Below are 127,168 nucleotides of genomic sequence, written 5' to 3' on the forward strand. Positions count from 1 at the left end.
AACGGTTTGGGTCTGTGGTCACCTATGCAAATTGGTGAGGCTTTTTATCCAACATTTCCCAGGAAAGGGGGGTGCAAGTGTTGGGAGGATTGTTCATTGTTCTTAGGATCCAAGGGTCTGGGTCTGTAGTCACCTAGGCAAATTGGTGAGGCTTTTTACCAAACCTTGTCCAGAAAGTGGGGTGCAAGGTTTTGGGAAGTATTTTGGGGGGAAAGACGTGTCCAAACAGCTCTTCCCCAGTAACCAGTATTTGGTGGTGGTAGCGGCCAATCCAAGGACAAAGGGTGGAATATTTTGTACCTTGGGGAAGTTTTGACCTAAGCTGGTAAAGATAAGCTTAGGAGGGTTTTCATGCAGGTCCCCACATCTGTACCCTAGAGTTCAGAGTGGGGGAGGAACCTTGACATAGATTCAAACATAAAATATTCTTGCCGAAAGGTTGCAACAGAACACTACTTTATTTCTTAGAATTCAGAATTGTAACACAGAAGACCCCAGAGCAGATAAAGATACAGAGGCACAACTCACCCCACCATACTGGCTTTCTGCAAATTGACTGACTGCACTGTGCACACTTCCCAGCAGAGCCCCCTAATCTGCAGGACCATGAAACCTTTTAGGATTTAAACTGACAGCTTGTAATTTTTACACAGTTTTCAATACACCACAGGGGTCAGTGGCATAAATGCCCTGATCTAGCCCAAAGTGTGCCACTAAGTACTTTAGAGGAAAAAGGAAACCAGGTCTGAGCCACAAGGAAGCAACAGTCTGAATAGAACTATCTTAGCCCATCCAGTTTCTTTTCTCAGTGATCTTTCTACACATCAGTCCCTCTATATTGTTGCTGAGGAAGTTAGAGCTGCAAAAGTGGGACTATTTACCTTGAAGAGCAACTTTGGAGAGACATGCAGTTTAAGACCAGAGGGACCACCAGATTATTTAGTCTGACCTCCTGCATATCACAGGCCACTACACATCACCCAACCACTCCCTTCCCAAGCATAACCACCAGAATGAGACCCACAAAACAAAACAATTATGGTGCACATTATAACATATGATACTTGCTTCATGATGTAGTGTGGATACACTATGACACTGCTGCAGTTGGACACAGTGCCATCTCCTATTGATAAATCATCATAAGGTGAACACAAAGCACTGTCAGGATGATGTATCCTCATTATTTGGTGGCCTATGATGGGCTGTCACAGACTCCATTCGTTATACAGTGTTCTCTTCTTTCTCTCCCCATTGGCTCCTAGAAGAACAGGAATTTCCTCCCCCTTCCCCCCCCAACTTTTCTTCTCCCCCCTCTCCTGGCTGTTTATAGAAGTGTGAATCTCTGTTCCTAAAGCTTCTGTTCCTGGTTGCTTGAGGGATGGATGGGCTATTCTGGCAGAGGGGATGAATGCACATAGATCAAGAAGGCAAGACTGGGTGGAAGCAACTATTATTTTAACTTGGTTAAAAATTAGGGGTGAAATCCTGGCCCCATTAAAGTCAGGAGCACTGACTTAAGGAACGATTTTTTAATAACCTATGGGTTATTAAAATATAAGGCCTTTTCCTATGCATGGAGGAACTGGAATGTCTACTGCCTTCTCTGTAGACTGGGACTTAGCTCACTATGCAATCTTTGAATCACACATCTAGTTATGATGATGTTTTTAGTGCCTTGACCAGTGATGTTTTACTACTGCCTACAGTCCTTTTAAAAAGTTTGTTACCGTGAACTAACTGTGCCACCTTGTGGTAGCCTGGAAAAAATACAGGAATGTGTTTGCATGCTACAGCATTGTCTATCACAACATCCTTTTTCACTTTGAAAGAGATGGGCTCTTGTTCAAACACTTGGAGAGTCTGGCTACGTGCCAGGATAATTACAACACAAGCACACACACACTAATTAGAGAGGTAGTTTGCTCTCATCTTACTCTCCAGATCTATTGGAAATATTCTTCGATCCACCCATTGTACAAATTTTATTTACACAGATCTCCTCAACTGTTAGAGCTGGGGAGAGAGGGGGAATTCCCAGTTTCACAAGTGTGGTGAAAAAGACTCCAAAACATCTTGCAACTTTGTCTGCCTTCCCCTTTATGCTTGTTAATTTTTTCAGGGGGGAGGGGAAAATCTGTTTTTGTAGAAGATTTTTCCCATAGAAATGGCAATGTTTTTGTTTCGGGCTGATTTGGAAAAGGTCCTGATAGATTCCAGGGTGACCAAAGTTAGAAATTTGTGAACTTACAACAATCACAGTTTTCACAAGCTGTGGAGGTTGCTAGATTTTATTTTATTTTATTTTTAAATGGAGAATAATGTTATGATCATTGATTTCATTGCAGCAGTTGCAAAGGAGAAAGGGAAGAGACCAAAGGGGAAATACTGGCCCCTTTAAAGTCAGGGCAATATTCCCATTGACTTCAAAGGTGCCAGGATTTCATATATAAGCACTTACTATCTCCCCTACTACCCATTTCCCCCTGCCCGCCCACCCCCCTCCCCACACACTTGATCAGCCAGAGTGGGTGCTCAGACATTTCAGTGAAGTGGTCCTATATGATTAGATAGATTTAATAGGTAGAGTTGGCTGGAACCAGTTGAGGGCAAGTGACTCTTCCCACATACGATTACCCCACTGTCCACACACCCTTTGAAACTGCACATTTTTAGAGATGGGGCCAAACTGAAACCATGGCTGTTCACACCTCCAACTTCAAAACGATTAGAAATCCAAACCCTGAGCTGATTTTGCAATGGACCAAAACAAATCCCGAATCTGAGTACCCTAGACTCTGCGATGTTTGTCATCTGGATCCAGATCCGCATTTTACAACCGTGTCGCATCCATTCAAATCTTGAGCATCACCACTGAATCCATTTTGTGTAAATTACAAACAAATGGCACAAAGAGCCTGATCCTTCTCTTTTTGGAGTAGTTGGGAGGATTCAGTGCTCAAATGCATTAATAAGAGGCAATTTTGCTGCTAGAAAACATTCTCTACCCAGGTACAGACAGGTACTGACCATCTCCAGGCTGGAACTTACCTGTAGCTTTACATTTTGAAACTAGTTCAATAACAGGTTCAGTCAGAGGTACAGCAGAGGCAGAAATAGTTCAGATGGTGATAGGGCTTATAACCCCCATGCTAAAGGAACGGACCCACCCTCCCCTATACAAACTACAACCATGGTATGCTCAGGTTTCCTGTCAGGATTTCAGCCCATTTCTAATGCTAATTATTGGGGACAGCTGACTACCATAACACATTTGCTGAATACAGTTCTGGCCCTAGAGTTGCCTGTGGACTATTGTTGACTGCCACTCTGAAAATGTTAGGCTGCTGGATAGTTTTTTAATCCAGCTGTAAGTCTGCTACTAGCAGCTGTGGAGTGCTGCTATATGCACCAGAGTAAAGCTAGCAGTTCTAATGAAAAGAGTTGGATGATAAAAAGGTGGACATTTATGATAAAAAGAAGTCTGTGTGGTTCCCCACCCATCCCCCAATTTAAAGTTTTCAAAACATCCACCAGGTCCATATTTTAACCAAAACAGGAGGGAAAAAATCATCAAAACTAGAGCTGGCCAGAGGATGACAATTACTTTTCACAACAATTTGTGAGGTGTCAAAATGGCCATTTTCAGACTGAAAAGGACAGGTTTTCAATTCAGCTGTCTCTGGTCAGAAACGACCAGAAAGGTCACCCCAGAAATCTTCCTGTTGAAAACTCTGTTGAAACCAAAATGTCTTCACAAAACATTCTGGTTTCAAGGAAATAGCATATTTGCAGGGGGTGGGGGGGGAGAGAGTTAAAAATGCTCCCGCCAGCTCTAATAAAAAAAATACTAAATTGTGTAAATGTCAAATGTCATAATTAAAAAATGTGAACAATTTTGATCAGCTAGACTAATTAGGGCTTCTGGCTCTGCCTGGCTGGCCAACAGGCCACGTAATGAGGGAGCCAGGTAAAATAAAAAAAGCACCCTGGTGCTCGACTTCTTGTAGGCCCTTGTAAGCATGGCAGCAAAAGCCACCTTTGTGGCCTTGTCTTCCTTCTTGTCTGCTCCTTGCCACCCTGAGAAGGGGCAAATACTCCCCTCTTGGCACGTCTCACAAGGGTGAGTGGGGGAGAACAAAAGCCTGTGGTTATCATGGTAATTATTTTTTGTCTCCACCCTGCTGATGGGGCTGGTTTCTAGAGAGATTGAGAATTGAAGAGTCTTGCCTGTGGTGCCTGACCCTGGCTAGCTCCCAAGGGAGCTGTAAATGCAGGCCCGGGGAGGTGAAAGAAAAGTGAAATGAAGGGTGATAGCGCTTCTTGAGAGAACTCAGTGTCCCCAGCTCTCACAACAGCAACAGCTTAGGGGACTCCGCCTCAACCAGGCAACAATCAGAGCCTGGCAGTATGATTAGTATGATTATTACTGAAATAATGGGCTCTTTCCCACTTGAATTATATGTATTTTCCAAAAGCTGAGAGATGCATGAATACCAATACATTTGAGCCATAATTATGTCTTAGTTAACCTAGATGACATTTAAATAATATTGTTAACCTTCCGCTAAAGCTGACTCTTTATGTGGTAGCTTATCTTTATCTGACTGACCTTTATTTCCTAGCTGGGATTTTCTGTTCAGTATACGAGGTGTCTGATCAGCTCCATATATACACAGAGCTTGTAATTAAAATAAGTGCCAGTATTCCAGATTAAAACTTTCCCCTTTTATACAGAGTTTTAAAAAAAATGCAATGGGACTTGCGAGCAGTTGGCAGTGTGCAGTCAGCGCCATACAGGATTGAGACCTCAAAGCACAACATCCACCGTGTGTAGTGATGGCCTGACCCTGCACCTCTGACGTTAATGGGAGTTTTAGCACTGGCTACAATAGGAGCAGAATCAGTCCCTGAGTGAGGTGGGTGTGCAGTGCTGCTTTTTAAATAATTTGTTAGAAGAGACACTTTGGACGGACAGAGCAGTTTAATGGACAGGGCACTGGGCTAGGAGTCAGGAGACCTGGGTTCCACTCCTAGCTCTGGTCTGTGACCCGAAATAAGTCATTCCCTCCTCTCTTTCCTCTCCCTCCCTTTGTCCTGGCTATTTAGATTGCAAGCTCCTTCAGGCAGGGCCTGTCTCTGCTATGTGTTTGTATAACGCTTAGCACAAATGGCTGATGCTATAATAAGTGAAAACCGGTTACACACAAAACAATTGCTCTCTGTCTCCCTTTTTTATCCTCACTGCTTAATAAGTGCACCCTGCCTCATTCACTGCCCACCGTTCAAGCTGCTCACAAAGAGACATTTTTTTCTCCATGATAGCAGTGTACATTCAGAATGATGGGTAAAGCTGCATTTCCGCTGTTAAAAGTGGAAAGAGAATTTGGCCCAGAGAGAGAGAAAGAGCCCTGCCTTTTTCGTTGTTCAGTGATCAATCTGTATGCTCATTGTGACTGGCCTCTGCCTGTGTGCAGTGGAGCCTGCGTGTGTGAAGAGCCTCCCCTTATGCATATTGCAAATGGGCTAATCAAGCACAGTCCCTTTGTTCTGAGAACTGGGGCTGCTATCTCTGTGTGCCCTGGAGGGTGCACTTCACTCCACAGGAGGTGGGAAGGTACAGTTGGGATGTAGTCCTGCTTCCCTTCTGCCCTAGCCTGTAAAGTACACTGAAATCCACCCCCAAACTAGGGATTTCAGGGAGAGACAACGCCTCCTTTGGGGTGAGCAACACCTTAAAGGCTCAATGTAACCGACAGTGTGGTTAGGGTCCTGCAGCAATAGTAGCCTCTGATGAAAGTCAGGAACGCAATGCCTATGAACAAATGGGTACATGGCTTTGGAATGCTTTACTTTGCAACCTTAAGTTTCTGTTGGTGCTGGGTCTTTTAATTCTGTTTCCTTGTGGGTTTTTTTTCAATTGTGATTCTGAAAAGAGGAAACTAAATCCAAAAATTACAAGTATCTCCAATATTTGCCTACACCACATCAGAACTGCAAAAGCAAAACCGGGTTTGCAGGAGATCATGTTGTACGTGTCCTATACAGAGAGGGTAAAATCCTTGCCCCATGGAAGTCAATGGAAGTTTTACTGTAGACCACAGTGGGGCCAGGATTTCACCCAGACTGGTCAGTCACAAAGGCTCCCAAATTTGCACATGGAAAAAAGGTTGTTTTTACTTCTCAACAGTCCTCCTAACTGTATGCTCTTACTAATATACTTTGGATAGTTACACTGGGCAGAACTCGTAAACAGCCTTGTCTCATTTGCTGCATAGCTACTCGGTGGTGCAGCATCCGGTAAAGAGTATGCTTACTGTTTCCGTGTCTCTGCTTCTTTTAGAAAGCATTATCCTTATAGCTCCGTAAGTACCTTCCAACTGAAGGTACGCAGGTTACATAAACCCCCTTGCTCCTGTAGTTGTTTTCTTGTATAGTTCCAAGCTTTGCAGGAGAGGGAATGCTTTGTATCTGTATGTTTCTTTCCTGTATATGTAATCCTTCTACCAGGTGGCGTAAGCAGCAACAAGGGCCAGGTTCAATATCTAGGATTCCTCTTAACAATACAAAACAGAACCGCCTCAAACCCCCACCCAGTAATCTGGGAAAACTAAACAGCAGCCTTGGGCTCCTCTAAGGGACAATACTTCCCCACTCACAAGCACCGAGTCTGTGTATAACAAAGAAAACCGTTATTAAAAGAAGTAATCACAGCATTAATTTGAAGAAACATTGCAGCAATGACTTGAAAGTATGCAATCAATCAGTAAAGCGTCTGTCCCACAGTATATTGGGCAAGGTCCTTTTTCTCAGTTTACCACCTTCCCACTCTTTCTCTCCACTGCATCCCGCTCACAGTTTGTTGTAAGCAACGTCCCGGGAGTTCAGGGATAGATTTGGGTGGGTTTGCCTCACACCCCTGAGAGGAGAGAATAGTTCAGTGATGCCTCTGCTCATCAATGTTGCTGCAGTCTCTGCCATTGCTTGTTGCTGACTGCCTCTGGCTGCAACACTGTGTTCTGAGGTTCTACCACTTAGCCCAGGTCTCAGTGCTGTCAGCTATCTAGTGATTTCACTCCATAGTGGGGAACCTCTACTGGTGCCTCTTCTGCGTTGTCTTTTCATTGCAACACTGTTTCCATACTGTGTTCAGCCTCCTCAGAGCAGCTTCTCAGCCAGTTCAACTCTACGCTGACGAAACCTAGGACTCTCAAATGAGTCTAGCCATCTCAGTCTTTAAACACTAGAGGAAAGCATCAAATAGCATCTAGGACCCTTTAAACAGGTGACCACCACCAGGTAGGACACCTACCCGCACTGCCTCTGATTTTAAGTTGCATTTGGTATCACTATGTCAGAAGTAAAGCTCCTGGCACCCTAATGAGCCAGCTAGGCTGCCTGACAGACCACCATGCCTGATTCCTGAAGAAGCTAGCCGGCCAGTTCTTAAGCTCAGCAGTAGCTGTAGCTCACTGGCTGCTCAATGCATGTGCTCATGGAGTCTGTCATATCTCTTGACAAACACTGCTCCTGCTCTATTCCTCACAGCTCCAGCCTAGATCCTGCCCTGCACCCAGCCTTGCTCCCATCTTGTCTCAGCCTTGCTCCTGCCTCAGAACCAGCCCTGCTCCTAAAATTCCCTGACTCCTGGTAATGTGGTTCTGATTCCTGACTCTGACTTTGTCTCTGTCTCAATCCTTGGCTCTGGCATTTAGACTCTGACTCCACATCTGACCTTTGGTTCTGTTTTCTGGTTCTAGCTGTCTTGACCTCTGGCTCTAGCATTTGAACTCCAACCACAAGGCCTGACCCCTGACAACCTAGTCTCCTAACACCTTACCCCCTGCTTAGCAAGTGAGGTTCCAGTTGTGACCCCCTCAATCAAGGCAAGCTAAGTACAGTTCTGCTGCCCTTTACTCATACAATAAGAAAAACAATATTTAATTACCCCAGCATTCAACACTGAAAGTCAAATTTGATTACTATGGCATGCAGCTTTGTCTGCTGAACACCTGGGCAGAATAGGTGTGTCTCTGCAAATAGGCACACTGCTCCTGAAGACTTTTCCCCAATTAATCACTAGATGGCAGGGGACAGTTCATTGTTTATTATGTGTATACACACACACACACACACACACACACCCTGTTTATTTGATCTAATTGGGACCAGGGCCAGATCCAGTAGTTAAAAATTTAGATAAGTTGGAGAATGGGAAAGTGCAAGGTTGCATCGCCATCTAGTGGTCACATGAGAATATCACCTGCTTCTGGACCTGTGTGCACTGGTTGTTCGGTTAATATGGAGAGCCGGATAATGGAGGGTCAGACAAATGGGGTTCTACTGTGTATATATGTATAGACATACACATACACAGAGAGAAAGAGAGGTTGAAAAAATTATGTCAAATAAAGTTACTTTATTGTATAATAGTGGAAAGGTGGCTAAGGAGACTGATAATGGAATGAAGCACATGCACAGAGTATTTTACAGTAAGAATTGTATTATCTCATTGTTTCTTTGTACTCCGTGTCTGGTCTGTCTGGATCCACTTTGTGTCTCTTCCACTTAGATTATAAACTCTTGAGGACAGTGACCTGGCTTTTTTCCCTGTTTTTACAGCATCTAGCACAATGGGGTCATGCTCTATGGCTCCTAGACTCTATGGTAATATAACTAATAAATAATAATTGTACTAAAGATAAAATTCAGTAAATAGTGTTTTGCAAATAGTACAAAATATATGGAGATTTTTTAAATCATCACAATTGAGAAAACAGGCTCCACGGAAATAAAAAAATCTTACTAAATAACTCCACTTTTAGGTCCCCTTCCCAGCTGGTAGGATGCATATACAAAACTAGTGACTTGAACAAGAGGAGCTTTCTGTCTCCATTAATGTTTCAATAATATTTACTGCTTTACAGTTACGTTATTTAAGCTTGAGTGCCATACCGTGGCACTATACAGGCTATGCTTTCTAAAGTATTTTAATAATTGTCAAATGTTTACATCACAATACACCAGAACAGCATGACTGAATCAGACTTTATTGCTCATGAACAAGCTGCAGCTAACTACAGAAATTAAATATAGTTCTCTAGAAATCACTCTTGAAAACCTATGGAAATTAACTGAGCATTATAGCCTTAGCATTCTAAATGCTGATTTAAAAAAATTAGGGAAAGTTTATTATGCTCTATTAAATTTTATTACTTTTTCATCAGGGATGGGTAAAATTTCCGTACACCTAGGTGACTTAGGAGCTTAAGTCCCCATGCATTTCAGTGGGATTTAGGCTTCTAAGTAACGTAGGCCATTTTGAAAATTTTATCTAAAAACATTTGGGCCTAATCTTCCACATGCGGCCACTGATTTTGAGTGCCAAACTTGAGCCACCCAGGGCTTGATTTCCAGAAGTGCTGAACACTTGCAACTTCTTCTTGCAAAGTCAGTGGGAGCTACAGGAACTGATTATTTCTAAAAGATTAAAGGTCGGGCCCCATGCATCTCAAGTTGGGCTTTGGTGCTCATGAAAGGTGCTAACGCACAGTTCTAGAAACTAAAGTCTTCTATTCATCTGGAGGATGTAATGTCAGTTCAAACTTCTCCACAGTTCTGTGCCTCAGCTCTGATCGTGAACCATGAAAGAGACCATCTTTAGGTGAGAAAAGACCTGCTACAATATCCCTAACTATTTCAGCACAGGTGAAGGGAAAGAACTGCAAACAAGTTTTCCAACAGTTGCAACTTTTCACAAAGAAAAAGACCAAGACCAGCAGATCCTTTCACATAGACCATGGGCTGTTGTTATTGTTCTAGGCCAGCATGGAACCAATGACATAGAAGGGAAGAGACTGATTCCCTTATTGATTTCCTTGGCCATCTTTCCATCACTGTTATACTCCAACGTAATTTTATTTGATATAATTTTTCACCAATGGCCTGATTTTTATAAGTACCCAGCCATTCCTACTGAAGTCAATGGGACCTACAGAAATATAAACTTCACTTGGTTAAAGTCAATCAGTTATCAGCACAAGCAAAAATATCCATGTTTAGCTTTTCTTCATGTTTCCTCCCACATATTCAACAATTGCATGGAGCCAGTACCTCTAAACAGATACAAAACACAAAGTTCACACAATTTCTGACTTCTTCCCTTATGCCCAGCAGAAGCTTCTTTAGATGAGGAATGTGAGCAAGGTGACTCAGCTCCCTGTGGATGTTATGGAAGGCTGCAGGGTAAATCAGGTATTCTATCTGCTACCCAAGATCCATAAACCTGGAAATACTGGATGCCCCATCATTTCAGGCCCTACGCTCCCAGCGCTCCCAGCTATCTTCGAGACACCACTGACTTCCTGAGGAAACTACAATCCATCGGTGATCTTCCTGAAAACACCATCCTGGCCACTATGGATGTAGAAGCCCTCTACACCAACATTCCACACAAAGATGGACTACAAGCCGTCAGGAACAGTATCCCCGATAATGTCACGGCAAACCTGGTGGCTGAACTTTGTGACTTTGTCCTCACCCATAACTATTTCACAGTTGGGGACAATGTATATCTTCAAATCAGCGGCACTGCTATGGGTACCCGCATGGCCCCACAGTATGCCAACATTTTTATGGCTGACTTAGAAGAATGCTTCCTCACCTCTCATCCCCTAATGCCCCTACTCTACTTGTGCTACATTGATGACATCTTCATCATCATGGAAAAGAAGGCCTTGAGGAATTCCACCATGATTTCAACAATTTCCATCCCACCATCAACCTCAGCCTGGACAGTCCACACAAGAGATCCACTTCCTGGACACTATGGTGCTAATAAGCGATGGTCACATAAACACCACCCTATACCGGAAACCTACTGACTGCTATTCCTACCTACATGCCTCCAGCTTTCATCCAGACCACACCACACGATCCATTGTCTACAGCCAAGCTCTACGATACAATCGCATTTGCTCCAACCCCTCAGACAGAGACAAACACCTACAAGATCTCTATCAAGCATTCTTACAACTACAATACCCACCTGCTGAAGTGAAGAAACAGATTGACAGAGCCAGAAGAGTACCCAGAAGTCACCTACTACAGGACAGGCCCAACAAAGAAAATAACAGAACGCCACTAGCCATCACCTTCAGCCCCAACTAAAACCTCTGCAACTCATCATCAAGGATCTACAACCTATCCTGAAGGACGACCCATCACTCTCACAGATCTTGGGGGACAGGCCAGTCCTTGCTTACAGACAGCCCCCCAACTTGAAGCAAATACTCACCAGCAACCACACACCACACAACAGAACCACTAACCCAGGAACCTATCCTTGCAACAAAGCCCGTTGCCAACTGTGTCCACATATCTATTCAGGGGACACCATCATAGGACCTAATCACATCAGCCACACTATCAGAGGCTTGTTCACCTGCACATCTACCAATGTGATATATGCCATCATGTGCCAGCAATGCCCCTCTGCCATGTACCTTGGTCAAACTGGACAGTCTCTACGTAAAAGAATAAATGGACACAAATCAGACGTCAAGAATTATAACATTCAAAAACCAGTTGGAGAACACTTCAATCTCTCTGGTCACTCGATTACAGACCTAAAAGTTGCAATTCTCCAACAAAAAAGACTTCAAAAACAAACTCCAATGAGAGACTGCTGAATTGGAATTAATTTGCAAACTGGATACAATTAACTTAGACTTGAATAGAGACTGGGAGTGGACGGGTCATTACACAAAGTAAAACTATTTCCCCATGTTTATTCCCCCCCCTCCACTGTTCCTCAGACGTTCTTGTCAACTACCGGAAATGGCCCACCTTGATTATCACTACAAAAGGGTTTTTCTCCCCCCACTCTCCTGCTGGTCATAGCTCACCTTAAGTGATCACTCTTGTTACAGTGTGTATGGTAATACCCATTGTTTCATGTTCTCTGTGTATATAAATCTCCTCACTGTATTTTCCACTGAATGCATCCGATGAAGTGAGCTGTAGCTCACGAAAGCTTATGCTCAAATAAATTTGTTAGTCTCTAAGGTGCCACAAGTACTCCTTTTCTTTTTGTTCCACTATAGACACCACAGATGTCCCACTGGATATCTGAACAAGAATTAATGCTGACCCAAGCAGCAATAGTGTCCAGTAGGTATGCCATCAGGGATGGATGCAATGCCTGTTGAAGTCAGTGGAGAGACTGGAATGGGATCAAGCACTTTGGCCCAGATACTGAAAGGTATTTAGGCATCTAACGCCTCAGGTTTTCCACTTGAAGTCAATAGGATTTAGGGGCCCCCAGATACACAAACATACTTAGATCCTTACTTCCCTAGTACGCAATCAATGGAACTTAGGAGCCTAAATACCATTATGGATCTGGGCCTAGGTGCCAAAATATCTTTAAGGATCTGGGTCCTCCTGTCCATGTAAGTAGCAACATGGCTCATGAGAGTGATGTTTGGGCATGGGGAAAAGGGGCCTGGGGAGCTTTGAGGATGCACTGGGTCTCCATGGATATCCTGAGGTTTGTGTGGATCTGCTGGTTTAGGGGGCGTATTCCTGTCTTGTCATTGGGCTGCAAACACCCATCTCCTCCCTTCCAATAGAATGAATGGGAGGAAATTCCATGAGCCGACACTGAGAGTTTCACGCTCCCTGCACTTAGTAGTATAATCATAAATTTTCAAAAGACTAGTGATTCCAGGTGCCTAAACTGAGACACCTGAGAGGAGCCTTATTTTCAGAAAGGGCTGAGTACTCACCCTCTCATAGTCAGGCCATCTTAGGGTTTCTCAAGTTCCGCTTGGGGCACCCAAAAATCACAAGTTACTTTTAAAAATGTTGACCATAACGTAAGTACAATGATCACCACTGCTATCATTAAATGCAACAAAGCCCGTTGCCAACTGTGCCCACATATCTATTCAGGGAACACCATCACAGGGCCTAACAACATCAGCCACACTATCAGAGGCTCGTTCACCTGCACATCCACCAATGTGATATATGCCATCATGTGCCAGCAATGCCCCTCTGCCATGTACATTGGTCAAACTGGACAGTCTCTACGTAAAAGAATAAATGGACACAAATCAGATGTTAAGAATTATAACATTCATAAACCAGTCAGAGAACACTTCAATCTCTCTGGTCACGCAATCACAGACATGAGGGTCGCTATCTTAAAGCAAAAAAACTTCAAATCCAGACTCCAGCGAGAAACTGCTGAATTGGAATTCATTTGCAAATTGGATACTATTAATTTGGGCTTGAATAGAGACTGGGAGTGGCTAAGTCATTATGCAAGGTAGCCTATCTCCCCTTGTTTTTTTCCTACAACCCCCCCCCCCCCCCCAAGACGTTCTGGTTAAACTTGGATTATTGCTGTGCACATTGTAAGATGAGCTATTGCCAGCAGGAGAGTGAGTTTGTGTGTGTGGTTTTTGGAGGGGGTGTGTGTGGGGGGGGGTGAGAAAACCTGGATTAGTGCTGGAAATGACCCACCTTGATTATCATGCGCATTATAAAGAGAGGTTTCAAAGAGGGATGGGCTATTACCAGCAGGAGAGTGAGTTTGTAGGTGTGTCTGTGTGTGTGGAGGGGGGGGGGAAGAGTGAGAAAACCTTGATTTGTGCTGGAAATGGCCTTCCTTGATGATCACTTGATGATCACTTTAGATAAGCTGTTAGCAGCAGGACAGTGGGGTGGGAGGAAGTTTTGTTTCATGGTCTCTGTGTGTATATAATGTCTTCTGCGGTTTCCACGATATGCTATGCATCCGATGAAGTGAGCTGTAGCTCACGAAAGCTCATGCTCAAATAAACTGGTTAGTCTCTAAGGTGCCACAAGTACTCCTTTTCTTTTTTCTTTTTACGAATACAGACTAACACGGCTGTTACTCTGAAACCTGTCATTAAATGAGACAGTGGCTCTATTTCCATGACTCTGAATATGGAAAGTGCCAATAGCTCAATGTCACATTTTTGTTTCCATAGAATTTTCATTGTAAATCAGCTGGGAGATTTTTCCTTCTGGTACAGATCAGATGAGCAGAGAAGCCTCATGTGAAATCAAGCTACCACTAAAAGTGTAGCAGTCCAAATTTTTTCTCCCCTCAGTTTGAGACATTAACTATCAGAGGAACAGAATTAATTTGCCCAAAGGTCACATTGTAACCTCTAATGTAAATGACAAAAAAAGAAGAATTATGTTGAAACTCCTGACTGGTAGACAAAGCCTTTCAGACAATTTCAACAGCATGTAGCTCGCCCCAGATCAGGCCCTTTTTTTGGTACTACACTACTGAAATTAATGAGTCTAGCCATAGGTTAGATAAGAGAGAAGCCACTTGCTGCCTTCAAATTGCTGTTCAAGCAGAAAAAAATCTCCTCTGATGCTACTTCAAGAAATAAAATAATGGCCTGCCGGCCTTTCTCCAGGATTTAAGGATATGTGGTAACACAGTGCACCATGGAAATGATGAGTGCATTAGGTGAGTTTATTTTTTAAACAGGGAGTTCTGTTTAGAGCCTCTCAGGTCCTCAAGAAGCAGTGAATAAAGTTGCCGAAAGATGATGTCCAGATCAAAAGGAAATTGCAGATGAAGACTAAGAGCTTGTCTACACTGCACTTTCCTCGGTAAAACTTTGGTCATTCAGGGGTGTGAAAAAACCACCTCACGGAACGACAAAAGTTTTTTATGGAAGAAAAGTGCCCATGTGGACAACGTTGTGTCAGCAGAAGAGCTCTCCTGCTGACAAAGCTACCGCCTCTCGTTGGGGGTGGCTTTATTTTGTCAGCGGGAGAGCTCTCTCCCGCCGACAAAAAACAGCTACACTGCGCACTTTTTAGCGGCACAGTTGTGTCGCTAAAAGGCGCATAGTGTAGACATAGCCTAAGGCCTGGTCTACACTAGAAAATTGGGTTGGTTTAACTGCCTCCATCAGGTGTGTGAAAAATCCACACCGCTGAGCAGTGCAGTTAAGCTGACCTAAGTCTCCATGGAGACAACACTAGCTACCGCCACTCAGGGAGGTCGATTACCTACACCAATGGGAGACCCTTCCCCTCAGTGTAGGTAGTGTCTATGCTGAAGCCTTACAGCAGCACAGCTGCAGTGGTGCATCTGTGTGCTGCTGTAGCATTTTAAGTGTAGACAAGCCCTAAGAGGAGGAGAGAAGGCAAGTAGAAAAAGAAGACAGAAACAGCTGAGCCTATCTTTAAAAACCAGAAAAAACTAGAATTTAGAAGTCAATCTGATCTGCTGTGAGTAGTCGGGGGAAGAAAAACATTCACTTAAAAAATAGAGATTACAATGTTGCTGACAGAAGAGATCATATTTCTGGAGGAATTTATGGGATTTAAAGACATGTTTAGTACATTCTTAATGAGGCAATCGATACATATTTCATACTTGCCAACATGCCAAATATTTCCTGGGGAATAACCTGTTTTGTTTTTTTCAGATTCCCTTTCATTTGCCAAGACCCAAGACCTTTACATCTTGCCTTGAACTGAATGATGGAAAAACTTCAAAGGCTCCTGCCCCACCTTTTTAATAGTATTTCAAGGATCTGTGGGTGAGTAAAGGTGATGTTGTGATTATAATAAAGTTTTTTTCATTCTTTATAGTTCAGCAGTCAGCACTCAACACGTTACATCAAGCTACAATGCCACATTCTGCTGACTGACATAGTTAGACTCAGAATTAGGGTGGCTAGCAAGTTGGATTATTAAAGAACCAGACTAATAGAATCACAATGCTGGGATTCTAGACAAATAATTTGCTATTCTATCCCGAGTGTGGCTGTCCAGTTAGTTGGAATTAGGGTGTTTTCCTGGCTTGGCTTCTGACCTTAAATCAGTCGCTTCCCCTCTCAGTGCCTCCGTTTTCTCTCCCACCATTTGTCTGTCTTGTCTAAGTCACTTTGCCCTTTTGTGCCTCTGTTTCTGCTCTTGTCCTTTGACTGTTTTGCTTATATAGACCGTAAAGTCATTGGGCCAGTGACAGTCATTCATCGTGTGTTTGCACAGAGCAATGGAGCTCCAATCTTTGTTGGATCCTCTGAGTGTTACTGTAATACAAATAATAATAAATAACTACAAACAACTCATCCTGAGCAAACTCTGAATTTGAGTAGCTAACCACCCCTTACCTCCCTGGCATGGGGTACTGGAAGACCTGTGCACCCTCTAACTAATGCACATTGAAGATGGTGCGGGAAGAGCTGTGCAGGGGACCAGGGTTGGACACAGAGGGTGGAATAGCAAGGACGAAGAGACATGGGTGGAAGATGGAAGAAATCAGTGGAAGCATGTGGGTGTGTGTATGGAGGGGAAGGTTCTAGGTATCCAAAAGATAAGGACGTAGAGTATGGGGTACTGACAGAGATCAGGCTGGAATAAAAAAAGTGGGAAAACTTGAACATATTTACAATTTTATCAATATTAAATTGTAAGCACTTAAAGTTTGCCATGTGGATGAAAGTCTCCCCTGCTTTCCTTCTCAATATTCACCAAGCCACATATCTAACACCCGCTATGAACTTACTAAAAGCTTCAGGATGGGAGTTCTATGTTGGTGGGCCTCATAAAATTAGTCGGGGCAGGGCCACCCTACTGTTGACCGTATACACCACCTTGATTTAAAATGTTGGTGCTCATTCAAAAGACAGGGAAGTTCTTTAAATAACAACTTTTTTAACAAAGAGGGAAGGCTGAAAGTATGCTGTAAAGAAATGCATCTAATATCCCTCCTTCCCACAACATATTACATTTCTTTACAAAATATCTACATTTTCAAAAAAAAACCCCAAACCAAAAAAACCCAAAAACCTCCCAAAACAAAAACAAAATTTGGAAATTTGGAAATTAGCAGCTAAAGAATTCAGCAGCCTCTTCTCTGTTGTCTTGTAATTCTATATCACTCTTCCTCGCCCCCCTCTAACTCAGGTTACAACACAATATTTTCATTTTCTTTTCTATATTCAGTCACCCATATTCACTAGGTAGTGCTTTTTCTGGGGACAAAGAAAACTTGTAAAGTTCCTGCCCACCTTTGTAAGGTAATAGGATTTTGATGGGAGTTTTGTCTGAGTAAGGAATTCAGGATAGGGCCCAGGGCCAGTATAGTGCAGAAAAACCCTCCAACCACTCCTGGGAAACTAGTTTAGGGAACGTGTGCTGTTTGTAAGTTTCAACATTTTAAAGATTTGATCAGTTTTCTCCAGGCTGTGGGTGATCTGTTCCCTTTATCCAGCTGGCATTTTCTATTGGGAAACTAAATGTAATTAACCTTAAAACACAACTTCATTGTTCTGGCTAATTTCAGTAAATTTAATTTGTTCTCTTGTTGTTCAAACACAAATAACTACGTTAGTAAAAAAAAAAAAAAAGTGCCTGGCAGTTTTAAGGATATTGAGTTTACAGTAACCTTGGTGCCATAGCAATCGCACAACAAGATCAGGAGAAATATCCTATAAATGAGACCTATTAGATGCTAGCAGAGTGCCCCAGGGGAAGGAATATAAATGCATCAATTTGCTAAATGCATCAATTCGCTAAATTCAAAACAGACTGGCAAGTATGCCTGTAGGACACAATGCTATACAACCCCTGGGGACACGAGTAGATAATTCCAGGTCAAATGTCTATTATTCATTATCAGCGTTCAAAAGATTTAACAAACACATTTACTACACGTATACACACCTAGTTTAGGTTATAAAATATACTTCTTCTAAAAGGACGGTCTAGTCATCTCTGAAACACCTTTCCAAGGGAAATAGTGGAAGCTCTATCCCTTCTGATATTTAAAACACAATGAGGCATAGCACTAAAAAACCTCATCCTTTATTTCTACATATTTTTTTAAAAAGATGACCATAGATTTCTCTCTGACACCTCATATAACCATGTCCATCTACCTGTGTGTCATGGGAACTGGCAGCTGCGGCCCCCCCTTGTTGGTGTCAGTATTGCTGGGGGATACCCAACTTCATCCAGCAGTGCTGCCACAGCATTTCCTGAGGTGAGACTGCAGCAGTGAGGCAGTGGGGGCTTTACAGAGGGTTTTAAGAAGTGACAACAGCTGTCACTGGTGCACAGGACTCAACCTGCCTTTCACACACATCTTTGCTACAGTGTCCCCAGTCTGAATAAGACCAGATTTTACTATCTTTGCCTGTGCCTGTTAGTGCCCTACTCAACACAATGATCTCTCCCAAATTCCCCTCAACCAAGCACTAATGACTCCTCCCAATTAACCCCCCGAAATAAGCCAATCAAATCCCCATAATGAATTAAACACTGATCCCCCCCAACAAAAATCAAATCAACATCCCTCCCCAATGCGAAATATATCCTCCTGCCATTCTCCTTTACACGTCCTTCTTAACAGAGAGCCTGCTGCTCAGCTTCCTGAACTCAGTGCCAACTGCAGAGACAGACTCCTTTTCACCCTCACCAGCGATCTGTCTATCTACCAGACACGTGTCTTCCCAGCAAAGGCAGAAGGGGCTGTTATTGCCCCTGCTCACCTCCTCGGTCCTTCACTAATGCCTATATGCCTCAGCATTGCTGGCACCAGCAGAGGGAGTCAAGTAGCTGCCAGTTCCTGTGCCACACAGGTAGATGTGGGATGTACTTGCCATGTGACAGGATATGAGCATTTTTTAGTTAAGCCCTGAGGAGCTTATTAAGGGGGCATATAAACACAGGGGGCCTGACTTATTTCAGTAGGGTTACACCAGCATGAAATCAGAAATCTTCTTTGTTTTGGGAGGAAGTCTATATTTTTAATGGCACAGGTCAGCAATTGTAGGCTTTGCAGATATCCTGAGTTCCGAGACAGAGTTGGAAGTAAGGAAGGCAGGTGTCTGGTACACTGCAGGAAGGAGGGGTTCCCAAGAGTACTGAAGAAGTAAGTAGCAAACTGTGATTCTAGTAACTGAAAAAGCAAAAGAAAGAGACTTATATCATGATTAAAAGTACGGAAGCACTGTGTATGGTTCCTATTGTGGACTCTACTGAAATGAAGGACACTTTCACACAGTAGGCTGAACGTAAGTGCAGTGAATTAGAGCTTTATTCAACATTAGTCTAGACGGTTGCAGTTTTGCTGTAGCTTTGTTACAATGTAGCATAGATCTCCCGTTCTCGCACACATGCACAGGCCAGTGTTTTAACCCACCTTTTTTTCTACTTACCAAAGGGAGCAATTCTCAAAATTATATACACATTTCAGCTACAAATCTAATCTCCTATCATGTTTCATGGTTTAGTGGATTCCCTGTTCATGTGCATACTTGAAATGCCTAATACCATAGGGCTAAACAAACAAAACAATACAGCACAAAGGTAAATAAATATAAAACAAATGCCACAGACCTTAAAATAGAAAATTTTAAAACTATATCCTTCATAACAAAACCTTTAGAAAAGTTGTCTAAATAACTGAACTTATTACCAATACAACGTACACTGTGTTAACTTTAGTGTTATCTGTAATGTAAAATGAGAATAAAAATGAGATAGAAATAAAAAAAAACCTGTTAGGTCATTTATTCTACACAGTGCAGGATAGTTCTCTACAGTATATTCTCCAGAGAGCCTTGTTCAGTTATTACTAAGTAATCCACTTGTTGATCCATGCACCCAAAGGTTCTCAGGAATACATACAGTGGAGGAATTAAATAAATCTATAGCATTCCTTTATATTCACTTGTGACAGAGCCAGAGTCAAAGTCTATGGCTGAATAGATCATAATCACTAAGGGCTACACTGTGACTTTGCCACAAGCCCTGAGTCATTAGCAGTGTGTAGTTATCTGGTCCCTAGTTGCCCCTTGTTCTAAACCAGAGGTGGGCAAACTGCAGCCTGCGGGCCACATCCGGCCCGCGGGACCATTCTGCCCACCCCCTGAGCTCCTGGCCTGGGAGGCTAGCCCCCGGCCCCTCCCCTGCAGCCTCAGCTCACTGTGCCACCAGTGCAATGCTCTGGGCGGTGGGGCTGTGAGCTCCTGGGGCAGTGCACGCAGGCTGTGAGCTCCACGCAGCACAGAGCACCAGGTCAGGCCAGACTCTGCAGAGTCCGGCCTGACCTGGTGCTCTGTGCTGCGTGGTGTGTGGCTGCCTGTCCTGGTGCAGCTGCGCCGCCAGCCACCAGTGCTCCAGGCAGTGTGGTAAAGGGACAGGGAGTGTGTGTGTGTGTGGGGGGGGGGTTGGATAGAGGGCAGGGGAGTTTGGGGCGTAGTCAGGGGCCGGGGCTGTGGATAGGGGGTGGGGCGGTCAGAGGACGGGGAACAGGGGGGTTGAATGGGGGAAGAGGTCCCAGAGGGGGGCAGTGAGGAAGGAGAGGAGGGGTTGGATGGGGAGGCGGGGGGCAGTCAGGGGCGGAGGTTCCGGGGGTGGTCAGGGAGCATGGGGGGTGGATGGAGCAGGGGTCCTGCGGAGGCAGTCAGGGGTCGAGAAGGGGTGGGGGGTCGGATAGGGGGCAGGGCCACGGCTGGCTGTTTGGGGAGGCACAGCCTCCCCTAACCGGCCCTCCATACAATTTCTGAAACCCGATGCGGCCCTCAGGCCAAAAAGTTTGCTCGCCCCTGTTCTAGACAGTGAGCAGGGAGTAATCTGTGCCAGTCCTATACACTGTGCAGAATACTTCCCTCTTTGCACCAGCTCAGCTGTGCTGGCTGGCACAGTGGGGAGCAAGAGGGTGGAAGGGGGAGTCCAGGCCAAGGCTCTACCCATTTGCACCAGAGGGAGAGTAAGGGCTCCACAGAACAGTCTACACTATAACAGTAACCAGTACCAGAGAGTAATGCCCTTCATGTTCTTTTACTCCACTGCATGGACACATAGGATGAATTACACTATTACTCTAAACTCGAGATGTCAAATGCAATGTAAAAAGGGGAGAGTGAAGGGAAGCTGCACAGACGTGTTTACTAAACCAAAGCGAAGCGAGTGATAGAAACCAATAAAAGGTGCAAGCATCCAAACAACACTTCCTACTAAGTACTAATGTGGCTTGACAGAAAACAAAAAAAAGCTGTATTTTTGACTGCCACGAGTAGCTACGAAGTTTCACACACACTGTGATGAAGAAAGCTTTGAGCCAAAGGCTCTTCTGGAGCTCCTGCCTCTGTATTCTGCTCTCTTTAACTAATGACAAAAGAGTGTTATATTTATAGGGCTTAAGACCCATCAAAGGAGCCTATGAAAGCAAAGGTAAACCTTAATCTTAGTCCACTCTGCTGCAGCCCAGAAGGCATATGAAGCCCCAATACCGCTCTGCTAGAAAACAAACCGGGGGGGGGGGAGGAGGAGGAGGAAAAAGATACAGTTAAGAAGGTGACTCTCAAGCCCTGTGAAACGATGAGATCTCTTGTCTAAAGGGAGTTCCATTAAAAAAAAGGTTGAGCTTTCATTACTCTAGGTACCTCCAGTAACTGCAGTATCTTCCTATCCTTAGGACAGGAGGTGCCATAATACATTAAACTAACATGGAGTAGCAAATGTAACATTTTTTAATGGTGCCCACTATGGCAGCACAAAATTGATCCCATTTCAAAGTGCAGCATCAGTTATCACAAGTCCTTGCCAAGCCTTTCAATTTCTTCAAGGAGGAAGTCAACGTCTGATTTCCTAGTAGCTGGGTTAGAAAAGACCATTCTGAAAAAATTCACTTTGTCCCCATGCGGCTGGTAGCTAACCATTGTCATTCCTTCTTCTATCATCCGTGCTTTTATTTTTGGAGCAACCTGTATACAAAAAGTCAGCCATCACAATTATTTTCCTTTTACATTTGGAAACTTTACACCCCTCTCATTACAGCCAGTCTTTGCAAGTCACAGAATAACAAAAAAGCTAGCATGATTAAAACTTCATAAGACTGTTGTCATTGACATCAGTGAGAGTTCTGCTTGAATAAGACAGAATTTCAGGATTTGTCCTTTTGTTTTTAATTTTAACATAAGATACAATGTTAACATTACATACAGTAGGACAAATCCTGAAGTCCTTACTCAGCTTTTACTCACTCCCTACACAGGAAAAACTCTCATTGATTTCAGTGACAACATCCTTATAAAATTGCAATCCTGCTCGTTCATTTGTTATCCCTAATTTTGTGCACTTAAAATTTTAGGTGCTTCTATTCTGGGGCTTGTAGATTTTGGTTGGTAATATGTCCGAGATAATGGCTGAACAAACATTTTGATTTGCACGCAAACATGTAGCACACTGTTGACTTGTTACTTGCTTGATTTGTGGATGTTATCAGAGATTCTCAGCACCCAAATGGTGGGAACCCAAAATCAGAGGTTAGATTACTTTGAAAATCAGGCCCATTCAGCAAAGTTTCAATTTGCAATAAATAGTGAGTTTTGCACGTGAGCTCTTCTACATCACTTTTTATACCTTAAGTGGAGTTTACTAAAGTTGCCTCCTACTCCTTTTTTCCTTATCAACTTTCATCACTTTTTAAATATGTTGCGATGAGAAAATCAAGGTGGGTTTTTTTTCTGCATCTTCATTATAGTTGGCTGTCTGATTTATGAGTTCCAACTTTCTTCTATTTGCCATCATTGCAGGACTCCTACCATAATACTGGGAAGGCAAAACAACTTTTCAAGGCCACTATCAGTGGCACTTCCTGGAAATCCTGATCATCTAGGAAAGATGAGCCCTGCACACTAACTCTGGATGCTAACATGCCCCCTCCTTATTATAATACATGTGATCTCTGGAGTGGGAATTCTGACTCCAAATCACGTTTTGCATGGCACCCTGCTGCTGCCACAGGGCCAGGCGTTATTTTAGCTGTGTGTAATATACATGTATATGCTACATTGTGCATTTTTATTAAGAGGTTTTCTGTTGGTAGATTGTACATTTACAGAATTGAAAGCAAACATACAGAATCCTCCCATTGGGATTAAAAATGCTTGTTACCTGGACAACATTTCTGAACAGCCCTGCAGCCCAGATGAATGAGATTTGAAAACTGGAATTTGGTAGGAAAATAATCCTTACTGAGGAAGAGTGCAGAACCTTGTTTTGGATGACTGTTTGTTTGATTTGACCAAGATATGAGCATTTTAAAAGCACGTAATGATTGTGCACAGTAGATATTTTTCCCTGTTAAATGTTCACCTAGGGCAAGTTGTCCTGTGTATCTAGGTGCAATAAAGTTAGCTTTGCTGTCATTAAACACCATAAAATAGGTCAATCGCTCCCTATACTAGTGCCTCAGCTCCCAGGAATTCTGTAAGCTAAGAAAAGTCAGAGGAGGGCTGACTGACTAGACCTAGGTAAACTATATAAAGTGAACACTTCTTCATGCATCTGAAGAAGTGGTTTTTTACCCTCGAAAGCTTATGCCCAGATAAATCTGTTAGTCTTTAAGGGGCCACCGGACTCCTCGTTGTTTTTGTGGATACAGACTAACACGGCTACCCCTCTGATAAAGTGAACAAGTTATTCAATTAATGTAGCCCTTTTCTCTGCTTACACAGGGACTTGAGCCAAGATTCTGAAGAGTGATAAGTCACTTCGGTGCTTTAGAACCCACCCTCTGAAAAGTTAGGCCCTTTACATTGTCTCAAGTTGGGCACCAAAATATTTAGGTCCACTAGATTATTAGTCATTTTAAAAAAATCTCAGCCTTCTATTTTTGCATATTTGAAATGATCTGATGAATGGTTTATGCAGACATGTCTCGGACTGGGGATTCTTTGAAAACTATTCACTACGACTATTGATTTAGGTTCCATAATTTAATATTAGTGCTCTATGACTGGTCACTTAAGTCTCATGTCATTGTTTCTGTTTCCTGATTGCGTGATTTCCAAGCCCAAAGAGAACATTTAAGGGGGCTGCAGATACACTTGGAATAATGGTCTGTAGTCATTCTTGTGAGTGGTGAGTCACTCCTACAAATGGTCAGAGAAAACTTTTCTCAAACACATTCAAAGGACTCTTTTTATTTGAATGAATGTTCATAATTTTTAAGAGCTTGCTGTACTCTAATTCTGACACTAAGGAGATGTCCATGACATTAAGTTTTTTCTTGTTTGGATGGAACACAAACTGTAGTATTTGAGTCCTGATTAAACAACAAGGTTGTATGAAAATATGGAATACATGAAGGCTGAGAACTATCAGAGACCTTATTAGTCACAACACCCTCTGAATGTCAATACTAGAAATCTTACCTGATGAAGTAATTTCTCTCGTTCTGGCCCATTTGGTATTCTTCTAAGATTTGGTGGAATGTACCAGAAACACACATTGGTGAGTTCAGGCTTTAAAACAAAGATATTTATTTCTCAGTAAACGATAATCATGATTCTGCTATTGGGTCTGAGGTCAACGAGTTTAATACCAATAGTATCTAAATGACCTAGGCATAAGCCCATTGAACATCAGTCCAATGCTTCTAAGTCACTTTTGAAAATCCTACCTTTTACTTTTAGGTCACTTATTCAAAACTGGCCCAGGTTGATAATTATCACAAAAGGTGTTACTCTGTGATGATTGTCCAGCAGTCAATGCAATATAATTTAGGGCTCACTCCTGCAAGGTGCTGAGCACCCTGGCCTTGATCTAGCAGAGCACTTATTCATGCGCTTAACAGTAAGTACATGAATAGTTCCATGATTAAGTGTAGTATTGCCACTCCCACAATTTTTGGTGAGTGCCAGGATTTCAGGGGGCCTGGAGCTCATATCGCGATGACATGAGAAGTCCAGATCCCTCATGAAATTAAGCCAGCAGAGTTTCCCCCTCTGATCGCTTTTCCTCACAGGACGGGAGAGGACAGAGCAAAAAGCTCAGCAGATCACTGTAGCTCCACTTCTTCCTCTCCACTTTCCTCCTGTGCACAACAGAGCAGGATGGGACTTCTGCTCCTTCCCCTTTCCCCTGCATTAGATGGCCTGGGAAAGGAGGGTGAGGGGTGAAGAGCTCCTGGAACTGCATCTCCCACCCCAATCCTGGAAAGGGGGAGAGCCCTGCTGCAGCCCTCTGAGGCTTGGGAGAGAGGGACAGATGTGAGGCTGGGGGGAGGGGAGTGGAACTGATGGGACCTATCGGGGACAAGATCAATTGCTGGGCAGGCAATAGGCAGATGTAGGGGTGAGAACTCTTGGAGCCAATACATTTTGGAAAGTAGGCAACACTAATTGGTCACAGACACTGTGGGTGGGCAGAGGGAGGGCAACACTCAAGAGAGAGACCAAAAAAAACCTCCAGTAGAAAAAAAATGTTTAGTCAATTGAGTCACAAATTTTACACCCAGCTCTACTCTGCATCTTGCAGAATCAAGTCCCTAATTGCCCAGTTCATTGCTTACAACCATCCATGCTGTCGCAAAACAAAACCATCACCTAAATTTGGTTTGCCACCTTTGTCTGTTATCCCAGAGGCTGGATGAACACCACAGAGGATTTAAAAATACTCTGTTCATTCAGGAAATGGCTACCATGGCTAGACTCATTTCTACTGTACAATATGAATATACCTGATCTGTGAAGTGCCCATTTCAATTCGACAGGGAAAGTGACAACAGGAAAATATGTTAGCTTTTTATATGGAACATCAAATTAAATATAAAGTAGAAGGGAATACATACTGAGGAAGAGAACAGAGGGATATTTTTATACTTACTTCGGCATCAAATACAAGCTCAAAGTTCTCTCTTGAATTCAGTTCCTTGTAAAGATACTCTGCAAGTTCAAGGAATTTGTTGATAAGAATCTCAAAGCCTCGAGTGCCCTGTGGAATATCAATGCAAAACATACAGAAAGTGAGCTACAAGAGTGCTTGAGCTGCTTTAGAAAAAGCAAACAACAACTTCATTGTACAGGAATGAGCTTGAAGGGGAGAATCTAGGGTACTGTCCTGAGGAACGGTATTTTATTGTTTTGGGGCACAGAACTTATCGATGCTCATTCTATATAACATACAGAACCTCATTCTAAAAAAGGTACGCTTTTAGAAGTATGAGTCTACATAACTATTGAGCTTAAACCAACACCACATCAAATGAAGTCTCATTTGTCTGAGTTGTTGCATGCATGGTAGGGACTGCATTTTGACAGATCTCTAAGACCAGTTTAGTTGATAAATTATGCTCCCCCCGCCCTTTTTCCCCTTTACCTTGCCATTGGTAACGTATTTCCTATTTAGGCAATAATGGGGTTTACTCCAGTAGCTAATATAGCACCGTTTCAAACGTTTCAGAATTTGGCTATATTTCTTGTCCTGATCTTTGTTCCATTATTGTTGCAATTCTAACTTGTTTTTGTAAATTATAAATCATAAAATCAGAATTGTATATCACATCACACTATGGTTTCATGTCTCTTCTACACAAAAAAGACTGAGCATTAGGCACTAATGCTCCTATTTATCATTTAATATTTACTTTGCTTGCAAGAACAGCTATTATTTATGTGCTTTGTTGTTGATGTTGCAAAACATTTTTATTTTTCTGGTTAAAGCTTTATTTCTGTAGACCTTTCCTACCTTAGCTTTCCACATTAGCCAAAGTTTGAAGACATCAACATGCCGGCCACACTGAATGGTCTTGTCTCCTGTGTCATAAGTTGTATCATACTGTTTGTCTGGTTGGAACAGATACCCAGCACACATCTGATTACAGGCTTGCAGAAGATCCTAGAGCAGGAATACAACCATCAATATGCATGCTATATTTATGAACAAGATTCATTTTGGAATGTCCACTTCAACTACTGAACTTGGGCTAGAAATGAGCAAATACTAGGATAATTACACTGAAATACAAACACAGTCCCATTGAGAATAATGCTACATTTAGGGCTTGTCTATATGAACAAGCACATAGTGAGCAATCGGGAGTGTAAATCTCTCTCTCTCTAGTCTGCCATGCACTAATCATCCATGTGGATCCTGCTGCTGAGCACTAAAAGTTCATAATCACTTTGATCCACTCTTGTGTCAAAGTGGGGTAGATCAAAGTGCCCCAGGGAACTTTTAGTGTAATGTGGCAAGATCCACACAGACAGCTAGTGTATAGCAGGATAGTGCAAGGTAGATTGACACCCCGGCTTGCCGTGCACTGTGTGTACAGACAAATTCTTAGTCTTGATCTATACAATTTATTAAATAGGTCCTTTATCAGGCATATGATACTGAGCCCCATATCCTGCACATATGCAAAAAAATGCAGAATGAAAAATTGAGTATGTAAAATTTCATCTAATTGCCTCCTTTATTATGCAAGAGTCATAATATTTGTGTGTTTTATGGATACTGTGTGAGCTACCAATGGTTACAACCATTGTTCATAGATTATGGAGTGAGCAAGAATATTGAGAGTACTACGTTCATCTGAAGGGGAGAGGTCGTTTACATCTTGGAAATAGACACCCATATAATAATGATTTCTCCATAAGACATCAAGCCCATTTTCCACCTCTTTTTCTTCAAAAAATGCCTTTTCCATTTTTTTTAAAGCACTTTACAGTTTCTTCAGACTTTGTGGTAAAGATCTCTGCACAAAGCACGGCAGAATTTGATTTGTGTGTGTCTGACGAAGCAATACACTTTTTGTTCTCAACCTGAATTTGCAGGCAGACAACTCATGGTGCTGCTGAAAGCTATTTCTGCTATGAAAAGAGAATCTACTACAGAGTGAGGAGATAAAAGAAACAACATAATGAAGAAAAATAGAATAAGGGCCTTTAGGTCTTAGAATGAAGGTATCCTACCAAATACCAACCAAATAAATGCTTAGAAAACTGTGTGTAAATTATACAGTGGTCTATGTTAAACATTTACTTTTTCAATGTATTTGATTTTACTGATGAAATCGTGGGGTTTCCTAAGTTGCCACAGAATGGGAAATAAGGCAAATGCGAAATTTAACTGCCAGTTGGTAAATGCTGACTTTTTTGTAAAGCTTCCAATGTGTGTCTGTGAATATACATACCACGGAAAAACCTTAACAACACAATGTTAAGATTACAAAAAGGTAAAACTCGAGACCAAGAAAACTCAATGGTTAAGGTTCCCACAATAACATCAACTCAGACACATCACATAGTATTGTATGCTGAATTAGGGTATACATTTAACACAAACGGTAGTTAATATTCTATTTATTTGCAAAAATAAATTCCACTTGTCAGTCATTAGTGTGACAGATAACCTTTGATATCAAAAGATGGGTTGCCTCCAGAGAAGATATTTTTTATGGGAAACAGGAATGAGTGAATTATCTGCTATTCTGATTCAAATATCCGGATAGAGGATGTTCAGAGGAACAGCTCACCAAGGGATGTGATATGATAGGTTCTCCATTGCTTGAAGTCTTTAAATTCAATACTTTTTTTCTAAAAAGCTATGCTCTAGCTCAACAAGAAGTTTGGGGCTTACCAAAGAAACGACTGAGTGAAATGCTATGACCTATGTTATGCAGGAGTACCAATGAGATGGTAAGAATGTCCCCTTCTGCCTCCAAAATCTATGTCAATGTATTTATAAATCCAGATCTGGATATCAGCCAGAGTTACCCCTCCCAAAGGGCTATATACTCTTTTCTGGACCCCAGAAAATCCTTCTCCAAAGCTGGCCCAGACACCTCTCTTACTTGTGAAGGCACCTACATGACTATCAGCCAAATAAATACTTAAGATAATGGGCATCATTAAAAAAAAAAAAGTCCTTGCTATCGCCTGCTGTCTTTGGGCCCGGATGACCATTAGCCATCTCCTGACACCTTTAGGTGTGGTGGCGTGGCCACTTTCTTCCCATATCTTGCCTCTTTAGAGTGTATATGCCTGGAAGTCATATTGCCACATGATCTTGAAGAGGTTTTATGGGAGTCTGTTTCCTTACTAAGCACCAACAGGATAGGAAAGCTCTTCTTCTGGTGGTTCCATGGTTCTGCGGTCTTAGGATGTGACCTAGAACTACCTGACTGGTAGCTGGGAAACACAGACCCTACAATACAGGGCAAGTCAGGATTTTCAGATCATCAGAAAATTCAAAGGTAAGAGGGGTACAGCAACTGTTGAGGATTGCTGTGCTCTGAGGTTTCTGCTCTTTGCCTTTGTCAACTTTTACAATCACATCAGTTGGCCTTCATGCTAGCACTTTAAGTCATTACCTAAAGCCTGTTTTGACATATGAAAGACATCATTTACGGTACCTTTTCACAGACCAGGAAGGCAGAACACTGAAGTGGAACGCCCATCAATTTGTGTGGATTCCAGGTGACAGAATTGGCCCTAGGTGATAAACCAAACTATAAGGTAAGGAACATGGCAGGTGTTAAATGTAATAGGTATAAGTCTCCCCAAAGGCCCCTGCACACCCATACATATCACTTTCCAGACATAATATGTGCGTCTACCTCTGCTGCTCAAAAGAACTTACATTCTTACAGAACAATTGCTTAAGATAATAGTTCAGGGTAGGGAAAGTGAAGGAATTATTAATAAAAAGGAGAGGAGAGCTTTTAAGGAAAGATTTAGAGGAAGAAAGAGAAGGTAGATTGTGGGGGGGAGGAAAGAAAGGCTGTTCCTTGTGAAGGGAGCCATGTGATAAAGGAATGAAGCTCAGAGTGAGAAAAGGAGATTCAGGAAGAGGAAGACAAAAAAGAAATGGGGGAGTATAAAGTAAAGGAGGAGAGGAGATCAGAAATGGAGGTGGTGGGGCAAGATTATTTAGGGATTTGTAGATGGGGCTGTGTGTTGTGTGGTAATGGAGGGATTCAAGGTGTGTAAGGGGTAACATGGCAAGAACAACAGAGAGGGGAGGATGATGACTTACTCTGAATAAAAACACAGAATGCATTATGCTCACCTTTCAATGCCATTAAGTTTAAAGGAATGTTTCCTAGACATCAGCAGCCCACCTCCCCATGCTGCCTGTAAGAAATGAGACAATGACATTATAAAATAAAAACAAGAGAAGAAAAGTTCAATCCTGCATAAGAGAGTTACTAAAATATTTTTCTTCTAAAAGATACAAGCTGTAAAATGAACTCAGGCATTAAATGTTACAAGAAATCTAATCTATAAAGGGAAAAACAGAGCAACACCCAGCCACACCACACAGACAATGGAGGAACAAAGTGCATATATTCAAGAAGGTTTTCTGCTCATTGGTTGGCGTATAATAGAGTATTGTAAAGTGCTGTGCCGCAGCTGTAGTTTTCTATAGCATTCTGCAAATAAGAAGTATCGATAAAAATAAGCCATATTCACTGTGCCTTATTAAACAAATAGTCCGTTGGCTTTAATGTGATTTCATGCATGAATAAGAGAATAATCACAGCATTTAATAAGGGCAAAGGGTAAATTTCTGTCATGCTGAAGTCCATTCGAACTGCTGTGTGGCAGTCAGGACCTGAGCACTACCTGTGGGCTCAGGTTCAAGGTCTGTGATCCATCACATTTAATTCATTGCATGCTCTTTTAAATGCCTGGACCATCTTCTTTCTTTAGAGTAGCAAACTGAAGCCAGCAACTAGCTTGATCCACAGTGCATACTAACTGCAGGAAGAATTTCTATGAAAATCCTCTTTATGTTCACTAGAGATTAGACTGCATGGGTAAGGTTCAATATACTGAAACAAGTGCATTTATATTTAACCTGGTTATAGTGGCACAGCATTGTACCTACTGAAAAAGCAAACACTTCAAAATTCAACTTATGTTTAACCAAAAATTTCCAACAAAGGTTGCCTAAAGTCAGGCCTAAATTAATATTTAGGCATCTAGGTAGAACTGGTTTGATTTTAGGAAGTGCTAAGAAATCACAGCTCTGATCAATTTAAAAATCAGAAAATCAGGCCACCAATTTAGGGATCTAAAGTTAGGCAACCGCTACTGAGAATTTGGGCTAAAATTCACACATTTTACTTCAGAGTAAAAAAAATAATATGACAAGCTACTTATTCATTCAACTATATCAGAGAGAAGAATTTGGCCTAGTGATTTACATTCGGCTTATCTTGCCAGGAGCTGTACTTACCCAGTGACTCTGTACTACTAAGGTGGTATTATATGCAAAAGAAATGATTAGTCATAAAAAGAAAAATATTCTTCAAAACAATCATTCATTGAATGCCAGAGAGGTGTATTATGGTATTTTGAGTTGCTCTGGTCTGACATAAAGCGAATGAATTTTGAAGCAGTATTTGTTGTATTATTCCAAGACTTGAATGAACACTAACAAATGCCATTTACTTAGTTTCCTTTCTAAACAGGCACACCCTTCACTGCAAGATTGTATCTTGTTCGAGTATGTCTATTCATCACAATCCATTCATACACATTAGTTGTACTGGAACCCTTCAAAACAGGTGCTCTTTTCTGTGGTAAAGAAACACGTTCCAGACTTTAATCCCATAAAAAAATAATTGTGAGCAATATTTCTGAAAAGCATTACATCCACATGCATCCAGAGTCCATACTTCTCGCAGATGTCAGCAATGTTGTCAAGAGGATCAAAGGCTCCATACACTGTTGTACCAGCTGTGGCACTGACATAGAGTGGGATATGATCCTGAAAATAATACAAGATAATTCAGGCCATATGAGCTGAAGGGATAACTCAGAGAACGTGTTCTTCTTTCATCTCATATCAGTCACCATTTCTACAATTAATGTTGCAATACATTTCCATCATCACCCCTTTTCTTCCCATTAACAACTTTCCCCAAATCCCTATTTGAGACTGAAATTTTTCATGTTTAGTTTTTGCCTGAAGGTGGTGAATGTTATGGAAAGTTTGGTCAGTATCATCATATGAACCCGGAAAAGATGTACCTTTAGGAAGAGATGTTTGTTCACTGACTCATCAAATTAGTGAAAAGTGATTTGAACGAGGTTCAAAAGGAGCAGATGACATAAGTCCACAGGTAAGTATCAAAAAAGTGATCTTAACAGAAGGCTGAATGTTGGAGGGGGGAGGAGCACAGCATGGAAAATTATAATAGATTCATAGGAACAATAAGAGGAAAATCAGTGGGGGAATTCCTCAACATGTCTATACTCAGATGCAAGGAGTATGGGGAATAAACAGGAAGAACTGAAAGTATTAGTACATAAGATAAATTATGACTTAATTGGCGTCACAGAGGCTTGATGGAATAAATCTTATCACTGGAATATTGATATAGAGAGGTACAGCTTGTTCGGGAAGAACAGGCAGGGCAGAAAGAGAGGAGGTGTTGCATTCTACATCAATATTATATATACTTGTTTTGAGGTCCCGAAGGAGGTGAAAAGCAGACCAGTTGAAAGCCTCCGGATAAAATAGAAGGGGTAATGTCAATGTAAGGATCTAGTATAGGCCACCAAATCAGTAAGAGGAGGTGGAGGATGCATTTCTAGAACATATAAGAGAAATATCCAAAACACAAGAGCTGATAGTAATGGGGGACTTTAGCTACACAGACATCTGTTGGAAAAGTAATGCAGCAAAACACAAAATTTCCAATAAGCTCTTGGAATGTAATGGGAACAACTTCTTGTTTCAGAAAGTAGAGGACATAGCCAGGGGGACATCCATTTTAAACCTGATTCTGACTAATAGGGAGGAATTGATAGCAAATCTGAAAGTGGAAGGCAATTTGAGTGAAAGTGACCAAGAAATGATAGATTTCATGAGTCTAAGAAAAGGAAAGAGTGGGAATAGAAGAATAAGGACAATGGACTTCAAGAAATGCAGACTTCAACAGTCTCAGAGAACTGATAGATAAGGTCCATGGGAAGAAAATCAAAGGGAAAAAGGAGTTCAGAGGAGCTTGAAGTTTCTCAAGGAGGCAATATCAAAGGCACAACTGCAAGCTATCCTGATGCAAAGGAAAGATAGGAAAAATAGGAAGAGGTCAATACGGCTCCGTCAAGAGTTCTATGATGACCTGAGAGTCAAAAAGGAATCCTACAAAAAGTGGAAACAAGTTGCTAAGGACAAGTGTAACACCAACAGACCCCGGTCATCAGTGGGTGGGATTGAATCTGAGACCTCTGGAGCTTAGTGCATGAGCCTCTACCGCATTAGCTAAAAGCTAACTGGCTGTTAGCTAAGGCTATAGAGCAGACTCATTTTATCTCTCTCTCTCAGTGGTCTCAGTGCCACTAGATGAGACACAACACCACACCCCAAAGGTGTGTGGGTTACACAAGCACAAAGGACTAGCCTAAGCATGTAGGGACAAAATCAGAAAGGCTAAGACACAAAATCAGTTACACTTCACAAGGGACATAAAAGGTAATAAGATGAGGTTCTCTAAATATATTAGGAGCAAGAGAAACACAAAGGAAAGTATAGGTCCTCTACATAGAAGGGAAGGAGAGCTAATAACTGATGACATCTAGAAGGCTGAAGTGTTTAATGCCTATTTTGCTTCAGTTAATAGTGACCAGATATTCAATACAATTAATATTAACAATAAGGGGGAAGGAAGCCAAGCCAAAACAGGGAAAGAACAGGTTCAAGAGTATTTAAATAACTTAGATGTATTCAAGTTGGCAGGGCATGATGCAATTCATCCTACGGTACTCAGAAAACTAGCTGGATCTCGGAGAACTCATGGAGGACAGGTGAGGTCCCAGAGGACTGGAAAAGGGCAAACACAGTACCTATTTTTAACCAGGGGAACAAAGATGTCACAGGGAATTATAAACCAGTCAGCCTAACTTTGATATCTGGAAAGATACTGGAACAAATTATTAAACAATCAGTTTGTAAGCACCTAGAGGATACTAGGGTTGTAAGGAATAGCCAGCGTGTATTTGTCAAAAAAAAAAGAAAATCGACATGTGAAACCAACCTAATTTCTTTCTTTGACAGGATTACTGGCCTAATGGATGGTGGGGAAGCAGTAGATGTGCTATGTCATGATTTTAGTAAGTCTTTTGATACATTCTCACATGACAGTCTCATAAACAAACTAGGAAAACATGGTCTAGAGGAAATTGCTCTAATGCAGGTGCACAACTGATTGAAAGACCACACTCAAAGTAATTATCAATGATTCACTGTCAAACTGGGAGAGTGTATTTGTGGGGTCCCACAGAGGCTAGTCCTGGGTCAGATACTATTCAATATTTTCATTAATGGCTTGGATAATGGAGTGGAGAGCATCCTTATAAAATTTGTAGATGACACCAAGTTGGGAAGGGTTGCAATCATTTTGGAGGGCAGGATTAGAATTCATAACAATCTCGACAAATCAGAGAATTGGTCTGAAATCAACAAAATGAAATTCAATAAAGACAAGTGCAAAATACTACACTTGGGGAAAAAATCAAATGCACAACTACAAAAGGGGTAATAATTGGCTCGGTGGAAGTACTGTTGGAAAGGATCTGTGGGTTATAGTGGATCACAAATTGCTTATGAATGAATGTGATGCAGTCATTCTGGGGTTTCTTAATGGGAATGTTGTATGTAAGACATGGGAAGTAATTGTCCAGTTCTATTTGGTACTGATGAGGCCTCAGCTGGAGTATCATGTCCAACTGTGAGCACTGTACTTTAGGAAAGAGGTGGATAAATTAGAGAGAGTCCAGAGGAGAGTAACAAAACCTGACCTGTGAGCAAAGGTTAAAAGAACTGGGCACGTTCAGGCTTAAGAAAAGAAGACCGATAGCCATCTTCAGACACGTGAAAGGCTGTTATAAAGAAGACAGGGATCCATTGTTCTCCGTGTCCACAGAAGGTAGGACAAGAAGTAATGGGCTTAATCTGAAGCAAGGAAGATTTAGCTTAGATAGTAGGAAATGCTTTCTAACTCTAAGGTTGGTTAAACTCTGGAATAGGCTTCCAAGGGAGGTTGAGGCATTTCCATCACTGGAGGTCTCTAAGAACAGGTTGGACAAACACCTGTCAGGGATAGTTTAGGTTTACTTGGTTCCACCTCAGTGCAGGGGGCTGGATTTAATGACCATTCAAGGTTCCTTCCAGCCCTACATGTCCATGATACTATGACTCTCTACTTTTAATTGTAAGACAATTTTGTAATTTAAAAGATGTCTTCTCTATAATCCAGGCAAATACTGCAGTCCTCACTCTGCCAAAACTCCCATTAATTTAAATGAGATTGCATTTGGAGCTCTGGGTGCTAAATACTTTTGAAAACGTGGTTCCTACTATTAACTTCCTTGGGAATTTCCCATGAGTGAGGACTGCCAGACTTAGCTCAATATTAATATCACAAGGCTAACAAACAAACAAACAAACAAACCAACCAACCTGTCTCTTGACTTTGAGTATTTTTGCCTCCAAATCTGATGGAATCATCTTCCCCCTAGATGATTGTAGAATGTTGGGAGGGAAAAAAAAGGGGAAAATTTAAGATATTTGTCCTGCTACTCTTGAGAATATGCAGTAGATCAAAGCCCAGTTGGGGGGAGGGATCTTTCCTTGACATTTACCATACTGTTCAGTTGACTCTCTCCAGTGAGGTTTACTTATATTTTGCTGCAAAATATTTTCAGCCTATATAAAACAGTGGCCAAAAGACAAGGAGCCTTATTTCCCACTACCCTGAATCTTTGCAAGGTCTGTGTAAAGTGGTGTAAAGCCTTGGCAAATGAGAATGGTAGCATTTTAGACCTACTTTGCACAAAGTAAATGGCAGCATGAGGTGCAGGGCAGTTGTGGATCACTCCCAATGCTCTAACTGATGCATTTGTGGCCCTTATAACATCCAAATAAAGCTATAATTAATGTAAACAAACTCATTGAAGATTAATGTTATGTTATGATATGGGGCCATGAGTAAGAAAACTGACAATAGCAGTTTCTACCCACTTCTCACCATGTGTATGATGGCAGGATTTGGCCCATTACATTTTGAAAAATTTGGTAATACACATATTGTATGTGAGCATAATACATGCCAATTTTAATCTGTTAATAGTTTTCCCCCCTCACATACTCGCCATATTTCTATTGTGCTGCTAATGTGTTATCCTCTTTTGTATCCATCTTATTGCACTGCATACTAATATACTGAAATGCTGGCTTTTTCTACCTGAATTGTTGCAATCTTTTCTCTTCCTGTACTGCAAAGTATTTCCTTTTACTCTTGCAGATTTTGCATTTCAAGTCTACAGAAATGAAGGAAGTCTTTGTAACACTGTACTCCATGAAAGAATTAGGACCAATTTTCAAACTTGGGTGCCCACTGTTAGGCTCTTAAATGCATACTTATGTTCCTAAAGAAAAGTGGCCTAATATGCAGAGGTATTGAGTAGATCAGGTCACGAAATGGGGATTTTTCCCTTACAAAATTGTGACCCAACTGGCAAGGGAGTTACAAGAATAATCTTACCCTGGTATGTACATTCTGGTCCACCAAAGACTGTCACGTGAGGTTTTACGTAAGAGCTAGGGTCACAACATTAATACTATTGATTGCGTAAAGAGCTATCTGAAGTCTGTATCAAGGCAGACTTGGCAAACAGGTTTTTTGTCAGACGAATGATGTTTATTCACCTGTATCTCTGCCAGCATATAATTAAACATTGTAAGCCAACACAATGGAAGCCTCATTTTCATACATAGTTAACAGGGTGGGAAATGTGAAGTCATCAAACCACAAGAGAACGAACTATAGGGGCAGGGAGTGTTATCCTGACTCTGCGTACAAACAAAGTACTTGGGGATATTAAGGAGAAGGCAAGGAAGACACTCCTTTATCCTGCACCTAGGAATTGATTGGTCAGTGTGATTACATTCATGACAATGGATCACAACCTGCCCTGGTTGAAATGCTGCAAAGGACATTTGGGGTGAAATGATCCTCTTTAGACAGAAGGCTAGCCAGTTAAGTTATGTTTAATCTCTAGAAATCATGTTATGCTTTTATGTGTAATACTGTTGTTTCCATTATCCTCTCTCTTGAGGATATCCTAACCTCTTGAATCTTTGATAATAAAAAGGTTGTTTTCACTACAAATCTATCTAAGTGCCATGGTACTATACAAGGAGCTGACCCAGAGTTGAATCATTCAAGCAGAAGTAAAAGCGACAAAGAGTCCTGTGGCACCTTATAGACTAACAGATGTATTGGAGCACAAGCTTTTGTGGGTGAAAGCTTTCGTGGGTATAAGCATAAGCTTCCGTGGGTATTCGAGGGTGAATACCCACGTCTTCTGATGCATGACGACATGGTGCCACAGGACTCTTTGCCGCTTTTACAGATCCAGACTAACACGGCTACTCCTGATACTCAAGCAGAAGTGTACACTGTTCCCTGGAGAACAGAAGACCTGGTATTCCTGTGAGCGTTCAATGAAAAACTATAAAGGGGGATGCTTCAAAGTGGCTTTGAGCCTGGGGCTCACCTATTGTTAACCTGCAAGGCACAGTAAGGGCTGACATAGTGCAAAGAAGACCGTTTGGGTGGCTAACAGACTGGTGGTGTCAGGAAGCTGACAGGGAAAACAGGCAAGTCTCCCTCTCACTGGAGGGGTGTGGGAGTAGGGCTGGGGGAGGGGGGTTAACAAGGTGACTCACAGTCCTTGATACCCCGAGAAGCATACCAAAAAAATATTTAAAACAAAAAAAAAATCATTTTTGTCAAAAAATTTTCTTGTTTTTGCCAAAAATGAAAGGGAAAAAATGTTCTTGAAAAAGGACAGATCCCATGAAAATATCTTCAAAATGTTTATAAAAAAATGTCATTTGGTTCTAGTAGTGAGGACCTGTAGCTCCCAGTGATTTTAGCTGGAGTAGTTACAAACACTCAGTATCTCTGGAAATCAGCCCACTTTTACTTAGGCTTTTACATTTCTGTGTATACTCCTAACTTTAGGCAACCCGATTTGAGAATCTTGGCCTTTACATACTTTTTGTTCAGGGAAATAAAAACACTTTTCTGTTTTTTGAATCTGCCACAGTTGCTGAATTATGACTACATCTGTATTCAGATATACGTGTGCAAATCACACTGAACTCAGTGAGCTGTAGCTCACGAAAGCTTATGCTCAAATAAATTTGTTAGTCTCTAAGGTGCCACAAGTCCTCCTTTTCTTTTTTTAGTAGGAACTGTGGTTTTAGCTAAGGATCCATCTGGATTTATAGCATCATAGAAAGGAAGCTACAGAGATCTAAATGGGTCTTCTACAGATTTTCTGAACAGACAAACAATTTTCAGAGAAAGGCATCAAACCAATTTAGACAGTGATGTAATTTTTGTGGAGTTGTCATGGGTTACCTATTGCCTGTAACAACAACAACAAAAACAGGTGTGTTTTAAAGACTCATACGAACAACATATAGATTTCTGAAAATCAGGTACTTTCAGGGATATGCTATTATATAATCATGCACTTTTATGTGCCTTGACACATTTCCATTGAACTCACTTAACATCTCATTATCACATGTATATTGTTTACTGTTTGAAATTTCTCAATGTTTAAACTATGTAGAATAATCTTCAGCTGTTTAAAAAGAAAGATTACAGCTTGGGTGCCTGTAGCTTTTAGGAGACACTGCAATAACCAGTAAAAGAAACATGAAAACAACAACAACTCCCCCCCCCCCCCACAACATTGAAGCTTAAACTTAACTCTCCCTTTGCATCCATTATGTAACAGGTATCTTTTAAAAACTCCATTACCAATCTGATACTATAGTACATCAATTATTACACAGCATTATTACAGTAAAGATAATGGGTTTTCTCTTCCACATCACCATACTACAATGTTACAGTACTCCTAAGTAATAAAGAAATCAATTTCTCAACACCAATACCTGAGGCCCAGAGGCCTCTTAACAAGAATGTATCAGACACAGAATTACAGAAATGCCCTCATACATGCCTTCATTTAGTCCCAGAGCAAAATATGGAAAAGAAACATAATTACAAACTCCTACATAGTCCTCTTCCCAAACACTAGCAAAAAAAAAAAAAAAATTCAACAGCCTTGCTCCCCAAGTAAACAAATAAAATGAAAGCTATTCAGGTGAAGAGACGATGGCATTAGAAAGAATAAGTTTAAAGGTGGACCAAGTTGTGGTCTAGGCCAGGGCTTCTCAACCTTTTTCTCTCTGAGGCCCCCTCGACATACTATAAAAGCTCCAGAGCCCAGTGTGGGAAGAGGGGCCTTGGGGCAGGGGCCTTTGGCATAGGTGAAGTTTGACTTCTATTGCCCCCGGGGGGGGGAATAGGGGCCAGCGGGTCTTGAGCCACGTCCACATGGTGGGGTCCAGGGAGGGAGTGCCACCTCCATCCCAACTCACCTCAACAGGCCACCCAGACTGTCTGGGTTGGGGCGGGGGGGGAGGTTCAACCAAAAATAGTAACTCAAAGGTGAGGGGCTTAGCTCAGAAAGTTAAAAAACATGTCAGTGTGCAGGGAGGGGGATAGCTAGGGGCTGTGTTCAGACAGGAGGTAGCCCAATGTGCAGGGAGGGGGTAGCTGGGTGCAGGCAGTGTGGTAGCTCAGGGTGTAGGGAGCGAGGTGGCTAGGGGCTGTCTTCGGGCAGGGGGTAGCTCAGGGTGCATGGAGGGGGGTGGCTAGTGGCTGTGTGCAGGCAGGGGGCAGCTCAGGGTGCAGGGAGGGGGTATTGGGGCTGTGCGTAGGGAGGGAGGTAGTTCAGGGTGCAGGGAGAGGGCTACTATGAGCTGTGTGCAGGCAGGGGATAGCTAGGGGCTGTGTGCAGGCCGGGGGGTAGCTCAGGGTGCAAGGAGAGGGGGGTTCTTACCGGCTGCCTCTGCGGGAACAAATGGGGCTGGGAGCTGAGCAGCAGCTTCAATCTAGGGCACCAGCAGGAGAGGAGGGAACGCTGCTGCTGCTAACTGCTCCATGGCACCAGCCAGAGCAGCAGCTACCCCGCACTGCCCGGCTCCGGCTCCCGCCTCTGACCTGGCCAGGAGCTGGGGAGGGGAGATGGGGGCGGGGGGGGCTGCCATGATCTTGCGCTGCAATTTGGCCGGCGGGAGGGTGGGAGGCAATGCCCTCCATATCCCCAACTCTGCCCATGGGCTCAGGGCTTCTGCCCCACAGGGAGCATCAGGGCTCAGGGCTCCAGGATTCAGCGCTGTGGGGGGATGCCAGGTTTGGGGCTTCAGCCCCAGTGCGGGCCCCACGGCCACCTTGAAAGGGATCATGGACCCCTAGGGGGCAGGGAACCCCCAGTTGAGAACTGCTGGTCGCGGCAACACAGGTATGAAAGGGAGTCGGATCTATCTGCCACTATGTACAAGCCCTTGCACTTGGTACTAAGCATGCGGGGAAAGCCTGTTACCCCACTTCCCCCAAGCAGATAGGTGGGAAATGGGCAGAGAAGGCAGGAATGTGTGGACACTTGGCTCCACCCCACAGTACATTGGCCAGCATAGCTCAGCTGGCATTAATTTGTTACTGGCATGGGCCAGTAGCAAATTACTATACTTTTATGAAGTTAGGTACAATAAGGGAAGGAATTATGCCTCTCTGAGGTCCAATTTCCTTCCCTGCAAGGTGGTGGCTCAGCATGTCTTGCTCCTTAAACAGGGTTAGTAGTAAAACCTCAGTCTAACCTTACATCTGGGCCCCATCTTGAAATTTTTACTTAGAGACAGGTTCAGCCACCTTTACCCGTGTTAAATAGTATGTTACTTGGCAACTAGTCAAGTAGTATTACTATTGGAATGAAGTTTGTAGAACTGGCCCTTTAGTTTTACTCCATGGGTTACTCAGGCACAACTCCCACTGACATCAGTGAGAGTTTTGTCTAAATAGAGACCGAGTAAATACTGAATAAGGACCTACAAATTTGGCTCTGTATTCGTAAGTGACCCATAATTTTGCATCTAATCAATTCTACTTTAGCTGTAGATCAAGATCATTTTATAAAGTACAGTTCGCCTTAAGCAATAGACACAAGAGCAGTTGGCACAAGAGAAGGTTAAATTCAGAAAAAAACATTTACTGGAAGACATTAAGGGGCTTACCTTTCATCACACTTTACTGCAATTACATTATCTGTCCCAATTCCAAGGACTGCTGCAGCTTTCTTAACTGAATAATGGCTCTTAAAAAATAAAAAAGAAAAAGTTTATAAGGGAGTTTTGTTGGATACTGTGTACACAAAAAGAAAAGGAGGACTTGTGGCACCTTAGAGACTAACAAATATATTTGAGCATAAGCTTTTGTAAGCTACAGCTCACTTCATCGGATGCATTCAGTGGAAGATACAGTGGGGAGATTTATATACATAGAGAACATGAAACAATGGGTGTTACCATATACACTGTAACAAGAGTGATCACTTAAGGTGAGCTATTACCAGCAGGAGAGCGGGGAGGAAAAAAACCTTTTGGAGTGATAATCAAGGTGGGCCATTTCCAGCAGTTGACAAGAACGTCTGAGGTGAGCTATTACCAGCAGACCGTTATTCCTACCTACATGCCTCCAGCTTTCATCCAGACCACACCACACGATCCATTGTCTACAGCCAAGCTCTACGATACAACCGCATTTGCTCCAACCCCTCAGACAGAGACAAACACCTACAAGATCTCTATCAAGCATTCTTACAACTACAATACCCACCTGCGGAAGTGAAGAAACAGATTGACAGAGCCAGAAGAGTACCCAGAAGTCACCTACTACAGGACAGGCCCAACAAAGAAAATAACAGAACGCCACTAGCCGTCACCTTCAGCCCCCAACTAAAACCTCTGCAACGCATCATCAAGGATCTACAACCTATCCTGAAGGACGACCCATCACTCTGACAGATCTTGGGAGACAGGCCAGTCCTTGCTTACAGACAGCCCCCCAACCTGAAGCAAATACTCACCAGCAACCACACACCACACAACAGAACCACTAACCCAGGAACCTGTCCTTGCAACAAAGCCCGTTGCCAACTGTGTCCACATATCTATTCAGGGGACACCATCATAGGGCCTAATCACATCAGCCACACTATCAGAGGCTTGTTCACCTGCACATCCACCAATGTGATATATGCCATCATGTGCCAGCAATGCCCCTCTGCCATGTACATTGGTCAAACTGGACAGTCTCTACGTAAAAGAATAAATGGACACAAATCAGACGTCAAGAATTATAACATTCAAAATCCAGTTGGAGAACACTTCAATCTCTTTGGTCACTCGATTACAGACCTAAAAGTTGCAATTCTCCAACAAAAAAACTTCAAAAACAGACTCCAATGAGAGACTGCTGAATTGGAATTAATTTGCAAACTGGATACAATTAACTTAGGCTTGAATAGAGACTGGGAGTGGATGGGTCATTACACAAAGTAAAACTATTTCCCCATGTTTATTCCCCTCCCCCACCCTCCACTGTTCCTCAGACGTTCTTGTCAACTACTGGAAATGGCCCACCTTGATTATCACTACAAAAGGCCACCCCCCCCAGCTCTCCTGCTGGTAATAGCTCACCTTACCTGATCACTCTTGTTACAGTGTGTATGGTAACACCCATTGTTTCATGTTCTCTGTGTATATAAATCTCCCCACTGTATTTTCCACTGAATGCATCCGATGAAGTGAGCGGTAGCTCACGAAAGCTTATGCTCTAATAAATCTGTTAGTCTCTAAGGTGCCACAAGTACTCCTTTTCTTTTTGCGAATACAGACTAACACGGCTGCTACTCTGAAACCTGTGTATACAAAGTACATACAATTTATGGGTGGCACCATTATTTTTTCTGCCCTAGGGAAATATAAAGTATGTTTGGCTCAGGTGTTGTGATGACACTTAAGAGCATAAGAATGGGCATGCTGAAATTTACCAAGAGTCCATCAAATCCTGTCTAGTCCTCCCATCATGCTCCTAATTATGCTATGCTGTATAGGGAGTTTACTTCCTGATCCGAGTGGAGATAATTATTTGCCCTGACTGCTGATAGTCTGTACATTTTTTTAAATCCTAGCTAGTGTCGTTAGACATGATATTCAGTAATTTACTAAGCAACTATTCTCTGTTAGACATAAGAATGGCCCTACTAGGTCAGACCAAAGGTCCATCTAGCCCAGTATCCTGTCTTCTGACAGTGGCCAATGCCAGGTGCCCCAGAGGGAATGAACAGAACAGGTAATCATCAAGTGATCCATCCCCTGTTGCTCATTCCCAGCTTCTGGCAAACAAAGCTTTAGGAATGTGTACAATATGCTTGAGATTATTTATTATATTTATGGCAGTTATGTTAATCATTAGGAGAATCATGTGCTTATATGATCATTGATTATTTAAGTTATGGGCTGCATGGTAAATATATTTAATTACAGGGTAAATAGTGGGTTATTTTTGTACTATTTTGCTGCCTGACCTTAAGTTTACTATTAAATAGGAAACACAAATCTGAACCAACATACAGCTACAATGATAAACAGCATTTGGAATTTCACATGTCCCATTTTTTGCATAATATTTCTGCATTGTTAAATAAAGGTTTAAAAATAACCTAGACTGTCCTCTGTTAACATCCATGTAACAGATTATTTTTATGGGAAAAATGAATGAGATTTTAAAAAACACTGAAAGCTCTACTGATTTCACTCTGTACTGCCACAGTAGCAGAGTGAACAACTTTTGCAACTGTGGAACACTCCAAATGAAATAACACAAAGCCACACCAGAGTAACCAACATCAATATTCTGCATTTACATTATGCCTCAGTTCCATAAACAATAGTGTAAATATAAATGTAGCTGAAGTTTCATACTGTGCATGTACAATGACAATATTCAAACTCTTATTTTTAAATTGTATGTATGCACATTTGTCTGCAGACTAATCAGGGAAGAGTAGGCATCCGAGGCCTGATCCAAAGCCCATTGAGGTCCATGGAAACACTTCCATTGATATCAATCATCAGACCCCTAGAAAGTTTCACTTGGAAAAGTGCCACTGTTTTTGAGTTATACACATGGGGAAAAAATTCCAAGGACCAGATTGTAACTTGTACAATGCACCTGCATAAGGGAGTAGGAAGGAGTGAACTTCTTCCAGATACCACCTGGGTGTGAAATCTGAACTTTGTGTATGCACATAGCAGTGAATGGGTGGTGTTTGTCCAGTTACTTGCCCATCCTCACACCAAAAGCAGTGGGTTGGAATAGGTAAGGCCGTGGCTCCATCACCCCAAAGTGCCAGTGCAGGGAGTGTGATAAATTACTGCTGGTGCAGGTCAGCAGGAAATTACTATCCCTTCTTCTAAAGCTGGAGGATAACAGGGGACGAACTGTGACTGAGAGGTACATTTCTGAGTCACAATGTCTATGTCCACACTGCACTTAGACACCCCCAGCTGGCCCATACCAAATGACTAGGGCTTGAAGGGCTGTTTAATTGCAGTGCGCCACAACGCCATCCAGAACTGCCTGGTGAAAGCCATCGAACCACGCCTGGGGGAGGTCGCCATGAACTGCGCCATCCCTGGTACCGACAGCCAGCTGCAATCTGACATCATCGTCACCGACGAGGCCCAGAAAAAGATCATCCTCATCAACGTCACGGTCTCCTTTGAGAACAGGACCCTGGCCTTTTGTGAAGCCCGAGCTCGTAAGTTGGAAAAGTATGCTCCCCTGACTGATACCCTGAGAGCGAAGGGCTATGAGGTGCAGATGGGCGCCCTGATCGTCGGAGCCCTGGGCGCCTGGGACCCCTGCAATGAGCGTGTGCTGCGGACCTGTGGGATCGGTTGACGCTACGCACGGCTCATGCGGCGCCTCATGGTCTCAGACACCATCTGATGGTCCAGGGACATTCACGTCAAACACATCATCGGCCACAAACAGTACCAGGAGGCGTGAGCCAGAGCGACACTGTGCATCGACTACGAGAAAGGGACCGAGAGACTTTTTCGGTTGGACTATATGAACTGGAACCAGAAACTCACTAAACGTTAAATCTCACCAAATGATGGTCAATCCATCCTCATCATCATATCCACTCATTATACTCCACACCTGAACATAGCCATTATATGAACAACATACCCTCATATCTCAATGTCTATTCTTTGACCTGTTAACCTTTTACCCCCAATCTGGGATATTGCAGATCATGTATTCCTTATGCCATCTGATCTTAAACTGAACTTCGCACCTGTCATAAATATAAAGGGAAGGGTAAACACCTTTAAATTCCTCCTGGCCAGAGGAACCTTTTCACCTGTACAGGGTTAAGAAGCTAAGATAACCTCGCTGGCACCTGACCAAAATGACCAATGAGGAGACAAGATACTTTCAAAGCTGCCAGTGGGGGGAACAAAGGGTTCTCTCTGTCTGTGTGTTGCTTTTGCCGGGACCAGAGCAGGAATGCAGGTCAGAACTCCTGTAAAGAGTTAGTAAGCAATCTAGTTAGATATGTGTTAGATTCTGTTTTGTTTAAACGGCTGATAAAATAAGTTGTGCTGAATGGAATGTATATTCCTGTTTTGGTGTCTTTTTGTAACTTAAGGTTTTGCCTAGAGGGATTCTCTATGTTTTGAATCTGATTACCCTGGAAGGTATTTACCATCCTGATTTTACAGAGGTGATTCTTTTACTTTTTCTTTAATTAAAATTCTTCTTTTAAGAACCTGATTGTTTTTATATTGTTCTTAAGATCTAAGGGTTTGGGTCTGTGTTCACCTATGCCAATTGGTGAGGATTTTTATCAAGCCTTCCCCGGGAAAGGGGGTGTAGGGCTTGGGGGGGGGATTTGGGGGGGAAAGATGTTTCCAAGTGGGCTCTTTCCCTGTTATTTTTGTTAGACACTTGGTGGTGGCAGCAATAAGGTCCAGGGACAAAAGGTAAAACAGTTTGTACCTTGCGCAAGTTTTAACCTAAGCTGGCAAAAATAAGCTTAGGGGGTTTTTCATGCAGGTCCCCACATCTGTACCCTACATTTCAGAGTGGGGAAGGAACCTTGACAGTACCCCTTGATAATGTGTATATTATTCCCTGACAACCAGAAACTTCTACGCTTAAACTCTGTACCATTCACTTTTTTTTAAACATCATCTTAATAAAATTTTTAAATTTGGGCTTGAGCTGCAGCTCGAACTCTGGGACCCTTCCACCACACATGAGCCAGCTGGGGGTTTTTAATTGCTGTGTAGACAAACCCAGTGATTTCCAGGGCTAGTCCTGGTGCAGCTTACACCATACCACTTCCTCAGAGCTGTGCCTAAAGTCACAAGAGGGGATTTTCAAAAGAGCCTCTGTGACTTAGAATGTAAAAACAAGCACTAGTGACTTGCAATGGGACAGGTGCTCCTAAATCACCTAGGCACTTTTGAAAATCTCACTCAAACTTCCTCCAGAAGTATTTCATTTCATTTCCAGCTCATTTATTTCAGTAGTCTGAATATTTAAATACTGATTTTCAAGATTCAGTACTGAATCTAGCACAGACAAGCTATTTTACAGACATACTATAATTCTGTACTTACATGTTCAGAAACAAACAGTGCAATGTGTGGAAGTGCTGCCATGCCTTTGGTTTTAATCTCAGGAAACCGCTTATAACGAGCCACAAGAACACTGTAGAGGTTTGATATGGTCCCACCTAACAGCATGAAAAGGAAACAAATATTTCTGCTTTGGATTGAATAGCTTATTCCTCCTGGGAATTTAAATTTTACATCATTGCATCATAGGGCCAGATACGCAACTGGTATGAACTAGCATACCTCCATTGGCTTAATTTTGATTCCTTAATGACCCAGCAATTTGCAATTCACCAGCTGACTGCCCATTTTGACTGCAGGATATGCATATAGAATACCAGTCAAATCTTGGCCATAGAATTTTCTTCCCACCATTTAATTCCTTGTGCACTTCTCCAGGCTTCCACAGATTTGATGAGATTCACCATTAGGCATCCCAGTTTGATGGACCTCTTAAGATTCGTGCTTGTCAGGCAAATTTGATTGCAAGTCTCCTTTTCTTTCCCTCAACCCACCATGCCCTAGTCCCGAACAGAAACAGAGGGAATTAAAAAGAAAAGGAGTACTTGTGGCACCTTAGAGACTAATCAATTTATTTGAGCATAAGCTTTCGTGAGCTACAGCTCAATTCATCGAATTAAGGAGCTTGATTCAGAATTGTCCAAATTCTCATTTCTGAGAGGTTCATTTCTTTCTCTATTCTTATTGTATCACTGTACCAAAGGGTGCTTTCTGAGAATTAGCTTGATGTAAAATTGAATTCGGAGAAGCTTTGTCGATCTTTATTCTGAGAAAGTTTTCACTGTCCTATAACATTGCAGTAACCTTCTTCTTCTTCTTTATCCTGTCATTTTTTATTTACATGATTGCTATTAACGATATTTTGAAATTATAAATAGTGTTTTAAATAATTTAACCATATTATTACAAACTGCAAAAAAGTTCAGTTCAAGTTTGCTTTTAGATTAAAAGGAAGGTTCAAGTTGCTGCCTATTTTATTTAAGCTACTTTGCTCATCCCTAAAACAAGCTTAATGCAGTTTTCATATGGAGCCTGATCCAAAAGTGAGTGAACTTAATGGAAAGACTCTCACTGATTTGCGTAGGCTTCAGATCAGGCCCATGGCAAGGGTATTTTCCTGTCTACTTACCAGGAGAAAATATACCATCTGCTTCCATTTCTCCCCATCCAACCATTTCATGCATTTTCTTGAGAAGCATCTCCTCCATGACAACGAACACTGGAGCTATTTCATATGTAAACCTAAAATATGTTTTAAAAAAATAGCAAGAGGCTGTTTTCAGAAATGTATTTCTATTACACAAAAGAGGCACAAAAGGAAATGAGACAACAACTTGATTTAGGAATGATCTAAGGGGTGAGATTAGACTAGCGGCCTCCTTTCCTTTTTTCTTCCCCATTACCTTCTTCTTTCTCATCCCACATAATACCCATTATCTGACTATACATTTAGGATGTGAAAATGTTCAGAGAGGATATATTTTATCTACCCTGAGATTATATTTAAAAAGTAAATATATGAGACAGTTCTCCTCAAGTCTCTCATAAAGTTATTTGCATGTTACTATGGTGTGAAACTGAAATACCTATCATTTTACACACCCATCTTTTCTACATTTGCCTTAAATCAGTGGGGAATGCCATATTTAAAGTTGTTCCCAAATTCTAGAAAGCAATATGCAGTGGGTGTTACTAAACACTCAGCATGTGCCATTCTGCAGCAATTGTGTTTTCCTGCTAAGCCAAACACAGAAGGATACTGTGATTACTGTAGATACCTGAGGTGGTGAAAGTACAGTCTTTAATTGTGCCCACTGAATCTAGAAACAGTGTTCTAGATTCTGTCTCACTTACATTTCTGTAACTGTTGACTTCACGGGATTTATCTGTTGTTTGCACTGGGATGGCCCAAAAAATCACAGCTCAGCTGATTAAAATATTCCAACATTTCAGGGTCATTCCTCAAGTGAATTTTGCTTGAAACTATAACATGAGACTATGTTACACTGTCTGTTTATTATTACAGCACATCTCAGGGGTACTTTCTAATGTCATGTCCTGAGCACAGAGTGAGACAAAGCATTTAGAAGATTCCCCAGAACCATGTATAGATGTAGAGCCAAATCATGGCCCTGTTAGATACTGGGGAGGTGCTGTGGTGGAGAGCTAAAGGAAAATATTTGTAGATGGAGTCGGAGAAGGCTCTCAAACCAAAGCGACCAGATTGTGTGCAGACAGGAAGCCAGTGCTACAAGAGCAGACAAAGGACTAGAGAGAGACACAAAGGTCGCTTATTACTCACGCACTTTCACCCGAATTCACAATTTATACATGACTCCAAACCAATTTAAAAGAAGTCCACTCCCAAAACTCCCTAGTCACTCATGTGAGCATTTATATGACTCTTAAAAATACAAAGGAAGGGAGGAAGAGCTATAATTGACTTAATTTTGGAGTGGCACAATTTTTATCTGGAAAAACTGAATTACCTAACAAGCTTAAACAAAAAAAAACAAAAAAAAAATCTGGTGGTGTAGCTCCACTATTCACTATAGACCTATTAGACCTCCAGCTAAAACAGAAACAATTTTGACTGAACCAATTTTGACAGCTCTTAAATTTAGTTCAACATGTCCAAGTGAAAGACTATCATCTGCAGTAACCAGCCAGGATAATTTTACCAAACTACTCACAGCTGTCTATGCAGTTTCCACTCAAGCATCTCCATAAACACCCCAGCTTTGTTGTAATAGAAAACAACAGCAGGAATTTACTTTGGGTGAAAGAAAACTGGGCTTACACTTTCCAAAAAAACAAACAAAACTAAAACTGCAGTCAGAGTTCTACATGTCTACTTTTAACATGTGCAATGCTCCATGCACGAACAAGTTTGACTGAAGTACACAAATTTAGGCTAATGAATGTAAACTACATTTGCATACCAGACTATCAAAGTGACAAGCCAGTTAATAATAAATTAGTGCTTGTCTAGACCGTGATCCAGAAAACACGTAAGCACATATTTAACCACATAAGTAGTACCATTCCAGTTGGGCTACTCACATAGGTAACGTTAAGCAAATGTAAGTGTTTTACTGGATTGCATCCATAGTGTTTTTCCTAGGCAGATCTGAAAGTACTTTCCAAAGATGGGTAAGCATTATCATCCCCATTTTTTAGACTATCAGATACATACATTCTACTGTATGTGATTAAATATATTTGTAAGCTGCAAAGGGTTAAGATGTTACTGTACACTGTCATTCTGCACACTGTCTCCAGCTAATCTTTCCTAAGGAGTTATACAATGCATGTTTTTCTGAAATTTCTCCACAGAGATGTGTTCCAATGTTCTTGTGGATAGTAAAAATCTGCTAGGATATTTTATTTGGGAAATAGAGACAGAAATACAGTGTGGCTGAAAGCTGTTTAGGTGCATTGTTCATCTCTGTGGACACTAGTCTCTGTTCCAATGTCTTTAATAATGTTGTCCTTTCAGAAAAGAAAAGTTTGATTATTTTCCCTCATTACATTATGAACTGCACTGAGCTGCATCCCTTAGAATGTATGACAGGAAATTATGAGTGTAGGACACTTGGTTTTAGGCACATGAAAGGTACATTGGCTAACTCTACCACCTCCATTCTTCCTTTCTAACCTCCCTACAGTCAGTCTCCATGAGGTGCTCCCCCTTTGGCTTTGTGATGTCTTTTCAGTAAGTACGTGCACTTTATGGCTTAAACCTAGTGCTTTTCAACCTCTCCTGTCTATCAAGACCACACAATCTACTCCACATATTCTCCACAGATAAAGCATCTTCAATAATCCCCTGAAGGCCTCTGCTTCCACCTCTCATTCTCAAAAACTGTCCCCTAGGTCCCAAAGCTGAACAAAACTTTTTTGTCAAAACTTTTTTTTTTTTTTACACTAAATTGATTTTTCAAACTAAATTAATTTTCATTTTGGTCCAAATTATTGTAAAAAAAAATAGAAACTGATTTTTTTTATATATATGCTGAAAACTGGTGTTGCTTTTTAAAACCAAAACCATTTTTTAACAGATTTTTATTTGGGGGTATTGATTTTTGTTGAAAAAAAACTAAACTTCCCCCCCTTCCTCCACCCACAGAAAATTTGTGATGGTGGGGGTAGGGGGTAGAATTTTTCAAAATTCACTGTGGCAAATAGATATATATTTCAGTCAACTTCACTAGATCCTTTATCTCTTCCAGGAAGTATCCAGTTCTCAAATTCATTTTCTTAGCCAAGTCTCTCTCTCTCTCTACCTTCCTTTATCTCAAACACTCACCCTTAATCATTTACACTCCTTGCAGAGTAATATACAAAATTCTTACTAGGATTATTAAATGATACAACAAAAATAAAACAAATTAGAGTTTTAAAAGTTCACTATAATTGTTACAAAGTCTTATTTTATTGGAAAACGTGGCCAAATGTCCAGGTTGAAAATCTTGGAAGTATATGAATCAAATTTTCCAAAAACCACTTCTTAGTTTGCAGCTGCAACTTGATGCACTAAAAGCTTTGTCCATGCTTTCCACTCCCAACATTTAGCATGCTCAATCCATGTATTTACATTTATAAATCAGGGAGTTGAGCATCTAATTACCCATTATGCCAGTGCCAATTTAAGGTTTTGTGTTCACTAAGATGTCTTGGGTGTGCCAAAAATATTTGAGGGAACAGAATTGTACATGCCAATCCAGAAGTCTGGTTTGTGGTCCCTTTGAAAATATGGCAGCATGTGCCAAAATGAAGGACTGAATGGCCAAAATGAACAAGTTTCACAAAAAAAAGGAAGATTTTGCTGTGTTATGGTTATGCTGAACATTTTGCATATACTTAATTTCATTGTGTTTTATTTCAGAAATTCTTCTAGTGAGAATCTGACAGCTCTGAAATTTTGTTATATTTTGTTTAATTCTAATAGAATCAATCAGCTTTAAGTTGCGGTTGAGATTTCCTGGGAACCCCTCTGGTAGAGGCTGTGGCAGAGAATCAGTTCATCCTTTGGTTGACCTAGCCATGTTCTCTCCTCAACAGTCATTTTGGGGCTGTATTAGTCAGCCATGAGCTCCCTAGTGGAGCAGGGGATGTGTCCAGACCTTGTCCTAAAGTCCTGCTCCGGAAATTTTCCAACACCAGGGGCCTTGCACCGTTGGTCACGTGGCTGTAACCTGGGACTGAATCTAGTTCTGTAACATTAACAGGGATTTAGTGATTTTGAGTTCCCATTGTTCAGTGCTAATGTGTTTTGCAACTGGGGAGTTGCATTTGCAAGTGAACAATATTATTCCCTCTACTCAGTACATCTGTGTATGTTTTATCCCAAAATAAGCCTGGCTAATTATTAGGGGCTCTTAAGTTAAATTAATTGGCCGATAGTTTTAAGACTGGTGTCTGCAGTATGCTCTGCTTGAAAACAACCAGTGAGTTTACATCCAGTGCAGGCATTGTCACTTTGCTGTGCAACATGGTATATCTACCTCAGTTGTCTGTAGTGCACAGATCCCTGATACATAGCCAACACTATTTATTCAGGTGTTCACTCACTTGTTTCAAAAATGGGCAGTTTGTGCTTGTTTGTTTTCAAATAGGTACTTTGCATTCCAGAAAAGTAGTAAAAAGTGGCTGGCTTTTGTTAGTATTTAACTTGTAACCAAAGACTGGGATTTACAGTACATACATGTTTGTATTTGCAGTAGCTGACAGCCATTCACCAGCTAGTCCAACAATGTCAAGGCCACTGGAGAGCTGGTTGAAGTAGCGAGGATGTCCTAAAATGAAATAAAAATAAACCAGAATTTGTGTAAGAGACAGAAATACATTGTTCTTCAGCTCAGTCCCCAGTTAACTTGTGTTGATAAGAACAGTGAAATCAGTATGGAGAATAAGAGTGTCTCTTTATGTTAATGTTGGGGAAAGAAGCCTTCCTTAAAAATGGGTCTGAAGTTAAACCTAGGACATTCAAGTCTTTATTGAGCAAATTAAATAAACTACATTTCCCAGTTAAGTAGCTTACTTTCTACTAACACCAGAATTCAAATAATTCAAGACAACTGGTCCCTTATATTGGAATGTGGGTAACATTTTCAAAAGCATGTAGGTCAATAAGATTTATGTGCTTTAGAGCATTTTTCCATTTGTGATCAAAACCCTTTTACTATTCTGAACCAACTGTCTCTAAATCTGAGGATATTTTTGAACTCAGTATGCTATCCCTTAAACCTCTGTACATGCCAAGTCAATTCACATCTAAAAAGGTGTTAAAAATAAATGTACACGGTTGGAAAAATTGGCTAAATATTTTAGAAACCTCCCTAGTGTCATGCACTGCAAAGGGGAAAGAGAACAGAAAAACAAACAAAAATATTCAGCCCTGTTTAAAATGTTGTCAGTTTCTGTACATAACCCTCTTTAATGAATAATTACTTTAAATTATTTAAATAAAGAATTACACTAGTGAATAATTCATGAAAGTGTTAACTGGTTCTCTTGAGGAAGTGAATTCTCACCCCCTTGTTTCTTACTGTATCAAAACAAGTTGAGAACAGAACGATACACACCCTCCCACCCCCCACTGGAAATGCAGGGTGAGGAAAAAAATATTTAAGGAGTTATACGAATCCGGCAAAACTAAGAGTCCTGGACAAATAGATTCCAGTATGGAAAAATATCAGATCCCTAAACAATGATTTATATGCCTGTGAAGATATGAGACAGATACATTTTTGCTGTGGGGGACACTATGTTACCTGTTTTAACTCCGTATTTTAAGGCATCCCTACAGTCAACAAGTATCTGTTCCAAAGGCTCTGGCTGATCACGCAGCTCCAAGCTGAACCCTTCCAAGCCTTCCAGAAGTTGATGGGGGTGATGAAAGTCCAGAACTTTACTGTTCCCATCATAGGTTTTTTTAATATAATTCAGGAGAATTTCTACCACTTCAAGCAGGAACTGATCTGTCAATTCCTCACCATTCCTAGCAGGCAACAAGTCTAGGAAGAAATCAAGGGAACATCAGTGTAATGTTAACAAGTACTCAGGAGTCAGGTTGGTTGGAGACACTGCTTTTATTGACTTCACAAATGCTCTGTTCAGTCTCACCCTGCACAGGCTTCTGGGAATATCCAGTTCCCACTGAACATGCTCAGATCTAGTTGCTTCCATCGTTGTAATATGTTGTGGTGTTCAGTGAGCATTCAGACCCAGATCCTCCAAGGTATTTAAGAGATTAATTGCCACTGAAATTACAGAAGTCTTAATTGTTTATTTTGAGGAAGTGAATCCTCACCGCACTGGAAAATCAGTAGAAGTTAAGCTCTTAAATACCTTTGAGGATGTGGGCTTAAGTGCATAAGGTGCTTGGGAAAGTTCTGCTTTATTCGGTGACCATTTCCAACTGACTGTGCATAACAACAACAACATGAACTTCTAAGGAGCGTCCACCCAGACTCTTTTTCTAGGAAGCTCAGCCCTTAAAGGCACAGTCCCCATTACCATATTACATATCCCTACTATTATCATATAAGGGCTTAGCACATTAACCCTTTTGTATTCACAGTATGTTGCACTTCTATAGCACCTTTCATGTGTGGAGCTCAGAACATAGATGCAGATAGTGGGAAAACAGACATTTTGCTCAGTGACCCAGCTCTCTAACAAGATGTTGAAGGGCCAATTCGGATTGGAAGAGGCTAGAAGGGCAGGGATGATTTCCGACTGGTACAGAAAGGAGATTTACTATGTTACTGTTTTCAGTTTGATTCTCAGATCCAGAAGACCACAGCTCCCTCACAGTCTACTAGTGACAATGCAACTGATAGGATCAACATTTCCCTCATTCTCTTCCCCCTGGAAAGGAGGGGCAAGATCATAAATCCTTGGGTCTCTGCCTCACCACCATGATGAAAATACCCCTTGAACCCATTCCCTTGTACTCAGTGGCCTGTGAAGTAGGAAGAGAGAAACTCCTAGGTCTTCATGGGAGGGATAGCCCAGTGGTTTGAGCTTTGGCCTGCTAAACCCAGGGTTGTGAGTTCAATCTCTGAGGGGGCCATTTAGGGATATGGGGCAAAAATTGGGGATTGGTCCTGCTTTGAGCAGGGGGTTGAACTAGCTGACCTCCTGAGGTTCCTTCCAACCCTGATATTCTATGATTCATTGAGCATGGGCAAAAATCCTAGTGGCTTAGCTACCCCTCCTTTGATCTATGGGTGGGGGCTACAGGAACATTTGGTTCCTCCTCAGGGTGCATGTGTGTGTGGTAGGGTTGCCAGGCATCTAGTTTTCAACAGAACACCTGGTCAAAAAGGGACTCTGGAGGCTCCGGTCAGCACCACCGATCAGGCTGTTAAAAGTCCAGTTGCTGGTGCTGCAGGTCTAAGGCAGGCTAGTCCCTAAGTGTTCTAGCACCACACGCCGCCCCCGGCCCAAGCACCGGCTGAGGGGGCTGTGCCTGTGGGTGAGAGCAGCGTGCAGAGCATCCTGGCTCCACCGCCTAGAAGCCAGACCTGCTGGCCACTTCCAGGGCCCAGCGTGGAGTCAGGATAGGCAGGGAACCTGCCTTAGCCCTGCTGTGCTGCTGACTGGGAGCTTTCCGAGGTAAACCCGTGCCCTAACCCCGAGTCCCACCCACCCCCCGCCACAGCCCTGAGCACCCCCCAAACTCAAAGCCCCCTCCTGCACCCCCAGCCCGTCATCCCTGGCTCCACCACAGAGCCTGCACCTGCAGCCCAGAGCACATAGCCCCTCCTGCACCCCTGCCACAGCCTGGAGCCCCTCTCGCACCCTGAACCCCTCATTTCTGGCCCCACCCCAGAACCTGCACCCCTAGTTAGAGCCCTCATCCCCTCCCACACTCCAACCTCCTGCCCCAGCACAGTGAAAGTGAGTGAGGGTGGGGGAGAGCAAGCCACCAGGGAGGGGGAGGGAGTAGGGGGCGGGACCTAGGGGAAAGGGTGGGGGGGCCTCAGGGAAGGGGGGGGCTAGGGTGTTCAGTTTTGTGCGATTAGGAAGTTGGCAACCCGTGGGGTGGGGGGGAATTGCTGGTTCTTGGCCTATCAATCTGGTGGAGGGAGGAAAAAAAAGGGGGGGGGGGCGACTTCTACTACCAGTATTGCCTGCTGGCTTTATTTAGGAGATATGTTACCAGATTTATGAAGATTAGAGAGAATGAGGAGTAGAGAGGGAGAGATTGGGAACAGAAAAGAGAGGACACTTCATCTTCATTGTCCTCCACCTTTCCCCACTGGTCATATAAAATGTGGTCATCAAGCTGAACCATGACACATCTCCACAACAGGCTGTTTAGAAACAGGGAATTGCCCGAAGAGAAACATCAGACAGGATTTGTTGCCAACAAAAGGAACAATTATTGAAAGGGTTGGCTGTTCTGTTGTTCTGGTTTTTCATATTATACTTACCTGATGCATAGATATTTGAAAAATTAGCCACAAGTCTCATAGGTTTAGTGTCCTTTTCCTTCTCTTCGCCTTCTTCCTGAAAGCTAGAGATATGTTTCTCTCTCAGCTGAGAAGGTTCAAGATGGACCTGTTCATCTGGGAAAATGACACCAGATTTAAAAAAGAAAATGGCTTTAAAGGATTATTTGCAATATAGGAATTGCCAGACCAGATCAGACCATAGTCCATCCACTAGTCTAATATTCAGTCTGTGACAGTTGCCAGAGTCAGGGTTTCAGGGTAACTGCACCTGTATCCCCACTCCAAGGTCCACTCAAGGAGTGTCCAGTCATCATCAGCCCAGTAGGGGCCCTAGTAGGCCCAAGTCTTCTGCAAAGCGTAGGGCCTCCATTTGACAGAATATCCTGTCTATTTACTGGATCAGAAAGAAGACCCTAAGTAAATTTAAATGCAGCCTTTTTGTATCATAAACCCTTCTCTGTTGATCTCTGGAAAACCCAGTTTGAACAAGTATACACAAGCCTCCCCAGGGGGTGGTACTTTGAAGTATTAGCAAATTGAGTGATTCACCTTAATTCCCTCACGGCCACACACTATTTTTGGTTCCTGCAGGAGTTGTGATAACCCTTCCCCACCCGAGTTACATAAAATGCCTGGCCCACAAAGATACATAAACCATTCATAAACTTGTATTGGTTTGCAGTATCTGGCACAGTCATAAGCAGGTGCATCAGGGGAAAGTACAAGAAGCCCAGAGAGGAAATTTCCTCCTACAATAATCTCCATCAAATAGTGGCTGGATTATTCTCTGAAACATTTATCCATTATATTTTATGCTATCTAATAAAACTGGATTTTCTCATTATCCTTATAAACATCTAATCCTTGTCTGAACCCCACTAAACCCTTGGGTTGGGTTCAATAATATCTGGTGACAAGGAGTTCCATGGATCCCTTTACAAGTCTCTTTAAATCCCTCTTTCTACCTATGTGATTTATCTGTCCCCCTATGAGTATATTGTTCTGCCTATCTACTGTCAAGGATGGCACATTAACATAGAGATTTACTCTTTCTAATACATATAGAATAGAGGTGGACACCCTTCCAAATCATCCTGGCAGCTTATCTTTTGGGGCCGACTTTGATACAAGGGGATGACTTGTGGGATAATGTGCTAATCAACGTGAGAAACGATCAAAATGTGGCCTCTAGCTATTCACCTACTATTTTTTTAAACATTTAACAAAAATTTAACTTCCTTTGACAAATGCTTCATACAGCCCTTCTGGTCACCATAATTTCAAATTCTGACAGATGCTTACCTAGCACATTTCCCCTATTCCTGAGGTTTTCCTAACAGAACTTCTAAAAAGCATTTCCAAAGTATCTAAAACCTTATGCTGCATCCCAAGGGTAAGATTCATGTCAAAAGTTGTGCCAGTGCAAGCCAAACAAAATAGCTGACTTATGAAGGAATTTGCCCCGGGGGAAAAAAAGGAGGGAGGCCCACACGATTTAACCTATCTGACTATAAAGCTAACTTTTCTTTTGACTTCTGTCTGCACACACTCTGGAAAGAATCTGGACTTGGAGATGGATTTTAAAAATCTCTGATTGCCAATGAGGTGTGTCACAGGAGTTAATTTGACATTTAACATCTTACTCAGGTAAACTGCCACCACAGCTTAGCAACTTTGGCTGTAACATAATTAACAATTGTCACTGCGCTAAGGCACTTATTTAATTCTTTTTAAAGTACAAAAGCTAAGTCCTAGACGCTGTTTAATTATCAGACTGAGCTAATGCTTAAAACAGCGATCCAGAGAGGCAATTAAATTAGAACAAACCTTATATTAATCAAATAGCCATCTGTTTAGTTTAATAAAAGGAGGTTGTCAAGGTTCCTTCCCCACTCTGAACTCTAGGGTACAGATGTGGGGACCTGCATGAAAAACCTCCTAAGCTTATTTTTACCAGCTTAGGTTAAAAACTTCCCCAAGGTACAAACTATTTTACCTTTTGTCCCTGGACCTTATTGCTGCCATCACCAAGCACCTAAGAAAAATGACAGGGAAAGAACCCACTTGGAAACATCTTTCCCCCCAAAATCCTCCCAAGCCCTACACCCCCTTTCCTGGGGAAGGCTTGATAAAAATCCTCACCAATTGGCATAGGTGAACACAGACCCAAACCCTTAGATCTTAAGAACAATGAAAAAGCAATTAGGTTCTTAAAAGAAGAATTTTAATTAAAGAAAAAGTAAAAGAATCACCTCTGTAAAATCAGGATGGTAAATACCTTCCAGGGTAATCAGATTCAAAACATAGAGAATCCCTCTAAGCTAAACCTTAAGTTACAAAAAGACACCAAAACAGGAATATACATTCCATTCAGCACAACTTATTTTATCAGCCATTTAAACAAAACAGAATCTAACGCATATCTAACTAGATTGCTTACTAACTCTTTACAGTAGTTCTGACTTGCATTCCTGCTCTGGTCCCGGCAAAAGCATCACACAGACAGAGAGAACCCTTTGTTCCCCCCGCCCCCACTCCAGCTTTGAAAGTACCTTGTCTCCTCATTGGTCATTTTGGTCAGGTACCAGCGAGGTTATCTTTGCTTCTTAACCCTTTACAGGTGAAAGGGTTTTTTCTCTGCCCAGGAAGGATTTAAAGGTGTTTACCCTTCCCTTTATATTTATGACAGAGGTGCTTTCTTATTTTGGTTGTTGGAATGAAACGACTGATTTACCTAGGCTTTTATTAAATTAATTTTCTTTGATGTGATTTGGGGTTAATAATTGAGGGGAGCACAAAATACAGGGATCCATGTTTGTTTGTTTTTTTTAAAGATAGAAATAATTGAAGCAAATACACCACTTTTCTCTCATTGCCCTAGTGCAGTATGGTATAGGCGCAATGGGCACCACAGCTCTTGCTCACACATGTTGGATCGCCTTTGCTCTCAGTGTTCTCTGGTTATGTGTTTCAAATGACAACATTAATAATAATACTCAGACATTTGCTTAACCAGAACAGCAAAACCAATGCAAGAAATACAACTTTGAAATGCTGTTGTTTACATGCAAAAAGAGGTCAACAGGTGAAGTCCTTGGAGACCCATACACACAGTGTCCCTAAAATGGATATGGGAATTTCCTCCACTCACAAAGGCAATACATACTAGTCATTGGGACTACAGGGAACAAATTAATATGAGCTGGACTGCACATAGTCACTGACTGGACAATCATCAGACAGTAATTTACAGTCATGCTGGAGGGAATTTTTAATTCTTGTTTTTCCTTTTCAGTTCAGAAGCAGACTCTCGTTACTATTTTAATTCCATGTTTCGTATTTAAACAAAAAAAGTACTTACATCAAATACAGTTATAAGACTTGATATTTGAACAACAACTTCTAATTTTGCAGTGCTGTTTTGCATGCACAAACAACAGTCACATGTCTAACTGCACTATTGTGCCTAAAATTAGACAGTACCAGGTAAACAGCTAACAATTTAAGTGTTCAAAATGCACCTGCAAAACTGAAGGCTGGGATGAGGACTCTATTAAGGTTGTGCCCAGTACTGTACTCCTTACTCCATTACTACCAATGTCTTATGATGTGAAAGGCTCATAAGGCTCACCTGAGTGAAGACTCATAAAATATAAACCTATCTGTATTTTGTCGAGTATTTTTTCACTTAAACCACAGCCTAAAGACTAAAAGTAGCAGACATAATTTTACTTGTACAATTGACTGCTCAGTAACTATGCAGTGTTCTAGCCATCGTCGATCCCAGGATATTAGAGAGCCAAAGTGGGTGAGGTAATATATTTTATTGGACCAAGTTCTGTTGGTGAGAGAGACAAGCTTTCCAGCTTACACAGAGCTCTTCAGGTCTGGAAAACTTACTCAGAGTGCCACAGCTCAATACAAGCTGGAAAAGATAGTTTAGCGTAAGTAATTAGCACATTTAAAGGTGAAGTTGGCATAACTAACCACCCCCAACAAGCAGCAGTAGCTATATCAGCGAGAGAGCGTCTTCTGCCAACATAGCGCTTTCCACGCCAGCACTTCTGTTGGTGAAGCTTATGTCAGTCAGGGGTGTGGTTTTTCCACACCCCTGACTGATAAATATTTTACCAACAAAAGTGCTAATGTAGGCATAGCCTCAGTTTCCAAGACCTGAAGAAGAGCTCTGTGTAAGCTCTCTCTCTCACCAACAAAATCTGGCCCAATGAAAAATATTACTTCACCCACCTTTTCTTACTAAGTAACTACAAAGATAACATATTTTCCAGTGGGTGTCTAACAACGTGCCAATTTTACTTATGCTGGAAATGCACCAATTGTTCTAGTTAACTAAAATAAGTATTAGCAATTTATATAACTTCAATATCTGTAGTATTCCCTTGATAATTCCTATACATACAGTATTTTAGGTGATACCAGGACTCCAATAATTGCAGAATTTGCAGTGTTTAAAGAGCAAATATTAGACATAATGAGAAAATAGCATGCGTACTTTCAGTCTGAATAACTGTTTCAACACAGGTAAAATCAAATCTTCATTTTAACTTAATTAAATAATAAAACACCCTCTTGTTTTTCTTTATACTAATGTAAAATGATAAAAGATCACTGTGTTCTGCTACTGAATCCTCCACAGAACTTAACTGTTCTCTCTAATGAATAAGAAAATATTAATGGGATTCCATTCGCTTAAACTATGACTGTCCTTTTGATACAAGTCAAAGCAAAGCAGTTCAAAAGTCTGACCCATTTGCTTTTCTGTGTTCTCTCTCCATCGTTTATACCAAGATTGGGGCAGGGACTATCTTTTTGTTTTGGTAATAGAGGATTAAGCTCTATATACTCTATATGTATTTTGAGAAGATAGCTTTCTTCTTATACCCATTTTATACCAGTGCAACTACATTGAGTTCACAGAAGCTACTCCCAATTTGCACTGGTGCAAATGCCACCAGAATCAGTCGCAGCAACTATGCCTCTGAGTTTACAGGATATTTTCTCAGTACATATTTTGAATGTGATCGTTAGTGTGGAATGGGCTGCTGTACGGCATTATCTTCTGAAACACTCCTGATTTTTTCTTTTAAATATGATTAACCACTAGACAACTAAAGAGAATGAATGTCAGGAGAGAAAGCAAAGATACAGAGTATAAGTAGAGACTTAACGCTGATTCGTTCTCTTCTATAAGCAGTAAAGTTTAACATCCTAATGAACTCAACACTACTTTGGGAAAGAGGGGTAGAAATTGTTTGGTTTTGCCTCAACATATCAAGCATGTAATAGCTTTACAAAAAACACCTCTAATTTTTACTATCCTTTCTTCAGACACAAAAACACTGCTAGTTACCAGCTTCCCCCTCCCACCCCCTTTTTGGCATGAACATATAATATATCAAACTCTATCACTGAAATGTAGTCATCCCTCTTCTACATTCTCTTCTTCCTCATCATTTGATTGTATCACATCAGACAGCTATAAATCAGACAATTAAAGGCATGATTCTAAACTCACTGAAGTCAGCTGGAGTCTTTCCATTGACCTCTAAGGGGTATGAAACAGATCCATATTTGTATTCTTTCCCAGAGAAGGCTATGCAGTGATAGTTCCATTTCCCTGTGTATAGCTAAAGTCATATCAAAGACTGCCTCACTTTTTAAATTGGTTACCTAAACAAACTTTATTCTGATTTTTAAAATTTATATGTATATATAATTTCATACTCAGCCGTTCAGTGAAGAGATTATTTAATGTCATCTTTGAACTTACTTGTCTTGTTAGCACCTGTCCTGAAATCCATGTCTATGCTTCTCTGAAGAACAGCACAGCACAAGAAAATACACGGAGCAATAAAAAGTACAATTTCGCAAAAAAAAAAAAAAACAACAAAACAAAAGCAAAATATGTGTGTTCGTCAAACTATGTGCAGCTGAACTGATTTGTCACAGATACAGATTTATCTGGTGTTTATATTCTATGTATTGCTCAGAGTTTCTGGGCGTTCCTACTAGTTAAACTAAATGGGAGGGGCGGTACGATTTTTCTCCCCCCCCCTCTCTTTTTTTAAAGTAGCTAGCACCAGTTTGTTTTTAAAGCAATAACCATCTTTTTCAAGGCTTCCTTGGAAACCTCTAATATAATTAAAGTAGTTTGCATGCCTGCCAAAATTTCCCTTTAATATTTTCAACTACTTTGTGTATCTGTGGCCCAATCTTGAAAGGTGCTAAGTACCCTTAGCTTCCATTGACTTCAATAGGAATCAAGGGTACTCAGGAACTTGCAGGATCAATTCCTTGCTCTGTGGAACTTATGGGACTCTCTCGTTGATTTTGCTGTGTGGGGGGAAGAGAAACTGAAGCAATGTGTGTGCAGTCCAGTATTAGAGCTGCCATTGAAGATGGAACTTGTTTTTTTAATTTTCACCTGAAAATGCTAACCTGTTACTCAGATGTGAACATTCTCACCAGCTGTTTGCACTTCTTCCTTGTGTTTTCCTCTTTCTTCAACTCAAAAGCTTAGAGCATGAGTTTCTCTTTTAAAACGAAGCAGAGAAAGACAGGAGTTACTATTCATCTTATTTGAAAGTGCTCTTGGTGCTTTGAAAAGTCTTTAATCTAACATAATTGAGGGCTGAAATCTTGCATTAATCTAGTCAAGCCCCCCCCATTTTACTTACCTGTAGGCTTATGAAACTGTGGTGGGTGTCTCTCAGTCTTCTCTCTGGCTAGCCGCTTTCTCTTCTTGCCAAGCTAGGACTTCTCTGAGGACAAGCTGTGTGCTTAATTGGGACTGGGGGATGGTTTTCGTAGGGTATAACTCATTTAATGCTGGTGGAGATTTGTACCACAATGAGTCCTGCAGCAGAGGGACTCTATCATCAGGTGATGGAGGTAAGCGGGTCTCCAAGTGTGGAGGCTCCAAAAATGACAACAGATTTGATGCAGAGGGAGAAGAGTTGATGCATGCTCGGGCTGCAGAGCCAAAGTCTCCTCCCCTGACTTTCTGCTTTATTGGAAATTGAGACTCAGCTCCTGGTAGTGGTCTCAACCTAGGCTCCACCTAACTGAAAGCTTGCAGGCAGGCTGTTTAAGTAATAAAAAAAACACTTTTTTAAAAATGAAAAATCCTAGCGTAGTCCATTCCAGAGCAGATCCCATCTACTATCTCTCACGATTCTACATGTGACTCTCTTGTTATTGTCATGGTGGATTGTCCAGGCAATTGTGGATATTAGTAATATACAGAGCCCTACCAAATTCACGGCCATGAAAAATACGTCACGGACAGTGAAATCTGGTCTCCTCCCATGAAATATGGTCTTTTCTGTGCTTTTACCCTATACTATACAGATTCTACAGGGGCAATCAGTGTTTTTCAAATTGGGGGTCCTGACCCAAAAGGGATTTGCAGGGGGGTGGCAAGGTTATTTTTTTGGGGGGGGTCACAGTATTGCCACCCTTACTTCTGTGCTGCCTTCAGTGCTGGGTAGCCAGCCAACAGCCGCCACTCTCTGCCAAGCACCCAGATCTGAAGGCAGCACCCTGCCAGCAGCAGTGCCAAAGTAAGCATGGCAATACCATACCATGCCACCGAGGGTCCAGCTCAGAAGGCAGCAGCACAGAAGTGAAAGTGGCCATACCATGCCATGTCATCCTTACTTCTGCGCTGCTGCTGGTGGCAGCTCTGCCTTCAGAGCTGGGCTCCTGGCCAGCAGCCGCTGCTCTCCAGCTGCCCAGCTCTGAAGGCAGCGCTGTTGCCAGCAACAGGGTAGAAATAAGGGTAGCCGTACCGCAACCCCCCCTACAATAACCTTGCAACCTCCCCCAACTCCTTTTTGGGTCAGGACCCCTACAATTACAACACTGTGAAATTTCAGATTTTAATACCTGAAATCATGAAATTTATGATTTTTAAAATCCTATGATTGTGATATTGACCAAAATATACTATGAATTTGGTAGGGCTCTACTAATGTATGATGATAGACCTCTTCAGTTATTACCTTACGAATGCTTGTTTTGATACTGGTGAGCGAGACTAAAGGGCTGTGCATGAATGACCAGGGCAGTCTCATTACTGGCTTTATTTAACTCCTTTCTGTTGAGCCTGTATACCTGCTATACTTGCTTATATCAGCTATATGTAAGAATATAACAAGTGGGATTAAGGGAGTTTCATATATTCCATTTTCTAAGGTGGCTGGCAGGCAGCAATTTCTATTGCCTCAAATGGACATCCACAAATTCACAGGAAGCTGCTAGACATTCTAGTTCAGTATAATGGTATACCACATTTTTTCATTCCTGCTGAAATATCTTCCACAGACAATATAATGGTCAAAGTTCATATTTATTAGGTTTGATGTCTTTGAGAGGTGCTTTTGTTCTGTCATAGTTTCTGTTTCCTGTATTGGGCAATGTCTTGAACACAGTAGAACCTCAGAGTTACGATTTACGAACCAGATTTAAGAACTGACTGGTCAACCACACACCTTATTTGGAACCGGAAGTATGCAATCAGGCAGCAGTAGAAACAAACAAAAAGGCAAATACAGTACAGTATTGTGTTAAACAAAAACTATTGAAAAAATAAAGGGAAAATTTTTTTTTAAAAAAATTGACAAGGTAAGGAAATTGTTTCTGTGTTTTGTTTAATTAAAATTAAGATGGTTAAAAGCAGCATTTTTCTTCTACATAGTAAAGTTTCAAAGCTGTATTAAGTCAATGTTCAGCTCTAAATTTTAGAAAGAACAACCATAACGTTGTGTTCTGAGTTATCAACATTTCAGAGTTATGAACAACCTCCATTCCCAAGGTGTTCATAGCTCTGAGGTTCTACTGTGTGTAGTCAGTGGTGTACTAATGCCTAGACCAACAAATGTGCAGGGGCAGCAAATTTATAATAGCAGCCAGAGGCTGCTTCCCCTGGTGCAGGTTCGTGCCCTCTGCCCCCAGCCCCGCCCCAACTCCACCCCTTCCCCTCCCCGCCTCCTCCCTGCCCCTATTGGTTCCCCTTCCCCAAATCCCTGCCCTGGCCCCTCCTCCTCTCCTGAGCGCACTGCGTTCCCCCACTTCCCCTCTCCTTCGCGAAGCTGTTTCGTGCACAAACACTGGCAGGGAGCGGGGAGAAGCAGGATCCGGAGGCGCACTCAGGGGAGGAGGCGGAGGCGAAGTGGAGGTGAGCGGGGGCGGGGAGCTGCTGGGGGGGGGGGGAACGGCAATTATTTCAGGGCCTAGGAGCGGCAAAATCATTAATCCGCCACTGTATGCAGTAGTATACAAAAGATACAAGGATAGCATGCCCTTGTGGCAGGGTTCATTTTATTTCATCATTACAGATACGTTTAACTAATCATACTAGCTAATGCTGGCCCAAGGATAGAGTTGGAATCGTGCAGAAAACATTTGCGAGGTTGTGGTTTGGTGACTGCTCAAAGTAGAGTGTGTTCGGGCTTTAGGGTTTTTTGTTTGTTTGTTGCTATGCTGAAGAGATCTTTTTTAGAAGTGATGTGAAAAAGTTCCCTGCAGTTTCCACTTTACAAAATGGTGTTTGAAGAATCATGGTGTCCAGCCACACTTCTCACACTGTTTGAATGAAGAGCACCCACATTTGAGTGGTTTGTATGTGGCACCCTCAATTTTCATGTTCCTTGCACTTGGAAGAAAAAGCTACTCTAACTCCTATGCTGTAGAAGGAGAGGAAGTAAGGTCAAATGTCAAATCAATGTATAGTACCTGGCATAAGCTTTGCTCTTGTTGTCTGTGTTCTGTCCTAGTGCTGGTTTTGTTTCACAACCTGTTCCTGTTACACTTGGGGAAAAAAAAAGTTTCTGGTTGATTTTTTGTTATTGCTCACTTTACCCTAATTTTAATTAGGTAAGATACAGGTTCTATAGTTTTTGTTTCCAATAAAGGGTACAGATTATCGAGAATTTTAGTTGCTGCATTCAGTCATGTCTTCATATTTAAATATCAGCTTCATTGAACATGTCTACACTGCACTGGAATCTATAGTACAAACTAAGTTTACAAGGTCCTGTCTCAACACACAATGTGGCTAGTGTAAATTGTGGATGGATTCTTTGGGAGTGGGCCTCTTGTCAGTTGTTTTCGAGTGAAGTTCAGCAATCTGGAGAGGATCAACATAGAACAGGTAACTTATAAAAAAGTGGCAATCCTTGTCTTACTTCCTGGCCACCTTCCTGTCAACTTCCTTCTGTTACTTCATATAAAACCAAGAGAGGAGCCAGGGAAAGAGGAAGCCTATTTCTTAATTAGCTCAATTGATTGCTGCTGGGCCACACAGTGTGTTCTTTTCCACCTTTTATTGGTCTGGGAAAGGAGAAGACTTGCTAGATTTTCTGCACAACTATATAGACCTGCTGAGTGGGTTACCAGACAGGCTTCTCAAGGTCATTTTGAATGCTTTTGAACTTAATTGAGGCAGGTTGTGCAAGATCCAATGAAAAAAATGTGATAAAGTGTGGCAAAAAAGAGGTAGACAGACCAGTATGGTTTGATCTCACTGGCTTTTAGGAATATGTTTAACGAGGTTGAGGCAGTCTCTGAAGGTAGTGAAAGAGAGCAAGAATGACTGGATGGAAGCTTTGTTTCTGAGATCACATTTGAGACCACCTAAAGAAGCTACGCAAGTATTGTCTTGAAATCTACCATAAGAATGGGGAGGTAGTCAAACAGTCTTTCTGTAACATGAAAATTGGAGTCCAGAATCCAGGACTTTCAGATCTGTAAATGCAAGTGTTTATGATAAAGGGAAGCTGAAAATGACATTCTGCTTTTTAGATATTTCTTCATAGTGAGACAGGTTGATTCTGAACATCTCTGAGTAAGCAGGATATGCAGGTATTGCAGAATAAGTATTAATGACTACCCTGTGTGCTTATGGCTACATGAATAATAAATCTGGTGGGAAACAAAAATACTGAAAATAACTACTTTGCAGTATATGAATATAATTAGTTTTCTGCTTCTGTTTCTGCACCTTTACAAAGTGTCTAAAAGGGTTAACAGGCCAGTGTAGCTTAAATTGTGAATGTGTCAAAATAATCACACTTTCTCAGTAGATTTGAATAAAATGAATGATGATTACTAATTCATATTTTCTGCCCTAATGCATATTCTTGGATTGCAACCTTTAAAAGATATTGCTGAAAGCCCTGTAGCTAGGACATCAACATGGGGGCAGGGCGGATGGGTTAGACTGCATGACAAGAGGGGCAGTTGTGCTTGCCTTCAGAAGTTCATGTAGTTAGTGAAAAACAGTCTCAGCCAGAAGCCTCTTTAAAAACTTTATAGTTGTGAAATCAGGAAAAATAAGTTACACATTTGTGATCATTCAGTATAAACCTACAAAAGCATTCAAAACATTCAAACATTCAGAAATATAAAAGTATAGCTCTTAACATGAAATTGCTGTTATGGAAAGATTGTTCATAGAAACTTGAAGTCTTCTTGGATAACAAGATCTGAATTCTTCTTCAAAGATTTCTAGGTCCAGTTTTGAAGTCACTTTTGTATGACAGGAGAATTAGTTTTCTCTTACTTTCATTGAATTGATTGCTCATGCTCATCCTTTGAGGCAAAATTATTTTCAAACAAGAAAAGGAAATCTCACAAGCTGCAGTTAATGCTCCAAAACAACAAGACTGCAATTGACACTTCAGAAACAAATTGGAAAGACTCTTTTCTTTGGTAGCATCTAGAACAGTGGTGGTCAACCAGCGGCCTGTCAGGGTAATCTGCTGGCAAGCCGCGAGACAGTTTGTTTACATTGACTGTCCGCAGGCACGGCCGCCCGCAGCTCCCAGTGGCCACGATTCGCCATTCCCAGCCAATGGGAGCTGCGGGTGGCCTGCTCCTGGTAAGTGGATCTGATTTTGGGAATTGCTGAAGCAAATTGTTGGGGGCAGGAGGGTTGCAGAAAGCAGGCTTGTCTCCCACCACATGCCTACTCTGAGCGACAGAAGAGGCTGTTGATAGACTCCCTCACTTCACGTGAATCTCCCTCAGATCTCCAGGAAACTCTCGCGGAGATACTGGGCAATCTGCTCCTGCAGGTTCCTCAGCAGAGCTGCTTTATTACTTGTCCCATTAATGGTAACTTTCCCACGCCACTTTGCTATCATGGAGGGGGAGACCATTGCTGCACACAGGCGAGCTGCATAGGGGCTGGGGAGGAGGCCGCTGGCTTGGAGAAGACCCTCCCTTGGATTCCCTGTTCACCCTCTGCAGTGAGATCTTCCATAATGATCACATCCTGTATAAAGTGTGGGCACAGGAATGATTATCAGGCCCCCCCCTATAGTGATGGCTCTCCCCAAGAGCCGTGTGCCCAGTGCACAGCAGGGTCCGGGAAGAGTGATTTACCCTGCCCCTGCAGCTACTCACCATTTTGGGGGTCTTGTGGCTCATGTGTGCTTGCCTGGGGTTAGCCAATTAGTGACAGGTGTGTGAGTACTGGCTGTGTTTTAAAGCACTGAATCAGTGTTGTCTGTGTTGCAAACAATACTGCTCCTATAAAATGTTGCATTTAAACTTCACAGAGATGACCTTGGGAGCCCAGCCTCCTTCTTTGTTAGCGGTGGCGGAATGGCTGCGGAGAATTAGAAAGCGGCCAAGGAGAACTAAGGAGGACTTTCTCTGTGAGGTTATGATGCACTCCACTGCCGAGAAACAGCAATTGAAGGAGTGGTGGGACAGTGAGAAGAGGGACCAAAAGGAGAGTGTGGCACACCAGAAAGAAGTCACAGAGCGGCTCTTAAACATTATGGAGTGCCAAGTGGACACGCTCCAGGAGATACTAGCTCTTCAAACCAAGCAAAAAACTCTTTCCCATGTGCCCCCCCACATACACACACTGCCAACACACTCTTATCAACCTCTTGGCTCCCGTCTCTACCCGCATCATTCCACTCTGCCCCCCGCACAGTCCAGCACTGCAGACTCCCACTACCCGCTGCACTCAAAGACCCATCCCTCTGCAGTTTGACCCTGCTGAAGTACAGCACCTGCTGCACTGTACTCCAAAGGAGAAGGATGGGTATGATCCCTGGACATAAACAAATCTGTAGCTGTCCCTGGACCCCTCCTCCTCCTCTTGAGATCTTCCCTTCCCTCTTCCCCTCCCTGCTGATGAGTTTTTTTATTTGACTCTCTCCTCCAGTTGTTGTCTTTTAATAAAAAATAATTGTGGTGGTTTGAAAGCAATCTTTATTCTATTAAGTGAAAGCAAAAGGAGCACTGCAAAGCAACATACAATTATGTTAAGGCCCCTTCTTGCATCATGTGCACCAATCACCTCCTAGCATTACAAGCACTGCAATCTCAAGCATAGCAACAAATATTAGTCGCTTTCAGCTTCAAATTGCTGCCTCAAGGCATCCCTGATCCTTATGGCCCTGCACTGTGCCCCTCTAATAGCCCTGCTCTCTGGCTGTTCAAACTCAGCCTCCAGGCACTGAGATTCTGCAGTCCAGCCCTGAGTGAAGCTTTCACCCTTCCCATCACAAATATTATGGAGCGTATAGCACGCTGCTATAAGCATAGGAATAGTATCATCGGCAAGGTCCAGCTTCCCATACAAGCATTGCCAGTGGGCTTTTAAGCAGCCATATGCACACTCAGTCATTCTGCACTTGCTCAGCCTGTTGTTGAACCGCTCCTTGCTGCTGTCAAGTTGCCCGGTTAATGGCTTAATGAGCCACGGCATTAAGGGGTAGGTGGGGTCTCCCAGGATCACAATGGGCATTTCGACTTCCCCTGGTGATCTTCTGGTCCAGGAAGAAAGTCCCTGCTTGCAACTTCTTGAACAGGCCAATGTTCCGAAAGATGCGTGCGTCGTGCACCTTTCCAGACCAGCCTGCATTAATATCTGTGAAACACCCATGGTGATCCACAAGCATCTGGAGAACCATTGAGAAATGTAGTTGGTGGCTAGGTAGTCTGGTGCCAGAATTGCAATGTGTGTGCCATCTATCGCCCCTCCGCAGTTAGGGAAGCCCATTTGTGCAAAGCCATCCACAATGTCAAGCACTTTGCCCAGAATCATGGTCTTTTGGAGCAGGATGCGATTAATGGCCCTGCACACTTCCATCAACACGACTCCAACGGTCAGCTTTCCCACTCCAAACTGGTTAGCGACTGATCAGTAGCAGTCTGGAGTAGCCAGCTTCCACAGTGCAATCACCACACACTTCTCCTGCAACAGGGCAGCTCTCATTCTCATGTCCTTGCGCTGCAGGGCTGGGGCTAGCTCATCACACAGTCCCATGAATATGGCTTTCCTCATGCAAAAGTTCTGAAAGCCACTGCTCATCATCCCAGACGTGCACCACGATGTGATCCCACCACTCAGAGCTTGTTTCCCAAGCCCAAAAGCGGCGTTCCACTGTGGTCAGCACCTCCGTGAATGCCACAAGCAATCTTGTGTCATAGCTACTACATGTGGCAAAATCAATGTCGCACTCCTCTTGCCTTTGTAGTTTAAGGAATAACTCCACTGCCACTCATGCATGACGTGTTGGTCAGAGCGAGCAGCATACTGGTCAGCAGTTCGGGATCCATTCCTGCTGCCCGAAAGAGGCAGGGTGTGCAGTAGACAAACCGCTGAAAGATGGTGCCAAATACGGACGGCAACACAGGGATTGCTGGGATGCGAAGCAATGCATCATGGGGCATTGGGACAGGACCCAGGATGCCCTGCGACCCACCCCCCATGCCTTCCCACAAGTCTTAGTGGCAAAAGAGAAAGAGGTGCTCTGTGGGATAGCTGCCCAGAGTGCACCGCTCCAAATACTGTTGCAAGTGCCACAAGTGTGAACACACTATTGCGCAGGCAGCTGTCAGTGTGAACACACAACAGCCATTTCCCTTCTGTGCTCTCTGAGTTGTGCTGTAACTGCCCGGCACTGTAACTTTGCCAGTGTAAACATTCCCTAAGTTTCTCTGTAAAAGGTGGATGATAATAATTCCCTACTTCGTGGGGTATTGTGAGGTTCTTAGGCCCTCAGGTAATCTGAGCTGTATAAGTACCTAAGATAGATATCACCACCAAGCACCATCAAAACTTTTTGGGTGTGTGCCGTGTGGTTTTACTTTCCCATTTTCTAAATAACAACAAATTTCACTTCAAGTTATGATTGAAAACTAAACAGAAAACTGAAAACAAAATCTAGCCAAAACTGGTCCACTTACATGCAAAACTGCAGAGCTTGTTTGGCTTGGGAGTGAAGCTATCAGTTAGTCCAAGTTTGCCAGAAATATTCTTTAACTTTTCAACTAAAGTGACCTGAGTTCCAAATTTGTAATGAAATCTGAAACTGGGGAAATTTTGCAGGCCCTCATCGCCTGGTGAAAACATTTTCCAGAGCTCTAATATCAACCAGCTTAAGAACAGACTTTTTTAAAAAAGGCTTTTTAAACTTTAGATTTGTTACTGACACCTTAAATCTGTTATAACAACATTGCCCCCTTTTGACCCAGAATATTAAAAACACAAAGAACAAAGATCCCTAAGTAATACATTGTTGTAAGAGAAACATATCATTTACTTGTGAAAGGTTCTGGGAGGGATATTTTGGGGTGTGTGCAGGAACTGCAAGTCTCCAATTTAATATTAAGTGTAGGAAATACAAGAATACTTGCCAATAATCCATGAGCTTTTTCACAAGTTGTTTCTGGTTTGCAACAGACAAACAGTACAGTAAACTTCCTAATAATAGTGCACTGTTACTCAAAAGATGAAAGGTAGAGCATACACTTAGCAATTAAAGCTTGTTTGTGAACAGCTCCCATTGATTTCAGTGGGATTTGTGGGTGCTCACCACTTCTGAAGAGTGGGCCACTTTTATTTAGATATCTAAATGTGGCTTTCAGAGCCTAATGTTTAGATACCCAAGTTAATAAATTCTGGCTATTGGGCTTATAGATAGCTTATTTTGGAGATGGAAGATTGTCTTCTATGATGCACTTAATCCATCTGGGGCCCATAGAGGAAAAAGAGGACATGAGGCAATCAAACTACAGCACCCACAAATTTCCATTTTGTTGAAAACCCAATATTGCATGAAAAAAGAGTTTAAAAATTAAAAATATTTGACCAGCCCTACTGAGGATGATATAGATTATGTGACCATGGCATTTGCTGAATACAGCGTTGTTTGTACCCGTAAGGGTCTGCTCACAGAAGTTGGCACTGAACCTATTGGAAAGGTGTTTGTATATGTTTCTTGGGCTAAGATTTGGTGAAATGTATCAACTCCAGTTTGGAAAAAGGTTCCAAACCTGAAATAAGGTTCCCATATAAAGTGAACCCATCTTAATTTTTGGTGAGTTTGGGTTTTGTACGAACCTATTGCACAGCCACGGGTGTATTAGATCTCTCTCTGCTAACTAGATTAATATATTTAGTGGCACATTTGAGTGAGAGGACCACGTACAAAAATGCACATGAATTAAACTTCTACGGTTACATAAATTATTTCATCTTCTAATTATACATTTTCACAGGCATTTCCATCAATTTCACCCTCAAATGAAGGTATGTCAGTGTGTATATTTTTCACCTTTTGTCCATAATTTGACTCAAAGGGCTACGTTTTCATCATGTACAAAACGTGACTGCAATTACAACACACTGCAGTTGCACATAGATATTAGTTTTAAGATGTCCACATACTTGCTTGTGCACGTACTGTGGTAAATGTATGTGCATTTGCAGGAAGTGTGCATGCAATTGCAAGCCTATATATTGTAGACATGCTGATTTTTACAGACTTATTGTTTTTTCAACTTCCATTACCACTCATAGGAGTTATGCTTATTTATCTGAATATGGAATTTTGCCCTTATTGTCTGTATGAAATGCGTAAAACTAAAAACATGAACATTTACTAACTTCTAGAATTAAACCGTTAGTCACTTATTTCACTAATTTGACTCACAGCTACTCCGCCTTCTAATGCTAGCTTTATATTAGGAAAGTACAGGTAGGTCAGTCTGAACCCCACATTTGCATTTGTTGTGTGAAAAGGCAAAGTGAAAAGCCAGCTCTCCTTGAGTAAAAATGAAGCAACTGTGAAGCCAAGAGGTCACATTTTGCCCTCACTTAAACCCATACAACCCCATTGAAGTCAGTGGGGTTGAAGAGGTGAAATGTATCCAAAGTGTTCATTTTTGATGTGATTACAGATCTTTCCTGAAGCACAAACTGACACACTGTTAATGATAGCACTATGATATAGAAAAAGTCAGAAAGGTTCTTAAAGCAGCTGCTTGCATTCTCTCCTTTCATGGAGGGAATTCAAGATGAGGACCATAATAAAGCCTGCCACAACAATTCTGGAAGATGTAAAAGCTTCATTTGCCTTTCAAACAGCTCTTTGAGCATTGTGTGTTCTCCAGATATATAAATTTGAAGACAAAATTAATCTTACACATCTTTTAAATTGGTCACCTGTATTTATAGATTAAGGACAGTGACCTGGTGAATCCAGCCTCTCTTGAACTGCAACCAGTCAGAAGGTAGCAAATTAATAAAAGTGCTCCTCTGTCCTTATTATAGTACCCAATTTCTTAAAGCAGATTTCTCAGAGAGGCTAACTGAGATAAGTATTTATCTACTTTAACAGTCATTGGTAAGTTATTTTATGATGTGTTAACACTCTGTCTCAATTTCTCCACTGTAGTGCAGCAATCTAGTGCTGTACCATAAACTGAATTGATGACATAAAATTAACATCGCTGACGGCAGGAGGGCCTCCCATAGAAAAATCCTCTGGTTGTGTGGCAGCCATTGGAGCACTTATGACAGCCCCTTCCTGGATCTGAAAGTAGGGGTCATGTGGGAGAGTGGGGGAGGAGAAGGGAGGAGAAAGAGAATGGAGCATGGCTGGGACTGTTAAAAAAAGAGTGCCATATAAAAATATATATGTGTGTTCATACATAGATGTGTGCACACACACAGTGCAGATAGTTATGATTTACAGAGCAAAAATAATAGAAGGGAAAAAAATTGGATCTGACATGAGGAAGTCAGAGTAACTGAATTTGGACAATGTGTGCTGTGGCCTATAGACTAGACCTTCTAACTTGGCATTTGAGTTATCACTTTCAGAGTGTGTGTGTGTGAGATTTATGTGACCAGCTCTGCCAGGTGCCTTGATGATTCCCAGATGCTCTATAAAGGCCTAATCCAAAGCCCATTGAAGTCAACAGAAAGACTCCCATTCATTTCGGACTTTGGATCAGAGCCTAACCCTCTTGGGGAAGTTGTACCTTATACTTGTCTGAGGGGACTGGCTTACACACAATTCTCCTAGGATCAGGACAGTACAAAGAACACTTAAAAGTTAAAACCAGACTTTGCAAATCCTTCCATACGCATCCTGATTTGCATGATACACTACTCACCCTTAGCTTATGGATGCATTTCATAACACTGACAGAGTAGTATTTATTCAGTTCAACACCCATAGGAAGTTGTTTTTTCTGCAATGCTTCCATGCTTGTGCAAAAGCAGCTGATTTACTTATTGAGGAGCTTCTATTTGCTGATAACTGTGCACGGTGTTGCTCACTCGACCAATTTATAACTAATCACTTTGCTTGTGCAGTTAACAGCTTTGGTTTCACAATTACCCTAAAGAAAACTGAAAAATTGTACCATCCTCTGCCAGAAGATGCACACGTCCACCTAATTATTAAGATCAACAATGCTCCACTCAAGCCCGTGGAGAAGTTTTGTTATCTAGGGAGCCATGCTCTCACAGAATGCCAAGGCGAGCTCCGCATTTGGCATGTTGTCACACTGCCTCTGGAATGACAGGGGTTTCAAAATAAAACACTCTGCTAAACGTCTATTGGGCAGCTATGGTAACAACACTTCTATATGGTTGTGAGACATGGACAATACATCGCCCCCATATCAGGAAACATCATCAGTTCCATATGTGAGGTTTCCTGGCAGTTTGTACAGTCAAATGGTGGGACAAGATTCCTAATGTCAAAATCCTTACTTGTTGGATGTCTGCACCCAAAGCATGCTCATAAAATTTCAGCTGCATTGGTCTGGTCACCTCATTCATATGCGGACTCGAGACCATCCAGCACCATATTTTACCGTCAGTTAAAGCAAGGCACCGAATCTCATGGTGGTCAGTACGAATTACATAAAGACACAATGAAGTCAAGCTTGAAAGCATTTCAGGTCAATCCAAGTATCTGGGAAGCAACAGCCCACGACAGAGCAAGGTGGCAGCAGATTTGTCCTGTTGCTATTAACAGCTTTGAAGCAAGGCACACATCAAACACCTTATGCAAAAAACATGAACTGCACAAAGCAAAGATACAACAGTCTGCAACGGTCATGGATAGCCTGTCTGTCCCTCAGGCAGCTGTGGTTGTAGTTCTTGCATTGGTCTCTTCTCCCATATACGTGTTCATTAATAGTGTTTTCTGAAGTCTCGTACCTGCACATCATCCTGAGACTCCATCCATCTTCCTTAGCCAAGGATCGGGGCCTTTATTTTTAACTGGGGAATTCTGGCCAACTTTCCAGAAAACTAATGTCTGATCAAAATTCCATTTGGTAAAATATTACCTTTTGAAATTGTGATGACATTGGCAAAGCCAGCATTCCATCCTCATTCAAATGGCTCTGAAAAACTCACATCTACTTCAAGACCCACAAGAAGACAGTTTATAAATAAACACAGAATATATCATGATATTCTTTCCACTGTCTTTTTAGGTTTTTAGCTCCGTGGGGCAGATACCCTTTATGTCTCTTTTTCAAGGCTAGTCTGTCATCACTTAACAACTAATAGATAAGAAATATTCAGGGCCAAATTTTTTTGAAAAAAAAAAAAAAACACCAACAACAAACCCTCTAATTTGTGATATTTGCTCTCCCAACACAGAACAGATGCAATTTTGTGGACACAATAATTTAGGAGTGAAACAAAATTTAGACAACTACCTGAATTGTGGGCACAAACACCATTTGTATCTGCAAATAGGAGACACTTCACTATGGTCTATTTAAGCTTGCATTTACTAGTGCTTAGAAAATTGTACAATTGATGGCCAGTGAAAAAAGTAGATAATAGACGGAGCCCCCTTTAAAAAGTCTGGCCCTCAAGCTTTTGTGAAGTCACCAGAACCTCTCCCTGTGAGTCCGCATGAGTCTAATTTTTAATCAGCATTTTGCGCTGATACTGGATATGCCATTACAACAATCCCAGAAGTGAACGCCTACTTGTTTATTCTGATAACCTATTTTTCAAATAAAAACCAAATGTTCAAAGGTTGAAATGAGGTAATCAAAAGCAAGAAATGAAAGTTCAGGGCCAGCTATAGTTATTCATGCCTTGACAACTCCCTCTTATCATCTGGTAGCCACTCAAACAGAAATAGCTAGTGAACATTTAGCAGTCCCTAATATTTTGCTGCCCTGGGCAACTGCCTGTCTTTTCTACAGGACAGATCAAACCTATAAAAGATAGCCACTTATCTCAGCCCAACATTAAAATGGCTTTTGTTATAATCATTAGATAATGCTTCAGACACAAACACAATTTTTAATGGAAACGTTATACTCAGAAAGAATTTTAGACAAAGCTCCACATCCCAGGAGCAACAGCAACAAATGAGCAACAGCAATCAAAGTGGATAAGAAAGTGAGCGATAAAAAGCCGGACACGATGTAGAGTAATAGGAGATAGAAATGAATAATAAGGGAACAAGAGTACATTAAACAATAAGTAAAAGTATAGTCTTTATAGAAACAGGAGGACTAATATCTGTAAAGGCTCAATAGATGACAAGTATTTCAAAGTACCAGTAGGTAAATAATGGTGAGACTATTATATGAAAAAAAGAATATCCAAGATAAATATTTGTGCATTATAAAGATTTTGCCAAGCCTGAATTTGGTAGCTAACCTTAAGCAGCTCCCACCGAAGCCCACTTACACCACGTCTGAATCTGGCCTGAGAAGTTGATGGCGTGCGGTACACTATGAATCCTCAAGAGAAGTAAAAAACACAAGAGTACTCATTCTCTCTCTGATGCACTGAACTGTCAGAAGGTATACATTTTAAATCACATGAGCCAATCATTTTCATATCATTCAGTTAAGTGTGACAGAAGCAACCCACTTTCAGGAGCCCATCAGGGGGTATTGCAGCCAAATACAGAAAGTCTGAAGTCTGGCAATGTTCAGAAGTGGAAAGTGGACTAGGCCACAGTTTATGATATAATTAAATGCTTCCATCAGCACATACCTACAAGCAGCTAGAGGAAAAAAAAACAAACAAAAAAACTAATTATGCATTTTAAATTAATAAGCTGGCTCATTTTACACCCATTACAAATTAACTATGACCTCAGCCAGCAATAAAAAGCGGAACAATTGAATGCAGCATGTCTTCCGGGGCAACTCTGCACATTTTAGAGTTTGCTTATAGTTATAGTTCTCAGATATTGTAATAAAACCTGACTAGTATTTTTAGAAGGAATAAATTACTTTCTGTCCATGGATGCTTATTTGTTGTAATAATCCATTCTGTTTTGCAATCACTGAAATACAGACACAATACATGTGATAGCAAATCTTCTTTTAAAAGCCCAAAGTAGTGCTGTGGAACATTTTTGAAATTTGTTTTACCATAAAACAATCTGGAAGTTGTTTTTCCATAGAAAGTTCTGTATCAGATGTAGCACAAAGGTTGTTCCTCCCCCGGTCATACAATTTAACACACTATGACTTTGCTAGAACACACTCACAGACTTTACAGTCAGAAGGGATCATCATAATCATCTAGTCTGACCTCCTGCACATTGCAGGCCATGGAACCTCACCCACCCACTTCTGTAATAGACCCATAACCTCTGGCTGAGTTACTGAAGTCCTCAAATCATGGTTTAAAAACTTCAAGTTACAGAGAATTCACCATTTACACTCGTTTAAACCTGCAAGTGACCCATGCTGCAGAGGAAGGTGAACCTCTCCCCCGCCCAAGATCTTTGCCAATCTGACCCAGGAGAAAATTCCCTCCTGACCCCAAATACGGTGATCAGTTAGACTCTGAGCATGTGGGCAAGACCCACCAGGCAGACAGCTGGGAAACAATTGTCTGTAGTAACTCAAGAGCTCTCCCAATCTAGTGTCCCATTACTGGCCATTGGGGATTTTTGCTACTGGCAGTTGTGATGGGCCACATGTTGTTGTAGGCAGTCTCATCATATCATCCCCTCCATAAACTTATCAAGCTCAGCCTTGAAGCCAGTTAGGTTTTTTGCCCTCACTGCTCCTCTTGGAAGGCTGTTCCAGAACTTCGCTCCTCTGAGGGTTAGAAACCTTCATCTAATTTAAAGCCAAAACTTGTTGATGGCCAGTATAGCCTGTTGTTCTTGTGTCCACACTGGCGTTTAAGATAAATAACTCCTCCCTCTCCCTGGTATTTATCCCTCTGATGTATTTATAGAGAGCAGTCGTATCTCCCCTCAGCCTTCTTTTTGGTAAGACTAAACAAGCCAAGCTCTTTGAATCTCCTCTCAGAAGGTAAGTTTTCCATTCCTTGGATCATCCTAGTGGCCCTTCTCTGCACCTGTTCCAGTTTGAATTCATCTTTCTTAAACATGGGAGACCAAAACTGCACACAGTATTGCAGATGACGTCGCATCAGTGCCTTGTATAACAGTATTAACACTTCCTTGTCTCTACTGGAAATATCTCGACCGATGTATCCTAGGACTGCACTAGCCTTCTTCACGGCCACATCACGTTGGCAGCTCATAGTTGTAGTAGAAAGAGCCTGAAGCATGGTCCTGGTGCAAGGCCTGAACCAAAATGAGCAGAAGGTATGCTCCTAGCAACAGTCAGGCCCTGTCAAAAGCAGATGCTTGCCTGCAAACCATGTCCGGTATATGGACTTGGCACCAGTATTGCTAGCATTGCTAAAACACACTGAATATGTAAATACATTCCAGCAGGCGAGCACAAGAACCCCCCAACCTAGCACATGATAAAATGGTTTGACAAAAGTGATGAATAGTGATATTTTGTCTGACACATCAGGAGTAAAAGTGGTGAATAGGAATGTTTTGTCTGAAACATCAGGAGGAAAGTACAAGAGGAAGTAACAAACATGGCATGAAATGCGTAAGATGATAAGTAAGTTGTTTAACCCAGATTGTTTGTCTCAGTCTATAAATGTTGGGATTCCTCTCTTTAACCCTTCATCCAGCCTAGGGGGCAGTGGAAAGTCCCGCCACTGATTGAGCTGCGTCCATTGTCATGGGCGTACATGTCTTAGTGTACCTGCAACCATTGAGCCGGGGCACTAGCGCTGTGCTTTGTCGGCAGTAAATCTGTCTGGATGCCTTCACTACTAAACCAAGTCCAGTGGTCTTATTGGGCAGTTCGATCGGAGCCTGCTGTATGGGCTATCTGGCCAGAGCCAGTGCAGCATGCATAGAGAACACATGCAGGCAGTCATCCTGTGATCAATCAACCAGTAGTCATCCTGTGATCAACCAATACACCCAGGTCTTTCTCCTCCTCTGTCACTTCCCAGTTTATAGCAAAAATCCTTCTTGTTAGTCCCTAAATGCATGACCTTGAACTTTGCACTATTAAATTTCATCCCATTTCTATTACTCCAGTTTACAAAGATATCCAGATCTTTTCATGTGATATTCTGGTCCTCCTCTGTATTGGCAATACCTCCCAGCTTTGTGTCATCCGCAAATTTTAATGAGCGCACATTCCCATTTTTTAACAGAAATGTTAAATAAGATTGGTCCCAATCCCGACCCCTGAGGAATGCTACTAGTAATCAGTATGACCCATGTGTAGTCTCCCCTTTAACCAGTTCTTTATCCACCTTTCAATTCTCATATTAATCCCCATCTTCTCCAATTTAAGTAATAATTTCCCATGTGTAACTGTATTAAATGCCTTATGGAAATCCAGGTAGGTTAGATCTACCTGCATTTCCTTTAGCTGATTTTTTAGACATCTTCTCAAAGATGATCAGGCTGGATGGCACAATCTACATTTTTTAAAACCATGTTGTATTTTATCCCAATTACCGTTACCTCTACGCATGGGCGGCGAGTTCTATGGGCCTGCGGTGCCTGGGCATCAGGAATATTCCTGGCCTAGGGGCCCGGCTCCAGCAAAGTTTCCCACCTGCACACCCTCCGCCCCTCCCCCACGACATGTCCCCTGACCCCGCCTGCCGCCCCCAGGCGATTTAAAACAGCTCAGGGGCTCCTGCTGCCACCCGGCAGTGCAGTGGGGCTGAGCGGCTTCCTGCGCACTCGTTCCATGTGGCTGCCAGCATGTCCTTTCAGCCCATGGGGGAGGGGGAGAGCCTGTGCCACTGCGCGTGGCCCCCACCCTGAATGCCCCTGCAACCAATGGGAAGCTGCGGGGGCGGTACTTGGGAACAGCAGCACACAGAAACCCCCTGGCCTGCCTCGCCTAGGAGCCTCTGCCGGAGGGGGTGCTCCACGTAAGCACTGAACCCCCCATCCACTTCCAGAGCCTGCACCCCCACCCTCTCCCCACACACACCCTCCAGCCCCCAAATTTCCTCCTGCACCCCGTCACCCCAAACTCCCTCCAAGAGCCTGCACCCCTCACCCCACCCCCAGCCCAGAGCCTGCAGCCAGCACACAAACTCCCTCCCAGAGCCTGCACCCCCACCCTCTACCCCATCCCTGAGCCTGCACCCAGCACACAAACTCCCTCCCAGAGCCTACATCCCAGACTACCTCCCCAACCCAAACTCCCTCCCAGAGCCTGCATCCCAATCCCCTGCCCCAGCCCAGAGCCTCTACCCAAACTCCATCCCAGAGCCTGCACCCCAGACCCCCTCCCCCCACCAAACTCCCTCCCAGAGCCTTAGGCAGGTGCGGGAGGGGAACTTGCAGTGGGCGGTGAGGGCAGGTTCTGGGTGTTCTGGGCATCACCAAAATTTCTACAAACCTGCCACCCCTGCCTCTATGTCCTTAATTACTTTCTCCTTCAAAACTGGTTCCAAGACCTTGCATACAACTGAGGTCAAAGTAACAGGCCTGTAGTTTCACGGATCACTTTTTTTCCCCTCTTCCTTAAAAATAGGAACTATATTAGCAATTCCCCTGAGTTTACAGATTCATTAAAAATCCTTGCTATTGGACTAGTAATTTCATGTGCCAGTTCCTTTAATAATCCCTGGATGGAGATTATCCAAGCCCCCCGATTTAGGCACATTAAGCTATTTGAGTTTGACTGCCACCTTGGATGTGGTTATTTCTACCTCCATATCCTCATTCCCATTACCCACCCTGCCATTACCCCTAAGCTCTTCATTAGACAAACACCTGTCAGGGATGGTCTAGATAATACTTAGTCCTGCCATGAGTGCAGGGGACTGGACTAGATGACCTCTTGAGGTCCCTTCCAGTCCTATATTTCTGTGATTCTGTTAGCCCCATTAAAAACTGAGGCAAAGTATTTGTTTAGGCGCTGGGCCATGCTTAGATTATCTTTAATCTCCACCCCATCCTCAGTGTTTAGCATTCCCACTTCATCTTTCCATCTTATTTATATGGCTATAAAACCTTTTACTACTGGTTTTAATTCCCTTTGCAAGGTCCAGTGCTGCTGGGCTTTTGGGCAGTTCTCACTTTATCCCTACACTTTCTGACCTCAAAGAAGTAGTTTTCCTTGCTGATCCCTCCTATCTTCCATTCCTTGTAGGTTGTCTGCTTTCTCTTAATCACCTGTTTGGGATGCTTGTTCATCCAGCTTGGTCTGCAACACTTCCCTACAAATTTTTCCCCCTTGCTTGGGATGTAGGTTTCAGATAGCTTTTGCAACTTTCAAAGTAATCCCAAGCCTCCTCCACATTCAGATCCTTCAGTTCTGTCCATGTCCCTAATTCCCTTAATTTTTTAAAGTTAGTTCTTTTGAAATCAAGGACCTTTGTTGCAGATTTTTTTTTTTTTGGTCCTTCCACTTAGTTTAAACTGAATGAGCTCCTGATCACTCAAACCTCGGTTGTTCCCCTACAACCAGTTCTCTTATGAGGTCCTCACTACTCACCAATACCAAATTGAAAATAGCATCCCCTCTTGTTGGTTTGGTTCAGCAACTGTTTGGTGGAGAAATCTGTCAGCTATCGTACCCAGGAAAATCTGTCAGCTATCGTACCCAGGAAAATCTGGGCCCTCCTATTAGTAGTAGCACTTATCCTCCAATCTATACCTGGGAAGTAAAAGTCTTCCATAATCACATAATTCCCAGTAGTATTTATTTAAAACATTAAAGAGGTCTCTATCCATAGCCAAATTGGATTCTGGGGGGTCTGTAGCACACCCCAAGCACTAGCCCAGGGGAAACTCTATTAGCTTTCTTCCCCAAAGTGATTTTGACCCCAAACAGACTCTGTCTTATCCATTCCATCACACCTAATTTATTTACAGTCCACCTCATCATTAGTATACAATGCTACTCCACCACCCTTGCCTTTACTTCTATCTTTCCTGAAGAGCACATACCCTTGAATACCTGTATTACAGTCATGACTACTATTCCACCATGTTTCTGTTATCCCTATAATATCTAGTTTCACTTCCTGCACCGGTAGTTCTAGTTCCTCCATTTTGTTGCCCAGGCTCCTCACATTCATGTACACACATCTTAATTGCTGCTGCTTGGCTTTTCCCACATTCCTCACCCGATTGGGTACATTTATTCTACTGCCAGTTCCACCTATATGACTATATCTGACCTATATCAGCACTATCCTTCCCCTTAATGTCCGTTCTCCTACCCACTGCTGTTCCTTTCTCCATTGCTGTATCCTTTCTTACTTGATATTCTTCCCTCTGAATGTTAAAATTAGGTGTGGAGATTACATGAGCACCTACCTACTGTCTCCCCCGAGTTCCTAGTTTACTGAATTACTGAGTTCCTGAATGAGTTGTGCCAACCTCCATCCCAGAAGTCTATTTCCCTCCCGACTCAGGAGGAGTCCATCCCATGACAACAGTCCTCTGCCCATGAATGCCTCCCAGTGGTCGAACATCCCAAAGTCCTCCTTATAGCACCACTGCTTGAGCCATCTGTTAATCATCAAAATCTTGTCTTGCCTTCCTTCTCCTCCTCCTCCAGCAGAATCCCACTGGAGACACCTGAGCCTCCATTTCATTTGGCATCTTCCCCAGCCTCACGTAGTCTCCCTTGATATGCTCCAGCGAGAATCTAGCTGTGTCATTTGTTCCCACATAAAGGACAATCAGTGGAGTCTTTTCTGCTCCCATTAGGATCCTCTTCAGCCTTAGGTCCACATCCTGTATCTTAGCTCCCAGCAGACAGCACACTCTTCTGTTCTCCAGATCAGCTCTGGTGACAATCCTGTCTGTTCTTCTTAGTAGGGAGTCCCCAGTCACATAAACCTGCCTTTTCAAGGTGATGGTGTGATTCTCCGGCCTCCTGCCTGTTCTTTCTGGCTGCAAGTCCTCTTGTCTTTTATTCTCTCTTGCAATCATCTGCAAGTCATCCTGTATCCTCCTGGGGTTCTGAATTCTGGGCATCTCCACTGGCTCTTCCCCTCTTCATACAGAACTAGCCGCTCTTCTCTTCCTTGCCCTCCCACCTTCTATTACTGCCTGCTGTGCCCCTTCTTCATTTTCCAACTCAGCAAACCTGTTCCAGAGCTTTGTTTTTCCTTCATTAACCAGTCTTTTCCTTTGCCTGATTCTCCAAGTCACATGCTTCCACTGACCACTTTCGTCACCCAGCAGTCTCCCCTCCAAGTTATTCAGTCCAGCTTGCATCTGCAAGTCCTAACCAAGGGTGCCAGAACCTTTGTAGAAGTGGGCTGGGGTGGGGGGGAGGTGGCAATATGTCTTCAGTGGTGTACAGTTCATAAGAAATAATGAACATTACAAGGCTATTTGTTTAGCTGTCTGAAGAGGTGAATTTCACTAGACATCTCAACTCTAAATGAGATTTTTCTGAAGATAAAGTGTTGTCCTGAATGACAGTTTAAGTCATGGATCCTATGGTTATTCCTTCAAGAAGCATTCACTACTGAAAACTGGGTCCTGAACCTTAAACAGCAACCTTATTTTGGTAAGGCCAGTTTTCTTTGTCTCATTATAAGCAGTTTATCTTCCAGTTCACACAGTGAAAGGTTCCTTTATTTTAATACTTGGATTTGTGTTTGAAAGCATATCTTTATACAGTATACTTTCCATGGCTTTAAAAATCATGTCTCATAGTCCTATCAATTGTTACAAAGACTTCATGTGTTACTCTTATTCAGTATTTTGTGCTGGCACGATATCTTTCTAAGCAGTATCAGATCAAAAAGCATCCATATATTTTATTCTGCAAATCTCCAGTGTTATCAGATATTTGCTTTTCTAAAAGCATAACAACATACCCTTGGTGAGAACAGAATGTTCCTTTAGGACCTTTCATCTTCCTTCAATGACCAAAATTAGATCAAGAGTGAGTTATCATAGCCTAAAGTAAAGATCACTTCTTTCGTTTTCTTAATTACTCCATCTAGTCATTCAAAGCCAAATTGTTGTATTTGGCTACTGGCCCAAGTAAGAGGCAGAGCACAACTGAACTTTACTATGGCCCCATCTCTTCCCTGTTTGTCCCCCTCAGGATAATCCTATGTTCCCAGGAGCAGTTCCCAAGTACAGGCACTGTAGTTGTGACAGGCCCTTGAGTTGTGATAGGCCCTTGAGTGGCCATGCCAGGACACAGGGGGAGGAGAGGGTTAAGTGAGGAACTACATAGACATTGAGGTGGTGCAATGGAGTGGGACTTGGTGGGCAAAACTGTAACTCAAAATCATGATAAGGGGCAGCTTTGCAACAGCTCCATGCCCACATTTTTAGCCCCGAGCTGAAATACCAGCCCTGACCCTTCCATACAAGCTGTGTGGGAGTTTGTGGTTATTTGATGTCCACTGATCTCTCCCTCATTTTCCCATAACATTCCCTTCCACACCAATATTCAGAACCAGCTCATAAATTGTCTCCCCAGTGCACAGATATGTATATGTTCTTCCTATGCAACTAATCTAACTGCCTACTCCCCCATGCCGAGGTACTGTGGGGAATCATTGGTGTAGGGAATCTTTTATGGGCTTTCTGCAATAGAGCCCTGGTTCTGAAAAGCATACCTAATCAGGAGAGCATTTGTGCTTAAGTCCACCAAAGCCAATCGCTCCTGAATAGGAATAAACTTAAGTGCTTTCCTGAATAGCGGCAAAGGTTAAGTTTACTTGACATCACTCTAGGAAAGGATGGATAATTAGCTGCATTTTTTAAAAATTATGAATAAATTAAAATGGAACCCAGTCCTTCTTTTTTTTAGTTTGTGTTCTTAGTGCACAGACATATGGCAGACCGGAAATATTCTGAGAAGAGATTCAATTTAAAACCAGTGATTTACCCTTCATCAATAGAAAAAAAAAAAGAGTCACTGATAATACTTTAATGAAGTACAACCTGGATGTTTCCCCGGGAATGTACAGAAGCTTCTGTCCCAAAAGGTGGTTTGTTCATCATCATTAGTTTCTTCAGTAACTGCAGGGCTCTTTAATACATTACTTCAAAACTGCTCTCTCATTTTTTATCTGCCAACAAAATTAATGAACCCAGGAGCCATTCTAAAAATATTCCAAGCACAATTTTCCTCTTGCTGTGTTTAGATAACATAAGCTACACTTACATTCAAATGTGTGAGGGGTTTTATTATTATTAGCAATACTATTTATTTATTTACACCACCTGGGTGAATTCCTAGCTTATGATAGTTCAGCAAAATACAAATAAAAGATTCCTCCAGATTTTAAAGCATGACTGGTCTGTCTTTCCACCCTTTTCTTCACTTATTAAAAAAAGTGAGAACCAGGGTCCGCTATCTACCAATATTGATCAACTTCTCTTTGATTAAAAAAAGTCTATTGTTATGAGAGAGGAGGAAGGGTGTTCTTGTGGGTCAGACACTGGTTTGGGAGTGGGACTCAGAAAACACTAAGGGAAAATAGTTGGAGCAAAGACCAGGCAGATCAAGGGTATTGTGGGAGAAAAGATGCAAAATTATAGCAATTCAGCTGGGGGGGGGGGGAAGGTGTGTGGAAACCAGACAGTGAGAAAGAGTAAAGAAAGGATGCAGCAACATATGAATTTATTGTATTGCACTAGATCAACTGCCCTCATTTTCATTTTGAAATCTGATAGTGTGCAAGTGCTCCAGTCTCCTCATAATCCTTCGCTTCCTCTTCTCCCTCTATACTGGGCCCACCACAGTTCATTTCCCTTCTGGCCCTTTATCTTCAAAAACTACCTCTAGCTTTTGCATTTCTTGCTTTTTTCCACTTTACAAATTTGCAATCTTAAAACCACATGAATGTAAGGTCTTTGTTTTCATTTTAGTTGATTATTCAATGCAGACAGGGTCCAGGAAAGGACGTAGCACCTGTAAGCAAGTCTTGGCCTTGACCACCTTTATCAACAAAATCTAAAGACAGGAGCTGTCTTCCTGGATTTGACCACCACTTATGACACGGTTTGGCACAAAGGCCTTCTGTGCAAACTCTCAAGTTGCCCCATATTGGGTGGTCGAAGTAGTAGAGCTCTGCCTCCAAAATGGTCAACCGTTGTGGTTCCTGGAAGTGGCAGATTAACAGTCTTCCTCAAGGTTCAGTTCTTTCATCAATACTGTTCAATGTGTACATCAACGACTTGCCAGCAACACTCTTGCACAAGTTTATCTATACCAATAACATCTGCTGCAGCTACCAAGCTTAGTCCTAACAAATTGACAAGATCCTGAATGATATGAAGCTCATGGCAGACTACTGTAGTCGATGGCACCTGCAGGTGAGCTTCTCCAAGACAGTTTCTAGTATATTGCATCTTCATAATGCAAGTGCAAGCCATAAGTTAATTTTTTCTTAAATGGACAATGCCTGCAGCATGACCCAAACACAGTTTACCTCGGCATGACATTGGAAAGATCACTGACATACCACAACCACTTGAAGAACAGATCAGCCAAAGTTATCACTCAAAACAACTTCCTCGGAAGACTGTCCTGCTCAACCTGGGGTGCGAGCAGCTGTACGCTTAGAACATCATCCCTTGCCCTCTGCTATTCAACAGCAGAGTATTGTGCTCCTGCCTGGTGTCACTCTACTGACACAAGGTAGGTCGATGTAGAACTCAAAGCTCTGAGCATTGTTACTGGGATTTTACATGCAACTCCACTGCCATGGCTGCCTACACTTAGTTACCTACCACCACCTCATGTTCACTGTGAGGGGGCCTCCATCATGCTCCCTGGCATTAAGATCAAAGACTTAAGCCAAACTAGCAGTTAATCTTGTATAGTTGGATTACCTCTTTATAATATACATGTTCTTTGCCTTTGTTATCCATTTTAGTATCAGAATACAATGTAATTCCAGTTATCCAAATTCCCTTTATCTGAACATCCTAATTATGCAAATCCAGTGTCCTCCCCAGTGTAGCCCTATGTTAGTTAATAACACTTCCAGTTATCCAAACACCAAGTTATCCAAAATGTTCAGATGTCCCCACACCATTTGGCTAAACGGGAGCGGAATGTATTGTATCACAAAACAAGGGACAATAATATTAGTACTTGAATGCAAAACTTTTCCCAAAGGAAGAAAAAGGAGTTGAGGGAGTGGTTACTGTGATAGGGATACAGACTACGTCCACTCCCTTTTCAAGACTGTGATAAGTGTTGTACAAACTATATCTTGTAAGGTATCATCTGAAAACTCATGATTTGCTGATCATTATTGCCTTGGTAAAATACATGTGGCAACATTGTAAAGTTACAAAATTCTACTGTATGATGTTACTAAGAAATACTTCAAATCTGGAGAAGCCGCCACAAACCAGTTCCTTGGACACAAAAGACAAATTGTCGCCTCTGCCAGGTGTCAATGAATACAAATGGACCATCCCATGGTTAAGTGGCCATTCTTTGTCAGGAAAAAGGTTGTGAGCGAGAAATTTATATCATGCCAAGCAAATAGCTGGAGGTTCCTGTCCCTACAGGCTTTCTGTCTCCTGAACCCCAGCTGGAGATGATCCTCAAAGAAGAGGAAAAGGAATAAGAATGGGAAACAGATGCACCAAGATACTCCTCCCTTTCTCTCTACCCACAGCAGTACCTGAGGAACAAAGAAACAGCTTTGGACTGAGAGAGGGATCCTGTCTGAAAGGAATTCAGACAGTAAAACTGCTGAAGCAGGTGGTGAGAGACACTTTTGCTTTGAATTCACTTAGCTTGCTTAGTTATGCTAAGGTTAGCTACCTTAATTATGTTAGGTGTTAGTTGCTTTTTGCCTTTCATTTCTTTATAACCAATTCTGAGTTCTATGCCTTTTTACTGAGATTGTAAGTGATTACATCTTTCTGTAGTTAATAAACTTGTTTTATCTAAACCAGTGTGCCTGGTTTGAAGTGTTTGAGAAACTCCATTTGAGAGAAAAGGATTTGTACATATCATTTTCTATTAATAAAATGACAGATTTTATATGAGCTTGTGTTGTCCAGGAGAGAGCTGGGGCAGTACAAGAGGCATATTTCTGGGACTGGGAATTTGCTGGTGTTGATGTGCAGTGTAATTCAAGAGTGGCTGGCTATAGCAGTCATAATGTGTAGTTGGGGGTGATTTACATGTTGGAGACTGTGTGAGAGCAGACTGGGAGTGGTTGCTCTCACAGCAAAGTGGTGTAAAAGGTTGGAGAATTAAGAGGACACAGCTGTTCAACAGTCCAGATTATACCCTGGGGAATGTCAGTTACCAGTGCAGCTGTTCTGCTCAAAAGCCCCTTCTGTTACCTGATGGTGAGGACCAGGGGTGAAAGTAACTTAAAGGACTTACCGGTATGCAGAGCAGCCAGGATCCTGAGGAAGGTGGGGGCGGAGCCTCAACAGGAAGGGGCAGGGCTGGGGGCAGACTCCCACAGCCAGCCCTTCAGCGCAGCCTGGTGGCAATTTAAAGAGCCCAGGGCTCCCCGCCACTGCTAGCGCTACCCTGGGGCTCCAGCAGTGATTTAAAGGGCCGGGGCTCCAGCTGCTGGCGTGGTAAGGGCAACTGGGAGCCCCAGTTCCTTTAAATCACCACCGGAGCCCCCGGCCGCTGCTGGTACGGTTGGCTGTGAACCGGCTCTTACCAGTACACCGTACCGTACCAGCTTACTTTCACCTCTGGTGAGGACAGAGATGCAGACTGAAAGTTCCATGATTTTCCTGCTCTCCCTGGTGCTTGGCTCCTGGGCTCAGCAGTCTGTTCTGTCCTCCAGTCTACACATACAAAAAGTATTGGACTATTGTACCAAAATGAGTAAGAAATTTAAATCTTATGATCTGAGATTAATGGTGGTGTTAGTTTTCTCACATAAGCTATAGGGTTAAATCCAGAGCCCCACACTCCTTTTACGCACTCTTTACGCAAGCAATCTCCCAATGAGATCAAGAGAGAATCACCTTAATTAAAAAATATAGAGATTTAAGGATGTGACTGTCAAATAACTCATTCTAAATGTGATGATTAATTTAAATATGAAGATTCAGATGATATAATATACAGTAATTGAAGTGGACAACTATTTTATAAACCAAATTTCTCTTTTGGTGTAGATAATGCATCAAAAACTTTGCCACCCTGTATAAATATTTTTATTCCAAGTTCAAAGTTTTAGAAATACGTTGTTAGATGTGCTTGAATTCATGAGATGTAGAGGGCACTGTTGCACTTACTGATTGTAGACACTATCTGATTTGAGGTCTGAAATCAGCTATTATCCATTTATTTTGTCTTGTGGCTCATATATTGGATATTTATTATTATTTGCCAGAAAACAATGATTGTTTTTTTAAAAAAATCATAACTGGCTTTCTATCGCACCAATGTAAGGATGTGCTATAGCAGTTTCATGAATCATCTTAGCAGCACAGAGTTTATATTTTATAGGCCCTTAGCTGACACACTGATTTCACTCTTGGTTGTTAAGTTTTAAGCGTGATGCACTGGGAGTTATGATACCAACTCTTTCTGCTAAAGGTGAGCTGGTAAGTGGCGTTTTTGTTCAACTTTTTATCCTGAAGTACAAAGAACAAAGTTCAGGGTTTTGTGTTCCTCTTCAAGGTGTTGATGGCATTACTAACACCTTAATCAGAACAGAGAATGGTTGCATAGGAAACCTGGCAGCCTGTAGGGAAATTACTGAAAGTCAGAGGTGATTTTCAATTATTTTCTTTGAATAGATTTGTTATTTTGGGGCCAAGTTTCCAAAGAAGCCTAATACCAGCCTCAGCTGTGTGTGAGCAAGTCATTTTTTCAACCCCACCTCTCCTGCCATATAGATCAGTGATAGGAGGCGGGTAGCTTGTGAGGAGGTGGATTACCTGCTTCCACCAGCAAAGAGGTCCCCTGACCAGGGGGGAATTCTCCTTGATCCATTTCTACCTACAAGTGGCACAAAGTGGACCTTTGTTGTTACATTGCTATACTATTACAGCATTTCTTGACCTAACCCACACACGCTAGTCTGTGACCTGTGCTCACCGAATGGGGATACCAAACACATTTCCTGTAACATGAAAAGTGGAAACAAAAAACAAATCCACCCTCAATATTAAACAACATAGTTGCAAGCTTCAACTATGTTAAAAAATATATACATGGAACCTGGTTACATGAGAGACCATAGCTCTTCCTGTGTAATACCTTCATTGTTGTAATCAGAGGCTCCTGACCTAACAGCGATTTAAAAGAATGATGGTAGCAGAGCATCTGCCACATAGGTCTGTAACTCAAACCTTCCCCCCTACCTCCAGCTCAACATCCTGTCCAAACCAGAAATATGGTGATTTCCTGGACACACTGCAAGGCAGCTTGGTTCAATGGCTTAGGCACTGGGTGCATGAGTCTCAGGAGACCTGGCTCTGTCACTGGCCTGCGGTACGTCTGTAAGCAAGTCACTCCACCTGTCTGTGCTCTTCTTTATCCTCCTGACCTTTTGTTTTGTCTACTTAGTTGTAAGCTCTTTATGGCAAGGAACATCTCTTACTAGTGTATGTACAGGGTCTTGAACAATGGTCCTTCATCTCATTTGGATTTTCTAGGTGCTGCTGAAATATAAATAATAAGAAAGGCCCATTTAGTTTTTCAGAGGTTGGGGAATGGTTGGGTTTCTGCAGTTGTTGTTGTTTTTCTTTTTTCAGCACCCAAAACTATTCAGGGCCCTCTGCCAGGGTGCAATAGATGGGGAGGGAGTCACTTTGAAGGCTGATTCAATATAAAGGGGTTGATTAAGTTGCAGCATCTTTCTCCATTTTGGATTTGTATTTCTTTGATCTGATGTATTTTAAAATGTTATGAAAAGCCTGGGAAGCTAAGGAAAAGCACTTGAAAGCAAATACTTAAATAATAGTGCCCTGTACTGAGCAAAAATCATATTTTGGGGCTTGGTGAATTAGTTTCCCATTTGGGATGTGGAGTCCAGTATTTTCTTAGGGTAGTTTATGTACTAAGTGTACCCATGTCCTGTTTCCTTGGAGAACACTGGGAACAAACTGCACACAGGTGGTTTTGTAGAAACCTCATAAGATCCCATGGCCATTTTAGAGACTAAAAACTTAACTTTAACAGATGACCGTCCTTCTCTCAGAGCAGCTTCTCACCCTGTAAGCCTTTCTGCAGAGCTTGCTGGTCTTCAGTCAGGATCCAAATGATCATAAATCACCCGCCTCCACCAAGGTTGTTCCTCAGTGAAATGGATAATGAGGTATTGTCCTTGCACAGCCTGTTATAATCCAGAAGACATTTAAAATGCAGGGTGTTGTTTGTTCTTTAGTGTACTACTGCTAGGTTGCCTTCTATCCCTATGTTAACTTACTTTTCCAGATTATATGCTGTGCAAATGTAACTCCCATTGGTTTTGGCTCACAATGGTTAATTTACGTAGCACAGAAAGATAACTATCTTCCCTCTGGTCTTGCAGATACCTGTTTCTCGCTTTGTTTGGTTACAGACTTTAAAGTACAGTATCAGCAGTATACATAATTTCTCAGAAAGTGTTAATACATACATTTCACAATGACATTAATGACCAGTGTGTCACTAGCTTTCATTTGATACCTTACAGGACACTTTTTCAATAAATACTATGAAAGGACGTCAAGGAGATGGACAAATATATTTACCTGGGTCAGCAGCTGAGCAGAGACAACTCATTCGAAGGGAAATGCTGTAGGACGTGAAAGGCGGGGTGGGCAAGTTTCAACAAAATAAAATGTCTCCAATGGATGATGAACTGCCCTGAGGAAAAGGAAAGAACTGCTGACCTCCACTGTTCTGCCAGCAATGATAGACAGAACGGAAAGCTAGTCAACAACAAAAGTGGAGGAAGAAAAACTCGCTGTCACCCAGAGAGTGATGGAAAGGCGAATATGTAAGATATCACTCCGTGATCACATACTAAATGAGATCAGAAGGCATACAGAGGTGACCGATGTAGTGCAGGCAATGTATGACGCAAAGTGAAGATGGATGGGTCATGTAGTCTGCAGGCTAGAAATGGAAAGAACGTGTTTGCAACAAAACAGATTGGTGTGGCGTTGACTTGTGTTCGTGGAGGGCCAGATGAGGACAAGCCAGACAACGGTGACTATGAAAGCAGTGTGTTAGGTGCAGTGAGTTTGTCAGGCCTATCAGGAAGTGCTGTTTCAGAACAACGAACCCTTTGCCAGTTGGCATTGAGGAGTTCTTAGGGTCAGAGTGCCCATTTTCACTTTTCAGCCCCTGCCCTTTACACCTGAGAAACTCCTAATCTGAGCTTTTCCTTGGAATACATGGTCTGCAAAAATGGTGCCCATTACCCCTCCTTTGTGCAACTGCTCTGCAATAGTAAGAAACTCAGAGAGGTCTAAAGTCCCCAGCTAAAGGAGAGTGCTTTAACCCACATGCTGCTCTTCATGACTTTCTGGATGCAGTTACCGCATGGCATCTTTAACTCTTTCTATGGGGAGCTCCATCCTGGGTGCTTCAACATCCATGAATCCTACATGTATGAGCCTATACCTTTCACCATACAAATAATGTAGCTTTAACTCCCATCTCACCTTAGGGCTCTAAGGGATACCATTAAAGTTGGATATTAATTTGGTCTACGTGGTCAATGCCACTACTGGCTATTGGCTTAATGGCTCTCCTTCAGCTGTGGCTATTGTGCCACTAATGGTGGTCCAGGAATCCCCCGTGAAGAGACTGCAATCCTACAGTCTAAGGATGGAAAAGATAGTTACAGAATGAGGATAATTAAGGTCACTGAAGAAGAGGCTGCTAGAGAAGGTAAGGGTGCTGGTTGTCTCCCAGAAAATAAGTCTAAATTTATAAATCCAAGGTCAGAGAAGGGTCCATGTTTGTTCTGCAATTTTATTCTGATGCCACTTCAGCAACATGATTTTAGTTTTTATGTTTAAGGTTCAGTGTGCTAAATAATGACCAGCCACATGAATTCAGATGGGAATAAGTAAAGATTGAATGTATACAGTATTGCTCCTAGCCATTGCTAGCTGAGTTAATAACTCAGTGTTGAAAGAAAGGGGAATATTCCATTCTAATAACCTGACAGTTGTTGAAAGTGTCAGCAAACAACCAGCATGCCCTGCATCCATTATGATCAATTATTGTGTTATGATGCCTGCTGGCTAAAATCATATTTTAAATACATGCTATATTTCTGTCAGGAAAAAAACCCCACAAACATTTAGCTGCTTTATTTACTTCTAAGTGGCAGTTCCATTTTCTCTTCTCTGTTGGAGTAAAAAGAATTAACTTCAGCAACAAATAGCTCTGACTCCTTAACAGTGGTTTGCTGAAGTGTTCTGTTCAACCTGAGGCTTGGAGACTTTAGAAACTAGAGCTTGAATGCCTTTCTGCAATAGGGCAGGATGATGGAGGGGAAGTTTATTCCCTCAGCCACCTATATCCACTACTTGTCTCTTGCCTAATATTTAGATTGTAAGCTCTTTGGGGTAGGGACTGTGTTTCTGTTCTGTCTTGTACAGCACCTAGCACAATGAGGTCATGGTCCATGACTGCTACCAGAATACAGTAAATAAAGAGTAAAGGAAGAATGTATGTGGCGCATGATCCTATAATGGATTTGTTATTATCTACTACAGTCAGTAAAAACAGAAAGTTAGGTTTACAGCAATTACTAGAAAATTCACAAGTTTTTAATTTGATAGATACCAGCAATGTGCTCACTGTGGTACAAGATACAAAATGAAGACTGTCCCTGCAGTTCAAAGTTCCCTACAGTGTGCAAATATATGGAAGTGTTTGTTATAGCATTATAGGGGGAAATTAAGGGTTTAGAAGTGGTGGGGGAAAATGTCCCAGTTCTAGAGAGTTGAATTGGTTGATCATTAGTTTACATTGGAAAAGCTGAACCACTGAGTCAGACAGTAAAATAGAAAATGGAACTTTGTCCATCAAGGCAACAGACACTTGGCATGATAGGTGTAGAGAAAGGATATATGGGAGACTGTTTGGTAATATTTTGTTACAATGGCAATGAAGCACATTTTAAACAGTAGTTCCAGGCTTTACCCATAACAATCTTAACTCAAATTCAGCTTATAGTAGAATGACTCAGCAGCAGGGGTATGATTTCATGTCAAACAGATTGAAAGTCTGAGGTCAGATTGATATAGGTTCTGGCATACTTAAAAGCATGTGAGGGAGCTGTATTATAGTCTTTTCTTATTAAGAAGAACTAGAGTTAACATTTCCAAACAGTTTCAGTTATAAGTATCATTTTCCACTCAAAGCTTTACAAAAACAGTTCTCTTTTGGGTCTGGAATCACTTATACCCATGTATTTCTCTCCAGATTTCTCTTCAGTTCTTTCTGGTTTACACCAGAACAAGTGAGATCAAAATCAAACTATTAGTTTCTGCCTTGTTGTGAAGATCCTGATTCTTCCCTACCTTTAATTTCATGTGGTTGTTACTCCTCTGCAGTGAGCATTTTCCTACCAATATTTCTACACTTTTTAAAAAAAACTTTAAACTAGGAAATTAAATTAAATGCAATTATATAATACTTATATAGCTTCCTACTTCCTCCCTCACTCTTAATATAAAGTGAGTTATCATTTAAATGCCTGTATTAGAATATTGAAGTCACCTGGTAAAATGTGTTATCAAAGTGTTTGTGGAGAGGATTGCAAACATGATAAAAAGGTGTAAGGAAGGAGAATCATAGCCGATACTGAAAAACAGGGAGGGAAGGATGGTATAGACATATGCCCATGCTTCTCCTCCTTCCTCTGCACCAGCCAGTAAAGCTGGCCAGGCACAGTATGTGGGCCATGGACTTTCAAAAGTATAGCAGCCCATTAAGCACCGTGCGTGTACCTGTATCAGGCACAGTGTCTTTGGGAGCTTTCATTGTGGGAATGCACCTCTGGGTAAACTCCATGAAGCATGTACATTTACAGCTCTGATTTGAGGCCAAGTCTTTTGCACAGAGAATGCATTTCTTGCAGAGTTTATTATACACTGCTCCTGCATGAGAACAATCCTGATCCTACTTAAATATTCCATCACTTGGCCTTTAAAGGAAGACTTGATGTCTTTCTAAAAGGTACACTGGAGCTCAGCTACAATGTATTGAAGTCAATGCAGGGCTAACTGGGTGAAATTCTACAGCCTGTGTTATGCAGCAAGTCAGACTAGATGATCACAGGGGTCCTTTGGGTCCTACCATCTAAGAATCATCAGTATTAACAGTATGTGATACTAGTCATCTGTCTTATTTTCCTGAAGAATTTCGTGTTTTATTAGATATCTGGAACGAATACGTCTCCTCTCTCTAATTTATTGAGATAAAGAACCAAGCGTAGGGACTGCATCCCGTTAGTGCCCTTGGGCGTACTAGCCACCTGGTGGAGAGCATGAGACCATTGCCCTGCTACCCTTTAGCACCAGCCAACAGTGCTGACTAGGTGGAAGAGAGCACTCTAGCCTCCTAAAGAGTGGTTACTTCTTTCTTCCTGGGACGGCCTGGGGAAGCATTGTACTTTGCAGATGCAGTGCAGCTCTGCAGCGCCTTACTGCAGGATTGTGCTGGAAGAGTGCCATCTAGCCTCAGAATGTAGCCCTCACTCTGGTATGTACGAGGTCTGCTATTGCATTTCCTAATAGCTGTGGCCTACATATTTGAGTGAACAGCCTTTATATAGCATTATCCTCATGGGTGCTTCCATCATTAGAAATAGGTGGATCTTTCACGGCTGCAGAAGGAGATACAATTTTTCCCCCTTATCTGAAGACAGCTCAGGGAACACACCTTGAAATAATCTTGAGCGCAAGTATAGTCTGGCTGATGTCAGCGTGCATGCCTCTTAGCATCTGCTCTAAGTCCCTTATTATCTGCATGGACAATGTAAATATTCTCAAGATTAAGCTCATCTGTAAAGTTAAGATTCATTGCAGCAACTGTCTGGATATCAGGAACGAAGGAAGGAAAGGAGAGATAGTGAGAGGAAAAGGTGGAGCATGGGGGGCAGGGAGAGGGAAGAGGTAAGTGGAAGGACATCCAGGGAAAGGGGATAAGAGGTGATCAGAGCAAACAACCAATTCACACAGGATGCAGCTACACAGCAAGCAGGAGCCCAGGGCCGTGAGTCTCCCATCCCGGGTCAAAAGACTCCGGTTTATGCTACTGGGCTAAAATGAAATGTGTAGATATTGCAGCTCAGGCTGGACCTTGGGCTCAGAAGTTCATCCCCTTCCTAGGCTTTAGAGCCTGAGTTGCAATGGCTGCACAGCTATTTTTAATGCGGTAGCACAAGCCCTGTGAGCCCAAGTCTGTCAGCCCAGGCTCAGAGGCTCACTGCTGCAGGCTGCGTAGATGTATCCAGGCAGGAAAGACAGTACAGAGTCCAAACAGCTGCAAATAGCCTGATGAAATTGTAAATATCAGGGCTGCACAGGAATGGAGTGTGACAGGGTACACTCGCCTCTCATGAGTGCCTCCTGGGTGCAAACCTGCATTTGCTCTTTCTGCTTGTGGTGTCCCCTTTTGCCCTCGCCAGGTGGGTCTTCAGGGGCTCAGCCCTCCAACTAAGTCACTCAGTTAATAGGGGAAAAGGTGGATGAACCACTTTCAGGGTAAAAGGCCCAACAGGGCCTGTCCCTATGCCCTTGTTAATGTCTTTCACCCTGTCTCTGGGCTTACTCTTCAGCCCCTTCTGAGCCAGCTTTAAGTGTATACCTGCCCTGGTATGGAGTTTTGCCCCACCCCCATGGATTTCTCCCTGGAGAATTTGTCCTCAGCTGTTGTCATGTTCAAATTCTAGCCCCTTTCTTGGGTTTTTGGTACTGAGTCATATCCCCTTCTTGGGGCGTAGGCCACTTCCCCTGCAGCTAGTGGGGGTGGGGAGGAACCCAGGCCTGCCCACTATTTTGGGTTCTAACCCAGGAACCCTATATATAGTGCCACATGCTGCTTTAATAGTTGCAGCTGCTGCCTTCACTGGGATGCATCTCACATAGCCTCTTCCTCTTCACCCTTACCTCAAAGCTGAATTTCTCAATTCCTCTTCTTCCTCACTGAGTGCCAATGACACCAGAACCCATCCTCTGGTTCTCCCTTGAGCTCTAGCAAGAAGCACCCTTCCTTACTCTTCTGGTCCCAGGCAGGAACTGAGTAGCTCAACCCCTGCAGCTCCATTAAATTTAGCCTGCTATACTCTGATTGGCTGCTTCCCTACAGCTTTTCTAGGCAGTCCTGGAAGACTTCTTTACAGGGGAAGGGTGTGGTGGGACCACAAGGCCTCCAGCAGGGGGCCTCAAAGCGCCTGGTACACCCCATCACATGTAGTACACCAAACTGCTACGGTGCCAGTAGAATGCCAGGTGTACCACGACCTATAGGTGCTTCAGCAGCTACACTTTGTAGGCGCTAGTCCTGGTGGGATCCAGTAACCACTCAGACATGTGACTAAGGGAAAGGGTATTTCACTAGGGTTGACAGAAGAGAAAAGGTTGTAAATACCCTAGGTACCGATGCTTAAACCACGGCAGTTCAAGCTGAGCAGTAACCATTCTTATTCTGGGCCCCTGGGGCAGTTCAGTGGAGAGAGAGGGCTCTTTACACTTAATGCCTGGGGTGCTCTCTCCAGTCCAGTCTCTATTCAACAAATAGGGGCTTGAAGGTTTTCAGGCCAGGTTCAGTTAGTGTTGCTCATTGGAGCCCTTCTGCACTGCCTCTCCGCCCAGCCACTGCTGCTCCCCTGGATGTCCCACATAGATCTGCACTCAGCTGTACTGTCTGGCTGTCACAGACTATTTCATACCTCTGTCCACAGTTGCTGGGGATACTTCTCTGAAGCTAGCTAGCTAGCAATATGGCCCCTGCATCCAGATTCTCTCCAGCTCCTGGCTAGCCTTGCAGTCACCACTTTCCAAACAGAGGCTGGCCACTTTCTGGTTCAGGACTTTTCCCTTTACCTGGTCAGGAGGAAGGGGATGTGCAGCAAAAAGGGAGCTATAGTCCCCTCTTAGCAGATCCATCACAATATCATTGTTGACCAGGGGATCCTGGAAGTCATTTCAGATAGGGAGAACTCTTTATACCCAGGAGGCGTAACTGTCCCTGTGAGCTCCTGCTCTTCCCTGCTTAGACCATGTAGCTGTGAAAAGAAACCCTGCTGGAACTGGAAAGGTATCCCTCACTCCAGTCAAGGGATGAGGGTGGGAGACTGAAAAACAATGAGTCACATATTAGGCCTCGCTTCACGCACCCCACTGCTCCTTCAAGTGCAATCTTAACTACAGCTGTATGGAGGGAAAGCATCTCTGTTCCCAGGAGCTAACTCCATCCTCAGGAGTTATTGCTCTTCTACTTTCCCTGTACCAAAGTGGCTGAAATATGAACTAATGGTTACCTCCATCCAACCACACCTTTTGCATCCTACTCATCTAGGTACCTCAAGAGACCTGTAACTTTTGTAGCACTGAAGTGCTTTTAAAGTCACCTTAACTGTTTCTTTTGTCATCTCCCCATGCCAGAATACATTGAAAGACAGTTTTATAGCCTTCGTTCTTTTGCAGGGATCATCTCCAATCATTTTTGTCTTTGTCCTTCAGTGATGAAGGAACTTGAATATTTTCTAAGTCTGGAGTCCGCATGCACAGTCAGAATGTAATGTTCTGTCTTGAGGAAAAGGAAAAGGTTTTCTAAAATCCCCTTAGAGGTCCACTTGTCTCCTCTTGATTCTCCCTAGAGTACTCCTGTCCTCCTGTACAGTGACTTTTTCAAGCCCTCTGTTTATCACTCACTGCCATCCAGTCTTGGAACGGAACCCATATCTTGCGACTTAGCATACGTGACCAAGTACATAGAATACTCACAGCTGTGTTCAGTTTGCAATCCATATGCTGGTATGTGTTTCCATAAAACATTTGTCAGATAACTGAACAATAAAACACAACATCCTAGTTTGTTCCTGGACAATTTGTGAATGGAAAATAGGATAAATTCAATAGATAAATTATTTGGTGCAATTAGTTCTTACCCCGTAGAAATCTGATCAGTATTGAACTTATACCTGGATCATATTCTTTTCTTCCTTGAAATTTATCCGTTGCTTCTTTTTGAGGTTGTGGTTGCTTTATTAAAGTTCAGAGTGACTAAAGTTGCTGGAAGCAATTGTAGATGTCTCTGAGGGGAAAGGGCAACATTCTAACTATGATCATAGTGTCCAAGATTATTAAATTTATTAATCACACCACCTTTAGAGATACTTGGCTCGATGTTTTTCTTTAAAAGGGTAATTATATAAGGTCAAATTACTCAGCCATAAGATTGTGCCTAAGGACACCCCAGTGATATCGATGGGAGTCAGAGGTGCTGGAACTAGGAGTGCTGGGGGTGCAGCAGAACCCCCTGGCTCAAGTAGTAACAACCAAATACATGGTTTCCACTTTCAGCACCCCCACTATAAAAATTGTTCCAGCACCCTGATGGGAGCTTTCAGAGCAGGATTTGACTAATAGTTCTGCTTAGTTTCTTATTCTAATTATTGTAAGGTAAATTAGCACAAGCAATTAAAACTTATCTCAGAGATGTATTCATTTCATTCTGGCTTTTTGTCTCAGTAACTTCTTATAAAACCTAATCATTCTGATCCATCTGATCTGATTCAATTCAAACTGTACAAACACACACATACACACGGAAGCAAAAGAGTAGTCCTCCCACGTTTTCAAGTATTTGTCTATGTGGTTTATCAAAAGCAATCACAGAGAGGCAGCAGGAACACTATAGTCGGGCAGCAGGATTAATCAAGCAAACGTGTGCTGTGCATGCTCAAGAGGAAAACACTGCAGCGCATGCATTCAGTTACAGAAATGAAAATTCTGCCAAGTGCGTCAGACTTGCTCTCAGTTCCGGGAAGATAAAGCATGAGCATAAATAGATTTTCAGTGTGTAAGCGGGGGAATAGTCCGGCTATTGTGGGGAACTTTCCTGGTTTCTGCACTACCCCGGTGAAGTGGGCTAGCGAAAGGATCCGAGTCCTCGCTCCCACTTCCTTTACCCAGTGGCCTCCCTTCCACTCTCCTGTCTGGCAGAGTCCTCGTAACCCCAACAAGGCTGGGCCCAGGCTTCCTGGGGGCCTCAACCCCCAACCCTGCTGTGGTCACCTAGGACAGGGGCTAGCGTGTCCCCACTCCAGGGTACTCTCGCTGCACTGGGCACTCCTCTGACCCACTGACCATTACATACAAGTTAAAGCAAATGCAAGTTATTTAATCAACAATTACATTTAAAAAGAATAAGGAAAAATGGGAAAGGTTAAAGGAAACACATCAACGCGCTCTGTGGCAGACATCACAAACAGTGTCTCTGGAAGTCAGGGCAGCTCACAGTCTGTTCCTTGTAAGTTCCAGGCCTTCTTCTCAGACCCTGGCTGTGCTGCAGGGATGCTGTGGGTCGGATAGTTGCTCTGGTGGTGGCCACACGCTCTCAAGCTCTAAGTGGTAGGACCCTTCTTCCCAGTGTCGCCCCGCCCTGTCGGGGTTATGATCCAAGCCTGGCCTGCAGAGCTCCTTGGCTGACGCGTCTCTCTGTGCTGGGCCTGCTGCCCAGGGTCCCCCTCGATCTCCCCAGCTGCTCACCGCACCCAGCTCCAGACTGCTCCAGCCCCAGCTCCACCACTCTGTCTCAGCACTGCTGCTGCTGCTCTGCCTCCAGCTCCCTGGGCTGCTTCTCTGGCCCCTCTGGCTCTGGTTGCTGCAGCTCTGCTCCCAGGACAGGTCTGCTCTCTCTGGGCTGTGCCTCTGGCTTTGGGGCTGCAGCTCCCAGGACAGGGTTTGCTCTCTCTGGATCTGGCCCAGCTCTGCTCCCCAGCTCAGCTTGGACCCTGGCTTTCTCCTTAGCTCAGCCCCTCTCTGTCTGACCCAGGCAAGTCAAGCTCACACGGAGGACGGGACCTCCCTGGCCTCCTGACTCTCTGATTAGCCTGCCCGCCCTGTCATTCAGGCTAACCTGGATCATTGGCCTCTCCCCATTGTTCCTGGGGGCTGTCAGTCTCAGGGTCCTGATTCCCCATCTACTCTTCCCTCATTTTAGTACTGGGAGCTAGCAACTAAAACACCCCCACTGAATGTTAGTAAGGGGGCAACAGTCCCCTTACATGTGCAACAAGTTAATGAGCAAAATCCTGCACTTTCCCTTCTGATTTAATACAGAGTGCAGCTGTGTATGAGGGATAACACTTCATTTTAAAGGCCACTGTGATTGTCAGTACTTCACGCACTGGATTTATTCAGAAATATCTTGCAAATGTTATCAACATTTTCCTGTTATGGTATGGTATTGTTTCCATTAGCTAATATTATTAATGGATAGAAAGGGCACTTCATAAAGTTCTTACTATGGACAAGTTAGTTACCAATAAAGTTTTGTGAAACCTGCTGTAAGTGACTGAGAAAGATTCATCCCCATGCAAAAGCAGAGACTGGTTTAGGCACAGAAAAGATGCAGCTAGTATCTCCCCTATTCATTGACTGCCGGGGGCAGATTTGTCCTCTAGCACAGGCTAGGGAACCCATCAGGGATGTTCTAACTTGTGTACCTGCTGCAATGGCTCCTATGAGCCACCCTACAAGCACATAACTGACGGGGAACAGGTCTTCTTTGGCTATTCCCCCTCCTGGCCATGGTATGACCCTTTCCTTTTTTAGCCCATCTCAAGCCCACTCCAGAACACACACTGATCTGAGCCATTGTGGATCTAGCTCTGCCTCTGGAGTAGGAGCCTCCAGGGCAAGGGACTTTATCCCTTTTCTATGGTTCTTTTCCCCTAGCCTAAAACAAGAAAAGAATTGATAAAAAGTATTTAATGTCATTAACTTCTCTCTCTTCCTTCTAATCTCCCCACGGTGCAGTCGCTTATATTTCATTAGCACATTCATTTAACACAAGCTGCATTTTATTATTTGGACCACATGTAAAGCAGACACCATATCCTCTTCATGTGAATGAAACAAGATGTTCATTTTACTTCCTTTGGAAATTATTCAAAACCCTCTATTACTTTCAAGGGTCAGATAATTTAGACAGGACTTTGCAAAATTTTCACTTGATTCTATATCTTAAATAATGAGAAGAAGTCAGCAAATAATATTTTCTTAGGAGGTAATTATTTTTCAAAGCACGAGGATCTAGTTTTGATTCAAATAAGAAAGTCGGAGGCTAGTCTATGCTTTTATCATTGACCTCTCAGAGCACACTTTTAAATCAAATGTAAAAGTCATATTTCTTTAATAAGTAGAAAATACACGATTAAAATTTTACTAGGCCTAAACTTTACTTTTGGTGCATTACATCATTAAACTTCCATAGTATTATAGAATGTGAAATCCACATAAAGCATTTGTATGATTTTTATATAAAGAAAACTTTACACTTATTAAAAGAACTCTTTCAAGTATTTTTATGTAATATATAAATACGTCTTACCCTGCTAATATTATTGGAGGTGACTTTACCTCTATGTACAGCATTTGTGAGGCCACTACTGGAATTCTGTGACCAAGTCTGGTGACCACATTTACTATAAAGGATGCTGAAAAACTGGAAATGATGCACAAAACAGCCACAAAAATAATTTGAGGGCTAGAAAAAGTGCCTACTAGTGAAATACTTAAGAAGTTCAATGTGTTCCTGTGCAGGCATAATTTCTATCTGTCAAAAATGCACCCACAGATTGTCACCAATCTTAGCCCTGGTCTACACTTAACGTTTAGATTGCCCTAGCTACATCATTGAGGAATGTGAAAAATCCACACCCCTGAATGCTATAGTTAACCCAACCTAATCCCCCAGTGTAGATATGACTAGGTAGATGGAAGAATTCTTCTACAGTGAGGGAAAAATCCTTTCCATCCATGTAGAAAGCACATACACTGTGGTGCTGCTGCAGCTGTGCTACTGTACAGCCCACAGTGTCGACACACCCTTAGCAGTCAATTGTCTACCTTCATTATTGCGGGGCAAGCCAGGTAGTTAAACATGCAAGTTCGAAAATATACATTTGCTATTCATTTGTGCAAAAAGATTGTAATTAGCCGCTCAAAGTTCAGAAGTCATTCCAGAGCCAGCTTAACTTTGGACATGTACTGCTACACAAGCTCCTCTTTAAATCCATAATACAGTATAAGTCATCTAGGTTACATGAACCTTGGTACAGTACATCCCCGTTGGCAGCCGTTCCTGGTGCAGCCTCCCAGAAGAAATTAAAGTTGCTCTGCCATTGTGGGAAGCCCTGCTCTGTACGCTCCCCTTGAAGCTCTCATACTGGCCACTGTCAGATAGTGGTACTTGTCTAGAGGAACCACTGGCCTGACCCAGTATCAAATATATTAATCATAGAATACCAGGGTTGGAAGGACCTCAGGAGGTCATCTAGTCCACCCCCTGCTCAAAGCAGGACCAATCCCCAATTTTTGGCCCAGATCCATAAATGGCACCCTCAAGGATTGAACTCACGACCCTTGGCTTAACAGGCCAATGCTCAAACCACTGAGCTATCCCTCCCCCTTGAAGGTATGTACATGCTTTTAAATATTAATGTATTACAATACAATATTTTGGGGCTTTACCTGATGGAGCACAGAAGGCTCTGGAATGTGGTTCACAAAGAAATCTGGAATATAAGAGAACAGGAGTAAAACAAGTGTGTAGCTTTGGAGTAATAGAAAGAAAAATAGTTTTGGGAGGGTTCTTGGGTGCTCAGGCTGAAGAGACCGAAAAATTGAAAATGAACGACCCTCCTCAAGAACCTGCTTAGCTCAAACAATTCTGAGCCCTATTTTGCAATCCTTATTCACAATGAATAGCACTTCAACACGTAATACCATGGAAGCCAGAGGGAATAGATGGGTAAGTGCTGAACAGGATGAGTAAAGTTAACAAAATCTAGCCCAGTAGGGTCTGTTTTCCCTTGAAATATAGCCACATGTTTTTAAATAGTTTATATGGTAGAATATACATGCTACTATAGACAAGCAGCTGACAAGTCCCATGAACAAAGCCAGTTCATCATTTGGCAGCCTATCAGGTAGAGTTGAGGAGCAACATGATATTGGGCTTCAAACAGGCTAAAAGTGGTTGTGCTGTCCAATTTGTGGTATGGATTTGACATCAGGACCTCTTACAGGCATCTAGAAGCTTGATGTGATAAGTTCCATTTATGACATCTGTGTGCCATACTCCACACCACATGGCAGGATAAAGCTATCTATAATAATAACAAGGAGTCTGGTGGCACCTTAAAGGCTAACAGATTTATTTGGGCATAAGCTTTCAGATTTATTTGGGCATAAGCTTTCGTGGGTAAAAAAAACACTTCTTCAGATGCATGGAGTGAAAATACAGATGCAGGCATTATTATACTGACACATGAAGAGAAGGGAGTTACCTCCCTTGACGTGTGAGGTAACTCCCTTCTCTTCATGTGTCAGTATAATAATGCCTGCATCTGTAATTTTCACTCCATGCATCTTAAGAAGTGGTTTACCACCCACGAAAGCTTATGTCCAAATAAATCTGTTAGTCTTTAAGGTGCCACCAGACTCCTTGTAGTTTTTGTGGATACAGACTAACATGGCTACCCCCTGATACTATCTATAATGAGGTTTTGGAATGCAGCCACTCTACAGGGATTGAAGCCATGTTCATCACATCACAATTACACTGAGCAGGTCATGTGTTGAGGATCAAGGACACAAGAATGCATACAGCAGTTGCTGTATGGCGAACTGAAAGTGGGTAATTGCATACAAGGCAGCCCGAAGAAATGCTTCCAGGATGTACTGAAGCAGTGCAACATTGACATTGATGGCTGGGAGTTGTCAATAAATGTAACCCTTCTGCCCGTCAGAGTTGGCAGCAACAAGGGCCGGGTTCAATATCTAGGGGATCCATTCCAATAACACAATGCAAACCGGCTCGAGCCCCCAACCAGTGACCTGGGACAAATATATACCACCCCCGCTGGGCGCCTCCAAGAGGCAATACTTCCCCTCTCGCAAGCACATAGTCTGAGTGTAGCAAAAAGCCTTTTAATAACAGAGAGAAACAATGTGGCATTATGTTGGGGAAACACCACCAACAGGATTCATAACACAACCCATGAGCAAAAAAAACAAACAAAAAAAAAACCCCCACCCCAAGCAAATTGGGGCATGCCCCTTTCCCTTTGGTTCTTGAGTCCAGCAACCCCAAATCACCCAAAGTCCCAAAAGTCCAATGACCCAAAAGTCTCTGTCCCTGGTCAGGGCAGCCCCAGAGTTCGAAAGTTTATCTGCGGAGCTTTACCTCCCACCCTGGGTGGAGATGGGATGGGGGTAAGAGGCACCTTACATGATCTGAAGCTGACCGTCCCACAGCTCCATAGACCTTCGCTCCACTCCGCCAGCCGCCCCACAAATTCCTTCACTCAGCTCCACGGCCCACAAGCAGCTCCCACCGTCCCACGAACTGCTCCACCAGCCGGTCCACAAACTGCTCCGCGTCCCACCAACAGCTCCCACCGTCCTACAAACTGCTCCGCCAGCCTGTCCACAAGGCACTCCAGCCGTCCCGCAAACTGCTCCACGATATATCTTCAGGCTCCCCCACTACTTAACACAACGCTCAGTGATTTCAGCTCTTAGTCAGTTCAGCTCTTTGGTGAATTCAGCTTGTAGTAGGGGAGCCTCAGTGCTGGTGCACCATTAGCCCAAAGTGAGCTCAGCAGCCTGTAACTAGACTTCTAATGAAATCAAAATTAGCTCCAATATTCCACAGTGGAGAGAGGAGGAAGTGCAATTAGCATGTAAGGCCCTCACCAAGGGGCCCATGCCACCAAGTACTAATACTTATCCCCAGCCTCTCTCAATTCACACTGTTTTGGAACCCATGACCCTTGCCTAGCGAGTGCTACTTAGCTGATGGTGAGTCCCTCCATCATAACAAAAGGCCAAGTACAGTTCCAAGCACAGTTCCCATAATCAGGGTAATAACAATTTATTCTTCCTGCCCCAATAACAGAGACACTGGGGATCCCACAGCAGCCAAAGTGACCATTTGGGCAGCTATGGCCTCAGTCTAGGCGGGGTGGGTGTGCCTATGCAAATGAGATCAGCCCCTGAAGTTTTTTTCCACAACTTGCCACACCTCACCACCAGATGTCAGGGTGGAGCTCATCCTGACACTGCTTACATAACAGATAGATCATGCTGGTGAGCTGCAGTCACCAACGGTGTTAGTAAGTTCGAGATTAATTGCCATATGGATCTTAAGGCTTAGAGACTGAGTCATCAATAGTAGCAGATTCAGTGGGCACAGACTGTAATCCCTTCCTCAATATTGAGCTACACATGGTCTCAATGCATAAAGGACCATCACTCGCGCATCAGCTGGTTAAGCCACAATCTTATTCACAAGTCTTGAATCAGTGTCAGACAAAAAGCCAACAAGTAGGAGATGCATATGGGTCTCATCTACTGAAAATGAAATACTTATAATAGTTTCTTTATTGCACACACCCACACAAAAAGATGAATAGAAAAATGTATTTCATTGTGTATCAGTTTTTAATTGATCCATTGACTAGGAAAAGATAAAAGATTTTTTACCAGGATATCTAAAGAAAGTGCTATTTTTGCTACTGTCTTACAAAACAAAAATAATGGGCCAGGTTATGGACTGGTGTAAAGTGGCATAGCTACACTGAAGCTCTGATTTACATTAACTCAGGATCTGGTCCAAAGTTTTTAAACAGGGTTTGGAATGTCTCATGGCATCTCTTGGGGAAACTATGAATGACATTAAGCTAGTCCTACATTAAATTAAATTTGCCAGAGAGACAGAAAAGATCAAATTGCTCTAAGCAAATTTAAATCCAGTGCTTAATATCAGATTTGAATCACATACAGACTTTTACCAGCTAAATCACTGTAAATATTCCTTTATACAGCATATAAAGCCTTTATACCAAGGCTTCTATGTAATATAGACAGGTTTCAGAGTAACAGCCGTGTTAGTCTGTATTCGCAAAAAGAAAAGGAGTACTTGTGGCACCTTAGAGACTAACCAACTCACGAAAGCTCATGCTCAAATAAACTGGTTAGTCTCTAAGGTGCCACAAGTACTCCTTTTCTTTTTATGTAATATAGAGTAATTTAACAAAGGAGGCAATAGCACACATTGGGAAAAAACAGATCCTTGTCCATTTAAACATGCTTCTCAATTGTTCTAATAAGGACAGGGCTGCGTACATCAAACATACCTTTGTCCTACAAAATGTAATGTGGACTGGAATAAAGATATTTTAGCAGATATTTGGGGGTGTTCTACTATGCAGTTTTTGTGTATTATCATGATGAGCAAAGAATGAACTATTGAGTCAGAGAGTAGCAGAGTTTGCAGGAATCAAGGTGGAAGATAACAAGGGTGTGGAAAGAGTTTTTGCAATAGACATGGAAAGGAAGGGATGGATTTTGGAGGTGTTGCAAATGGAGAAGCAAAATGATCTGGAAAGAACCTAGATGAGGACGGGAAGAGTTAAAAATAAACTAGAGATTCTGGGCTTGACTGCCTGGGAGAAAAGTGGAGTTCTCAGAGATGGAGAAAGTGAGGTAGGGGAGAAGGAGGTGATTTAGGAGAGAGAAGAAAGCTTCCTAGTTAATTTGAGGAAGCAGCAGGACCTCTCTAAGCTGATCACTGAAAAATTGGCAGTGATAAGAGGCTGAATGAAGTAAGTGATCTCACAAGTACGGCTAGCCAGAAAATAAGAATTCCATTTCATAACAAGTGTCAAGGTTTTGGCATTTATTTTCATTTCTCATTGGAATGAAATTGAGACCTTTCAAAAAGTGACACACTGAGAGACTCGACCCACAATAGCTAATAACCCCGTGATTAGGCCATTCAGTTAGGACGGGGGGAGATCCAGGTTCTGAGGCAGAGCACCAAGCTCTAAAGTCAGTCTCCCTTGCTGTGGCTGAAGGACTATTTATACAAAGTGGAACAATTTCAACACAAGAGATGGAGAAGGAATGACTCTATAGTCCAGTGGTACTGGCACTCACCTGGAATATGGGGAACCCAGGTTCCACTTCCTGCTTTGCCTGACTCCACCACAAACAATAAAATATCAATGTAGTGAGGAGTGGTCTGAGATATTTGATCAATCTTTATGATATTGATAATTAGTTTATGCTTAATTAAAAACCCACCAGAATTGTTTCCTGAAGATGGGATTTTTGAAAAGGGCTCATTGTTAGCCTAATTCTGCATGTGCTGAAGTCAACGGGAGTTTTCCCATTGACTTCAGTTGGAAGAGAGTTAGGTCAATGCTGAATGCTTTGGAAAAGACCATCTTTTCTTGCTTAGCACTTGGGACCAAATTCTCTGTTGGTGTAAATTGGTACAGTCCCATTTAATTCAGTGGAGCATCATCCATTTAAACCAGCACAACATTTGGTCCTTTATGTCCAGAAATACCTGATGTAGATATCAATATAGTTATGGTAATCATATACATTGTGGGTGAAATTGTGGAATTATGCCTTTGAAGGCAATAGAATGATAGCAGGAATGAACAGAGCCCTTTTTGTTTATTTTCTTCTTTGTGCTTACCTTTGTTTTCTGTTGCTTTGTCTACATGAGCTGTATTTTCATTAGAACAGTATAAAGAAGTTAAGGAATTTTTAATCCAGATACTCACTGGGCTACATACAAACTACAAAAAGAAAAGGAGTACTTGTGGCACCTTAGAGACTAACCAATTTATTTGAGCATAAGCTTTCGTGAGCTACAGCTCACTTCATCAGATGCATACAAACTACAGTGTTTCCAAACACATTTTGGAACTATGTTATGGTATTAAATTTATGTTTTAATTAAATAGAAGCAAACTCTAAGCCAGAAATGACACATTCCTTTATGAACTTTTCAAGTTGATATAATTCATAGATTCCCATAAACCTTTTATAACTCAGTCATTTCTAGGTGTGAGAAAATCAGCAGCACTTAATCACTTTAGTCCTGTGGAAATGAACGGGCCAAATCACTGGAATAAATGTTACTCATTGTAATAGTTTCAAAAACAGGCACTAAACTGAAATATGAGTAGAAGTTGAACTACTGCCAAAGGAGGGAAATAATTCTTCAGTTTTAGAAATAGTGAGATACACCAGGTTTCACCCTGCTATGAGATTTTTGGGAGTTGTACAACTTTCAAAGGACAACAGCATCTATGGGGGTGCGGTGGGGAAATCCCTGTTACTACTATCAGTAATTTATTAAATAGGAGGGAAGAAAAGTGTATTCCTCACAGTAGTCAGTTTGAAGCTGAGTTATATTTGCAATTGTATATGTACACACACACACACACAAATCCAAATCCACTTCCTACTTAAGGGACTACAATAATTAGACCCAACTCCTGTCTCACTGAAATCAAAAGGAGTTTTCACTATTGACTTCAGTGGAAGAAGAATGGAGCCTTTAATTAGCACGATTGCTCTTTGATACTGATAAACGTACAAAGACCAGATGTCAGCAGTTTGGAAGCATTAAGACCATTTTTTTAGTAAGCAAATTTGCATCACACTAAGTTATTGTGCTCTTGCCTGTGTGACAAAGCTCTGTCCTTGCCTCCATGGGTCCCGCGTTTCCTGGCGGATTTTGCTAGCCTCAGAGGCTCACTGTGACCCTCCACGTAACCCTTCTCTCTCTAGAGACAAAGGTCACAGTCTACTGATCCATTTTCATCATAAGCCAGCGAGGGAGGTGAGGAGAAGTTATCCTTCCTTGCACAGTCTCTGTTGTCTCCCAGTCTTAGTGATTAATCAGGGGGCAAAGGTGGGAGCGGGGGGAGCCTGGGCCCACCCTCTACTCCAGGCTCCAGCCCAGGGACCCTAATAGTATCAGCTATGGTAGCTGACCTTGTAGAAACAGAACATGTACAATTCCCTGGGCTACTTCCCCCACAGCAGCCCTCACTTCCTCAAGCTCCACTTCACCCTTACCACTGGGCCTCCTTCCTTGTGCCTGATATGGTATGTACTACTCAGCCTCTCCAACAGCGCAACTTCCTCCCACAGCTCCTAACATGCACACCCACCTGACTAACTGGGAGGCTTTTAACTAGTTTCAGCCAGCCCCTGATTGGCTTCAGGTGTCCTAGCCTTCTCCCTGCCTTCTGGAAAGTTCTTAATTGGCCCCAGGTGTCTTAATTGACCTGGAGCAGCGACCATTTCACTTATCCTGGTACAAGGGATTTGTTTAGCCTGGAGCTAATATATCTATCTCCCACTACTTTTCCATAGCCATCTGGCCTTGCCACGACACATATTCCCCCCCCCCCGCTCAACACCATAGAGTTGGGCATCTTGGGACGCCAGGCAGTATGCTCGTGACAGACCATCAGCATTGCCATGGTGGCATCCAGCCCTGTGCCGTATGCGAAACTGGAATGGTTGGAGGGATAAGAACCACCTGGTGACCCTTGCATTCTTTTCCTTATTCCGCTGCATCCGCTGGAGGGGTGCATGGTCCGTCAGAAGAGTAAATCGCCAGCCTAAGAGGTAATAACGCAGTGTCTCCATAGCCCATTTGACAGCAAGGCATTCTCTTTCGACTACTGCGTATCTCTGTTCTCTTGGGAGAAGCTTTCTGCTGAGGTAGAGGATTGGGTGTTCCTCTTCTCCCACCATTTGCGACAGAATTGCCCCCAACCCCACCTCGGAAGCATCTGTTTGTAAAATAAATTCCCTGTTAAAGTCCGGGGCTATGAGTACGGGGTCATTACAGAGGGCCATCCGAAGGTCTGTAAATGCCCCCTCTGCTCCGCCGGTCCACTTTACCATGTCTGGACCTCGGGCCTTCATCAGGTCCATTAGGGGACTTGCCTTAGTGGCAAAGTGGGGAATAAACCGTCGGTAGTAGCCTACCACGCCTAGGAACACAAGGACCTGCTTCTTTCGGGTCGGCCGGGGCCAGTTTTGAATTGCCTCCAGCTTATTCGTTTGGGGCATCACTATGCCCCTTCCCACAATATATCCCAGGTACCTAGCCTCTGCTAGCCCTATGGCGCATTTAGTGGGATTAGCAGTGAGGCCAGCCCGCCTTAAGGTGCACAGTACTGCCTCAACTTTCTCCAAGTGCGTTCCCCAGTCTGGTGTATGGATAATGACATCATCTAGGTATGCAGCTGCAAAACTAGTATGGGGGCGCAGTAGCTTATCCATGAGGCGCTGGAATGTGGCTGGGGACCCATGTAGCACAAAAGGGAGGACGGTGTACTGGAATAGCCCATCCGGGGTGGAGAATGCTGTCTTTTCTTTAGCTTCTTTGGTCAGAGGAATCTGCCAGTACCCTTTTGTCAGATCCAGTGGAGTCAAGAATCAGGCACTACCCAGTCGGTCAACCAGTTCGTCGATGCGTGGTATGGGGTATGCATCAAACTGGGATATTTCATTCAGTCAGCGAAAGTCATTACAGAATCTCATGGTACCGTCAGGTTTAGGCACTAGAACAATTGGACTGGACCACTGACTGTAAGATTCTTCAATAACTCCTAATTCTAACATTTTCTTTACTTCGGCCTTGATTTCTTCTCTTTTGGCTGCTGGGATTCGGTAGGGTCTCAATGTTACCTTGGCTCCGGGGATAGTGCGGATATGGTGATAGATCTCAGTCGTCCGCCCTGGTTTTATAGAGAACACATCTCTGTTGCAATTAATCATGTCGGCTGCCTCGATCTTTTGGATCGGTGTCAAGTCAGATGATATCCTCACTTGCTCGTGTAAGTTATCCTCCTGGGGAAGGGTCTCCTGCATGACTAAGCATGCCTCTCGATCGTGCCAAGGTTTTAGAAGATTGATGTGGTAAATTTGCTCCGATTTCCGGCGGCCTGGCTGCCACACCTTATAGTTCACCTCTCCCACGGCTTTGATTATTTCGTAGGGTCCCTGCCACTGGGCCAACAGTTTACTTTCTGCTGGGGACACCAGTACCATCACCCGATCCCCCGGTTGGAACCGTCGAAGCTTCGCTTGGTGGTTATAATGGTACATTGGTTCTCCTGTGCTCTCTCCAAGTGTTCCCGTACAATGGGCGTAACTCGGGCGATCCGATCTCTCATCTGCAGTACATGCTCAACTATGTTCCTTCTGGGATTTGGCTCCTCGTCCCAGGCTTCTCTGGCTATATCCAATATGCCCCGAGAGTGGCACCCATATAGTAGTTCGAATGGAGAGAAACCCGTGGAGACTTGCGGAACCTCCCGGATGGCGAACATGAGGTAAGACAATAGGGTATCCCAATCTTTCCCATCCCGGCTCACCACTTTCCTGATCATGGCCTTGAGGGTCTTATTGAACCTTTCCACAAGGCCATCTGTTTGCGGGTGGTATACAGAGGTCCGTAGGGCTTGTACATGGAGCAATGAACAGAGATCTTTCATCAACTTGGACATGAAAGGTGTCCCTTGATCAGTCAATATCTCCTTGGGTAGCCCAACCCGGGCAAAGATCTGTACTAGCTCCTTAGCTATTGTCTTGGAAGCTGTGTTGCGCAGGGGAACAGCTTCCGGGTACCGGGTTGCATAGTCCAGTACAACAAGCACATGTTGGTGGCCCTGAGCTGTCTTCTCTAGGGGCCCTACTAGATCCATGGCTATCCGTTCGAAAGGAACCTCTATTATTGGAAGAGGTATCAAAGGAGCCCACAAGTGCGGGCGAGCGCTATGTAACTGACACTCCGGACAAGAGGTGCAGTATCGCCGGACATCTTCATGTACTCCTGGCCAGAAGAACCTCCGCAGGATCCGTGCCTGGGTTTTCTCTACCCCTAGGTGTCCTCCAAACAGGTGACTGTCAGCGAGACTCAGTATGGCTTTTTGATGTTTTCGTGGCACCAGCAGTTGTTGTATCTCTTGCTCCTGCATTTGCACCACACGATACAGGAGATCTTTCTTCACTATAAAATAAGGTTGGGGACCCCGGACCTTCCCACCCACGGGTATCCCATCAATCTCGGCCACCTCTTTCCTGGCGTTATCATATCTGGGGTCCTCCGCCTGGTCCCGCCCAAAAGTCTCTCTCCCGGGACTAACCTGCCCAAGCTCCCAGGGGCCAGCTTCTGCTTCTTCCAACGGCTCGCTGCCGTCATGGCTGGGGGCAGCTTCTGGCTCACCTTCTGTGGTGGAAGTTTCTCTGTTGGCTGCTCGCGTCCATCTGCCTACTAGGGAGGTCTTCTGGCCCTGGGTCAGGATCCCGGTTCCCAAGGCCTTCATGGCCTTCCTCTCTTTTTTGGTCTTCCGGGTCTTTCGGGGGGCTGAGGACAGATCCTGAGAAATCTCAGTGAACATCGGGGGTTGACATTCCCCCGGTGATGAGTTGCTGTCCTCAGGGTCCCCACCTCCCTCCAGCCTCTCAGGGGGAAGTAAATTATCAAACCCTGGATAGTCTCTCCCAATGACTACAGGATATGGGAGTTTAGGAACTACGCCCACGGTCACCTCAATGGGGTTTCCCTGAACCTCTATCTCCACTGGGATGGTGGGGTAATGGCTCACGGCCCCATACACGCACGTCACTGCTACGTGTTTGGCTTGTAGCAGCTGACTATTTTTTACCAGCTTACCCGATATGTGGGTGATAGCACTCCCAGAGTCCACAAGCGCTGTAGTCTCTGCGCCATTTATCCTCACTGGCCTGGTGTAATTATGCGGGGCTAATGCGACCCCCGCGAGGTGGATAAGGGAGCATGGGACCTCCCAATCCCCCAAGTTACATTGCATAGGCTCCTGGTGCTGGGACACTGTGCTGCTATGTGTCCCCACTCCCCACATGCATAACATCTATAATTGCTTTTAATCACTCCCCTATCCCAGGGGTTAGGAGGTTTAGTCCCGGGGTTCCCCCAACTCAGGCCAATCCCTTCCTTCTGGGGTCCCCGCTGGTTTTCAGCCCCCCCCCCTTCTTTCACCTAGGACTCCCCGGGGGTTTGGCTGCTCAACCTTCCAGGGTTGGGGTCAGGTGCTTGCTTTGAAAGGGTCCTTCCTTGGGTAGTCGGGTCAGTTCCCTGGCTGTCATCCATCTTTCTACCAGTGTGATCATCTCGTCATACGTGGATGGATCGTTCTGGCCTACCCATTTGCAGAGATCTGGCGGCAGTCCCCACATGTAATGGTCTATGACCAGGGTCTCCAAAATCTCCTCTGGCTTGCACACTTCCGCGCGAGTTGTATGAGGTCAAATAGCTGGTACCTCGGGGGTTTGTTCTCCTGGTATTTCCACTCATGGAACCTCTGGGCCCTTACCGCTGCCGTTACCCCTGATCGTACTAGGACCTCTGCCTTCAGACGGGTATAGTCAGTGGCATCCGTGACAAGCAAGTCAAAGTAGGTCTTCTGGGCCTCTCCACACAAAAAAGGGGCAAGAATGCTGGCCCACTGCTCCTGGGGCCATGCCTCACGCTGAGCAGTCCTTTAGAATGAGAGGAGATATGCCTCTACATCATCTTTGGCAGACAACCAGTGGCCCTCAGGGTTCGCGTCCGTCGGAACCCCAGGCCTGGGTGGTGAGGATCTTCAGCTGGTCCACCACCTCTCTCAAGAGGGCACGATCTTGGGTCGCCTGGCTCATCAATAATTGATTGGTTTCCTGCTGTAGCCACATAGACTTCTGTTGTGCCATTGCCTGAACCCAGGTGGCCTCCTGCTGGGCTGCCGTGGCTTGTACCAGAGCTCTTACCACCTCCTCCATTGTGGTATAAAGCAAACAAACAAACCAAAACAAACAAAAAAAAAATCCAAAACCCCAGTGCACACTTTTTTTTTAAAAACCTCTTTCTTCCGCCACACTGTGAACCAAGTCCCACTCCTGACACCAGTTGTGACAAAGCTCTGTCCTTACCTCCATGGGTCCCGCGTTTCCTGGCGGATTTCACTAGCCTCAGAGGCTCACTGTGACCCTCCACGTAACCTTTCTCTCTCTAGAGACAAGGGTCACAGTCTACTGAGTCATTTTCATCATAAGCCAGCGAGGGAGGTGAGGAGAAGTTATCCTTCCTTGCACAGTCTCTGTTGTCTCCCAGTCTTAGTGATTAATCAGGGGGCAAAGGTGGGGGGGGGGGAGCCCGGGCCCACCCTCTACTCCAGGCTCCAGCCCAGGGACCCTAAAAGTATCAGCTATGGTAGCTGACCTCGTAGAAACAGAACATGTACAATTCCCTGGGCTACTTCCCCCACAGCAGCCCTCACTTCCTCAAGCTCCACTTCACCCTTACCACAGGGCCTCCTTCCTTGTGCCTGATATGGTGTGTACTACTCAGCCTCTCCAACAGCGCAACTTCCTCCCACAGCTCTTGACATGCACACCCACCTGACTAACTGGGAGGCTTTTAACTAGTTTCAGCCAGCCCCTGATTGGCTTCAGGTGTCCTAGCCTTCTCCCTGCCTTCTGGAAAGTTCTTAATTGGCCCCAGGTGTCTTAACTGACCTGGAGCAGCTTCCATTTCACTTATCCTGGTACCAGGGATTTGTTTAGCCTGGAGCTAATATATCTATCTCCTACTACTTTTCCATAGCCATCTGGCCGTGCCCCGTCACACCTGATATATTGGACATTTTTGGAATGCAATTGCCTTGACCATAATTACATGTATGGATTCAAACAGCTCTAGGAGCAGTGTTTGTGTAAAATTATGCTAGTTTATACATGCGCTGATGTAGACTAGAAATTGGAGATGAAACTGTGTTTTACTGAAGTCCAATTAGCATCCAGAACAATAGTACACTGTTACAAAAGTCTAACTACACGTTTACAAAAATTGGGCTTTGTATTTAACATATAAAAATGGATAGTTAAGGGCTCCAGCCCATTCCTCACTGCCATATACTCTTTCTCACTATCATTCCTTCCAATTTACATCCCCAACCTATCCTTAACTCTGTACCCTAAAATTACGTAAAGATTAAAAACAAAGAACTAGGAGGTTATAAATTTTATTTCTTATTCCAGTGATCTACTACTTCAACATTAAAGGTTGCTAAATAAAATGGTTAAAAATACCAACATTATTTGCTACATAAAATAGTTAAAAATACCAATTTGCAAGGTCTATATACACTTACATATGCCAGCATTCCCAAGTAATCACATTTCAGAACACCAGGTGGATCAATCATTCCAGCTGGATTCACAAAATATTCTTCTATTCCCCCACGTCACACTATGAGAATTTCTAGAACTATGACAGATCAATGGACCTCACCCCACTGACTTTTGTGGTCTTTGGATCAGGGCCTGTAATCCTTTAGAAATCTTTATTAGTCATTTAATACATATATAAGGTCCACAAGATACATTTAGCAGCATATTTCCACTATAAGGACAAAAAAGCGAGCAGTGATAAGATTGACTGACTTTAGTAATTGGATGAGGTGACAGTCTAGGTACGATGAAATAATTGGATTCCTTAATTGTTCATCTCCAGACAGTCAAACTTTAGATTTTTTTGTTTTGTAAGTGTTTAGAATTTATATAAAGAATGAGTAATATTTTATAGGTGTTGCTAACCTCCACTGAAACACATTTTTGGTTGTTTGGGAATAGTGCATTGCTTTATCCAGAACAGGATCAATCTTAGTTTCCATGGCTCTCTCTGTTTGGTTTAGATCCCATCTTGATTTTCCAGAAGGCTGGTTCCATTTTCCATACACAAAAAGCAACATTCAGCCCAAATTACTTCTTTTAGATTAAAGGAAACTCTAAGGCCTGGTCTACACTAAAAATTTAGGTTGGCCCACCTACGTTGCTCAGGAGGTAAAAAAATCCATATCCCTGAGTGACATAGTTAAGCCAACCTAACTTCCACTGTAGACAGTGCTATGTCAAAGGAAGAATTCTTCTGTCAACCTACCTACCCCTTCTCAGAGAAGTGGATTAACTACAGTGAACAGAATGGTTCTCTCATGCCCAATGCTGCTGCAGCATTTCTAGCAAAGACAGCTTAAGAAACAACAAAAGTTATGTCCCCACCAGAGAAGCTAAAGCCTATCTTATCTGTAACATGCCCTAACTTTGGCCCACAAAAGGCAGCCAATCTACCATTACTGAAAAAGTGAAGGGCGGGATCTTCAAAAGCACGCTGCTTATCTCTGTTCCCACTGAAATTACACTAAAAGTGCAGTATGCAGAAAAAGTCATAACATTTTTAAACACTCTGGGTGAGATCCTCACCCCGGTCTGATTCTTTTTTTGCCACTCTGGGCATTTTATCTAGCATAAAGGCTCTCTAAAAGCCACAGTTCCAGCCAAAGGATGATTCCCAGGCACAAGCACTGCCGAATGTAGCCACAAAGGTTGCTTGCCAAGGACCTCCTTATGAGCCCTGGTGTAGAAGGCATGCCAGGGTGGGGCTGAGGTAGAGGGTCATGTAAAGGGCAGGATGGCAATGTGGAGCACTGCAGTCCATAGGGCTGTTCTGTTAGGCTGCCATAATTTAGACAGGCCCCCAGGTTGTCTAAGGTGTGCACGGGGCCTCTTCAATTGCTGGAGCAGACTAGGATCGGGGGCTTAAGTCTAGTTTAAAGCTACCTTGGCCTCCACCTCCCCATTGGGGTGCAAGTTCTGTGCTGTGCCTCTTTGGTTACATCTACAGGTCAAACTGCGAGTGTAATTCCCAGTTGGAGGAGACATGCTAGTGCTAGCGCTGATTGAGCTAGCACAGTGTTTCTCAACAGCCAGTCTGTGGATGGCGCGATCCCAGTCTGGCGCGATCCCAGAGATTCCCCTGACAGTTTAGGAAGCCAGAAAGCTGGCTCCTGGTATCCACAAGATTAAGAAACACTGAGCTAGAGCACCAAAAATACAGTGTAGTCATGGCGGCATTTCTGGATATCCACCCTTAGTACATACCTATCTGAGACCCTCACCATGTACTCTGGGCAGCTAGCCCCTCCTGTCTGAGATGCAAGTCGTGTACTCTAGGCAGCTAGCTGCCATGGCTAAACTCTATTTTTAGTGCCCTAGCTTTATCAGAGCTAGAGCAGATATGTCTCATTGAAATGGGAATTATACACCTAGTTCAAAGTGTGAACATACCCTTTGAGATACAGGCCAGAATCTCACCCTCTATTTTGCAAGTCCACTTTTGGCTGTTAAGCATTTTCTCACGGATGCTGAGAGGAAAGTTTCACATACTCTTAGATCATCTATGAGCAAGTAGCAATGTGAGTTATAGTGTTGTTTACGTACTGCTAAGACCAAAAAGAAATGATTCAACTATCTTTAATATACTGTTCCCTTTGTAACCTGGTGCTCCTACATAAGGTAGTTGAGTTCCAGGCCTCCTGTGGCATAGCTATCAAAAACAATACAAGATGATTATATATTATTTTCAGTAGTTCAGCAGAAACAAAGTTTGATGTATTCAAAGCCAGAAAGTCCAGGTCTAGATTCAGAGCCAGTTTTCCGCAGAATTCAGAGATTCGCAGATTCAGGATTTGGGTTAGGGCCAATTCTAAAACAAACATAGCTTTAATACTATGGCTGTTTGGATACACAGCTTTGGAAATGGCATAGTTTTAAGTGGCTGCTGTTGACTCTGCTTTGTAGTCATAACAGAGAAGATATTATTGCAGAGTCTGTTGTTGCTGTTTGTTTTTCTTCCCTCTGCCACAGGGGATAGGATTGGCACTTGCTTGCTTGGGTTTTTGTTGTTGTTTTGTTTTTTGTTTGTTTGTATTTGTTTTTGTTTTGTTTGTTTAAAAATCAGATGATCCTACCTAAAGGTCATAGCTGTGGAAGCTACTCTCAGCTAGTTTCACCATTATTTCCTTCCTATTTTAAACTGCGGAGACTTAGGCAGCCTGAAGTGTCCCTGGAAGAAAAGGTAACTATTATATACAGATGCCCCAACTGAGAAACATTACTATATTGGTCTCTAGTCCCAGACACCAACCCCAATCTCCAGTGGCCTGTATTTGTAGGTCTGCTGCTACTGCAAATTGTCAAATCAAAATCATATAGGAGCAAGTTTTACAACTATTAGTCTATTCTATTCAGGCAAAACTGCCATTCAAGTCAAGCATTGCCTGCATAATGATTGCTGACTTTGGAACAAATTTTACAGTCACCATTTGATCTGTAGCCCTAGTGTATAGCTTATGTCTTGTTCATTATAAATAAGACTCATATACACCTTATTTCCACGCTGAATTTGTCTAGTTTCAACTTCCAGCCATTGGATTGTGTTACACCTTTCTCAGCTAGATTGAAGAGCTCATTAGCAAATATTTGTTCCCCCTGTAGAGACTTACAGACTAATCAAGTCATCCCTTTAACTTCTCTTTGTTAAAATAAATAGATTGAAGTCTCTGAGTCTATCACTAAAAGGCATACTTTCTAATCCTTCGATCATTCTCATGGCTCATCTCTGAACCCTCTCCAGTTGATCAATACCCTTGAATTTTGGGCAACTGAACTGGACATAGTATTCCAGCACCGGTTGCACCTGTGCTAAATACAGAGGTAAAATAACTCCTACTTGAGATTCCCCTGTTTATGCATCCCAGGATATCATTAGCTCTTTTGGCCACTGTCAAGGTTCCTTCCACACTCTGAATTCTAGGGTATAGATGTGAGGACCTGCATGAAAGACCCCCTAAGCTTATTCTTACCAGCTTAGGTTAAAAGCTGCCGCCACCAAAGGTGAGCACTTGGAAACCCCCCTAAAATATCCCCCCTTTCCTGGGGAAGGCTTGATAAAAATCATCACCAATTTGCATAGGTGAACACAGGCCCAAACCCTGGGATCTTAAGAACAATGAAAAAGCAATCAGGTTCTTAAAAGAAGAATTTTAATTAAAGAAAAATTAAAAGAATCACCTCTGTAAAATCAGGATGGTAAATACCTTTCAGGGTAATCAGATTCAAAACATAGAGAATCCCTCTAGGCTAAATCTTAAGTTACAAAAAGACACCAAAACAGGAATATACATTCCATTCAGCACAACTTATTTTATCAGCCATTTAAACAAAACAGAATCTAACACATATCTAACTAGATTGCTTACTAACTCTTTACAGGAGTTCTGACCTGCATTCCTGCTCTGGTCCTGGCAAAAGCATCACACACACACAGAGAACCCTTTGTTTCCCACCCCCTCACCTCCCGCTTTGAAAGTATCTTGTCTGCTTATTGGTCATTTTGATCAAGTGCCAGCGAGGTTATCTTAGCTTCTTAACCCTTTACAGGTGAAAGAGTTTTTCCTCTGGCCAGGAGGGATATAAAGGTGTTTACCCTTCCCTTTATATTTATGACAGCCACTGCGTCACACTGTATCTCATGTTCAGTTGATTATCCACCATAACCCCTAAAGTTCTTTCAGAGTCACTGCTTCCCTGGATAGATTCCCCCATCCTGTAAGTATGGCCTACATTCTTTGGTCCTAGATAGATACATTTATATTTAGCTGTATTAAAATGCATATTGTTTGCTTGCACCCAGTTTATCAAATAATGCAGATCACTCTGAATCAGTGACCTGTCTGCTTCCTTATTTACCACTCCCCCAATTTTCAGATCATCTGCAAACTTTATCATTGCTGATTTTATGTTTGGATGGAGGAGGATTGTTTAGGATGATGCAAGGGAAAATGGGATGAAATTTAGAGAAGGCACATTTAGGGTTATTACTACTGGAGCAAATGATACACAGTTGGACCTGCTGGAAATAAAATAAAACAACAAAAACTGATAAAGGCAGGTCAAGATGGGGAATGTGATGAGAAACCTCCTAAAATCTCACTTTTATGATGCATGAAAATATTGAATGTTTTGTGAAAACTTTTGCAAATATCACCTGAACCTTTGGGGCTCTCTTGTGGTCTCTCACTCAGACATTAAACATTTATTGTGTATGCTTTTGCATTTTAAAAAATGCGCTAATGTGATAAGAAGCTATTATCACTTGGTGTAAACACCACTTTATAACAATTATTTTCATTTTGCCTTTCATTTCTTAGTGCTGACTCTACAAGTCCCAGTAACTCCACAGTTGAATAGAAGTGAACTCCTGGGCCTATTTAAGTCAATAGGAGTTTTTGTCAGCAACTTCAATGGGACCAGGATTTAACCACGTGTGGAAGCCTACATTTGAACCTATGTTACTGAGTAAGCTACGCCTTAGACCCCTTTCAGGCCCTGTCACGGGACACACCACTTGTCACTGATTTGGCACCTTCTCCTGGTCCATTGGGGGATTAGCTCTTTAGGCCAACACCCCCTACCATGGCTTGCACACCATCACTCTGTCTCCTGCTGGTCTGCGGCCCTTTTCTCAGCCCCAGGAACTGCAGCATTCTCTTCATGATTCAGCCCGCCAGCTGGTCACTCAGTGTTCCCCTGCTTATGGGGTAGCAAAATCCCTTCTCCCTAGCCAGTCTAGGAAGTCTTCCCTTCCATTGCCTCAGTGCTATTCTCTCAGTGGCTGGTAGGGAAACATGGGCCCACCTTGTACTCTGGGTTCCAGCCCAGGGACCCTTAGCTCAGAAGTCCTGGGCTTTCCTATCCTAGCGCTCACTGCTCCTTTACTGGGCTACTTCTTACCATGCCTGGGTCCCCTTCTCTCTGCATGTACTGGCTTCAAAACCCTCCACTCAGAGTAACTGCTGCCTACTTTCCTGCAACCTTCCCCAGGGAAGCTGGTACCAGCTACCTGGATTATACAGGCCCTGCCTGTTCCTGCACAGCTGAACCTGCTTCTAATTAGTTCCCTGCTCCCTGGCTCTTCCTCTAGCTGCAGCCTATGGCGTTAATTGGCCTACCAGGCCACCTTAACCCTAATACAGTCCATCTCAAATGCAACTCGTGGTGACAGGACTGGCTTCTTGCATCTCAGTCTAAGTGGAACCACCCAGTCCAACCACTCTACACTGAATCTGAGCTTTACCAATCATGTTAATCGGACAAGTCCAACTGTGTTTGACACCCTGTAACGGAGCAGTGACAGCGGCTGTTTTAAGGGACTCAAAAACGGTATCTTCAAGACAAAGTAGCATTGACTTGCCAAAGGGAATACAGCATTGAAGAAATGGGTGAACACAACAAAAAGAGTCCTCTATGCATATTTCCTTATCTAAGTAACATCTCTACCCATAGCTCTGGTAGGTCCAACTTATTCCCATCTCTGGACTGGGAGAGCTAGTCCATTTACTGCAGTCCCTGTGTCTCTCTGTCTGTGTGTCTCAGGGCATGGCTACACTTGCAGATGTAGAGCGCTTTGAGTTAAACCAGCCTTTGGAGAGTGCAGTAGGGAAAGCGCTGCAGTCTGTCCACACTGACAGCTTCAAGCGCACTGGTGTGGCCACATTTGCGGCACTTGCAGAGGCATTGGGAGTGGTGCATTGTGGGCAGCTATCCCAGCAAGCAAGTGACTGCAATGTGCTTTGCAAAATGGGGGTGGGGTGGGGTGGAGTGTGACAGGGAGTGTGTTGTGTGTATGTAGGGGGAGAGAGAGTGGGTTTTTGGGGGGCTGAGAGCATGTCAGCATGCTGTCTTGTAAGGTCAGACAGCAGCAGACCTCCCTCCCTCCTGCCTGGCACACAGCATTCCACACTAATGGCTTGCTTTGTCTTGGAGCAGATAAGCAGCCGGCTGTCAGAAACGGAGCTTTCAAAGGGCATAGCTGCATTCCTGCAGAGATTCAAAAACAATGACAAGAGTGGCCACTTGACTTAAGGGGATTATGGGACGTTTCTGGAGGCTGATCAGAGCACAGTAATGCAACACCTCGTTCACACTGACGCCCAGGCACTCCAGCGGGGGCGCAGCAAACTTTATTCCACTCGCCGAGGTGGAGTACCAGCAGTGCTGTAGCTGCGGAGTCAGAGCGCTCTACGTGCCTTGCCAGTGTGGACGGGGAGTGAGCTAGGGTGCCTGGGGCTCCTTTATTGCGCTGTAACTCACAAGCCCTCAGTCAGTTTTGATGTTGGCCTTAGTCTGCTGACAACCCACTCACATCTTCTCATTCCTGAAGCCAGTGTCTTTAAAATTTAGGATCTTCTTTGATCCTAAGTTTTGGTCTGGGAAGAATGTACTGTGATGGACTAGCTGGAACCAGGTAGCGGGTAATTCCCAATCAATATTTTTCCTATTGCTTCCTGAAGGAGCTCTTTCTTTGTCATTGTTTCATTTCCAGTTGGTTCCTCCCATAACAGCCTCCTTTGATAACTCCTGGCAATCCAGCAAATTAATAGCAAATAGATTATCTGAGAGGTATATGATATTTCCAAAAAATACTACACAACTGCCTCATTCTCCAGGTAACTAGGAGCATTACAAATTATTTTTCTTCCTTGAAGAATATATCCCCACTATTCTTCATATGTTAGTTTGCATAAAGCCCCCTCCCCCGCACAAAAAGCTTAAGGTTAGAAATATATTAGTTTTCTAGGTACATTTTGTAATGCACTGGAATGGGATGAAGATTGTTACAAAATTATCCCAACACTGCTAATTTTTAAAAGTCTCCTTATTTTTTATACCAAGGCTTGGAAAGGAAAAAAAAAAAAACCTGGAGAATTTCTGCAATGAACAAAGATCTTTACCTTTCAGAGCGCTTCCTTTGTTTTCATGGAACTGACTGTAGTGGTATGTTCTACACACAATGCATGCAGTTTCAACTGCTTCAACAGCTGCAATAATTACCACATTGTAAAAAGAAAAGCAGTACTTGTGGCACCTTAGAGACTAACCAATTTATTTGAGCATAAGCTTTCGTGAGCTACAGCTCAGTTCATCGGATGCGAATACAGACTAACACGGCTGTTACTACATTGTAGTTATATATCATCTTCCATACAAAGTCCTCAATATCTTTTAGACTGGAAACTCTTTCAGGAAGAGTCTGTCATTTATTAGGTTTCAGAGTAGCAGCCGTGTTAGTCTGTATCCGCAAAAAGAACAGGAGTACTTGTGGCACCTTAGAGACTAACCAATTTATTTGAGCATAAGCTTTCATGGGCTACAGCTCACTTCATCGGATGCATAGAATAGAACATATAGTAAGAAAATATATGTATATATATATATATACACACACACACACATACAGAGAAGGTGCAAGTTGCCCTACAAATTGTAAGAGGCTAATTAGTTAAGATGAGCTATTATCAGCAGGAGAAAAAAACTTTTGCAGCGATAATCAAGATGGTCCATTTAGACAGTTGACAAGAAGGTGTGAGGATACTTAATTTAGGGAAACAGATTCAATAGTTTTCAGAGTAACAGCCGTGTTAGTCTGTATTCGTAAAAAGAAAAAAGAAAAGGAGTACTTGTGGCACCTTAGAGACTAACCAGTTTATTTGAGCATGAGCTTTCGTGAGCTACAGCTCACTTCATCGGATGCATAGCATATCGTGGAAACTGCAGAAGACATTATATACACACAGAGACCATGAAACAAAACTTCCTCCCACCCCACTCTCCTGCTGGTAACAGCTTATCTAAAGTGATCATCAAGGAGGGCCATTTCCAGCACAAATCCAGGTTTTCTCACCCTTCCCCCCCCCCCCCCACAGACACACATACAAACTCACTCTCCTGCTGGTAATAGCCCATCCCTCTTTGAAACCTCTCTTTATAATGCGCATGATAATCAAGGTGGGTCATTTCCAGCACTAATCCAGGTTTTCTCACCCCCCCCCACACACCCCCCTCCAAAAACCACACACACAAACTCACTCTCCTGCTGGCAATAGCTCATCTTACAATGTGCACAGCAATAATCCAAGTTTAACCAGAACGTCTTGGGGGGGGGGTTTGTAGGAAAAAAAAAAGGGGAGATAGGCTACCTTGCATAATGACTTAGCCACTCCCAGTCTCTATTCAAGCCCAAATTAATAGTATCCAATTTGCAAATGAATTCCAATTCAGCAGTTTCTCGCTGGAGTCTGGATTTGAAGTTTTTTTGCTTTAAGATAGCGACCCTCATGTCTGTGATTGCGTGACCAGAGAGATTGAAGTGTTCTCCGACTGGTTTATGAATGTTATAATTCTTAAATAGTGGCTGGGTCATTACACATATTGAATCTATTTCCCTAAGTTAAGTCTCCTCACACCTTCTTGTCAACTGTCTAAATGGGCCATCTTGATTATCACTACAAAAGTTTTTTTCTCCCGCTGATAGTAGCTCATCTTAACTAATTAGCCTCTTACAGTTTGTATGGCAACTTCCACCTTCTCTGTATGTGTGTATATACATATATATCTTCTTATTATATGTTCTATTCTATGCATCCGATGAAGTGGGCTGTAGCCCATGAAAGCTTATGCTCTAATAAATTTGTTAGTCTCTAAGGTGCCACAAGAACTCCTGTTCTTTTTGTGTCATTTATTATATATTTGTAAAACACCTAGCACAATGGGACACAATCTGGTTGTGGCCTTTAGGTGCTATTGCAATATAAATACTATATAATTTTTTTGACAAACAATTAATTTTAAATTCACAATAGCCCTGTGGAGTAGATAATATTATTGTTCCTATTTTGCAGAGGAGGAAATGAGCACAGAGAGATCTAAGTCATTTGAAGAAGGCCACCCTGGTTCAGCTGAGAAGTTTGCAGCTGCAGAAGTTAAGTTCTGCAGAATTCTCATAGGTTTGAAACAAATATGTTTTAAATAACTCAAAAATTAACTCAATTTTCTGAAAAATCATCAAAGGTGCACAGACCCAGTAGGCATCACCAGGGTAAATTGATAACATCCTGGGGACTGAAATAGATGGGGACGGTTCAAGCTGCATGGGACAAGCTGAAAATAATCTGCTGCAGAATTGTCCTAGTTAGCAATGCAGACATTCAAGAACCCGGCAGCAAAATACACACACAGCATATACACACACAAATGTTTGATTTATGAGTACAGAGTTTCCAACACACATCTTTAAAAACCTGGTCTTAAATAGCCCTGATTTTCTGGCCTAAAATTTCCTGCCTAAAATCTAAGAAAAAGCAAATGACCCAAGAGTCTTATTATATTTCCTGTCTTAGCATCTTAGTTATCCTGGATCCATTGGTTCAGTTATTATTATAGCTGTTTTTACAGCAACTATACCGTCTTCTGGGCACTTTTTCTGTAAAATAGAATACAAGGTCCCTGCTCCCAAATGCTTATTAATAATAATATCAATAACAGAAAAAATCATTAAAATAAACAATTAATCTTGGGTGAAATAATCAATGAAAACTGCTTTTTCCCCTCACTTCTTGGTTTCCTGAATCAAACCTTGGTACAATCCCTCTGAGGTAATTAATTTGGATGGTAGTTTTCAGTGAAGCACATTTTATCTTCATCAGTGTGGTTGGGGGGGTATTGCCCCCCCCCAACTGTATATGTTGACAGTGGGGGGCTTCAATTTAAAGGTTTGGCCACTCCCCAATCAGCTGAGTCACGCACCCGCTGGCCCCACCCTCAGCCTCCCCTCCTGGAAAGCAGCAGCTCTTCCTTGCATTGCCCAGCTGCTGCTCCTGTCTTGCCCTGTTG

The 127,168-nt window shown here is 42.7% G+C and overlaps 1 protein-coding gene across 1 annotated transcript; it reads right to left on the minus strand.

The window, feature by feature from the left end:
* Positions 1-21,414: 21,414 nt before the first annotated feature.
* LOC141981535 (glutamate decarboxylase 1-like) lies at positions 21,415-91,100 on the minus strand. The gene is given in 17 exon segments (XM_074943187.1): positions 21,415-21,785; positions 24,240-24,329; positions 25,693-25,800; positions 26,554-26,703; positions 29,222-29,300; positions 29,878-29,942; positions 31,468-31,584; positions 35,281-35,335; positions 40,981-41,060; positions 46,447-46,562; positions 47,594-47,706; positions 52,172-52,262; positions 53,241-53,483; positions 55,911-56,045; positions 61,723-61,794; positions 90,993-91,064; positions 91,067-91,100. Coding segments are annotated over 17 exon segments (1,794 nt in total). The 3' UTR covers positions 21,415-21,611.
* Positions 91,101-127,168: the final 36,068 nt, after the last annotated feature.

The sequence above is a fragment of the Natator depressus genome, chromosome 2, assembly GCF_965152275.1.
Source record: "Natator depressus isolate rNatDep1 chromosome 2, rNatDep2.hap1, whole genome shotgun sequence".
Lineage (NCBI taxonomy): Eukaryota > Metazoa > Chordata > Testudines > Cheloniidae > Natator > Natator depressus.